The sequence below is a fragment of the Ochotona princeps genome, chromosome 9 (assembly GCF_030435755.1).
Source record: "Ochotona princeps isolate mOchPri1 chromosome 9, mOchPri1.hap1, whole genome shotgun sequence".
NCBI lineage: Eukaryota > Metazoa > Chordata > Mammalia > Lagomorpha > Ochotonidae > Ochotona > Ochotona princeps.
Window position 1 is genome coordinate 24934910 of NC_080840.1, and position 121896 is coordinate 25056805.

The 121896-nt window shown below is 41.7% G+C and overlaps 1 protein-coding gene and 1 non-coding gene across 8 annotated transcripts; one reads left to right on the forward strand and one right to left on the reverse strand.

The window, feature by feature from the left end:
* The first annotated feature begins 32638 nt into the window (after window positions 1–32638).
* Window positions 32639–120507, forward strand: SYBU (syntabulin). Of its 7 annotated transcripts, none has more exons than XM_058668537.1 (8): window positions 32639–32865; window positions 36381–36461; window positions 38116–38320; window positions 66748–66945; window positions 105384–105486; window positions 114407–114610; window positions 116787–116936; window positions 119400–120507. In XM_058668537.1, the coding sequence occupies exons 2-8, from the start codon at window positions 36438–36440 to the stop codon at window positions 120505–120507; spliced, it is 1992 nt and encodes a 663-aa protein (XP_058524520.1). In that variant the 5' UTR covers window positions 32639–32865; window positions 36381–36437. The 7 variants fall into 7 exon arrangements, with proteins under 7 accessions (XP_058524520.1, XP_058524522.1, XP_058524521.1 ...); XM_058668539.1 differs by having other exon boundaries at window positions 38119–38320; XM_058668538.1 differs by lacking the exon at window positions 32639–32865 and adding an exon at window positions 35450–35499.
* Window positions 86305–86406, reverse strand: LOC118757538 (U6 spliceosomal RNA). Its single transcript, XR_004995250.2, has one exon. It is a non-coding gene; the product is annotated as a U6 spliceosomal RNA (small nuclear RNA).
* Window positions 120508–121896: the final 1389 nt, after the last annotated feature.

Here is a 121896-nt window from a genome sequence, read left to right on the forward strand (position 1 = left end):
TACTATAAAGCTAATAGATACAATTTCAATTTACTTATTTAAAATTTTGGAAAATAAGGAGAAAATTTTTTTAATTTAAATAGTTCTTGTGCTGAAATAGCAGCCTGATGTTTTCCTTCCATTCTCTGTGCTTTCCTTCTTATGTGAAAATTCTGAAGTCTTCACTCTGCCGATGGGGTGACAGATTCCCTTCTCTTCTCATGAGAATCTATCCTGTACTCCCGAAGATTGAACCCAGAGCCTGGCCCAACCTGAGTGATAGGAAATAGGCTTTCTATAGAAATAAAAAACAACTGATGTCCCTAAGAGTCCTCTGAGAGAAATCAGAGACAACGGGCAAGTTTTTGTGAATTTTTGGAGTTATCCTCACCCATTAGGGTATTTCTTCTTAGAATTTGGCCCCTATGGCAGAAAACCCAGAACACCTAAATACATCCTTTAAAACTTCAGCAGTCCTGTTGACTTAGGTCCTACCAGGCACTACTGAATTTAAGAAAGAAAGACAAAAAGAAAGGAATAAAGGAGGGAAGGACGGACAGAAAAGGAAAGAAGGAAGGAAGGAAGGAAGGAAAGAAGGAAAGAAGGAAGGAAGGAAGGAAGGAAGGAAGGAAGGAAGGAAGGAAGAATTCTCCATATATGCTCACTTCCTTCTCCATGGGGAATATAATATTTTCAGAGCCACAGTATTTGGAGTATATGTTACAATTTCTACAGTCTCTGAATGTGAATGTACCACTATTTACTTCATATTATTTCTACTTATAAAAACATTTTTAAGTTAGCTTTTATCCAAAGGAAAATACCAGTAAGATACTAGTTTTTCATGTTAGTTCTATATTTCCTAATCATAAAAATAAATTTATGACTTTTTACAAAAACGTGCCACCAGCAGTAGCCCAGCCCACTGCAAAATAATTGTGCAATGACAAAGATTTGGAAGGTGCCCAAGGAAGCAATGGTAGAGGGAAACCTACCTGCACAGGAAAAAAATGAAAAAAAAACTGTCAAGTTAAAATTTCAGCCTGGATCAGTGTCATGAATGCTAAAATGATGGGGGCAGTGACTACTTGTAATGTTAAGGCAGCCATTTCCTTCACTGGGAAGATCCAATTGTCTTTTGTTGAAATTAGAGGTAACCTTACATTGTTGCATTAGTTTCTTTTGTCACCCACCTGGAAATTCTCAAGAATATCAAGTGAAATTTTGTGATTCCTCACTCAGGTTCAAGTGATTTGTCACCTGTTCTATGATGATAACCTGGGGGGCAGATTTAGTCTACCAATACATTCACTTTAGAAAAAAATCAGAGAAGTAGTGAGCTTTGGGCCTAGCAGTCATTGGGTGTGTTGTCTATATTGGAGTGGCTGAATCCTTTTCTCAGCTCTCGTCCCTAGCTCTACCTGCCCCACTGGGGCCGACTGAGTCAGCAATGAGAGCTCCAAGGATTGTGGTCCTGCTTCCTGTCCTGACTCCCAGCTTTTGTCTGAGCACAGTCCCAGCTGCTGATTGCTGTCTGGGAAGGGAACAAGTAAATCGGAGCTCTCTATCTAAAAACAATATCTGGAGAGTACTCACCAGTAAAACATTCTAATTAGATTTTGAAAAAATCAGGAAGGCTCACATAAAAATGCAAGATTCCTGATTTCTCTATGGCAGTGGCATCAGTTCAGACTGAATAATACTGGCTCTTCTCTTCAAGGTGTCTCTTATTCCATTGATAATACACTGACCAACCAGCTCATCTGTGTTAGCTGACTGGATAAACCAGCAGTTGAGGCTTGTTTTCTCTGTTTCACTGTTTCTTCTATCCACTAGTTTGCATGGTAATCCTTTTTCCAAGCTCTCAGAAGCCATCTTCTATTAATCTATGCCAAAATGTTATTTAATATTTCATTTCAACATCATCAGGTTATATCAGATTCTCTGCCTTCTGGTCTTTGAATCTTACATAGTAGCAAGATTCTATTCTCCTGCTATAACCTCTCATCACAGCATTCATCAACAGCATCAGTGGTGGTACCACAGTTCTACATGCAAAAGATGAGATGACACATTTGCGGAGGTGATTTGTCTGACAAATTAACTAAATATCATAAAAGAAGCTGGTAGCACTCTGCCTGATCTCTGTTTTTCTATGCCAACTTTTATTATGTCGTTTTTAAAGTCTGGAGATCATTTGGACTTAATAAAGAAAAGAACAGTTAAAAATTCTGCACTCTCTTTATTACCCAACAATTACTAGCAAGTAATGAGCTTATGGTTTTCTCTTTACTCAAACATAATTAAAATGAAAACATCTTTTTCTTAATGTTTTGCAAGTTGTAGCTCAGAAATAGATACCAGGCTTCCTGATAATCTCAATTGAAATTTCCTATACCAAATATTCTGTAACCAGAACCTTGTGCTTTCCACTTTTTTTACATTCATATTAATCGCACTTACTATCATAATATCTAGGATTTTAAATCAATTAAATACCATTTCTACTGACAAATGGTGGTGTTATAAGAGAGAGATGACAAATCTGAGTATCCTGAATGACTTTATAGGTTGAACATAAGGTGAATGCAGAAAAGTCAAGAATTGGGAAGTTATCTCTTTTTCTGAAAATATGAAATAAAATATGCACTTAATCTCAGAATAGCACATATTTCCTGTTCTCTGAAAAAAAACTACAGACCTTTGGAGACTCAACCAAAGATAGTTTTCTGAGTTGAAACCATAAAAACCACTTAGTTTTAACTTACTAATAGTGAGTATTTCTTTCCCAAGGGGAATGTTGACATCTTTGTAATGAATGAGAAAGGAGGTAGAAGATAAATATTAACCAGCTCTTTCCCTTCTTCCTTGGTTTAATCTGTGCCCAGGGAAGTTCAACTCATAATTTCATCAATTTTGCACTATTAATCACATGAAATTCACTTTAAAGGGTATAGGATAATAGTCTGAGTGACTAATAACACTTGCAGGAATTTACCAGGGTGATGTTCATTTTTCAAAGAGTCATTATGCTTTCCCAGCAGCTACAAGGAGTTGGAAGTGTAAACTTCATATTATTCAACTGAGAATTCTTGACTATTCATTTAGTTCTTAAGCTACATTAATATGAAACATGGTCACTATAAAGTTATTGCTTAATGTTAACCTAAAGTGACCATTTCCTATAGTTCCCAGCAGCAAAGCTGAAAATATGGCGCTTTGTCCATGGTGCTCAAGCCAGCTCTTCCTCGTTGGCCCTCAACAGCATTAAGTACAGACAAAAAATGAGAATTGGCACTCTTCTAGCTAAACACTTAAAGTATACAAATATTGAATTCAAGACCCCTATTTTTTCAAATTTATAATCACTACAGCAAGAGAATTTGCATCCATTACTAGTTTGTGTATTTGAGGATGTGTAACCTGGAAAATGAATTGCAAATATTTGTCTTTAACCTATTTGAAGCACAACTTAAGAATTTTTATCATTTCTCTTATAAGAACTTTATTAATTAAATCATAACAACAGGAGTTAATAATAAACAATATCTATTAGATACCACTCATAATTAATATTGATTTTCCCCAAAATTCTCATTTTGAATTTTCTTAGGCCATAAAGATTCTTTCTCTGACTTTTACTATTAGTAAACACTTGGGGCATTCTTGCAACTTTCAACCACGGAAAATATCATGCATATTTGAATAAAGACTTACTATATGTATTATCTCATCTAAGCATGTAGATCATTTTTTACCAGTTACAGGTTAAGTTATAGGTCAAGGAATAGTTAATACAATTATAAAAATTATAAAGGAATTTTATATAGTCTTTTCCCAAATAGTCTGAAACTTAATAATCATTTTGTGTTCATGAAAAATGACGGAAGAGTCTATATTTATCATTACAATGTAAGATTACTGAGAACCAGAGCTGTTAGACATGTTTTGCTGATTTACATTCACAAATTAATATAGCTCCTAGCACATGCAAATTGGTTAAGTGAAGTAGAATGTGGATGAATTCATAAGTATAAAAAGCTAGAATTGTCCAGAGAGTATTGATTTATATCCATACTCTTTAGAGGGGATATGTATTCTCCAGTTACCTTGTTATAGAAATTTATGTACATTTCTTTGTTTTCTTCAATGCATTAAGTTATTGGGAGCAATAACTTAATAATAATTCTTAGTTTATTGGTATTAATTGCTAGGTGATTTTTATGTCTCTTGCCTAAGCCATTTCATACAAGAATCAACAAAACTATTGTCAACTTCTTTTTATAGAAATAAGTAAATTTAAATGACTTTCTGAAATAGCACATTCAATAGCTAGAATTTAAGAACCAGAACTTAGAACTGTCTGACTTTGAGTGTAGAACCATTACTATCACAAACCCCAACCTATCCTTGAGTATGTAAATTCATTTGTAATTGCCATGACATCACGTCAGTTCTTGCCCTTCAGGACTCTTAATCTATTTATGAAAGATTTCTTACCTAGACAGGCTTTAACAATGAAGCCAATTTTTCTCCCCCTTCATACCTGGCAAAAGGCAGGTTTACTCATGAGAAAATAAAATCCAGCAACATTCTCTCAGTTTATATGGGGAAGGGAGACAGAATTTGATGAAAAGAGTAGATGATCGTCTCTATTCTCTATCTCCATTTAGGAGGGTTTTCCTCCTTAGTGCATGGAATGACGAAAGGAAACATTAATAAGTCTCTAATAATCAGTGAAGTAGCTGCTTTCTATATTATAGTCAAAGACTTCAGGAAATAATGTTCTAGGCTCAAAGGTATATTTTCCATTTACAGCAGTTCCAATATTAAATACCTGAGATTTGTAATTAAGTTTGTCTTCATAATAGTGTCAATAATAAGCTCATCTCGTACTATTTTATAATCCACTATTTCTTTCCTATGCTGCATTTTTGAAACTAAAACTTTAAAATTCAGTACCTGGTATTTAGCTAACAAGTACTAATGATTAGTGACATTTGTCCAGAAATCCCATCAGTCATTTTTAACTCAACTCAAAAGTAATAAGACAGATCACCTTCTATGAAGGCACAAGGGGAGAACAGCTTTGTAGAGTAATTACATTAAGCAAATATAATTTTTGCCATTCATGAATTTGCATTCTGGCATCCATAGGAACTTAGCAATGAAAAGTTATCTAAAACAAATAGTGATTAAAAAATGAAAAAGCCGGGCCCGGCGGCGTGGCCTAGTGGCTAAAGTCCTCGCCTTGAACGCCCCGGGATTCCATATGGGCGCCAGTTCTAATCCCGGCAGCTCCACTTCCCATCCAGCTCCCTGCTTGTGGCCTGGGAAAGCAGTCGAGGATGGCCCAAAGCTTTGGGACCCTGCCCCTGCATGGGAGACCTGGAAGAGGTTCCTGGTTCCTGGCATTGGATTGGCACGTACCGGCCCGTTGCGGCTCACTTGGGGAGTGAAACATCGGATAGAAGATCTTCCTCTCTGTCTCTCCTCCTCTCTGTATATCTGGCTTTCCAATAATAATAAAATCTAAAAAAAAAAAAAAAAAAAAAAAAAATGAAAAAGCCTAACTCTCCATTTCCTCACTGGAAAAGGCAGAAAAGTAGCCTAATTTTCTTTTCTAAAATAATGATGAAATTATGTAGTAAAGAGATGATATATCACTTGTATGATTCCCAAATCTGTATATATCTCTAAATATGCATAGTGGCTTTTAAATTAAATGTGTATCATTTCTTCAATTGCTGCAAAAGACTTTCTCCCAATCACTAAACTCTATTCTTTTAATCTATTATTATATTTAAAAAGAGAAAAATAGACATCAGTTATAGAGACACTGAGAAAAGGGATGTGATAACACATAATTGTCTTTAAATAATTTTTTTAATATGGGATAATAATCCTCTGTTTATTGGTGGTGCAAAATAAAAAATATAGAATTAAATGCAATTTAAAAATAAATAAACTTTAGGTGAGCCTTGCAGCACAGTGATTAGTGTGTTGTGTTGCTTGCCTGCATTGGACTGTATATGCATACAGCTGTGCATTGGACTACCTGGCTTAAGTGTAGATTCTGCTCCCAATTCAGTTTCCTGTTAGTGCATATTCAGGTAGGCAGCAGGTGACCGCTCCAGTATCTGAACCCTTGCCCCACGTTTGGCTTCCTCCAGCTGATATGTCAGTGGGTGGAGAGTTCACTCTCTCTCTCTCTCACCCTGTCTCTCTGTCTTTCAAGTAAAATAGGATTCCTAGGAAAAGCTTATGTCATGTATTATGAATGTTATCTCCAATTTATCATTATTGCAAAATGCAGCTTTCCTTTTATCAAAGAACACAAAACTACTTTCTGTCTTCTCAAGTATGAACACCTCTGGTCACACTGACTAGGAGAGAACTACCAATAGTTAAGAGTTGACCATTCCTATACTTGCCAGCTTGAGAGCAGTCGAGTCAGTGATTGAGTTTCAATCAGTTTCCATTCAGAGTTCATTCCATATGAAATAATTACATGCCATAAGCTTTCCTCTAAAATGGTATTGCATGCTGATGTTCTTGATCTAGAATCGTGTTAACTAAATTAATTAGAATGTGATACATTAGTCGTGTTGGGGCTGAATGGGGAAAATGCTCCTGTAGCATATCACAGTTTATGTGATATTGCCTCAAAAGTTTCATGGAATGGTTGAATTCAAGCACATGTTTACTTGGATGCAAAAGACTGAAATTCATATGTACTTTTTCATAATAGCCTTTTCCATGAGATTTTTGAAGACACCATACATGTTGTCTTTAGAAGCGTTGGGTGTTGTCACAGATTCAGATTCAGATTAAAGAATCATGTTTGCTCTTATGTAGAAATTCTGCAGTATTTATTCGTAATGTCCCCAGTGTGCAGATTTCAAAAGAAAAGGCTACCATGAATGCACCTTACTAGAAAAGTTTGCAGAGGGAGGGAATTTCAACATAGTTGTTTTTCCTACATGTTCCAATCTCAGTTGGCGGTAAGTAGATGCCAGTTAATCTTTCATATCATAAATCCAAGTTGGGGGTGTAGAGCAGATATTGCTAGCCAGTCTCCAAGCTAATTTACTCCCTGGTAGGGTTCAGAATATTTTTCAAACATGTAGACATGTATCCTGAAGTGCTGGTCATGGTTGTCACTGTCAGCATGATCTCATTTCTAATTACGAAGGAAGACGCCTGTTAGTTATTTTAAAAAGTTAAAGTTCTAGTTGTTACAATATTATTACGTGCAGCTAATTCCCACAACCTGGTTCTTTACCTTGAGCCGAAAACACCAAACGCAACGAGGTATCTTCGGAGGTTTATTCCAGCGGGGCAGGAACGGGATGGAGGCGGTGGAGATCAGCAGAGGGGAAAAGGGCAGGAAATGGGGGAAAGCCGGAAGAAGAAAGAGCCGCACCTGGGGGCCTGTTTGTCACTCAGCTGAGCCTGCAAGGTGTGGGAGCGGGGATTGGGAGGGATTGAGGGCAGACCCCAGGGGATTGGTGCCTGAGACTGTTACAAGTGATTGCCTAAGGATGATTGGTGAGTGGGCGGAGCTGGCGAAGGGGCTGGAAGATGAGCTGTGAGGGAGAGGAAATGGCGCAGGGCTCAGTGTGGGATATTTGAATAACTCCTTACATTCATCCCTTTTGTTATATATAAAGGAATGGGGCATTGTTCTCTATGGCTTCTTCAAGCTGAGTTTTCTCTTGGCAGTGGTTGCAGCCTGGTGGGAGGAATGGGAGATGGAGGATGCTCTTAGTCCTGCAAAAGAAACTGGTTAATGGTTTGATCCCACCCCCACGCCTTGCGGGCCTACCTGAACATAAGGGGCCCAAGGTGCCTCCATCTTCCCTTTTTCCCACTGGAATAAATGTTAGTTATTAAAAACAGTTTGAGTTCTAGTTCATATGACATTACGATATTATTAGGCACAGCTGATTCTCACAAGCTGGTTCTTTACCGTGAGCTGAAAACACCAGACGCAACCAGGTATCTTAGGAGGTTTATTCCAGCGGGGCAGGAACAGGATAGAGGAGGTGGAGAGATAAAAAGGGCAGAAGGAAGCACCTGGGGTCTTTTTATGCAGGTCGGCCCGCAAGGTGTGGAGGGGCGGGATCGGGAGGGTTTGAGGGCAGGCCCCAGGGGATTGGTGCCTGCAGGTGAATGCCTGGGGATGATTGGTGAGTGGGCAGGGCTGGGGAAGAGGCTGGAAGATTGGGGGTGGGATTCTCAGGTGGAATGCCGGGTTACATCTGATCGGTGGATGGCTAGACCAGCACTTATTTCGCGAGCTGTGAGGAAGAAGGAATGGCGCCAGGCAGGGTATCAGTCTCCGTGATGACCTTCAAATCTCTCCTCACAATAAACCTCCTAAGATACCTCATTGCATCTGGTGTTTTCGGCTCATGGTAAAGAACCAGGTTGTGGGAATTAGCTGCGCGTAATAATATCGTAACAACTAGGCCTCTGTTTTAAATAACTAACAATGCCAGACCTGTGTCACATCCACTTGAGGGCCCAAATCCCATCGGCTTGAGTTCCCATGGGTGTAGCACCCAAGCAGCTGCAGGGCGAGACCTGTGAGGCGACCATCGAAAGCAGTGTTTTCCAGGTTAGCTGTACAGGACAAGCACAGCCAGGCCCCACACAATGATGCTTAGGAAGGGTCTTTGGGCACTTTTGAGCATTAGCCAACATTGAGAGGCACTTCTTTAAAAAAAAAAATTGACTTGAAAAAAAAAGAAATAATTGACTTCCAGCATCATTTTGAAAGTCTTTTGAAACTGTTCTTTCTTCCCACTCTAGACAGAAATAACAGGTAGAAAGTAATTCATACAATTTTAAGGCGGCGTGGGGGTTCTACGGTTAATCCAACACTCTTGAGTTACAGTGCATGAGACAAAAAGCTCACAGGGACACAAGAAAAATACTTACAATGATACCTAATAATATTTAATAGTAGCTTTAAGAATGTAATGCGGTATTTCTCCTAAAGGCTTATTTATTTGGAGTCAACTGTAGAAAAGCAATATCAAATTCTTAAAGGCAAAAATCTAAAAACTGCTAGGTATTACTTTTCCATATCTAAATAGATCTAAGTGTTAGAAAGCATGTGTAGGTCATTCAGTGATGTCACACTTCCTTTCTGCCCGAGAGTCCCTCGGTCTGTGTAGTCTGGGAACACACAAGCCAGTTTCCGCAGTTGGAGCAGACCAAACGGCTATTCTATTTACAGCTCTTACTCCATGACCTCGGGGATAGAAGAGAAAATGGCTCCAAATTCTAGCACTGACACAATGGGTGAATAAGCTAAGTTAATTTTTATCTCCTTCTTCAGCATATTTGTCATAATACTTAAGACAATGGGTGGAAAAACCAAATGGTAGCCAAATAGTATGTTGACTTCATAAGTTGTTCTTTAAAGTGAATTAATTCAAAGCTTTGTAGATAACTTAGCATGTATTACTTTGTAAATTATCTCAAAATATTTAATGAAATTCAAAATCACTAAGAAATCTTGGGAAAATGCAAGGTCTTTTTGTCTAGATTTAAACTAAGGAAAAAATAGTAACTTAAATGAGTCCTTATTTCATAATGGACAAATGTGCTAAACAAAGCTCTTTGAATTATTTAGATATTCTTATAGCTTTTAGTTGAATATGATCTAGGGATTAATTTGTATATGCATATATATAATTTTAAGTGTTTTAAAATTCCTTTAGTTTGATGAATGACCATTGTAATTTACTGACACCATTTCTTAAAAGGCCTCCTACACAAATCTTGTGTGCATAACATTTTCTTTATCTTTATAAATATATATCTAGAACTTTCTTTCACCTATGTCAGAGAGAAAGAGAGAGAGAAAGAGAGAGAAAGGCTTTTCAAAATATTTAGTCTGAGATCTTAGCCAATTTAAATGTTGATGGCAACTGGCTACTGCCAAGGCCACCCAGTGACAAACTGACATGTTCTTAATTATATAGACAATCCTGTGGTTTCTTGGGGGCCATAGCCACAGCTCAATTTATTAAGAAAATAAGTCATTTTAATCATACAATTTATGGACATCAAGCTATGAGTCACAAATACAGCAACTCCTGATGCTTTTTCCATTTCTGTTGAACTATCACTAATTTGTGTAAAAAAAAAATCTGATTTGAAACTGGAGTTAAACAACCATTATTAACACTGAGACTGCAGATTAAAAGCTGCTCTGCTCCAGTTTATTAAATGCACAGCAGCATTTAAATTCAAATTACTTGCATTTGCACAATCTTTCTATTAATGCTGCCCATCTATAAGAGAACTCAATAATGCCAGTAAATGTTGTCCTAAGATAAGAACTATGAGTCTGCCTCAGATATGGCAAACATGTGGTGGGGAAGAGGCTGCTGCTCAAATTCACATTTATTCCTATTTTTTAAAAATGTCATGAAATTAAATGGATGGTTCAGTAAAATCAGATATCAAGAAAAGGAAATAGATTTTTATTCCTATTCTTACATAATGTATTTTAACGGTCAAGTTATTAGTTCATTCTGATTTCATAAAGGAGCTTTTCAAAAAGGTTTACACTAATAAATCATTTTTAATTTGAGGAAGAGGGAAGCGAATTATCTTCATTTTTGTAATGAAATATTTATACTTTCTACAGTAATTTCAGTGCATGCTAATTGCCATAGGGCTAAATCAGCTGCCCCATCTTGCAAGAACCAGAAATTCAACTTAAAGAAGTAAATAAATGATATTGGCTGTTCAAAAATTGAATCAGAGATTGGACTTGCTTCCTATTTCAGAAGGCAATATTTCTGAAACACATAAAACTGATTCGAAATTTTTCAAATGCTGTAATCTCATTGATATTATTTTAGGGTACAGTGCTATTGACCTATTTCATATGGCTGAGTATTAACTTCTAGTGGAAAGCAAAGCATTGTTGGAGCATGAGCATAAGAACCTACGTGAGGAAGGCCATCTGCCATCGTCATCAGCTCCAGCAGAAGGGACTCTCGGAGGGTCAGGCAGAGCAGCCTTCCTAGAGGACACATCTGGGAGTGCTTTGTGCGTCTATATTCCTTCCTTCTCTAATGGCTTAAATAATGAATAAGAAGCTTATGAAATATGCACTCACAAACCCTCTTCTCTTTTTTAAGAAAACACTGTGCCACACCCATAAGAAGGAAAAAAAAAAAAAGCAGGATGCTGAAGTCCAATGTGCCTCTCATTGAGCAAGACTCTGTTTTTCCCCACTTGCAAAATTTGAGTTCTTTATATCAGAAAGAATTATTGGGAGAGCAGAGTCGTCATGACACTTGGAAGTGAGGATTTTCATACCGAGTTTCCATGCTATAACTTAGAATGAGCGAGTTACTTTCTATTAAAAGACTTGTGTTTGAAAGCTCTCTCAGCCAGCCATTTAAAAGGGAGCTGTAGGGAAAAAAGAATAGAATTGGGAGTACAAATTTATTTTGGTACACAGAAAAAAAATGATGCACAAATGGTGTGATATGTGAAAAATGCATATTAGGAGCAACTTATGGATGGATTCAGAAAATTTTTGCACCAAGCAAACTCCCGTTTCAATTCAATGTTTTCAAGAGTTTTTGAAGTATCCTCATACATGTTGTCAACAGCTAATAACATAATAAAGCAGAAGCTGGTTTCTTCATCACAGAATAAGCTTATTGTTATGTTTGGAGCTCTGTGGCCATCAATGATCTTGGCTTCCTTTGACCTAAGCTCCTGAACTGTTCCACTGACACTGTTCATGAATGTGATTGCGATGAGCATTTAACAGTTGCTGAAGGATTAACGTCATTTGCACACACGTGTGGATTTCCCATGCTTTTAACACATGCTTAGATAAATATTCACACAAATGTGTAACTGGAATCCAGTTCAGTCGTCGTTACTCCCACAAAGGCAGCAGCAATGAAGCGGTAATCCCTGATGTTAGCTCACACATGAATGTTCTTTTCACAGAAACTAGAAAATCAGGGAACATTGTTCTGGGCAGTAAATCATGATCTCTGGCTGCCTTGTCTGGGGTAGGTGGGGAAGAAAAGCAGGAAAAGGAAAGAATCAAACCCTAGCACTTAGAATGAATATAAGTGAATTCACATTTCTTTTACCTGCACTCCAGGCATTAAAGCATATGTAGTTTGACACAATATTAAATCAGAAATGACAATCAGATGGTTCCCAGTTGAAGTTCAACATATTGGTATGTCTTTATGTAATAACACTGCATAAACATAATCTATCCAATACGATTTAATAAATATTTATGTCAAAGCCAATAAATATCTTCAGTCTCATAGATCAGTTGCCATACAGAGTAATGAAATAGGTCAAGGAAATGAGCCTGCATTTTCAGTGCTTATTAAAATCCTTGCTCTCATTTCGGTATTTCCCGTTTCATAGGCACTTAAAATATTTGCCAAACGGATGCATTTCAGTCCTTTCATCTAAAATTTAGTGTCATTGAGTAATATACATATTTATTCTTTTACATTAAATATACATAATAGGAAGTAAGGAGGAATTTCAAGTCATAAATTACTGAGCTTGGGTCACCAGCCCAAACCTGTCATTATGGCCTTTTTGACAGACTATGGGTTTGAAAATCAGGCATTCATCATCTGACGCTGCTATGGTTCAATCTGAATTGCATTCCTCGTGAGACACTAACACACATTTACCTTTGACTACAATGATTTGAAAGAGCAGGCTACTATTTTATTATTTCAAGGGATACTATAACAAATGATTTTTTAAAAGTGTCTCCCTTGTCGGAAAATTGTGGAATGACATCTGGTCAAAAGCATGTCTTTATTCTATTCTCCTGGCACATGCCCACACATGCCCACACTCATGCTAGGTTTAGGTCTTAAAGCATACAAAGTAAATAACGACATAGTTAGAAACCTTCTCAATCATTGGTAAGCTGTCCACTAAACAGACTGTTCAGCCAGTCTCCTCCTAGCATCAGAACAAGTCAATTTTCTATAAATATCAGGTGAAATTGGCTGTAATCTAAAAATGTTTGTGTCATTAACCACCAGAATTAAATCTGGTTTGGTGAATTGTGGAAACCCAAAAGACAGCACACCCTTTCCCACTTCACCTTAACTTTCAGGCCTACACCGGAAAATGTCTACCCCAATAAATCTCTTTTTTGCATTCTCAGTTAGAACAGTATGTTTGATTGATTTAAACATCACCAGACTTCATTGTTTTGACAAAAAGCCTGTTAGCCGTCTGGAACTGATTTAGGCCAACCCAGCTTTCAGGAAGCAGTTAAACTATACAGAATGCCTCAAGCCTTCACATTAAACAGGGCATAGACTTGAAGGCCATTTCTAGAAGATGCATCATTTTCAACAAGTAACGTCAGCATTTTGAGCTTGTTTCCTTAATTATCAAATGTGTGTCATATCATCTATCACAAACAATTACAAAGGGTTAAATTAGGAGTATATTTATTTAGCCTGGACTAAGTAGCCACTGTAGTAATTAGAATAATCGTTCCTTAAGGCTTTTTTCAAAGGTAACCACAAGAGGGCGGAAGAGAACAAGTAGTTTGTAAACTATACCAGGTGTGGCCCACTGTTGGAATATCATGGTCTTTGTCCCCATCTTACTCACATCTGCCTATTCAACCACTTCAAAATAAGAAGCTGAAAAATAATTTGCTTTTACTAGTTTCAGATTTTTCAAATTTTGCCCCTATGACAAGGAGCATGCTATGTTAAGATGTCCTATTTCTGGCATGTTCTTAAAAGAGGGAAATTTGAAGAGTTTTACTTATACATGAAGTTGTATGTGATAGTGAGGGCTTAGGTACTGCTTCAAACACAAATTTGTACATTTTCTTTATGGTGTTACTGAAAGATGACAAGATGTATGACAGTGACAATTCAGTGCTCTTATTTCCGAGGGTGTAGGGTGTGCAAGCCACTTTAACAACAATTTCAGCAAACATCTTTGAAATATAACAAGTACCTGCATTCTTTAACACATTTGTGGTAAGTAAAAATTGCCAGTATATGAAAATCAACACTCTCGTTACGGTAACTCTAGAAGTAGAGCATCTGAATTAGAGAACAAACGAAAGCAAGATCATTGCGATTAAAGGGTATCAGGTCAGTCCTACCCATTTACAACATATTAATGGGTTTCCAGTCTGACATCAGACCTTTATTATGTAATCATGTGCACGATTTGCAGTTAAAGTCACAGTTCTCCACTGGGGACAGTTTTGTCTCCCAAGAGACACTGGACAATGCCTGGGATATTTCTGATTTGTCACAGGTGGGATAGAGGGGCTGCTGCCAGCATCATATGGGTAGAGGCAGGAGAGGCTGTTAAGCGTTTCCCGATGCCAAGCACAGCCTCTCACAAGAATTACCCAGCTCAGTACATTTGGAGCCGAGGACCAGAGGCCCTGGGAGAAAGCCATGCACTTTCAAAGAACATGTTGTGTTACTGGATACGTTTTCCATGTCTAATCCTTGTCTACATTGGCTCGATGGAGTTCTCTGCTCCGGAGGCCAGCAGTCGCGCTGGGATTCATCTGCCACTTTCGAAGCAACATTCCTTCGGCTCTTCCATTTATAGAACGTGCCATATTTACTCCGTTTCTAGTGGATATTGAATGCGATTTTGAAGTCTTAACAAGAAATATGCAAGTTCTCACTAAAGGTTTGTAGAAAATTAAAACGAACCAGCAGGTTTCTCCTCCGCTTAAAATGTCCTTAGTGGATTCAGAAATGGGAAGTGGGAATAAAACTACTTTTCATTTGAAGCAGAAGCATTTGGGGAGTTTTGGTATAATGTCTCCAGGCTCTGAAACCTTTCCTGCTGCAGGATCACTTATTTAGAAACGTGTTGAAGTGTGAAGACACTGTGCCAGCAGACAGAAGCATGTAAAATTGCAAAAATCTGAGAAATGATTTCAAGGAACACACACATGGTTACAAATCTGCACAAGAGCTTTCCTGTTTGTCACAAATTCACTGAGCCTTCTGAAGTGCTAGGCCAGAGAAGGGCTTGGCAGTAACTGATAGACATTGATAAAGCTCCTGGAATTTTTCATCTTCCACCCAATTTGCCTTTTGAAAATCGAGCCCTCCAAAAAATGAAACAAACTTCACAATCTTGCAAAACAACTGTGTCTTCCTTGCTTCATTTTAAAGATTTTTTTTTTTTTTTTTTTTTTTTAGTGGAAAGTCAGATATACAGAGAGAAGGAGAGACAGAGAGGAAGATGTTTCATCTAATGATTCACTCCCCGGGCGGCTGCAATGACTGGAGCTGCACTGATCCAAAGCCAGGAGCCCGGAGTCTCTTCTGGGTGTCCAGCATGGGTGTAGGGTCCCAAGGCTTTGGTCCGTCCTTGACTGCTTTCCCAGGCCACAAGCAGGGAGCTGGATGGGAAATGGGGCCGCTGGGATTAGAACCGGCACCCATATGGGATCCCAGCAGGTGCAAGGCGAGAACTTTATCCACTAAGCTACTATGCCAGGCCCTCTCAGTTAATTGTAAAGGATTTAAAAATTTTGATCTCATTGCTTTATCCAGCTAACTTATGCTAATGTGTTAGCCTGTGCTCGCCAATATGGTAGTACTAGTCACTTGGTTAGCAAGCACTTGAAAAATGACTCCTCTGAATTGAAAAGTGTCTTGTGTATAAAAATCAGATTTGGAAGACTTAACTCCACCTCTCCCCCCATCACATTGCCATTTTTATATTGATTATATTTTGGAAATAAAGTTAGATAGAATATATTAAACTAATTTCACTTGTTTCTAGTTACTTTTTTGATGTGGCTGCTAAGAAGCTTCAAATCACATTTGTCGTTCATCGTATTTCTATTAGAACGCACTGACTTGGGCTATCTAAACTTCAAATAGTAGTGCAGTGATCAAAGAAGCATTTAAAAAATGATGATGCTGTGAAGGGAGGACGCAGGAGAATTCCTACGTTTGCTCATCACTCACTGTGTAGTATCACTCAGCAGCTAAGACTCAATTCCCTGTTTCTGCACCGCGGGCCCCTTCTGCTTCCAGCAGGTTCTTCCCAAACACTGTTTCCGGTACCCAGGGACCTATTTCATGAGGTTTGTAGGTTACAGTGTTCATTCTTTCTCTTCTCAGCTCCACCTTGGTCCTCAACATCTAACTCAAAATATTCCTTCTTCATCGAGGTTTGCCCAAATTGCCTTGTTCGGTTGTAACGGCCTTAGCACATAATCAGTGCTTGCTTTTCTCGAAGTGTTTCTTGTTGCGCTGAGATGGCCTATGTTGTGCTGATGGGGGTTGGGAGAATCTTCCATGATTAAATGAGTTCAAGAAAGAAATACTGAGTTAAATGTAGTGCAATTGGTTTCTTCATAGAAGGGCTCTTAGCACCCTTAATAATGACACAGGCTGAATGGAGAACCTCTCGATTGTACAGTGCCCTATGACAATGCCTCTGAGTCTGTTACAGAACTAAGTTACTAGCAGCACTCAAAAAAACTGTCATTCCTTATTAGTCAACATATAATACTTCTGTGGCTTTTATTCATTTACCTGGATTGTCAAGGTTTCATTGTTTGCTTCTACGCATAATAATGTGTAATCTACTGAAGCCAAAATTCACTTCAGTTAGCACTGTGCAAAATTAACTAGTGACTTAATATGCAAGTGATCATATTGCATCTGCATTGGTCTATAAATGATATTAATGGACATACGCAGTAAACTAGACCTCATGGTTCTTACTATTACATACACTTTTAAATTTAAGCGCTGATTAATGACAGAAGTGTAAGGCAGCCTGCAACCTAGCCAGTATAAAACAGTATTACAACACAAGCAATGCCACTGGTGTTGCTTGGAGGACAAAATATAAAATGAACAGAAAATATAGATTGGGATCAAATATAAAATGAGAGACTGAGAGTAAAACTAGGAACTTAATGTACAAAATATGCCAGAGGGAATGAAGAACTAAGATAAATGATAAAACACTACCAAAAATAATTTACTTGCAATTTAAAAAAGTGCTGGCTTTCAGATATTGGCTTAGTCACAGTTAACAATAACTTACGTTTTCAAAACTATATTCTCACCAACCAATCTCAAAATGTTAAACGTCAAAGTTGACACATAGGAAATACCATGTTAGGTCTGACCCCAGAGCTGCCTTATCCCATCAAACCATTTATTTTCCCCACCACCGAGGTTCTATAGGGAACCTTATTCTCTTGCTATATAAATGTAGTGTCGTGAAATTCATTCCCCACACTTGTTAAAATACGATGAATTTACCCCATATTTGTGGCTCTGTCTAATAGTGCTTTATACACTAAGCATCGGTTTGGAGTGGGTAGTAGCTATCTTCTAGATTCCACCCACAAAAGCAAAATGAATCTTAGGATCCAAATTGATCTTAAAAATAATTATATATCGGGCCCGGCGGCGTGGCCTAGCGGCTAAAGTCCTCGCCTTGAACGCCCCGGGATCCCATATGGGCGCCGGTTCTAATCCCGGCAGCTCCACTTCCCATCCAGCTCCCTGCCTGTGGCCTGGGAAAGCAGTCGAGGACGGCCCAATGCATTGGGACCCTGCACCCGCGTGGGCGACCCGGAAGAGGTTCCTGGTTCCCGGCATCGGATTGGCGCGCACCGGCCCATTGCGGCTCACTTGGGGAGTGAAACATCGGACGGAAGATCTTCCTCTCTGTCTCTCCTCCTCTCTGTATATCCGGCTTTCCAATAATAATAAATCTTTTAAAAATAATTATATAAATTAGAAATATCATCCATAACTTTTCTCTATTGTAAAACTTGTGAAACATGTGATCAACAAGTGTGTTATTTCAAATCTGTATGTCACATGCGGGGCCAATTTTGGAAAGGTTAAAAGGAAGTGATCCACATACTTCCTTTGCCAACAATGTAATCATCTGGGGCAAAAACCGCAAATAAGTGAAATAATAAATGGAGTGTGAGTGCTCAGTTCTGTGGAAGACACACTCTAGATCAAAAGGGGAAAGTGAAGGAGGCTGGGATAACCAGGAGAGTCCGCCAAGTTAAGCCACATTGGAAAACTACTGCAAGAAGAACGGTTTACACAGTGTTCTGGTAGACGTAGGAGGGCTCCTGAAGGTCTGTGACAAGGTGCCGCAGCTGGCTTGCTGGAGCCCCGGGGCAGAAGGAGGTTAGAAGCAAGGAGGGCTTAGGAGAAATGACCAAGACAGATACAGTTGCCTTAGACCTGAACTGCAAGAACGGTGTCTCCCTGGAGAGATGGCCATGTAACTAAAGCAAGAACAGTGCTTGAGGGGCGCATGGGGCCGGACCCAGTGACCGAATGAAAATACGAAATTGTACAAACACTCAGTCATACACATGCAGTATAGAGGAAGGAATGGCTCCAGGGTTTCAGGCACAGATTAAAAATAATGATTTTGAGCATTTGCTTTGTGATAGACAGTGTTTCGTGTGTTTTTTTTTTTAATTTTCCTAAATTTCAAAATGTTTGTTGGCGTAAATACTAATGTTTTCTACATCTCCTTCACTTTATAGTTGGGAAAACGGAAACTCATAGAGGAAACGTGAGGTGTTCAGCTTCACCATTGAGCAGAGGTTTTGGTCCAGGCAGCCCAGATCCAATGGTCGTAAGATCTGTGCTATTGCTACCTCACAGCCTAAAAACTGCTGGGCACCTTGAGCGGCTGGGAATCGGGAGCTAATCTGAGGATAATGGCTGAGGACTAACGGCTGATGAGGAGACTCTGAGGACCATGGCTAACGTAGGAAATACATTTTGGGTTTGAGACAACAATATTTTTAAGTAGACTTGTCCAGGTGTCCAGGCGAGATTTAGAAAGAGAATACCTCAACTTTGATAATCTGCGTATCTAAGTTTCAGAGTGAAAATATTAGAGAGAAATTGGACCCAGTGCCTTAGTATCACAGACTAAGCTTCTACCTGCAGTGCTGGCGTGATTCCTCTCCTAGTTGCTCCACTTTCTTTTCTGTTCGTTTTAAGCTCTATTTATTTTGCTTGTAAAGTGAGATTTATAAAGAGAAGGAGAGACAGACAGAAAGCTCTTCCATCTGCTGATTCACTCCCCAAGTGGCCGCAATGGCCAGAGCTGAGTGGATCCAATGCAGCAGCCAAGAATCTCTTCCGGGTCTCCCACACAGGTGCAGGCACCCAAGGCTTTGCGCCATCCTGTACTGCTTTCCCAGATCACAAGCAGGGAGCTGGATGGGAAATGAAATAGCCAGGACACAACGTGGTGTCTATAGGGGATCCTAGTGCATGCGAGGTGAGGACTTAGCCACTAGGCTATCACACTGGGCCCAGCATGATACATTGCAGAGCTTTCTGCAATTTTTCCTGGCCCTGACAGCATTTACTTCTATCGAAATTTCCTTTGTAGGGCACTTTTAAAAAGCCAGTTCTCCATGCTGCTGAATTAAAACTATGTCATTCAGACACATGCAAACTGCACTATGTTGTGAAATTCTGGGAGTAAAGGACACCACTGTGTAAGCCTGCACTATGGATTTCTCACTCTGTTTGCATACATGGAGCCAGAGATCTGACTTAGAAAGATACTGGTATCATTTTATACATTCAATATTCTAATTATTTATAAATCACCATTCTTTTTTTAATAAGACTTTTTTTATATTTACTTGAAAGTCAGATTTTACACAGAGAGTAAGAGAGAGGTCTTCCATCCACCAGATCACTCCCCAAATGACCACGATAGCCAGAGCTGAACTGATCCAAAGCCAGCAGCCTGGAGCCTGGAGCTTCTTCCACATTTCCCACGCGGGTGCAGGGCCCAAGGACTCAGGCCAATCTGTACTGCTTTCCTGAGCTACAGTCAGAGAGCTGGATCAGAAGTGGTGCAGCTGAGACAGCAGCTGGTGCCCATATGGGATACGAGTGCTGCAGGTCGACAATTAGCCTGCTGAGCCACCATGTCTAAAATCATTGTGTGTAGGCACCTTATGGTGGCCAAGACCCACCCAACCTTCCCCTTTCCAGGTTCCGATTCCTACCGCTTTGGTCTCCTTGGTCATGGGTTTCATCCGTTTGGAGCCACTTCAGGCTTTTTGTGGTTTAATTCACATTAACTTCTGTCCTCTCCTGGCTTCAGTTTATCATTTCTAAACATGATGTTGAAAATGCTGTGGTCTTTCTTTTTGTTTGTTTCGTATTTTTTTGTTTGTTTGTTTGTTTTTCGTGGTCTTTCCATCATAGATATGTAAGTGGACAGATCCATGGTCTTAGTGTGTTTCTAGAATCTTCTATGATTTGATACTATCCAGCAACTCATGTCTTTTCTAGCTCCTTTCAACACAATGAGGATTTCTTTTTAGCTGTCATAAGTAAAAGTGGTATTAGAGTCAGAATTAAGATGCAGAAAACGTTAGCTTGGTGAGACACATTAAATTCAAGTAATAACGTCAAAAAATATTCAAGTAATCCCTATGAGTAGACAATGTTATTCATGTTTCATCTTTTATTGAGGTTATTGCTTTTTTCACTTATTTTTTATGTCTTGTGATTCATTTTGTTGCTTTGTTTAGGCTTGAATTTAAGGGTTTTTTTCCTCTGCTGGGCAAACAATAATCTTGTAACAGGAAGGCCAGCCCCATTACACTTGGAAATGTATTCTCATTTGAAGTACAGAAAATAAAACTTAGCTTTGAAAAATGGCAGTGTGAAGATAAAGATACCAGGAAGCAGCCATGAATCCCAATTAGGTTATTTAAGATAACACACAATAACATTGCAGCAAGGTTTGATATACTCATCTCTCTGACATATATAAATGAATAAGTAGATTTTAGAATCACATGATTTTTCAACATAGTGTTAATACAACCCACTTACTGGAAATATGAAAAATTCAAATAATTTATAAATAATCACAGGGTCCTATTCTTTTTAGGCTACTGAGAAAAAGGGCTTTTATTTTCTGATTTGCCTGAAAAAAAAAGTGGTTTTAGCTTTATTTAAATTTGAAGCCGAAGTAGAAATGTGTTTCCATACATTTGCTAATAAAATAAAGCAGGCCAAATAACTTGCCAGAGTTTGACTTGGAATTAGGTATGTCTTAGAGTCTTTTCATCAGGACTATTTGTATAACTATTTAAAAGGTAAAAATTAGAGTAATATAAAATATAGTTGTATTTTTCCATGAAACATCCATTTTTGTCATATCTAAAGTGTACTTAGAATCTTATTATGTCAATTGAAAAAAATCTTGAGGAGCAATTTTATAAAATACCAATTTACATTTCTACAAATTATTGTAAAATCTTTTTTTTTCTCTTCTTGTACTGACAGGTCACTAAACAATACTTATTTTTTGAGAACTATAAAAAGACTAAAAATGTAGAAGAAAAGAACATAAATGACCAACTAATTTGTTCCTGATGTGAAGAAAGCTAAATATTTGTGGGTAGAATCGGACAGCTCCGAGGAATCTAGTGATTGTAATGGGCAAACATTTCTTATTCTCTGTGCACAAAAAGATTCAAACTGGGCCAGTGTGAAAGATGGTGCTGCTTTTGTCAATAGCATCCAGGTTCCTAATTGAAAAGGGCCAATGCAAATAAATACTTGAGCAGCAAAATGTGGCCAAGAGCCATTAGCTTTGAAAGACATCTTTGCTACATCAGAGAACTTAACCTTGATCATTATTAATGGAAGGATTGTAGGTGCTGAGGCAGGGAAGAAACATCAACTCGTCAAACTGTACCTGTAGCAGGCTTACCCGACAATTCTGTCGGCTAATTTCTTACCATCGTTCAAGTGGACTTGGGGCAGACAACATTCCTATAATGTCAGCTCACTTTCGTTATTGGAGACGTGATCAAATGTGAGACACTGCTAAACGAACACCGTATTTTTCCATTCTTAGTGTAAAAAACAAAGGTCTGGGCCTGCGTGGTAGTGTAGTGAGCAGGCAAATGCACCACTTGAAGTGCTGGCATCCCATCGAGCCCTCATTTTAGCCTTGCTTGCTCTGCTTTCCATTCATGTGCTTGGGAAATGTGCCTGGGAACACAGCAGAAGCCCCGCTGCACCCAAGTGGGCAACCTGGAGGAAGCTCCCAGCCCCCAGGCCTCAGCTGTTCCCAGTCCCAGCTGTTGTGGCCATCTGGGGAGTGAGCTGGAAATGGAAGACCTCTCTGTGTGTCTCTCCTCTCTTTCTATCTCTGCTTTTCAGATACAAACACACACACACACACACACACACACACACACACACAGGTCTAACACGTGAAACATTGTTGAGGATTGCTAACCATCGGGGTCAAATAAAAACCATGATGAGATTTCACCTTATCCACTAGATGGCTATCATCCAAAAATCAAAAGAACAACAAATGTTGAAAGGATGCAGAGAATGTACCCTAGTACCCTTTAGTATGGGAACATGAACTACTTCAACCTTTATGAACCACAATATGAAGATTACACAAAAATCTGAAAATTAATCTACTCTATGACCCAGCCATCTGAATGTTGAAATTCAGCCAAAGGAAATGATATTAGCATATAAAGGTGTCATTGACAGTCTCATGTTTATAACATGTTAGTTCACAATAGCTAAGGATATGGAATCACCCCAAATGTCCCTCAATGGATATTGATTAAAGAAAACATAGCATAAATACATGATGGAATACTATTCAGCAATAAAAAGAGGCAATCCTGTCTTTTGCAACAAAATGGTTGCAACTGGAGGTCATTATACTTAGTGAAATAAGCCAGATCCTCAAAGACAAAAATTTCATTTTATTTGTGGTAGCTTATATATAGATTACAAAAAACCCTTAATATATAAAAGTGAAATCAATAACTTATGATGTGATTATTGTTTTTAGCCCTTGGATATATTCCTGTGGAATGGGTGTTTTTCTGCTTGTTGAATTCCTTAGTTGTTGGAGTATTAAGCCTGTGATTATCAAGTAAACTGGAAGTAAGATACCATAAAAATTAAAAGGAGGAAACAAAGAGGAAAGAAGGGGTGGAGAGAGCCAGAATAAGAAGTGTCATTATGTGCTTAAAACCAAATAAATGAAATACTTGAAATCTGTTTATGTAAATTTAAAATGCTTTAAAATAAAACCAGAAAACACAAGGGTCTGAGAGTACAAGTGCTGGTGACTTTGATGTGAGGCACATGTTCTATGTGAGTGAATTCATTCTGCTTTCATGAGAACAGGTGACTGCAGAAGGTTTGTAGAACATAGTTATTAGTACAAGCTCAGAGACTGAAGTGGATGCAAAGTGCACGGATATTGGTTTAATTGGTAACTGCATTGGTTCTAATCTCCAAAGAGAATTTTTCTGGCCTATTCCAGCATCCTTCCTAACTTTGAGTTAGTCTTACTTGGAACACTGGCTGCTATGAACAAATAAAACATGCTAGCTTTGTGGTCATTTCGCTGCACTTTTTTCCCATTATAACTTGTATTAGCCAGCACTTGTGTTTGTGACCTGAAAACCTTAACGTGGCTTGTGGAAGACAAAACACTACCTAACAGAACAGGTAGAATTCATTTTCTGTGTCATCGCTTCACCATACATATATGCACAATGAGTAAATTAAAAATCCAAGAGAATCTAGAACCAGCTGAGGAGGCTGTCTAAACTGCAGATCTACTCATCATTAGGATAGAGACCTACTCGCCAAGTGACATTGCTTCCCAGGTCCCTGAGCTTGTTTCTTTGCCACATCATTTATTGGGAACCACTGTAAAAGCCTCAATAGAATTAAGAAAGAGATTTTCTACAGTACATTGAACGGTCTAATGATGAATGAACAAAAAGTCAAAGGTAGCACCTTGCAGTGTGACCACACTAAATAGAGGCTATCATTGGGAATTTGTAATGTTCCCGTTCATAGTAATGCTATTCAAAATTATGTATATCGTGTTTGGGGGTTCCAATAAGATGTACCCCAGTGTTTAAACGGATAAAGCATAGGGCTCGGCATGGTAGCCTAGTGGATAAAGTCCTTACCTTGCTCGCACCAGGATTCCATATGGGCATGGGTTCTAATCCCGGGGGCTCCACTTCCCATCCAGCTCCCTGCTTGTGGCCTGGGAAAGCAGTTGAGGACGGCCCAAAACTTCGAGACCCTGCACCTGTGTGGGAGACCGGGAGGAGGTTCTGGGCTCCTGGCTTTGGATTGATGCAGCTCCAGCCATTGCAGCCTTCTGGGGGATGAATCAGTAGACAGATCTTCCTCTCTGTCTCTCCTCCTCCCTGTATATCTGACTTTGCAATAAAAAATAAATAAATCTTTTAAAAAGTGATAAAGCATAAATGTATAGTCAGCAAATGAGGAAGCCTTAGGAAAAGCTGTGGAGCTGACGAGCTTGGAATGCTTGTTGAATCCCTCTGAAGGGCTGCCGCCATGAACTCATGTGGAAGCCTCCCAGCTGGCTAGAGAAGGGGATTGCTCAAAGGTTTCAGTCTGAAAAGCCTCACAACAGCTCTCTAGGCAAGACACTTGGCAGTGGCATTGAAGCGGCAAAGACAAATTCCTAGATATTTATCGTGTACTATGTATTCTGATGTCATTTCCAGATTCAGTGACAAGGCGGATGATGTCACGTTACAGGAAAAGAATGACAGAAGGACATGAGAGCTAATGCACTTCTCTGTTGAGGCCCACATGCCAAGAATACAGAAGGGAATGTCAAAAATAGTAGGAGGCTGCAGGTGAAAAAAAAACTGTGGAAAATGAAATTTAAAAACAATTCAAATGCTAGTATAATCTTCTTTGTGTGTATTTTCTGTGGCCTTTTTGCAGAGCCTGATGTAACTAATGACACTGTCTGGGAACTTTTGTCTTATTAAAGTCCAGTAGAGGGGATGGCCTTGTGACACTGTAGGTTAACCCATGGCCTGTAATGCCCACAACCCATATAAATGCTGGTTTGAGTTCTGGCCACTCCACTCCCCAGCACAACTTCTGACTAATACGTCTGTGAGAGCAGCAGATTCTGGCTTTTTCTTGGTCCATTCTAGCCAAAAACAATATTTATGGAGTGAGCCGACATATGGAAGCGCTTGCTCTCTCTCTCTTTCTTTGTCTCTCTCTCTCTCTCTCTCTCTCTCTCTCTCTCTCTCTCTCTCTCCCTTCTTGTAATTGCCTTTAAAGTAAAATAAATATTTTTTTAAAAAAAGGCTCAGTAGAATAAGTTACTTTTGGGCCAAAAGACCACCTGACAACCTTGATTTTGAAAGAGAATCATATTCCTCTTGGTTAAAAAAGAATAAAATAGAATTTCTTACTCAACCTCCCATCTGAATGTTCTCTCCCTATACTTTTAAAGAATAAGTAACTGGTACATACCAGAAGAAGAACAGAGCTACCATGGCAAAATGCAGCAGTGAGCATTTTTCCTATGAGCATTGATCTATGTTCATGTTAAGTAAGTCATGTTTACCTTGTAGGTGTGAAAGTTGAATTTTTTTATTTAAAAGCTTCACAGAAGGCTGTAGCATGGCTGACTACTGGGGTGAATCCAGGACCCCACCTTTATTCTTGGTGGCCATAGATCAGTTCGCTCTAAGCAGTGTGATAGGGCACAGAATGAAATGAGAAACCACTCCCATCCCTACTCCCCACAAAACACTATTTAAGAGGTCATATTGCCAGATATAAAAAAAAATCATTATTTGCAGTCAGTGTAACCAAAACACCATACATCAATTCTTAAGTGAGCATTAGGCAAACTGCTTAGTCATTGTTTCATCCTCATTGCCTTTGGTCATGAATAATTTTTTTCTATTTCAAGAAGTATATTTTTCAAATATCCATTAGTGCCTGTTTAAAAGCCAAAAATAAAAAGCAGGAGATCCTTCATTCCATATTTTTCCATTTTTAACAGTTCACAACTGATTGGTATGGAGCTATTTCTGAATTTAAAATTCTGTAGAAAGATATACTCACATTAATGTAGGCTGAAAAAAACAGTAATTGGTATATGAAATTTCTAGGTGTTAACTAGGGGAAATGCAAGCACACTGATTTTTAAAGTTATACCTTTTCACCATTTATCTCAAGCATCAGAAAAGTAGCTGCTCTCATAGTGTATTTAAAGTGAGTTTGTAGTGTAAGATCTGCCTAAATCATATTCACATTTTGAAAACAATGTATTATTCTGGATTTGTTATAGTAACAAAAACCATAGTGATGCAACTATTTAAATATTTGAAATTATAAATACCAATGCTTAAAAAAAAATAAATTCCTATCTAGAATTGCCTCCTTTTCTGACAGTAAAGGTCAAATAAGTGGCAGGAGGAAAAACCATAACAAGCAATCGTGGGAATACTTTTCAAAGCGCATTCTTTGAATTTTCTCTCAAGAGAAATGAGTCATTAAAATAATGAAGCTAAGATTAATATTTTATTGAATGTATGTATTTTCTTGGACAGAAGCTTTTCAAGTTCCACCAATTTAAAAGTCATTATTTTACTTGCTTCCTTAAAAATTCTTTTGAATCTCTGACTCCTGTTACAAGCCCAAAAGCAAACACAACTTCTGTATTGTTCTTGTCTTTAATTAGGTTTTATCTTTCCCTCATATTATAAACACATATCACACTAAAAGGTGATTAGAAAGACAGAAATCACACTGATTCTGCTGTCAGAATGAGAGTTAATCCCTTCGATCTGAAGCAAATAAAATTACCCAGTGAATATATCTGAAGGCCAGGAAACAAAACTAGATGGTAGAATGAGGAGAAGGCTGGGGGTGGAAAAGGGTGTTCCTGGTGGGACATTTGTGAAGGTCAAGGATGGCAGTCAAGGTGTGGATTGAGTGAAATCTTGTCAGTCATCCCTGAGTGTCTGACCGCTACCTGGAGGACAGTGAAGGACACAGATAGGTTTCGGTTTGAAGCCTTTGTGTGTGGGGGAGGGTGATCAGATCAGTATTTTAAAGATGTTGTGTTGGCTACTGTTTATAAATCTTTATTTGCATCCGTGTGGTAGGAGGATGGAGGTTTCTTCCATTCCCTGATTCACTTTTTAAACATGCAGGAGCCTGGAACATTGTCCATGCGTCTGCACATGGATGCAGAGGCTCAAACACTTGAGACATCTTCCAATGTGCTGTAGGATGCTGGATCAGAAGCCAAGCAGCCAAGCAGCCAAGCAGCAGGGAACCAAAGCAGCAGATTTGCGGAAGAGTGGGTTAACCCCTAGCAACACAGTGCTTGCTCCCCTCCCACACATTCCTTCCCTCACCCCCAGCTACTCTTTAAAGTGGACTAAAGGGAGAAACACTGTAAAGCAAGTTATGAATTTAGGTAAGAAGGCATGGTACTGAAATGAACACATTTAAGTTAGCTAGAAGATAGAACCATAGGGCATTAGCGTCTGATTAGTCACAGAAATGAGGGAAGGGGAAGAGTTGAGAATGTCACTCAGGTTCCAGGGTGTGCAGGAGGATATCATTGATTAACTTAGGGAACTGCAAGAAATAAGATCAGACCGTAGGATGAACTCAAAATATAGAAAGCAAAGTTCGTGGAGTCTGTAGGGCATAAAAATTAAACTATTCAGATATCATGGAACAGAAAAGCCAATTTATAGAATGATGAAACAATCATGGAAGCAATAGAATGGAAGTTGTTATCAGGAGGGAAGTTTGGGAAAAGTACAACAGGTTGAGGGCTTGAAACTGAGCAACATCCACTGTTAGGAAATGGGCTGAATGGATATTGAGAAGTAGGAAGAAACCAGGAAGATAATATCCCAGGAGAAAAATGTAGTTTTTAAAAATGTGAGTGTGATTCTGCGGAGTGATAAGAAGCCAGAATGAAGATAAAAGGCAATCACTGTATGATATATTCTGCGACTTGGGTACAAACTGGTGAAATGGTGAGCCCATGAGTAAAACACGTTGGATTATGGGGCAGGGAAGTTGCATACATATGCAGACCATCAACTCTCTCTTAGAATTACGGTGATGAACAAACAGTTGGGTACTAATAAAATGATGCAAGGGTTTAAGTTTGTTTTGTCAGGAGAAACTGTGGCATGCTTAGGTGCTGATGTGAAAAGTCCAATAGAAAAAAATTAAGGCTATTTTTAACAGAATAATCACTAACAATAACAGCTAGCATTCATTTGTTAGCGTTTACTATGCAATTGGCATTCTTCTAAATTCTGTGTGTCAACTCCAGTGATGCTTATAATAAGCCCAGACACCATGATCAGTTCTGCGATTTAACAGATAAGAAAATGAAAACCTGGGAGTTAGAAGGACCAACTGATTGGACAACTTCCCTTAAGAGTTGGAAGAGCATGGAATTCAATGCCTAGGTAAAGAAATTGCCATTATAAAGGAAGAAGGACAGCTTCTATTCCAAAAGGTATGAAATGGGGCTGATGGAGTGGGGGCAGGTTAATTGCTAGGTTTACCAGCAGGAGGTTGAGGGAGTTCTCCTAATACCTTCTATTCTGCCTGTCAATCAGCAGAAGCAGGCATCTGCACAGCAGGAGGGGAGATGGATAGGCTGGAAGATTTGAGATACAGAGAAGGTTTAAATAGACCCTATGGAGAATAGGAGCGGATGCTGACAAGGGAGCGTCAGAGGGTTGCTGGGCTACACTGAGACCCCACTGTCATTGCAGACCAAGCACAAGCAGTGTCACTCATCCATGGGGTCTGGGGCTTCACCCTCTATGCTAAGGCTCAGGTCAGAGCAGAGATCTTCTGGGAAAGTTCTAGGTATCTTGGTGTTAAACACACCACACAGATACAAAAGACCACAGGGGCCATCCAAGCAAGTCGGGGATTCAGGGAAAGATGAGAGCAAACAGAAGGTGTGGATTTATTTGATGAACAGGGGTTCACCCCTACCCCAGGCAAGAGTAAATATGGTTATTACTAATTAATCAGTACATAGGAAATGTATTGAGCTGAAAGATTAACTGTACTTTCTGTTTAACTCTTCTGTAAACACAAAACTGTTTTGAAAACATAGTCATTTAATTTTCTAGATAACATGGCCACCATATGAACATGATATTCTTTTTACCGCTCTTGTTTCAAAAGGGTTTATCTGATTTTTCAGCTAAAATTAAGTCATGCAGTTAATCCTCCCGAGAATCATTGTGAATTAAAGAATGAGAGAGGTAAGCAGAAACAATGCTGCATTTGCTATAAATGTTATAGAGCTAACCCTTAAATAGATGTATATGGAGTCACATAAGCAGAAAAGAGTATTGAAGTATCTGCTGTGTATGCCACATCTACCAAATAGTTATTCTGCTCATTGATGACCAATATGAGTGCCCTAACTGTTTGAAAACTTTACGAACTAACTGTTCAAAGTTTGGATACAGGTACTATAGCGCTTTATGTAAACTGACTTCCAGTGTCAAAAGAAAATTCAATAAGCAGCCAATAGGTGGCAGTGTCACATGGTGGTTTTGAAATTTTAGTCATTAACCAGCGTTCATTGAGGCACCAGACATTACTGTGCTTGGTGCTGTGATGAATGATCAAGGTTTTGAGAATAAATCTCTCACAAGGCTACAACTAGAGAAATATTCAAGGGGAAATTGTAAGTTGATTCTCTCTGCATCCATCCATTAAGGGCATAGAAAGCAGCAAACATTTCTCACAGAAGGGCAGGGTGGGGGAGAGTGGCTGGAGTGAGAAAGGAAGAGAGGGAGAATAACAGCAAAAAAGGATTGAAGGAAACAAGATCAAGAAAAAAGGAATTATTAAGACACCTAACTAACAAGATCTATTCACTCTTGAAAAGGCGTCTCCACATTGACCCCTGGAAGCCTCAGAGCCCAGTCCAGGTCACGTACCGGCAAGCCCTCTTTCTGTTCTCGACTAACATGCTGCAGAGTATTCAAACAGCTGACGATCAGGCCAGCATTTTTGCTAGACACGGGAAACCCTGTTCATCTTTGGATATCCTGGAACTGGTGCCTAGCTCAGAACAGAAACAAACACTTATGAATGAATGAAATGAACAGAGAACAGGCATCTGTCCATCTTATGACTCACTCCCATTTGACATTAGGAGGAAAAAAAACCCTGCTAACTTTTGTCTAATGAAAAAATTCAGTTTCCTTTATATGTTATAAGTCACCTGGGGAAACCTTGTTGTTTCCCTTCAATAAAAAAATGAAATTAAAAACAGTAAGACGGGAGAATGTGAAACAAGCAAGTGGTAACAGCCGTGGGAGGCTACACATTAAGATCTAACCACGTCCTTTGCACAACCACTAGACATGCTGATCCTCATGCCAACATTATGGGCTAATGACTATGATTAAATCCATTTTACAGGTGTGAAAATGACACTCCCAGGAGTTCATCTGCGAAAAGACTTTGAGTTGGTACAAGGAGACCTTCCTTTTCTGACAGACATGAGTTTGCACACACCAAGTCCCAGAGGAGTAAACAACTTGCCAAAGGTGGCACTGGCAGAAAGAGATACAAGGATAAGTGCCAGCCCCCAGATCTGCTCAGTCTCTGTTAGGCTGCATTGCCCTATCTCCCCTTCAGACTGGAGCACCTCACGTCACTGTACTCCTCTCCCCTGGAGTAACATCGCAGGAGAGCAGGTTTATCAGAATCAGCGTCACCTGAAGGGTGTCTTCTCAGGGACACAGATGTCACTTTTCCAGTCTGCGTGGCAGCCCCAGTTGTCTGTCCAAAGGGCTACAGAAGCTTGGGGACCTACATCTCACGATGGTCCTCAGAGACAGAGAGGTGAGGGAGTCCAGAGAAAACAGGAGTCATTTGAAACCAACCACAGTCATCTAGACACAGCCAGATGTGCTGGCATCGGAAGCCCCTCAAATGCCATGTCATTCAGAATTTTATTCGTATTTTAGGAGTGTTATTTTTTTTTACCACAGTAAAGAGCATGAAAGCAAACACACAGACATACTAACAGAAGGAATACACATTATTGATACTATCACTATGAGATGATAAGTAATTTTTTTATTTTGCAAAATTTGGGTGGTATGGGTTTAGTACTCTTAAAAATGACAAATGAAAATGATCTTTGGTAAAAACAATCTTTTTTTCATTTTGATCAAACAACATTCCAGTTTTCTAAAAAATGGGCAGATTAAACTGCATAGACAAGATTCCCAAATTCTAGATTTACTTCCCTACTAATTTTTGTGCAATGGGTTGGAAAGGAGCAAGGAGTGCAGAACAAGGATATCATCTTTCACAACTAAGTCTCTGTCGTTGAGGGTTCGCGAGAATGGACTCGCAGGGGAGTAATAAAGAACACTTCTGAAACATCCTCAGGTGTAAAACTGGAGAAGTGAAGCCCTCTACCCTCTTTAACAGCCATGCAGGTTCCCTGGGCTTCTTTTTGTTGTCTTCATAGTAGTTGGCCACTAGGGGCGCTCTGCTCCCTTTTGCAATAATGCTCTTGTAATAAATAGACAACCTCAAAACCCTCCTCCCCTCCCTTCCATTTTAAGCAGGAAACACAGTTGTTATATATATATATTATTTATAAACATATATATTTTTACTAGAATATAAAAAGGGGATAAATGCAAATCACGGGAAACAAATAACATAATAGAGAACAGACTCATTTTCATGCAATTCAAATCTGGCCTGTACGTGTTTTCTGAGAACCTAGATTATAAATTAAGTGCCTAAACCTAGGCTGCTGTGGATGTGGAAGACATCAGAGCCTCTAGACTGAGGACTTGCTCAGCTCCTGCCGTACTTCGGCCTCCACCTTTGTTCTCTCTGGAGGTAGCTATCCTGCTGGATTCAAGCAACCTTTATGGTCCCCTGGGGTAAGAAAAGTGCTCCTTGGTCAGGCCCAAAGCTCACCTTCTGACTACAACCCTTCTTGTTTCTGTCTTCCACACAATTTCCTTTCTCCTTTTTGTCGATCTGAAACCAGCAGGTTTTCCAATCATGAAAAATATTGCATTAGGTGTATATATATATATGTGAACACTTGACTTCCCCTTCCTGGAAAGCAAACCCTGCACTCATACCATTCAGAACATTTCATCCCAGTCTTCTTGATCTGTGGTGCCAATGAGTACCCCATTTCTCCAACTGTGTGTCCGATTTTGTTTAATACAACCACTGGAGCTGTGCTTTTGGCTGGTTTCTTGCTCCATCCTCAGAAATAGACAAAAAGCCCACAGATGCAGTCGGCAATTTGAGAGACTTTCTTGTATCTGTTCCTCCATCAGAGAGGCAAAGGGCTGTTTCCTTATGATCCTGAAAAGTACCCGGCGCCAGCCTCTGCCCCTTCACCTGGACTTGCCCTCGATTTCTGTTCTTCACTGAGAGATCCCTCTCCTAAAAACTCATTTGCAGAGCAGAGTTAATTGGCACACAGCAAACCCAATGAACATTCAAGCCAGCCCTGCCTTGGTTACCCACTCCCTTCTTTGCCCCAGTCTATGGGCCCCCTCCACGAAGAGTGATCTTGCATAATCCTAGTCATTACAGTTTTACAACATCAAAATGCCTTAACCATATAGTAACAATAACATAAACAATAAGAGACAGAGTTGATCACTCACACATGCTCTTACAGGAAAACAGGCAGCTCTCTCCCTGGTAAGAAAAATATGGGTCTCCACCCCACCACACAAAAATCCCAGTATGCCCCAGAATGCAGTTTCTTTGCTTCATGACGTGTTAGAAAGCACGTCAGCTGCTCCTTGTTGCTGTGCAGATCACCCAGCGTCGGGTCAGGGAGAGAGACAGCAGCGCTGGCTCCCACAGCTGATAGGATTAGGCAGTGGTGCTTTGTCAGCCCTGATTGAGCCCGAGAAAGCTCCAGCATTCGCAGGTGAGATGAGGGGAAGGGTGGGAGTGGGGATGGGGCTGTACCCCGGCTGGAGGGGGTACATGTTTATTTTCCCCTGGCTGGTGCATTTGTATTGTGTTTTCTGCGAAGTTTGCAGTCCGATTTTGTATAGGGATGGGGAGGGGAGGGTTCTACCCAGAAAAACCAATTTTATCACTTCACTGGTTCCAGGGATTGGCCTTGGAACTCATAGGAGAACTCATAGGATTTTTGTGAAGTTCAAATGAGATCTTCCACATTAAAGGGCTCAGAAAAATATATAAAGTTTTGTGCATGTGAGAGGTGTGGCTTATTTACTTACAAATTTCAGAGAAAAAAATTATCAGACCACTTACTAGATTGGGGGCATACTAGTAAAGGTATTTATCCTCCTCCAATACAAATGTCCCTTATTTCTTGCCAGGCCTGGGCAGTTATATTAGTTATAACCCTTAAGGATTGAGTCCTTTCTAGGCACTTGATATTTTCTAATAGTCAGCAATAGATTCACTTTTAAAGGAAAAGCCACAATTACAAAGCAAGGAACTAAGTATTTAGATAGAAAATGAATGTGATGCATAAGAATATTTCAAAGCAGATGAAGGATGACTCGACTCTGCCATATTTGATACTATCTCTTTGATAGTAGAATCCAGCCCTGTGAGACAGGTCTCCTAATGACATGAGAAACACTTGAATGAAATTAAAGGCAGTACAGATATTATCATTTGTAAAACTCGCCTTTTAGAACAGTGGAAAAACAGGCTTAGGTTCCAAAAGTACAGCTCTAAGAGGCGTCTGAACATTAAATTGCCAGCCTTTCCCTTGGCAAGGTTGCTATGGTGACAACGGGGCTACCACGAGTCGTCTCAATGCCTGCACTTCTGCAGTAAAAGCTTTCACTGAACACATGTTGGATTTTTAGGCACACACCCTGTCAGCAAATACAAAGACCTCAGCTTTCTCTGAGTCGCTGCCAAACAAACCTTGCATTGTGTTATTTATCTTCTGCAGGTGGGTTTCTCCTGGGTGCACAGAATTCACTCTCTCGTGCATGCATGCATTTGGCAGTTTACCCATTGAGTGTCTACTATGTGACAGAAAGTGTACCAGGACCAGCCTACAAACCCTGAGGGCTTCAAACAGGGACTTGGGGAGGTAGGGGCGGGGCAGAGTTTTGATGCAAAAATTCTAATAGCTCTTCAGGAAGCAGATAGTAGTGGAAGGTTTCAGGGAGATTTCCTAGAAACACCTGTCTAAAAATAACAGTCAATGTATGTTTAGGAGTTGAGGAAGGTGTGCAGATCAGGTGCAAGAGATGAGAAAGAGAGAGAGAGAAGCTTATGTAGGAATCTAGAAGGAAAAGAGCAGGAAACCTCCAGTTAATTTCATCCTCAAGTTGTTTCTATTTGCATAAGGAAGGAAAGTGGCAGGATCTATGGAGCCATGAGGGGTGTGTTAAAGAGGGAAGGGAGAGGAGAGCCTGGATAGAGGATGAGGACTGGAAAGAAAGGGATGAGAAGCTACATAAGGTGGCCACTCTAGGAAGGGCTTTGGGCCACATTGCCAAGCTCGGACACTACCTGGTGTAACAACCAGGACATCCTTAATGAGCTTTCATGGAGAAGCTTCACTTGATCTAAGCCTTTCAGAAAGGCCTTGGGGTGCGGGGAAATGAGCTGGTGAGAAAGAAAGGAGGTAAGAGTGGGAGTAAGACCACTTTAGTTGGACCACTGTTGCAATAATCAGTGTGATTATGGAATAGATGGATAGATTCATAAGAAGATAATAAGCCATAGGCAGACATAACCAGAGCCAAGACCTGTATTACATGGCACCTGGTAGCTCACTCCGCATGCAGGTCAGGTGGGTGAGAGAAGGCTGAGAATGCTTCAGAGGTTCTGACTTAGACCATGCAGTGAGGGTGTCTGCTCTTATATCCAACATTCAATTTATAGCTCTCTAGGGAGCTCAGAAACGAGATGTTGACCTTACTACTTTGTTCCAAGCTTACCGTGCATGACCCCAGGCCCGTGATTTTAGAAATAACAGATTGAACAAATCATCCTGGACTGTCCCATTCCAGAGCCCCACCTCTAAGACTGCTGTAAGTCTAAAAAGTTGCAATTAATCACACCTTCTCCCCGGAGAAAGAAACCTAGAATTAACTATTTCATACTTTTAAGAGACCTAAGGAGCTGGATGAGATGAGGATTCCCGGGGTTGAATCTCGGGGTGGATATCAAGTCGATTCCATTAGTTCTGATTTCAGGTTCTTTAAATCTTTGGCTTGAGAGTTGAGGACTCAGAATCACACTGAGTCTGGCATGTGGAAGTTGAAATACAATTTTCAAGGATAATGGTACAGGGATCTGATTGGTGACAACCCACGTGGCTTTTTACAATATCCTCCAATTCCGAATAAAAGGCAGCGTAGGTCATTCGTACACACTCAGTTGCAACCCTGCCCCATACAAACGGGTCTGCATCACAAATGCTTCCTCTGCCTGTTATGTAAAAGGCAGCAGCCAAAATTGAAAGGAACCTGGACCTGCCTTAACTGCCTTTTGGAAAGTTGCCTTCAACGACCTGGGTCCAGCTGTCCTGTTTCCCAGGGCTAAACCAGCTACCCTTGAGGTAGGTATGCTATTATGCTCCGGTTTACAAGGGTAAACTCCCAAAATCAGAGTCGAGGACTTAGGGTACACAGGCGCTCAACTTGGAGGGAGTGGAGTGCGGGCTTGAATCGGGTTTTGGGAATCAGGCACAGAACTCCCCCTAGAAAGTGCGTGGGGCTCGCGCTAGGCAGAGGCGGGTTCCCTCCAAGCCCGGCTTTCCCATCCCCTCCTGCTGCGGCCGCGCAGCCAATCCCAGGCCCATCGGATGCGCTGCCCCGGGGAGAGGCGCAGCCCGGAGATTCCGGAGCCAAGATGCGGAGTCAGTCCTGCGGTGTGGGTTTGGCTTCGGTTAGGAGGTGGTGACGATGGCGGCGAGGTCGTAGAGCCAGGCTGTGTGTACGTGTGGAGTCGGGAGACCCAGGAGGGGCCGCGAGAGGAAAACTTTGGCCTCTTTCTCCATTTCGACCCCTTGCGGGCGCGACTCCCCTCAGTCTTCCCCAACGCCCTCCTGCAAGCCGGAGCGCAGGTGTGCGGCACCTCTGAGCTGGCGATGCCGCACACCCGTGCCATCGAGTCCGGTGGGCGGAGAGCGAGAGGAGCGTGGCCGTGGCGACATCGGGCGGGTGGGCACCCCTAGGTGAGGACGAGCCGTGTCCCGGGGAGCCGGCAGGTGAGGGCGGAGGTGGGGCGGCGCCGGGCGGCGTCCACGGGCGCCCGCGGTGGCTGCACCGCACCACGTGTCCGGCCGGGGCGGGGCGGCCGGGCGCGCCCTCGGAGCCGAGCGCGGGCCGCGGCAGTGGCGGCGGCGCGTCGGGGCCGCAGCAGAGCAGCCGCCGGCCGCAGCGCGCAGCGCGCAGCCCGCGCCGACTCAGCGCAGTCTCCTCGCTCCCGCACGCGCAGGTACCTCCTCCCGGACGGCGGCAGCGGCGGCGCGAGGAGCCGGCAGGCGGCGACGCGATGGGACCCCTCCGGGAGACCAAGGTAAGCCGAGCGTGTGGGGACGGTGCCCATGGGCGACAGGGGGCGGGAGTGGGGGAGTGGGCACTGCGGGGCTAGACGTGGGCCAGGTGAGAGCTGGAGGGTGGCTTTCGGGGCAGAGGGCGAGGGTGCACGGCAGAGGGGCCGGCAGAGGGGCGCTGGCTGAGCGATGAAGTGGGGACGCGTTACCAGAGGAGATGGGGGCGGGGGCGGGTACGGAGGGGTGTTGGTTCAGAGAACTGAAAAAATTTACTTTAGAGGGTTAATCTCTCTGCTGAATTTGGCCATTTGGGGTGTAGCTTTCACTTGACGTCTGGTGTGTGTGTGTGTCAGAGAGAGAGACAGAGAGAGAGAGAGAGAGAGAGATGAACAGAAGGAATTTGACATGCTCTCGTGGCTGAGGTGTGGGGACCGCGCATGGCGTCAGCCGCGTTCTGCGGGCGCGGGATACTTGCGGGGTGAGTCGGAGCCAGACGGCTGGGCGCGGCTCGCGGCCCCGAGGGCGCGGATGCCCTGTCACCTCAGAAGTTCCCGACGGCTGGGCTTCCTCTGCACGGTGTGGGCCTGGGAGAGGTGTTTTCTTTGGCCCTGACCCTGCCGGGTAAGCCGTGGAAGACAGCAGGAGGTCAAGTTGCAAAACGGTGTTTGTTACCTAAGCCAGAGCTTTTTTTTTTTTTTTTTTTTTTTTGATTGCAGTGGTTGAAGGAAGTAGTGGGATTTTTGCAAAAAGAATAAAAAGCTCCACCTAGGAATCCATCTTAATAAGTAAGGGTGGCAGGGACCTGAGCAGCACCAGACTTCTAGCGCGCTCTGCTTCTAGATGTCGGACAGTTTCAGCTAAGCATCGTTGCCTTGTTTTACCTTCAGTTTCCTCACCTGTGACTAAGGACATGCGTTGGTGTCCTCTATATAGCCTGAATGTAAAGGTCAGATGAGATTCTGGTTGGAAAAGCACTGGACGAGGTGGAAGGCATTGTAAGATATTGCTTGGGTGGGTTTTCTTGAAGCAAGGCGTGGCAAAGTAGCTGATGTGTTTTTAAGGAGAGACAGAAAAACCTGGTCTTGTCGATGTTCTGTGAGGAAAAACGGCAGCTGAACCGGTAAAAAAGATGGAGCCATCTTCCTGGGTATTGTGTTTGTGTTGGTTTTCTGTTGGCAGCAAGCCCTGGGTATCAGGATAGAAATGAATAATTAAGATGCTGTCTGGAAGAGGAGGATTTCAAAGGTGTGTGCGCGTGCACACGTCTGTGCACACATGCGCGTGCATGTCATTAGGGAAGACTTGTTCCAGGTGTAGGGCTCTACTCTGTGAAAGCGCAGGAAAGCACAAGTCAGATTGCGGCATTTCATTCAGGGAGAGACAAATGGAAGTCTAAAGGAAATCAAGCAATAAACCAGAGTGTGCTGTGAGTAACTGGAAACCCTGGCTGGCGTTAAGGCTTGGAGGTGACAGGGAGGTGATGAGGAATTCTCAAGGTGAGGGGGTGTCCTTGCTGTAAGTGGGTGTGCACAAGGGGGCTCGAGGGGCCAGCTCAGCGGACAAGCGTTCAGAGCTCATACCATTCAATTCAGTGTTAGAAAATGTGAACTCTCAGAAACTGTCTTGAAAGAGCAGACGGAGTTTCCTTTTGTTTTCTCTTTGATGTCCAATGTGGAGAAGGAGCAAAGAGTGCAGCATCCTGAGAAGGAGATTTCCAGAAGTCGAATTCCTCGGCTGATCCTGCGACCCCATCTGCCCCTGCAACCGCACAAGGTGTCTCCAGCCTCGGAGTCTCCCTTCTCGGAGGAAGAGAGCAGAGAGTTCAACCCTAGCAGCTCCGGGCGCTCCGCGAGGACTGTGAGCAGCAACAGCTTCTGCTCAGGTATACCCAGGGGAAGCCCGCCCCGCCCCGCCCCCACCAGGGCGTGGCCTGCAGGTGTTGCAGGTGCATTGGGGATGGGCCCCAGCCGGCGCCTTGGAGCCTACAACTACAGCCTTAGGATGAATTTAAAAAAAAAAATAGTTACATGTTTTTAACTCTTATATTATTGCAGTTTATAATTTACAATGTTAAGATCTGACTTCTTTCTCTGAATGTTTAAAAGTTGTGTTTCCTTGGTGAAATCAAGAAAAAAGCTAAGTTCTACTTTGCAGTAGCAGTCTCTGTGAACCTGTGTGTGTCTGATTACAGAAGCCTCACGTTGAAGCAAGTCCTAAAACATGAGGCCAAGGTGAAGGAGGGGCAAACTCCAACACTGGTCTGGCGCTGTAGTGTAGTGGGAAAGGACACAAGCTTTGTAATGTACCAGACCTGGGTACAGGAAGGCTGGCACCCCCAGCTTTTCATCACTTGTGTCTGGGTGACCTTGAGCAAATTGCTTAACCTCCTTAAGCCTCAGTTGTTACATCCATAAAATGAGATGATCACTTGAATATGTCTTATCAGAAGTTCTTGGAACCAGAATATTTTGGATTAAAAATAATACATATTTATGATTACGTAATGAGGTATTTGAGGGATGGGAACCAAGCCTAAACATGAAACTCGTCAACGTTTTACATTCACCTTGTGGGTATGGCCTGTAATTTCATACAGTGCTTTTAGAACTTACTCTTTTTTTCACACCTTAGTATACAACCTGAGGTGAGATCTGAGAATTTCCACTTGCTATTTCATGATAGGACTCAAAAACCTTTTGATTTGGGAGTGTTTTAGCTTTTCACCTGGAGGCTGCCCAGTTGCTGTGAGTTGAAATGAGGTTGTGTAAAGCTGGGAAGTGCAGTGCCTGGCTTATGCACATCCTCTGTAAATGCTGGTTCTGGACAGGATAAGCTCTGAGTGTCCGTTACGTTTGTTATGAGATCGGTCTGAGAACTCAAAGGTGCTGCCCTTCCCACTTGGCAGGAACTTTTACACCAGTGGAAGTACCTGGCTTACAGGACTTTGTCATAGCTGGGGAGTATGAGGAATTTGGATAAAACGTAATGGAGTGACTGTCTTCTAATTAGTGAAGAATGTTCTATAGAGTAAAATTTGTTTAAGGGACAAGTGATTTGAAGATTAACACATAAATAAAAAGGAATGTGTGAATCAAGATGCTATGATAAATGCTCTAATTTAACAGGATGCAACATTTAGTGCAGGAAAATATCTTTTTCAAGGATTTATATATTCACCATTGCATGTTACCTTTTGTTAACAAATAATTATATCCCATGTGTAAGTTATGTTTTAAGTTTTATTTCAGAAATATTTTCTGACCTACTCTTTGGTGTTTCTCTTTGAAACCTGAAATTCTGTGCTTGGTTATGAAACATTACATTTTAAGGCCTACTTCTTTTCCCTTTGAACAACAGAAATCCAGTCTAGAATGGAAAATCTCTTGTGGTTTGGTTAATACTGTCTGAGAAGGACATGCCAGGGCAGCAGAGCAGCCCAGACTCTAGGAAGCTGGGGTCCAGGCTGCAGAATGTGGTGCTGTTCATGTCAGTCAGCACCTAGAGTTCAAGGCTCACTCCAGGGATGCAGGTAGATTGTTTGGCCAGCTGTGTTCATAGCTCAGTTCCGTATTTATTCCCGGCAGCCGACTTCTCTCTGGCTGACTTCAGGGTTAGTCATGTTATCAGAACAAAAGAAGAAAGAAGTTGATTGAAACAATATGAAAGAAAAAACAAAAATCTAGGGTCAGGGCTTTAGTGTAGTTTGTAAAATCACCTGCATGGACGACATCTTATATGGGTGCCAGTTTCCAATCCTAACTGATTCATTTCCTGTCCAGCTCCATGCTGACATCCTTTTGAGAGCGATAGAAGATGGCTCAAGCACTTGGGCTACTGGCACACTTGTGGGGAACCCGGAAGAAGCTTCTGGCTCCTGGCTTCAGACCAGCCCGTCTCTGGTCATTGCTGCCATTTTGGGAGTGAACCATCAGTTGGAAGATCTCTTTACATATCTAAAACCCTTCCTTTCACATAATAAAAAGAAAGGAATAAAGAAAGAAAGCAGGAAAGAAAGAAAAAAGAAAACTCCAAGTCTGCTTTAGAAATGTATAGACAAATAAAATTATTAATTTTAATTGTGAATTTTTCTCATGCAGACCCATTTCTTGACACACACCCCTTTCCCAAGAGACCTGTCCCCCACTAATGTTATAGTGCTGTACATGAAAAATCCAAAGTAGATATTGATCTTTCTGCCATTACCTAGCTGAGAATTGAGAGGCAGAAGCATATAATTATGTTGTATCTAAGCCAATCTTTCCTGCCATGTCTCCAGCTAGAATTCCCTGCTTCCCTGGGCCTCTCCCTCATCCCCCTGGGCTGAGCATTCTCCAGGGTCTGGGCCTGCACCTTCTGCTTTGCTCTCCTTCCTGTGGAACCCAGACAGACCCTTCTTGAAGGCTTTTGAGTGCTGCGATGACTCAAACTGACAATGGCTAGGCCTTTGGGGACGTGATAATGATGTGTTGGGAGGTGGGTCAGTGGGTAGCAAATAAATGGGTTTGGAACTATGGGGAGTGCGGATGCCGCAGGCAGTGAGGTCAAGAATCAAAAACGTGCCTCACCAGCAGAGGGAAACGGCTGGTGTTGCTCCATTCACTCTCATGCTGAGACCCTAAGATGTGGTTGTTGCTGAATTGTGGCAACTAAATTGGAGAACAAGGTGAACACAAACATGCAAAAGGCAGTCCTCAGCTAGAGTGAAATTAAAATAATTTAGCGATGCCTGTTGCCAGCTGAGACTCGTGGTCCTGTCTGGGAGAGACCAGTCTGCAGTGGCTTCGCTTCAGTCTACGTCATCACGTTCACTCATGTGTAAGGAGGCACTTGTAGTCCTAATCTATGATGAAATTACAGCAGTATGTTACTCAAATATGGTGAAGTTTAATTTCAAAATTACATTTTCTTTTGCCAAATCTGTATCAAAGGCATTAATCATGAAAATTATCATATCTTCTAACATGTTCATTTTTAAAAATAAGGAAAAGATAATGAGGTAGCATAAAGTTAAATTTACTTAACAGAGACAACTATCCTTTGGTTTGAAAGTCTAGCATTCTTTTCATTTGTATGGAAATGACTGTTATTGATAACTGGTAGTTATATGTTGGGCAGATCAGCGATGAATCTGATGATGATTCGTCTATCCCTGCCCCTAGGTTTTTCTTAGGATTTTTCTGATTTGTGGAAGATTGGAACTCCTTCCAACATGATGTGCCTATTTTTACCCTCTTCCTCGTCTTCTCAGCTGCTTCCCTCCTATTTCCCCATGGGAGCCTTGGCTAGGAACACTTAATGATTTGGTATTCCATATGCTAATTTGCATGTTGTGTTTATCTCATTCCTGAGGGAAGGAGTTGTGTCTGACCTTTCACAATCCATTTGGGGAGTGTCTCCAAAGAGCTTTTCTTTTAAATAGCTTCTTCTTAACAGAATTTTTTTGAAAATATGCATGTTTTTGTGCATTTCATCAGTACATGGACTTGGACATCATCTCAGTGTTAGAATAATCTCTTCCTTACATCTTGTATTCAATCTTAGTCATTGGGACAGCGGAATTTATACTGTGTTGCGAATCAGCCGCTGTTTCATCTGTATAAGTAAACATTGCACCTTCTTAGTGAATGTTAACTCATACTTTTTTAAAAAAAGAATATACACAGAGTAGAGGATTAATAATAAAGGAGTATGTGGAAGGATGTAATTAAGCCATATTTCGCTATTATAAGGCCAATAAAAAAATCATCCTTTCATTATCGAAAAAAATAATAAAGGAGTATAAATGAAACAACAGCTTTTTTTGTGCTCTCTCTCTTTTTAAGCCAACTCATTTGTTTACACCGTGGTTTTGGCATAGAGTCAGCCTTTGTCCCGCACTCATCCGCACCACCCTGCATTTCTTGTTTTTGACATGTTCATGAGAAGCAGTGAAACACCCATTTTCAGTCTGTGTTCTGATGTGGCCTACCAAATCTAGGCCCCTGTCCATTTTTCTCTCCTGTTTTTGTTGCGAATGCATTGTGTTTGTCATGATGCCCTGACTCCACTGTTAGAAAAACTGATGACCTGGGTGAGTAGCTGCACATGCGTCAGTCAGCTGACATGGTTAGCAGCGTGCTGTGCATTCCCCCTTGCTTAGTTGAGGCAATAATTACCTCTTGGAACTGGGAGGCAGATGGGTTGCTGGGCTTCAAGCTACTTCTCCTCGGGGTGCCTTGTAAACATAGCAGGTGGAACAAATTATGCATATAGAACACTGGTTGTTTTATGAGACCAGTAATTTCTCTGAAATATTGCCATGTTTCGAATGTGCACACACAGATAAAGGCAAGTTTATGATTATGGCATGTTAAGAAACACTTCTCAGGTCAATAAGCAGAATGATCAGAACCGGAGACTCTGAAGAGAGTAGTGCTGAGTAAGCTGCTTACAGAAAGTGTCTTAGTTTTCACAGTGTTGCGGAAGAAATCTTTCAAAGAAGGCCCATGACCTGGAGGTGATCATTGTTGCCGTTTGTGGCAGGAACAATTAATGCAAATTAGAACTGACTAGTGCCTTGCCAAGGCATGACAAAACCTCCAGAAATTTGCTAGGCCTTGCCAAGCAGAAACATTTTTGCTATGCCTTTGTCCAGTTGAAAAAACTTGGCATCTGGGTAGATTGAACCTATGAACATACTAATTAGAACAGAGATGAACTGCATTGAGTGAAGTGAGCTGAAATACCAAATTATACTATAATTGAATGACTGCCAACCTGTTGTAAATTAAAAATCAAAGGCCTGAGAATTCAGTATCACGTAATGAGCGTGAGACCTAGATGCTGCGGTACAATGTACATTCCAAGTGTTGAGCTGTCTCATCCATAGAAATATGCATCTAATGAAACAGGTTATAGGCAAAGAGTATAGGGGCAGTATTTCTTGCAGAATGTGATTACTGCAATTAAAAAGGCAAGAGAAAAACTGCCATTTAATTTTTACAAACACTGTTAGTAGTGGGTATTGTGAAAATCTTTAACAATGGGGAAATTGTGTATAAACATGATGGAATCGGGCCAGGTCTGGAAATGAATTCTGATACATTTTTTAAAGATGTATTTATTTTTATTGGAAACTCAGATATACAGAGAGGCGGAGAGACAGAGAGGAAGATCTTCTGTCCACTGATTCACTCCCCAAGTGGCCTCAGTAGCAGGAGCTAAATCCATCCGGAGCCAGGAGCCTCCTTTGGGTCTCCCACACAGGTGCAGGGTCCCAAGGCTTTGGGCTGTCCTGGACTGTTTTCCCAGGCCACAAGCAGAGCACTGGATGGGAAGTGGAGGAGGATTAGAACTGGTGCCCATATGGGATCCTGGAGCACAAGGCAAGGACTTTAGCCACTAGGCTACTCGCGCTAAGCCCAAGTTCTGATATTTAAGGTGAAAATGTTTTCTGTTTGAAAACGTCTTTGTGGGCCCGGCAGCGTGGCCTAGCAGCTAAAGTCCTCCCCTTGAAAGCCCCAGGATCCCATATGGGCGCCGGTTCTTATCCCGGCAGCTCCACTTCCCATCCAGCTCCCTGCTTGTGGCCTGGGAAAGCAGTCGAAGATGGACCATAGCTTTGGGACCCTGCTCCCGTGTGGGAGACCTGGAAGATGTTCCTGGTTCCCGGCATCGGATCGGCGGGCACCGGCCCGTTGCGGCTCACTTGGGGAGTGAAGCATCGGATGGCAGATCTTCCTCTCTGTCTCTCCTCCTCTCCGTATATCTGACTTTGTAATAAAATAAATAAATCTTTAAAAAAAAAAAAAAGAAAACGTCTTTGTGACAGTGTTTCCTGACTTCACAGCATGAGAGTGTTGTCGACTCCTCAGTAAAGCTTATTTAAAATGCAGATGTTTTAGCTCCACCCTAAACCCGTGCTGTTGAAATGGGAGTGCCCAGGAATATGTATATTACAGGTTTTTTTCGGATGAACCGGTTGCATCTGCAGCATGATGGGCTCGCTGCTTTGTGGTCTGTGTTTTTTTGGAGATTTTGTGCGAGGGATGGAAGGACCATGCTCCAAGTAGCACCATAAGATGAATGAAGATGAAAGATAGCAGAAAGGGGTGACCAGCCAAGTGCTTAAACTTGGAATCAAGGGATCAAGTAAATGCTCTTACATTCCTGGGGATCTTGGTTTTGAGGTCTGTTTTTAAAAATCTCTTGTCATTATTTTTAGTCCTATCATTATTTATATTCATATAATAGGTTTAATTTGTGAAATGGGTGACTGAGAAAATCGGTTTTATAATATAATGCCCTCCCTAGATTTGTTATCTCAGTCATACCTTTCATGCTTTTGCCTGTATTTGACTGGTGTTGGAAATGCTTGAGGTGACCTGAAAGTGCACATAGACCTTGAAAAAAAGAAAAACTGAGACCTGGGATATCTAAGACATTCAATTTTTGTCAAGCTTCCACTGAAACATGGATAGCCAAACATCATTCATCAAAAAGCTAAGGATCAGAAGTTGTGTTCCAGGCTGCAAGGAGGAGTAAAACTCATAGACTGGGGGCAAAAGTATGTGTTTTATTGCCTAAGCCATGACATTGATGTCATCAGATGTCATTCCCACACTGCTATTCTTTACATACTTGTTTTGAGTCCCTCTTCCTTTTAGCCACATTTACTCCTGGGTTGTAGTTTGAATTTATTGCTTCATTTATTAACTATAATTAGCTGTCACATTTCTTAAACCTGAGGATGCAAAGATGTCACATGAATAAGCATGGTGTAATGGATACACATGAGTGTTGTAATCAAAAGAATGGATTGAGTTAGAAAGATGAGTAATACCAGGTCATGGAAAAATGCTAACTGTATGGAGTCAGGCCACCTAGAAACACTAGGGAAGACTCTAGATTTGGATAGTGTGTACCACTTCTAACAGTATTCAAAAATTTAGATCTAACTTTTTAATTCTGTGGGTCAAATAACATGCATTAATGGTAGCATGTGGTTTATGAGTTCCCATCTTATACTTCTTAGAGGTCTGACAGAGCCAGTGAAAAAATTTTAGCAGAAAAGAGCATTTATAAGGTTTGTAATTAAGAAAAGTGTTTTTGGCTTTATATTGGACAGTAGACAGGAGAAGGAAGCAGCCTGCTGGTTTGAAGGCTATTGCCACAGTCAGACGGATCACATATGAAGTATGGGGTTTGAAGTTATCCTAGGTAGGTCCTAGTCACCAACTGCAAATGAAAGGAAAAGATAAGATTGGTTTACCTTTCCACCCGAGGAATACAAGTAGAATGGCATGAATGAGAACAGTGAGTCAAGTTAGTTGGTTCCGTGTAGCTATTGTATCTGAGACCAGAGTGTAGAGCTCCAAAGAGAACCCAGAGTTGGTGGTCAAGGAAGCTGGTCCTGATTTCAGAGGGGAGTACGTAGAGAATGATTGGAGGACACGCGACAGAGCTCTGAGGGATAGTAAGAGAAGGGGGAGAAAGAAGTGGAGACCCTGAGACTGAGCATTCAGAGGAAGGGGCACAGCCAGGACTGTAGTGTGTCCAACAAAAAAGACAACTGATTCAAATTGTATTATCAAATTAAGTAAAAGTGTGCACTGAACAGTGTCTGAGGACCTGACTCTTAGGATATGAGTAATTGCAGGCATCAACAGTTGCAGAAAGTTGTGGTGGTAGAAGCCAAATTTCATCAGGCTAGAAAAGGAAAAGTGACAAACAGAGAAAGTATGAACAACATTCTTAGAAAGCTTAAGGGCCAGTGTTTATCCTAGAGGTTAAGACTAGAGTTAGGATGACTACATCACGCATACCGTGGTAGGTAGCCATGATGGTTAAACGCACTGGGTTTCTGCCACCTGGGATACCTATATAACTTATATGTGTTTTTTATTTCTCTCTCTCTCTCTCTCTCTCTCTCTTTTCCCCTCTCTCCTCCTTCTGTCTTGCAAATAAAGAAAAATTTTTACTGAAGTTTAAAACTGGGATGGAGAAAGGAAACTAGAGTGAAAACCAATAGTGCATGCATGTGCAGTAACAACTGGGTGTTTATCAAATGAAGGTGTGATAAAGTTTTTAGACTGTGTCGAAGTAAGATGGTGATGGGAAGAGAGAGAAAAAAACAGCGGAGAAGTGAAAATTGCTTGTAAAAAGATTAGGAATAGATAAAAAAAAAACTAACAAGAGAAAACCCCACTCACATTAGAAAGAAGTGAGACTGGACGTGAGTATAAGAAAATACAGCAGAGTTTGAACTTTCCTATTCCAAAAACCTAAAACCCAAAATGTCCCAAACTCCAAATGAGTTTAAACATCCTGTTGATACTCAAAAATTTGTGGATTTTGGAGCATCTCGGATTTTAGATTTTTGGATTAGGAATGCTGTCAGTAAAGACAGTACAAATATTTAAAAAATCTGAAAAACAAAACCAGAAAGAGTTTTGGCACCCATGTCCAGGTAAGGATGTTCTGTTTGCATCAATAACCGAACAGAGGAGGGAGCTGAGGCCGGCACGACATTGCCCAGGTAGGTTGTCCCTTATTTATGCTGCTTTGATCACGACACATGACCCAGTTGTAAAATGTCTTCTTTGGAGATCTGACTTTTAGGCGGACTGTGAGCTCTATGACAAGAGGAGTAATACAGGCCTGTAACTTGCAGTGTTGACTTATTGGATGTTTGCTAGAAAAACCTAATTGTGAGAACAGGGCAAGTGAAGAATTCTCATGTAACATGAAAGTAAAGCATCGTCCAAGTAGCTTGTGGGAACAAAAGCACCAGAAAACACGCTGTTCGTTTCTTCGTGTTGTTAAATGAAGGAAACACTCCTTCCCAAGGAGTTCTACATCTCTAAATGCCTAAAACTCCATCATAGAGCCAAGCTGCTGTGGCTGTGGGAGGCTACAAGAGCCACCTCTTACTAAGAAAACCAGAAATTCTCCCCTCCAGGCTTGGCACAGAAGCCAGGTTTTGAAGGCTGTGTCAGAGTTTGCAAACCAGAGCTTGGCACAGCTGACAGAGAAATCAGTGTGTGTAAAAATATAGGAGTCTTGAAAATAAAGAGCCCGCTTAGGAAACTCTGAGGAATACTGTCTCCCCTAAATCTCGTTTCTCACCATCCAAGCTGTGAGGAAAACCAGCAGCCCAGATCGCAAATGAGCAAGTTTTTAATCACAGACCACATACTTTTTCCAAAACTCTGGCTGGACACCAGCTACCTCTCCCTCTCCAGTCTAGGTGCTGTTCTTCTGAGAAAGCCGTGGCCTGCTCAGGGCTGCCTTGGCGTTCTGGGTATCCAAGACTGTCCTGTTGCTATGTAAAGTGGCCTGTGTGACTTGCAGGGGCCCCAAGCTCTCCTATTGCTCGGTGGGTCTGTCTGCTTTGGAGACTCAGTCCAGCCCTTGTGACCTCTGCCAGGTCTTCAGCAGCCCCATTGCGGCAGCACAGACCAAGTCCTGCTGACTGCTGTCTGTCTTCCGGCAGCACAAACCAAGCCTCAGAAAGCACACCGGGATCTCACAGCTCATTGCCACCCGCTCCAAATGCACATCCCTCACCTGCTCCCTGCTCAGTGTTCCCACAGTGTTCCTCTTCTGTCGCATCAGCAACCAGCAGGCCCAGTCTTCGCTCTGCTTCCATATGGGAGCCTGTGCAGACAGCATTCCTGTGAGAGACTGACCTAGTTCTTAGAATTCTTGGGCCCTTGTGCATCTTAACCTTCCCTCTGTTCTGGGGTGAGTGTAAGAATTAGCTTTTCTGTGGGCCCTTGTGCATCTTAACCTTCCCTCTGTTCTGGGGTGAGTGTAAGAATTAGCTTTTCTGTTATGATAATCATCACATTTCTATTTTTAATTCAAAAGCAAAAAAAGTTGACATAAAATATGTCAATTAGATGTGATTGATATTAATTTGGTTTTGCCTTCAGCCAAAGACCCTGTTGTACACATGTGTAATCCTTTCTGTTCGTTTCTAAAGTGGGTCCTTACCGAATACCCAGCTAACAGCAAGGCACTGTTGTAGTAGCTGAGGTAGGCCAATGGTTAGTACCAACGGTGTTATTATCCTCATGGCTCGTGTGTTCTTAGGCCAGCCATTGCTTGCCAGTGCAAGGTGCTACCATTTGTTCAACCACTCTTCCATGGATAAACATTTTCTCTGCAAGGCTAGATTTCAAAATTCAGAATCTTCTTTCATGAATGTCAACTGGATTTAGACCATGTAGGAGCATACTTCTTTTCTTACTCTTTCTTTCTTTGTTCCCTTCTGTTTAAAAGAAGAAACAGATATCATGACAGATATGTAAATTATCCGAAACTATTCTTTTTTTCCAAATAGAAAAAAAAAAAAAGCTCTTGTATATCAAGCGTTGTTTTGTCCCTTAAGTGGCTTCCATTTTTATCCTTCTGACATGACAGTGATTGTCTTCAGATTCTCCGTGTGAGAAAAAATAGAAGGCAGGAGAAAAATATTTACATTGCTGAAAGACAGCTCAGTGTACTCCAGGTGTTCTGGGGTGGTGTGTTTTCCTGATCCTAAGGTTTACAGACGACTAAGCAGAGTCTTCGTGGTCTTTCTTCCTCCTCCTTGTATCCTTCCCTGCCTTCCTTTCCTTCTGGTTCTTCTCTGTCCACCCCCTGCCTTGGCCCCAACTTCTCCCACCAAGGAAACTTAAAAAGACAAACAAAACAAGATAGAAACCTGAGCCTTAAAAAAAAATAAATAAAAAAACGCATGGCCTGGAAACTGCAAATAAACTCCTATTGCTAGGGAGAAGGAAAGTCAGAAAGATTTGTAACATGTCTATTTTGGGAGGATCATAACCCTAAGGAGGAAAGAGCAAGAGAAGTTTCACAACAGACAGTTTCACCACTCCCGCCAGAGGCTCACCTGTCTTCTGGCAATGGTAGCAACATTCCCAGATCCCTGCACCTCCCTGCCCCCATTTCTCAAGGTCAGTGTCAGCTGCTCCCTCAACAGAACATCTAGGTGGACTCATTACTCACACTGTTCACTATTTGGACCAGGATATTTTCCCGTCTGTGTCCTATCTCCAGGAATGCTCATGCGAATCAGTAGCTTCCCTTTGCTGGGGGGCGGAGATGGGAGAACCCAGCTGGATGCTTTTGCCCTCACTGCACTGAGTCCTCCGCAGAGGTGGTACAACTCACTTTTCACTCAACATCCTCTTTCACTGTTGAGGTCTGTGCCTGAGGGACTTTTATGGGAGCACTCGAGGCTCCAAATAGCTCAGAAATCCTGGGAATGTTTATATGCGAAACGATTATTTTGTCTCCAAGAAACAAGGGAAGCATCTATTAAATAATTATTCTACTCTGCACTTTCTTTTTGGAAGTGCAGGTTTCATGGGTTGGGGTGAGGCAGTCATTGGAATTATTCTGACAAGTTCATTGCCACCACCAGACATACCACATGCTTTACAGAAAGGAGATCCTCCAACCCCTGATTTCTTTGCACGCATCCCCCACTTTTCTGTTCCCTGCCACAGCAAAACTTGTATCTTATTTCATTCTTATTTCTCACTGATGTATAAATATTCTGTTTAAAGAACCTGTCTCCATAATTCTCCCTTGTCAAGCACCAGCGTGACTTTTATCTTCTTTTATTGCCTTTCACTTCTCCGCATTAATGTATGCACTTGAACCAGCCTCTCCTTTATAGAAGAGTTTCCCTTGCAGATTCTGTGACCAAACCACTTGAGCATTCATCCTGCCTTTCTAGTCATTCCTAAGTCATCTTGGTCAGCTCTCTTCCCTTGCTGCCCTCTCCAAGGGCATGTCCAGCTCTGTAACTTCATGTCACTTTCCTGTAGGTTGATGATGCTCTCTCTTGATGTTTAATTGATACCTCAAAGGTAAAATTATCAAAGTTAGAAGTATTGATACAGGCATTTGGCTTTGAGTTAAGAGGTCAGTTAAGATGCCCAACTCTGCTTCCAACTCCACCTGATGTACAACTTAGCAGATAATGACTCAAGTAGTTAGGTCCCTGCCACTCCCATGAGAGACAGACTGAATTCCTGGCTATGACCAGGCCCAGCTTTGGCTATTAGAGACATGTGGGTGAGTCAATGGATGAGGATACTCATTGTATCACTATCTCTCTTTTCTTTAAAATAAAAATTTTAAAGCTGAATTGCTTTTTAAACGTCTTAAGTATTTATTTCAAAGTTAGAGTTAAAGGTAGAGTTTGTACTTCCATAGCTCACTCCATAATTAGCTACAATGGCCAGGGCTGGGACAGGTCAAAGCCAGGAGCCAGGAGCTTCCTCATCTTCTCCCATTTGGATGACAGGGACACTTGAGCTATCCTCTGCTGCCTTCCTAGGCCAGTAGCAGAGAACTGAACCAGAGGTGCAGCAGCCAGGGCACAAGCTTATGCCCATATATGCTGCTAACATCACAGGTGGTGGTTTTACCCTGCTGTGCCATAATGCCAGTCCCCCCAAAAATTCTTGATTTTCCCCTCTGCACACTCGTAAACACTCTTTTCTCCACCTCAGAAGTGACCATCATGTACCTACTTGTTAAAGGGAGAAAACCTATACATTCTTGATCCTTTCCTATTTTTTATCGTAAAAATGTAGTCTTTCAGTGTTCCCCCCAATGTGTCTCAAATCCATCTGCTTTTCTCCGTTTTCACTGTTACCACCCTGCACAAGCTGCTTTCACTTCCCATTTCTCCTATGATAATGGAGTCCAGATTTATTTGTCTCTGACCTTTCATATATTAAGTAACTGTGCAGTGTAGTGGTCAAGAAGGATGCTTAGGAATTAGCCTAATAAAGTTTATACCATGGCTCTGCAACTTTCTAATTCAAGCTGGAGCAGTTGCCTTAAATATTAGTTCCAGTTTTGTATGCATCCTGCAAGTATGGATGACAAAATGGTGCCTATCTTAAAGGAATATTAAGTTAACTTAGTGAAAACTTTTATTTTGTGTTTAGAATGATACTTGGTATTTAGTAGGTACTCAAAAAAATATGAACCGGATATGAAGTCACTGAATCGACAGGTTCTGTTTTATAAACACAAAGCCAGTTTTCGTCATCCTGTGTTTAACCCACACTAAACTTTCCTTTGCATGTAAGACAGTGATTCCTGACCTGTCATCCTGTACGTGCTCAGGCGTTGGCCTCTCCAATCCCATCATTGATCTTGCCCTTCCCGTAAGCCTTCCAGGTCACTTTTCCATTTCAGCTGAGTGCCATATTCCTTCTGCGTTTGGGGGTTTTTGTGTTTGTTCTTCCCTCTCCCTAACCCTCCCGTTCCCTGCTTGTTCTATGATTACCTATTTACTTTTTGGTCTCATTTCAAATAACCTCTTCTGGGACCTTCCATGGAAGCTTTTCTAATATAATTCTCTCCTACCTCATACCCAGTCTATATATCATAGATTTTCTCTACTTAATAGAACATAACAATCCAAAAGTGATACCTTTTTTTCTGGTTTGTTAACTATCTCTCCTCACCAGAATGTGAACTCTTTGAAGAAAAATTTCTTTGATTCTTTTTTTAATCTAATATTTATTTTTATTGGAAAGATAGATTTACAGAGAGAAGAGACAGAAAGATCTTCCATTGGCTCTTTCACTCCCCAAATGGTTGCAATGGCTGTTGCTGAGCTGATCCAGAGCCAGGAGCCAGGAGCGTTTTCTGGAACTCCCATGCAGGTGCAGGGTCCCAAGGCATTTGGCCATCTTTATCTGCTTTCTCAGGCTGTAAAAATGAAGCTGGATCAGAAGTAGAGGAGCCAGATGGTTCAATGGCTCAGTCCTTATATTGCAAGCGCCGAGATCCCATATGGCCATCAGTTCATGTCTTAGCTGCTGCACTTCCCATCCAGCTCCCTGCTTGTGACCTGGGAAGCAGAAGAGGATGATCCAAAGCCTTGGGACCCAGGACCTATATGGGAGACCTGGAAGAAGCTCCTCATTCCTGACTTGATTGGCTCAACTTCTGTTGTTGCAGCTATCTGGGGAGTAATTCCGGAAGATTTTTCTCTCTGTGTCTCCTCTGTAAATCTGATCTGCCTCTCCAATAAACATAAATAGATCTTGAACAAAAGAAGAAGCAGTGGAGCAGCCGGGATTCAAACTGGTACCCACATGGGACGCTGGAACTTGAAGCTGGAGGATTAGCCAGTTAAGCCAAAGCACTGGCCCTGCTTTATTATCACTACATGTGTAAGATCTGAAACTATATATGAGATAAAATAAGAACTCAGTGATTGTTCTAGAAAGAATAAATGATTGAGCAGGTAGATGGATGGATGAATGAAATTCTCGCATTTCAGCATTGGCTACTAGTTGCTGACACAATGCCTACAATTGGAGCAAATTTAGTTTACAGCCTTGAAGATTGTTGGGTTCTTACTATGCAAAATATGCTAAAGGAATTAAGATAAAGAATAGAAGTTCAGATTTTGCTATTGAAATCCTGGAATGCTGCATTGTGCATTCTGTGCGTATGGCAACATGTGTTTGGGCGGAAATACTGGAAACAACTATAAAGAGTCTCTTGCCTCAAGTTTTTGTGGTGTGTGTATTATGGGATGTCTTCACTCTAACAGTTTCTTGGTCTGGTTTTCATTTGGACATGCCCAAAATTGCTGATGTTTCCTCTTGGAACAAACTTAAGTATAAAATTTTAGGAACCAGCAAGTTTGTAGTGGCAAGAACAGGGCTTTGTCAGACAAACGTGAGTTTGAATCTTGACTTAATTGTATAACTGTGTGGTGAGGAAATTCTTAACCTCTATGAGAGCCAGTTTTCTCTACAACAATATATCTTAAAAGTTGTTTTATAAGATCAGTGTACTTTCAATGTTGTAGATAGCTTTAGAAATATTATCTTATATCCTTTCTTGGAATAAATATGGTGTATGGTAAGAATTTTAGGTGGTTAAATTTAACCATGAGTTTAAGCTGCAAACTGTTTTAATGAAACCATCTTTAAAAATCCTGAAACATTAGTATTTGGAGCAGCAAAATTAATAAGAGCTACAGCAATGTCAATTGCATAGTAGATACTAGTAAATATTTGTTGAATAAATAAGTAGTTAGTAAATATGGCTGGTGCTTGTGAGAATCAACTAGCTTTTCCTAGAGTCTCAAGTTATATTTCCTCAAAATAGCAGTGATCTCTTCCTCCACATTATACAGCTGAACATTCAACAGCATCAAACCATAAGTGAATGTTGCAGGATATTATGGCACAAAACCACGTTTTCCTCTGCCTGATGTTATTTTTAAATGTGTCTTCTGGAATTGTTTAGTTCAGTGCTTTAGAAAAACAGCTCTCAGTTCTGAATTCAAAAGGGAACCAGAAGTTTTCGAAATAGTTCTGAAAATTAGAAAAAAATTATTTGTAATGTTTAAAGCCTGATTTTTTTTTATTCTTACATGGGATTAACACAGAGGTCTAAGTATGGCCTTGGTGGTCATAACTGCCACAAAATTTGTTTGGTGGTACAGGCTGTCAAAAACTTTTTTTAAAACATCAGAAAATTTTATTCACAGACTCATACACCTTGAAAAAAAGCCTTGTATTTTTGAATGTATACATGTTTCATGCAGAAGTTATTGCTTTCAAATTTCATCATGAACGCATTACACAAAATAATAGATTTTTCTGCAACTTACCAAAAACATAAATAAATGTGCATCTGTTCTTCAAAGCGCATTATAAAATGAATTCCAGGCAGTTTACGTTAATGAAAAGTGGAACTATAAAAACTAAGAGAAAATATAAATAGGTAAATATTTAGCTGTCTTCAAGTAAAAGAGGACATTCTATGCATAAAGGCATTGGGAAAAAAAATCACAAGGGACCATATGGAGATATATGACAGAATGGAAAAAGACTTGAATATCAAATACACTGTAAAAGGAAACACAAGCCTCACAATGGATAAAATATGACAAAGGGTGAATGCTGTTCACATGTAAAAAATTCTTACAGATCAATAAGAAATGCTGAATACCTAAATGGAGAAATGATCGGGGACATGAACAATTTGTATAATGATGAAAACAGAAAACTAGTACATGTTGTTTTTTTTTTTTACATTTTTTTATTATTAGTAGTAGTATCATTTTATGATACAGTTCCATAGGCTCCTGATATTTCCCTTATCACCCCCCCAAATCTCTCCCTGCACTCACTGAGTTCCCTTATACCATTACTGATGTGTAGTTCTTCATACACAGTCATATGTCCATCATAGCGGGCATGGACAATGGCAGAGAGTCAACCATCCTATTGTCAAGATATAGTAAACAGTTTCATTGTAAGTCCATCTTTGTCTGGAAGTAGAAATGCATACTACATTGTATCCTCACATCTGGATATGTTAGTCTCCATTTCACAGCTACTGTACATCCCCTCAAATGAAAAGTCATAATACAAAATCAGCAATAGAAAGAAAAATAGAAATTTACAATGCCATGAAGTTAAATACCATGTTAATAGATATGACAATCTCCATTACACAACTACTATACATCCCCTTAAATGAAGAGCCACAAAACAAAATCAACAACAGAAAGAAAAAAGAAATTAGCAATACCAAGCAGTTAAATAGCATGCTACCAAATGACTAATGTGTAGCTGAAGAAATGAAAATCAAGAACCTTCTTGAAGAAGATGATGCTACTGTATGATCTACGAGTCATTGAATGATTTAATCAGAAGAAAGTGTTTTGAAGAGATGAAACTAACATAAAACAACAAAACCCATGTGATAAAGTTTCTGCTGATTTTTGTTGGTGAAATGTGTCTCTACTCTCTATGACGTTTAATTGAGCTTAAGCCATTTACATTCCGACTTTAATATGTATGGGTGGTACTTTGTTTCTGTCATTTTAGGAATGGGTTGTTCATTGGTTTAGTCTTCTGTTGTCATTTTACTGAGATGTTCTTCCCTTTTGCCTTTGGTTTTGGTAGGTGTTATTCCTCTTTTCTGTCAGGAGAACATCTTGAAGTATCCCTCGAAGGGCAGGTTTGAAAGAGGCAAATTCTTTTAACTTTTCTTTACTGTGGAAGAATTTTATTTCATTTTCAAAGACAAAAGAAAACTTTGCTGGATATGTTATCCTAGGCTGACAAATTTTTCTTTTAGAATCTGAAATATGTCACTCCATTCTCTTCTTGCCTGTAGAGTTTCCTGTGAGAGAACTCCTGTGACTTTAATTGGCATCCCTTTATATGTCAGTTGATTTCTTTCACATGCACATTTAAGGATCTTTTCCTTATGTTCAATTGAAGAGAGCTTGATGATCATGTGTCTTGGTGAAGATCACTTTTGTTCAGGTCTGTTGGGGGTTCTGTGCCCCTCCTGGATCTTGTTTCCCAATTCTTTCTCCAGATGAGGGAAATTTTCCTTTATTATTTCATTAAATATATCTGTAAAATCAGTTTCTTTTTCGGCACCTTCTGGGACTCCCATAACTCTTTTTTTTTTTAAAGATTTATTCATTTTATTACAGCCAGATATACACAGAGGAGGAGAGACAGAGAGGAAGATCTGCCATCCGATGATTCACTCCCTAAGTGAGCCACAATGGTCCGGTACGCGCTAATCCAATGCCGGGAACCTGGAACCTCTTCCGGGTCTCCCACGCGGGTGCAGTGTCCCAATGCATTGGGCCGTCCTCAACTGCTTTCCCAGGCCACAAGCAGGGAGCTGGATAGGAAGTGGAGCTGCCGGGATTAGAAGCGGCGCCCATATGGGATCCCGGGGCTTTCAAGGCGAGGACTTTAGCCGCTAGGCCACGGCGCCGGGCCCTCCCATAACTCTTATATTTGGCCTCTTAATAGTCTCTTTCAATTCTTGAATACTTTTTTTGGCCTGATCCAGCTCTGCTTCTAGCTTTTTGTTTGCTTCCCCTTGGTGACAGGAAATACCTTCCAATTCTGAGATTCTTTCTTCTGCTTGCTTCATTCTATTTTGGAGACTCTCCACTGTACTCTTAATTTACTCTACTGTGTTCTAAATTTCTGATATATCAGCCTTGATTTGCTTTATGGCTTCCTTAAATTCTTTGAACTCTTGTATGTGCTTCTCATTGTTGATCAGAAACTTTAAAATGAGTTTTCTGAATTCTGTGTCCCCCATTTTCTCGATGTCTTCCTCAGTTAACTCTGAGGTTGGCATAGGGTTTTGCTCCTTTGCAGTGGAGTTTTCAGTATATTCATTGTGCCTTTGTCTCTTCTTTTGTTCTTGGTCATTGTACTTCTGGTTAGCAGAGTCTTCTCCTTGGGGCAGATTTCTAAGCTGTGACACCCACAGGTCTACAGTGCGATTTTGCTTATTGCAGTTGGTACACAACTCTTTGCTTGCAGCCAATTGTGCCACAACTTCCAGCAAGTTCCAAGTCTGGATTCTTACGTTAGATTTCCACAAACAACTCTGTAGCCCCAACTCCTGGCTCACCACACTCCTCTTCCTGTGATACCATGCTGAGGCTGCACTGTTGTCTCTGCAGCCTTTCTCCCACTTCCAGTTGGAGTGGGTCCCAGGTTTAGGGAGACACCAAGTGTCTTAAATAATTAGGTTGTTGGTGGCGCTGATCTTGCTGTAACCTGTTGGCCATTAGGTCTGGGTGCCGCACGGACCTATTTTGAAACGTATGATGCCACAGTTGGTATTATTTTCCTGCGGGACCAGTGCAATCCACTGAACTCAGTGAGTTCTTGCGAGCTCAGTACATGTGCGGTTCACTGTTGTCCCCTGCAGTCCTGAAGCTTTTGCCACAGTGTACTAAGTGGCACCTGACACACCACTACTAGAGTTCTTGATCTGCTGGCCGTCAGGTCTGAGGGCTACCTGGACCTGTCTTGGGTGGAACCTGTAGAATGCCACGTTGGTGCAGTTCACTGAGTCAGAAATGAGTTCAATCCCAACTCAGCGTATGCTCAGTCCTTCCCCTTGCCTTTGCCTCCTTATATAAAAATGGCACCCAATTTGGCTCTAAGGAGGCTGACTGGGCTGTGAAATCCACCCTGTTCTTGCACTGCCAGTCTGGGATCTGCTGCTCTGTCTGCTCCTGGCCAAATCAAATAGACAAGCAGGACAGATGGTTCTTCGTCTGGGTTTACCTCCCCAGCTCCCAGTGAAAGTCCCTTCCCACCTGGTTGCTGGTGGACTTCTGGCTGCTGGTGGTGTTCAGATTGCCTGTTAGCTGAATGCCACTGGGGTATCAGTCACTGCAACACCACACCATGCTGTTGTGTCCGCTGCTTTCCTGTGTCTGTCAGTCTCCAGGTACCCCTATTAAATACCCCAGGTATTTAAATAATCATTTTGTGTTATTTATACTCCAGAGATGATAGTACATAAATAAAAAAAATGTTTATTCCATTTAATAATGTAATAAAAACATAAAATAGTTTTTTAAAAAAATTAAGGATATTGCAAGTTTTTAAAGCAGAAACAAAATCAGGGAATAATATAGTGAATTCCCATAAGCTCATTATACATTTTTCCAGAATAAGTTATAGCAGGGTAATGCTGTATTTTCCACATCCATTCTTTCAGTTTTTACCTTGGTTAAAGTGTTTAAATCCAAGTATCCAGAATTGTTATCTTGTGCCTGGCTACAAATCTCAATATGCATTTCTGAAAGCACACCTTTCCTTGTACAATCACAGTGCTATTTTAATTACTGACATAATTCCTGGAGTTATTTCAGAAGTATCTTTTGTTTCCTCACTGTATCTGAAACCCAAAGATCAGCATTTTTGTATAGAGAGCAGAAACAGATATTTTTTATTTCTCTAGCCTTTCTTGCCATTATTTAACTCTAAGATTGTTGTTTGAATCAGCAGTCAGAAGATCTTTCTCTCTGTATCTGCTTTTGACTCTGTAGTTCTGCCTTTCCAATAAAAAAGAAAGAAATCTTAAGAAAAGTAAAGACAGTGTGTAAAAAATTGAGCCTGGTTGTGTTCCGATAACATTGGGTTTACAAAAGCAGGCAGTAGGTAGGTTTGGCCCACAGCTGGAGTTTCCCAACCACTGCTTTAACACGTTGTGTTCCATATTTTGTGTGAGATAGATGCCAGCTTAAAATGTTTGGATCCGAAGGCCATTTGTGTGTGTGTGTGTGTGTGTTACAAGATGCTTTGTAGAGGAATCCGTGTGTTTCGTGTCATATCCCATCTGCAGATGCATAATGCCCAGTGTCTACTATTGGTGATGCTAAGAATCCTTAGTGTGTATCTTTGGATAGGTTTGGACCCTCCACTGCAAGCTTCTTTTAGCTTTTTCTCTCACAATTTCATCTATTATTTTATTGCCTAAATCAATTATTTCATTAGATGTTACCAAATGATAATTATTTGTCCATCTATTTTGATTAATCAGAATGCATGTGTCAGGAAGAGCTTTCCACATGAGTGAGTGACTTCAGTCATGCTGAATGTAGTGCAGTTTCTATAGGAACATTCTTATAATCAGGATATGGGCTGATTCTCTGCTTTTAATTGTCGATTTTAGTACAAAGAATTGGTCCTTGGATCTCTTCCAATGATTCCCAATGGGTTGGGACCTTTCCTTCCTTAGTTTTGCTTTTTTTGTGTGTGTGTATAACTATGATTCATAGATAGTTTTATATTTCTCGTCACTTGACTTTATTATTTTTCTTGATGCTTTTGTTATTCCATCTTACACCAATGAGGGCCCTTTGTGTTGGGTCTTGTTGATATTTTATAACTTCTTTGCTCCAGTCTAAAAATTCCAGGGAGACATTTTCAATAATAATAGTAATGAAACTCGTTATAACATGTGCAAAGATTTTCAAAAACCAAGAAAAAATCATATTCATGTTAAAAATAGAAGTGAAATATGCCAGATTGTTAAATATTTTAACACAAGGACCTGGTGTGATGGCTCACTAGCTAAATCCTCACTTCATAATCACTGGGATCCCGTATGGGCTCTAGTTCATGTCCCGGCCGTTCTACTTCCATTCCAGCACCCTGCTTATGGCCTGGGAAAGCAGTAGCAGATGGCCTAAAGCTTTGGGATCCTGCCCCCACGTGGGATACCCGGAAGAAGAAGCTCCTGGCTTCAGATCAGTTCAGCTTTAGTCATTGTGGTCATTTGGAGCGTGACCCAGCAGATGGAAGGTCTTTCTTTCTCTCCTTTTCTCCAAAAACCTGATCTACCTTTCAGATGAAAATAAATAATCTTTAAAAAAAATTTTAACACAGTTATAGGAACATATCAGTGAAAAGCAGATATTTAAAAAAATGATTTGCCATAATGCAGTTTTGTAGGTAAAAGGGTTCTTCCTTCCCACTGCCTACCCTCCTTCCCTGTTTCCCTCCTACCTTTCCCCCTGAATTATCACAGTAGTGTAGTCCTTAGTAACAGTCACAAGGTTAACTTTCTGCTATTTAAATGTCTCATGACATAATAAGGTCAGTATGGGCAAAGGTAGAAAAACTGGCGCCATGTAATTTTTTATTCTTTGCATACTTCTGCAGCATAGATTTCCTACCGTGAGACTTACTGGCTTTCTAATAAAAGTTCAAATTGTTAAAACCTCAATGGAATATTTCCAACTTGATCTAATTTGGAAATGTACATTTATAAAAAGATTCAAAATTTTTAAAAGTAAAAACTTAGTCACGTGTTTTTAAGAATTGTAATTGTAAGAGTAGTAACTGTTACATTTGCAAAGAGATTTTCTAGAAAGTGAAAAGAGATTTAAAAATCTGTCTTTTAATAACATCCAGGAGATTTAAAAATCCATCTTTTAAATAATGTGTCTTTTAATTTATTATCCATAATAATAAATTATGATAGCTTCCTGTTCCTCTCATCTGTCTTTCTAGACCTTAACATCCATTTTCTCTGTAATGAGACTTGAAATGTAATGAGACTTAGCAGTATTTTAGACCACAACTTCTGAAATTTCCTGAATCTGGAAATATTCTTTATACTGCCCTTAATTTGTGAATAAATGAACAAGGAGGCAAAATAATTGTTTTTAAGATAAAAAAGGAAATATTTTGGGATCTTCCCCACAGAATCCTCCGGTATCCCATTGCCAGAGGGGGTGAGCCTGCTGCCTGCCATCCAGCCTCCCAGCGCAAGAAACAGATGGACAGGGTTTCTGTCTAAGCAGTTCTGATTTATTTGGGGAATACAATTCTTATATAGGGTAGTGAATAGCCTCAGGCCAGGAATACCAGGAATCCCAGGAGGGGAGAACTAGGAACCAGTTGTCACCTGCAGGACTATGAAAGCCACCTCCCATAGGCCAGGGGTGGGTGAGCGAAATGGCCCTGGCCAATCAGTCTTTTTGAAACAACTTGATCCCCGCCCTGGTTCACACCCAGGGCTCTGTCCTTGGCTGCCATCTTGCTCACTGCAGGTAACCCAGTGACCTTGACTGTTAGCCTCCATCTTGTTGACTTAGTGACCTCTTTGCCCCTGAGCCCCATAAAATATAACTTGGCGTCCTTCATTATTAAAAGTCATCATTCAGATGTGGTCTTTGACTTGAGTTTTATTGGAGGGCACCCTGGACCCACCTTGATGGGATTTAAAATAATTGACCACAGAAGGAAATTATCCCATATTTTAGTATGGATCACATGGTGTAGAATCTGTGAAGGGGCCTTGTTTCTTCTTAACAAAATTATGTTTATCATAAGTAACAGGGAAAGGAATGTGAAAAACTCAACTCTGTAAGAGCTGTGTGCATGTGCATGTATGTATGGGTGTGAGGTATGCTTTAATCACTCCTTCTCTAGTAAACTGAGTCTTTTTTGAAGATTTATTTGTTTGTTTAAAAGTCAAAAGTTACAAGGTGGGGTGGATCAGAGGGGGAAGAGGGAGTGAGAGAGAGACAGAGAGAAACAGAGAGAGAGAGAGACAGAGAGAAACAGAGAGAGAGATCTTCCATTCCTGGTTCACTCCACAGATGGTTGTAGCAGCCAAAGCTAAAACAGACAAAGCCAGAACCCTGCAGTGGTGCAGGGACCCAGGCATCTGGACCATCTTCTGCTGCTTCTCCAGACACATTAGCAGGGAACCGGATTGGAATTGGAGCAGCCAGGACTTGAACCAGCATTTCTGTTAAATGATGGTGCTTCAGGTAGCAGCATAGCTCATTACACTACAGCCCTGGCCCCAACACCATCTTTGTAAATCTGTATTTTCTACAGGGCTGAGCCAACAGGGTAGTAACAAGAAACAACAGGCCTCTTTTTTAAAAAAAGTTTAGCTGAAGCAGGTTTTTTTTTTTTTTTTTAAATTAATATTTAGCATTATGTGACAGTTTCATAGGCTTTGGGAATCCCCCTCCCCCTCCCCCTCCCCTCCCCCCTGGTGGATTCCTCCACCTTGATGCAGCATTACAGTTCAAATTCAATCAAGATTCTTTCCTTGCAAACATATATTAAGCATGGAGTCCAGCTACTTATTGTCCGGATGGGTTGAACAGTTTCTTGGGGAGACCATTTCTGGTCCGAAGTCAGAGCTGGTATAATATCATCACAGTCAATTAAGAGTCCCAATATAACATCAACAGCAATTTGCAATATTATGGAATTGACATAGTTTTGAGTAACCAGTATGTTAAAAAAAAAAAAAGAACAAAATAACAAAAAACAAGTCCTAACCACAACCTATGATTAGCTCATTGACATTTCAATTTTAGTTTATATACAGGACCGGACCGGCTGCTATATACCTTGAAAAGGCTATAGGGTACCATTCAGCTGTCTCATGTCTATTTCATTTTAGTATTTAGCCATTTGTTGTGTTGAAGTATAATTTTGTTGATCTTGGCAGATTTTGGGATAATCTAGACTGGCTTGTAACTCTAACAAGATATTTGTCGACATTTAATGTGCAGAACATTTTTTTTTTGTGTGTGGGGGTTGTGTGCAGGAAAATCCTCAACATCATGGTGAGGAGTGACTAATCTTTGTGTCCCACCCAGCAAGGCATGAGCCAATCCATGCCAGCTCTTTCGTGTCAGATTTCAAGCTCTACTTTCTGTTGTTTGTCTATTTATTTTAGGGTTTTTTTTTTTTTTTTTTTTTTTTTTTTTTTTAGTTTGTATGATTGTTTGTTTGCTGTGAGAGGTTTTCGAAGCGATCCCGATGGTCACTGCGAGGGAGGGCGGGGGTCCAGAGGTGGAGCCAGGCTCGGACCAGAGAAAGCTCTCCTCCCTGGTCCCGAAGGACATTAATTGTTCTTCTGTGTCTGCTGACCGCTCAGGGCTTCTGGTTGTCTTTCCGATGACGTTGGTTTCTGTGCGGTGGTGTTTGGACTTCTTCCATCCCCTGCGGAAGCTCCGGTTGGGGGTGGGTGACCTTAGAGTACTCAGCCTCCGAGGGCATCCAATTCCCTGTGGCCTCCTTGGCAGTTGGGGTATAGTCCTTGTTGCTCGTATTAGTAGTTTGTGTTGAAGATCTGGGAGTCTTCGTGGTTGGGATCCAAGCTTCCTCCTTACCACCTGTGAAGCAGGTTTAATGAGTGAATCTACTGTGTGTTGGGCCCACATGTAGGTCAGTGCTATTATATACAAACAATGAGGGGACATGAGTCTATTGTCGTCATTCTTGGAGTCTGCACGTAAATGTGAGCTAAGACAATTTTACACTGAATTTTGGAAGCAAAGCATCACCTTCATCAAACTGGTGGTCAGCTTTCATCTGTGATTGTGAGGAGAAAGCCAGGCAAGGAGAGCAGAGAACTGGCCTTCAGCAAGACTTGCTGAAAACGGAACCACCTCAGCTTCACAGGTGACCAGATGACGGGCACAGGAGGCTCTGTGGGTTTGCTGCAATCATACTGAACTTATAATGTACCCTGGGTAGCAAGTAAATTCATGGCTTTGCCCTTTCCAGATCCTTCTGATTCTGCTGGTGTCAATTGGCAAAACACGCAAATTAGTTTTCTCTGATAACTCGCTGATTTCTTTGGTGTGAATTTAACACATGTGCCAATTTATAAGAACTGAACATTGTGACACACATATACCCACCTCCTTTGGGATTATTTATAAATTATGTCAACATGGAGACTTAGTATAATGCCTGTGAGTTGATTCAGTGCCAGTTCTTACTATGGATTTGTTTTATCAATGAAAGATCGTGTCTCATATTCCTGTTGTTTACAGCTTGAATAAGAAGTGCAATGGTAAACAATTAGGAGATGCTTACATCGTTACTGAAATGCCATCAGAAATGGTCAAGGAGTTATTTAGCTATTCATCTCCTTATTCTTTGCCTCTTGAGGTGACGGAGTAGTACGACATTCCAGTGAAAAGTTGTGACTACCTTTCCTGTGCTACCACCACTCCAAATAGTTTCAGCTCCCAGTTATTGTTTAAATTAATTAACTAATATAAAATGCCTAGTTATAGTGGGGAAGAGACAGAGAAGGAGATCTTCATTTCACTGATTCACTGCTCCGAATAGCCATAACATCAGGGCTGAGCCAGGCCAAAGCCCAGAGCCTAGAACTCTACATAGAGTTTCCCACATGTTTGGCAGAAGTCCAAGCTCTTGGGCTATCTTCTGCTTTCCCAGGAACATTAGTAGGGAATTGGATCAGAAGGGAAACAATCAAGAATATAGCCAGTTGTCACTTGAGCTCCTTGTGTCACAGGCAGAGGCTTAATCGGCTACACCATAACCCTAGCGCCCAGCTCCAAGTTTTTTTGTTTTTTTTTTTTGTTTGTTTTGTTTTTAAAGATTTTATGTTATTGGAAAGCCGGATATACAGAGAGGAGGAGAGGCAGAGAGGAAGATCTGCCATCCGATGTTTCACTCCCCAAGTGAGCCGCAACGGGCCGATGCGCGCCGATCCGAAGCCGGGAACCAGGAACCTCTTCCAGGTCTCCCACACGGGTGCAGGGTCCCAAAGCTTTGGGCCGTCCTCGACTGCTTTCCCAGGCCACAAGCAGGGAGCTGGATGTGAAGTGGAGCTGCCGGGATTAGAAGCGGCGCCCATATGGGATCCCGGGGCGTTCAAGGCGAGGACTTTAGCTGCTAGGCCATGCCGCCAGGCCCCAGCTCCAAGTTTTTAACCAGACCCTAGCCCTTAGTGCTTGAAACTACTAGTGCCCCAAACATGCTATGGTCATAATCTTTTATATAACTCTGGAAAATGACAGTGCACCAAACATGGAGAAATTGTGTGATGTCATCGCTTTTGAGTCAGAATTTTAGGGTTGACATTCTCAGGCATGGATTTTTATTTATGTGAGCCCTTTTCCAAAGGGGTAATTTTAGAACTGACTCATAGGGAAATACTTCTAAAGGTAAGAGATAATTTTGAATGGTTTGACCGTGTTTATTTGAGTTTATCTGCTCATGAGTAAAGTTCCCCTAAGGCTACGGGCAGACCTGTTGAGCCTTGTAAAATTGCTGAACTGTGTCAGAATAATTAGCAGCCTTTCACCTTCAGAGAGGAGCTCAGATTTCCTTGGATGGAAACTTGAGGGAAAGTGGGTGATGAAACGGTCTGGCAGGAGCAACCAGGCGGGTTCCCCTCACCTTGCTTCGGGCCAGCAATTCTTGAAGACATGGGGAAGAGCACAGCGTGTTTAGGAAGTGACAAAGACAGCAGGCATGATCATGAACCGAAATACAGCCTTCTTCTGCAGTTGGACCCCCAAGGCCATAACTGTACCTAATAGGTCCTAAAGTCAAAGACAGACGTCAAGAGATAGAAATCATTTGGCAAGTGCAAGTTCACTTTGTCTAAGAAACTGGGGTATTCCATAATAAAAAATTAATAAAGGCCAAAAATGAAGCAATGACTATTCTTTTTTCAGTGGATTCTGGTCATCTTAATTCAGTCATCAGCATATTTTATTCAGGCCTACTTCTTTTTCTGTCTTTATTCCCACTATGGAGTCTTAAGATAGCCTTTGATAAATGTCAAATTATTTTAGTTCCCTTAATTTCAAAAAAATTTCATATTGATGAAAATTATTAGTGCTTTATTCATATTTTCAGTCTATTTAGTTACCAAAATGGCTGTGACAACAAAGTACTTCTGTGTAATGAAGTGTTAATGAATAGCACTAACCATTTTATGTAGGATTGGGCTTTAAATTCCAATAATAATCTTCTCATTAAGGTACACATGAATTCACATAAATACTTGAAGAAATATAGAAAGCATGTATAGTAGTACACAGTACAGCTTTGCTGGATGCCTGAAAAACCTCTGCTTAGGTCACTGCATCTCATGCATGTTGGCTTAAAATTGTGAACCGGTAATCATCTCTAAGCTGAAAGTTCAGGCAATGTTTCCTATTTGAATGTCATTTTCATTTTACCAGTCTATATGAAAACTGGACAGAAATATATTTCATTGATGTATTTGGAATTGGTTGTGTGTGATAAAACAAGATCACTTTTTTCTGTTTCCTTGGATTCATAATTCAAAGGTCCATCAAACTACATTAACCAATTGATGGGCCAAGTTATCAAAAAACTGGGTATGGTTAAAAATGTTGAAGTAACTATTTTCTCATCATAAACAACTCTAAAGAGTTCACAGTAGGGGCCAGCATGGTGGCATAACAGGCTATTCTTCTGTCTTCAGCTTCAGCATCCTATATGGGTGCCAGATCTAGTCCTGGCTGCTCCAGTTCCAATCTGGTTCCCTGCTAATGTGTCTGCAGAAGCAGCAGAGGATGGCCCAGATGCCTGGGCCCCTATACTCCCACTGAAAGAAGCTCCTGGTTCCTGGCTTCAGATTGGCTCAGCTCTGGATTTATCACCATTTGGGGAGTGAACCAGCAGATGGAATATCTCTTTCTGTCTCAACTTCTTTCTCTGCAAAATCTGCCTTTGAAATATAAATAAATAAATCTTAAAAAAAAAGTTCACAGTAATAACTCTGAATTTGGGTTGATAGGATCGTTATTACTAAACTCACCCAAAAATCTGAGAGTTATGATTCAGAAGTATCCTACATAAGATATTGAAACAGACGTATCTCTAGGCCTTAACAAGATTTCAGAAATGCTTGCAGTAAAAAATAGCTGTTAACTCTGTCTCTCTGCCATTCTAAATAAATAAATAAATTTTAAAGCTTATATAAAATACCTTAAAATATTTCCCTGAGATAGTTGACATCTTCCTTTTGTAATGAGTGGCCGAAATCTGGACAAATAAAAGGAGAGTCATCCGAAGAATTTGCCCTGTACCCTCATGAGCAGAGCCCATGTGTGTGAATGCGTGTGTACATACCCGCATGTGTAGACACAGGGCTCACCTTTTCCTTGCCCTCATTCATGTGCTTGTGCTTGCTGTCTTCTAGATGACACGGGCTGTCCTAGTAGCCAGTCTGTATCACCAGTGAAGACCCCCTCAGACACGGGAAACAGCCCCATCAGCTTTTGCCCTGGGAGCGATGAAGACTTTACCAGGAAGAAGTGCACAACTGGAGTGGCTGGTGAAGGAAGCATCCAGTCAGCACGCTACAAGAAGGAGCTGAAGTCAGGCCTTGGAAAGCCTGGTAAGTGTATGACTCTGCAGGTGTGTGTCCCAGCATGTCCAGTCACTCAGGGATCACTAATACTACACCCGATTCCCCAGAACATCATTCTTAAAGGAGAGTGTGGGTGGAGAGGGAAATCATGTCTGTAAATATTGCTGATCAGTTTTCAGAATCTGCAACATGTAAATAAATATTTTGTATCTCACAACTAATTCTACAGTATGTAAATACATTTAGTTTTACAGGAATTGAAGTGCTAACTGCAGTGAAAATGCGTGAGCACTGGTTTTGGGAGACAGAGCTTTCTATATACTGTGTGATTGTCTTTAACTTCTATGGTTATACTGTGTATAAGAATGTGTGTGAAAAGACTGATTAACAGTTTACATGAGTCCTCTTTCATGCCATTTGTCTGTTAATTGCTGTTTTGTGATGACATTATAGTGTAAGGAGCTACAGATGGTCTTGTTTGGATGGTTCCAAGGCTTAGTGCCGTTTCCTTGTCCACAAGATGATAGCATCCCTGTTGGCTTGTGGTCTCCCTGAATAATTGATGTGCACAGTGCATCACAATGGATTATTCTTCATCTTCCATTTGATGAATCAATAAGAGCATCACTTCATCTCCAAGTAAAGCTAAAGCAAGGAAATGCTTTCTCATAATGGCATTTGATACATGTTAGGCCTGATGACTGTAATAGTTTTCTGCTTTGGAATCACATGAAAAGCTAAAGGAATGGCTCATAATAAGGAATCGTATCTACACTTCACTATCATCACTGCTTCCAGCTTCCTCCTTTATTAACTTCATTTTTGACTATTGAAAGAGCCACGTCTTGTTACCCATTCAGCAGCTCATGGGCATTGGGCTATGTCTACTGGTTACCTGTTAGAAATAACGGTGCTGTGGACATTCAGGTTTCTATGTGAACAGGTGCTCAGTGTTCTTGGTTATAGATTCAGAAATGAAATTGCTGGGATGTCTGGTAACTCTAACTTGGAAGTAACTGTCAGCTTATTTTCCAGAATAGGCGCTCTGTATCAGCAGCATTATATGAGAGCGCCTATTGGTCCCCATCCTCTTATGTTGGCTCCAATACTTTTTAATTTTGCTTGAAATAACACAGTATTTCAAGAGGATAACGTGTCTCTTTTGAAGATGGCCATTCCAGTGAGTGTGAAAGTGGTATCCCATGCTGTGAATCTGCTTTTCCCTAATGGCAATGTCATGAACAGGACTTCATGTGTCTCTTGACCATCTAGACATCTTTCCTGAAGTCCTCAATGTTCTTTCAACTTGAAAGTAAATCACCAATGAACTCTGCTTCCCACCCATGTGAGCTATAAATGTCACAGCAGGAGCCCTGTCATTCTCTTTTGATAGTCCTAACACATAGTTTCTAGCTCATCTTAGGGGCATGTTAGGGGTTTCATCAGTGGTTGTTAACCTCAAGTGCGAACATGGGTCCTGGTGTGGGGAAGACACGGTGATGAAGAAAAGAAACCCAACTCAAAGGATTGCAAACATCATGACATACAGGATTTGAAAACAAACCTGAGATTTTTTTGGGAGAGGGGCCATCTTTTCTCTTCACCACATGATTTCATTTTAGGATGTTGTCAGTGTGACAAACAGTGAAAAACGAGTCCAGCATGATGTGACCAGTAAAACCTAAATTTGAATGAGAGCTAAGCTTACCACTCACTTCCTTTCCTTGTTTCAGTCATCAAAATCAGAACAATATGAAGTTAGCATGCTGTGTGTGTGTGTGTGTGTGTGTGTGTGTATACAGATGTCACACTGAGTGAAAGGCACACACTATTCCTGCAGAAGGTGCTTGGTTTCTAAAGATCGGCCACTCATCAATGTTGCCTAAAGTCTTTATGAAAAAAAAATGGGAGAACAGAAAGGAGGGAGGGAAGGGGCAGAAAGGAAAAGTTTTAATGTTGTTGTTCTCTTAATTCGTGAAGACTCTGGAAGGCTATGAACTCATATTCCAGTAAGAAATACCCATAAGAATTAAATGCAGCATTCTACTACACAGTTTGGGAATTCTAATTTAAAAACTTTTGTTTAAAGGTGGAGCCTAAAGCTACCATTTTGTCAGCTTCTTCTAATTTAATTGCTCATTGCTGGAAACATCACCCAAGCAGCATGTATTTGGTCACCTGTTGGTTTATATGTGTGCAACTAAGCCAGAGGCATCCTTGAAATTTATTTCTTAGCAGCCTAAAAATTCTCAGTGCCATCACTGAGAAAGTTGCTGCAGCTTTTGAGAGAGCCGTTTCTGTTCAGTAAGCTCTTTGTGTTTGAGAAGTGAATGTGCATCATGCTCTATGGTTTCCTTGAACTTGTAGCAGCACAAACCCATCGGCCTCATCACTGTGATGAGAGGGAATCCTAGAAACAGGGATGACTCTTACATGTACAAAAGGCAGAGACATAATCTGTTAAGCCGTAGGAAGGAACTCCTGTCAGGTGGAACTGTTCTGCCTTGGTCTTAAGTCCCAACAGAACCCCTCCACTCAGCCCAAACTCATCGTCACCATTTGATGTGTGCTCTAATTTTTTTAACTAAATTGGTTCATTAAAGCTAATACCAGTTTATTAAAATAGCAAGCAATTAGTGGCTATTATTCAGATGCTCAGGGCTCTTTAACGTTAAGTAACCTATGACCATTTAATTTTAGATCCTTGCTCTAGATTTTGGAATACTGCCGAGCCCTTCAGAAAGTGGTTCTCGAAATGCACCTTTAATCATAAAGAGAGCATCAAGTTCGCTGAGTGTATGATGCAGAAGGAGAAGAAAAATATGTCACTAGATGCTCGGAAGGGAAAGAAGGAGCAAGCAGGTGTGCTACTTGCCAGCAGGGCCCTGTGACACAGGCAGCAGGAAAGCCCTTACAGCCAGGCAGGAGCTCTCCTTCTGGAAGCTTCTCGGAGGCAGTCAACCTTCTGTCGTTTTTGGCTTCTGTCACTTAGTGCCTACGCAGATTTAACTAAAAATGGTCACCAACAGAGAAAAAAAATGCTCGCAGTCCAGTTGGATGATACCTTCCAGTTCTCATGCTTCCCTGTTCTTGTTAATTCAACCAAACGTTTAAGCTCATGCTCCAGAGCCTCGTGTTGTGTTTGTCGTAGAGTAGGTGTCCAATAAATACCTCAATCAGAAATAGAAGGAATATTTTGTCCAAGGGGTCGTGTGTAGTGTAGGGAAGAGAGGAAAAGAATGAGCTCAGATCAGCCCTGCTCTTGGGATTCAAGACAGAGCTGAACAGGATAATCTGTGCCGGTGCAGATGGAATGAAGGCATTTTGGCTGGAAACTGTGTGAGGCAGAGCAACATTCCTTCTCCTTGGTGCCTGTCCTATATTTAATTTGCAGTTTCCTGCTGAGACTGTATTTGCCCAGAAAAGAGAAGTCCTAATTGGATCACTGCCTTTCCAGCTTTCTTTCACTATTTGGGGAGTACCTTCACCCAGCAAGCCAAAGATCCTCTGTCATTGTTGTGCAAATAGACATACTAAATCCTTTGTCCACAAGGCTGTTTGGAGAGGTGAGCAAGCTATTATTTTTTAAAAATAGTTAGGAAATGTGAAAAGTTAAAAAGAAAAAAAATCACTAAGGATATATTTAAAAAACAAATGTTTAGGATCACAATCTTGTAAAAGAATCTACATTTAGGCACTGAAATGTTGAAATCTGCATTTGAAAGATGTTAGTATTCGCTTGTCATCAGACACCACCCTGCTATTGAAATCAGAGACCTGACCAAGCTGAACTATAATGACCTCACAACAATAATAGAGGACTGGCTGTTTTAAAAACACGATTTCCCACATTCAGAGGCATTTGCTAGAAAACTCAGAAGGCACCAAGTAGGTTAGTGAAATTGATCAGCACTGGTTCCCTTAATGGAGGTTCTTTCACAGCGCAGGAGCCCGGAGATGTTTCTGTTCTTATCAGAAGCACCTTTTTCACTTCAAAGTTAGTTCTGTGAGATACAGAGCTAGACAACTTTTTACCTGGAGCAGGCCATTCTTGCATAGTAACTTGAACTACTTAGGGGAGCATTGAGAACTAAAATTTTGTCAGTTTCACCCAAGGTTGCTCAACTTTGCCCATTTATTGGAGGAAATTTGATGTGTATGAGGGCTAGAGTAGGGGTGTGTGTGTTAGAGAGAGGAGGGCACTTTCTTACACTCTGGATTCTAACACGCTAGGTTCAAATCTTCATATTACTACTGTAAAACTGATCTTTAGCTACTTGTTTTCTTGTTAGAACTTCACATTCTGCATCTGTAAAGTGGGTTGCTGAAAACACAAATAGATTAAAATCATGCCTGTAAAGTGTTGGATAGGATGTAAAGTACTTCCTCAATAGCAGTTGGCATATCATGTTACCACAGTTTATATAAAATGAGAGGAGCACTTGCTGCAGGAGGATCCTCTGATGGGAATATGAATTCAGTTCTCCTTGACATTGAGCAAAGAGATGGGATTGCATAGAAGAACAGAGAAAGAAGACTACAAAAACCCATTGGTTTTCTAGGTGTTTTAGATCCCTTGCCAACTTTTACCACTTTATGGCATTTATTGCCGTAATTCACTTAAAAATAGATCAAATCATTGTAATGGCTGAGTTGCTGCAAAATGATGTGTATCAAGGCAGAAATATGTTCTAAGCAATTTAAAAAATTTAAATTTTAAAATTTAAAAATTATTTCCATAGGACGGAAAAATTAAAATATTAGTGCTTAAAGGGAAGCTTTGGGGATGTGGAAGCTTTCTGCATTCTATGGCCAAGTACAGCTTTCCTAATAGTTTACCTGTTGTAAGCAGCAGTGATCCAGCAACAAAGCCCAGCCTCAAAAATAAGCTATCGTCTGTTTCAGATAACTAAAACCTTGTGAAAACATTTGGAAAGACATGCTAGAAGGTAATTGTCAATTTAGATGAAATTCTGAAATTTCATTACAGTTATTTTTTGCTGATAGTCGTGAGTACCAACTGCACTTAACCCACTTAGCCTCTACTATTCATGTGAGAAGGGGGAAATATTGTCTCCCACTTTATGGACAGAGAAACTGAGGCACCAAGGGATTAGGTGCCTTAGCCAAGGTTTAACAGTTTGTAAATGGATTTTAAACAGGGTTGCTTTCTCCGAAGTCCAGATCTGTCACCAAAGGAGTAATTTTAATTTCAGTAGGGAAGTGTGGCAATTAAGTTAGGTGTACTGGTATAAAGAATGAGTTATTTTAAAAAAATCTTTGTGGAGGGCCCAGCAGCGTGGCCTAGCGGCTAAAGTCCTCGCCTTGAATGCCCCGGGATCCCATATGGGCGCCAGTTCTAATCCTGGTAGCTCCACTTCCCATCCAGCTCCCTGCTTGTGGCCTGGGAAAGCAGTCCAGGACGGCCCAATGCATTGGGACCCTGCACCCGCGTGGGAGACCCGGAAGAGGTTCCTGGTTCCCGGCATCGGACTGGCGCGCATCGGCCCGTTGCGGCTCACTTGGGGAGTGAATCATCGGACGGAAGATCTTCCTCTCTGTCTCTCCTCCTCTCTGTATATCTGACTTTGTAATAAAAAATAAAATCTTTAAAAAAAAAATCTTTGTGGAGCCCTAAAAATGCATATTTGTTCTTATAAATTAGCTTGTATATGGATTATGCGGACTGTTGCTGATAGCAGAATCAATGGGCCTCAGTATATATGCAGTGAAATATAAAAAGTTGAGCACATAAAGCTGTTTGATTGCAGATCAGTAAAATAAACCAAGAGGATGTGAATATCCAAGGATGTTAAGGTCCTCAGTGGTTTCCATTTAATCAGGAGCCAGTCCTTTCTCTGCTTATCAGAATGTTTTATGCACAGCCCTGGTATCATGAATACTTTGTTTTAGGTAAGATTTATTTACTTGAAAGACAGAGAGAAGAGGAGACAGACAGCATCTATCTACTGGTTAATTCTGCGGCTGGCCATAGTAGCTGGATCTGAGCCAGGCTGAAGCCAGGAGCCAAGAAATCCATTGGTGTCTCCCATGTAGGTGATGGGGTGACCAGCTGCTTGGGCCTTTCTATGCAGCCTTCCCAGAGGCATTAGCAGAAAGCCGGATTGGAAGTAGAGTAGCTAAGAGTCAGATGGACACTGTGATATGGAAGGGTACCATCACCAGCAAAGCTTTAGCCCACAGCACCACAGTGCTGGCACTGTGAATACTTTCTTCAAGGAAGAAAATTAGACTTTTTCAAATTAAACAAGAGCTTCTGCCTGTCTACCTACATGAATCTCTGAAACATCCTTCGACCTCTAGAGAAATAATTCTTCCCCAGGACACAGCAGACAATGTTTGATCCATCACTTCTGCCCAACAACAAGCAACTCAGTAAAATAAAGTTTAAATGTAATGAATGGGATTAAGTGTTTGTCTTAATAGCAGTTACGTCTTAACTCTTTATTTTTCAAAAAGATTTAATTTATTTTTATTGCTAAGCAGAGGAGGGGAGACAGAAAGATTTCTCATCTGCTGGCTCACTCCGCAAATGGCCATAACTGCCAGAGCTGAGCCGGTATGAAGCCAGGAGCCAGAAACCCCCTGGAGGTCTTTCATGTTGGTGCAGGGTCCCAAGGTTTTGGGCTAGACTCCGCTGCTTTCCCAGGCCATCATCATGGAGCTGGGTGGGAAGTGAAACAACCAGGACATGAACTGGTGCCCATATGGGATGCCAACATTTTAAGGTGGAGAATTAACCAACTGAGCCATCATGCTGGCCCCCAATGTATTTACTGTTTTTTAAAATTTAATTTATTTTATTATTTTTTGATATGGTCTTATGGACTCTGGGATTTCCCTTCTATGCTCTCCAAATCCCCTCACACACACATTCTGATTTCCTCTTTATCATTACAGTCATATACTCCTTCATAAACAGTCATAAGTCCATCATTCTGCTATTTAAGTATATCCTGAACTGTAGGTATGGACAATGGCAGAGAGTCCAGCATCCTGTTTTCAAGATATATTTAACAGTTTCATTGGGGGTCCATCTTTGGTTTGGAAGTAGAAATGCATTATATCCTCACATCTGGTTGAGATAGTCTCTATTACACAGTTACTGTACATCCCCTTAAATGAAAAGCCATAAAGCAAAATCAACAACAGGAAAAAAAAAATAGAAAATTACTAACAAGGTGAAGTTAAATAACATGCTACTAAATGACCAATGTATTGCTAAAGATATGAAAAAGAAAACAAAATATCTTCTTGAAAGAAACAGCGCTGCTGTGTGACCTATGACCCAGTGAAGAAATTAATTAGAAAAAAACTTTTGAAACAATGACAATAAGAAGGGAAAAAAATGAAACCTATGAGATGTAGCAAAAACCGTAATGAAAGGGCTTTTGATCGTGTATTTTGCATAAAGGCTGCCTTGTATCAGAAAGAACATATATGATATTTGTCCTTTTGGGACTCACTTTGTTCCCTGAGCTTAATGATTTCTAGCTGGGACCATTTGGTTGCAAATGGTAAAATTTTGTTCTTTTTATTGGCTGAGTAGTATTCAATGGAGTAGATATGCCAGTTTTTAAAAAATATTTATTTTTATTGAAAAGTTAGATATACAAAGAGAAGGAGAGACAAAGAGGAAGATCTTCTGTCTGTCAGTTAACTCCCCAAGTGAAACGCAACTTCCAGAGCTGAGCCAATCTGAAGCCAGGAATCCAGAGCCTCTTCCGGGTTTCCCACATGGGTGCAAGGTCCCAAGGCTTTGGGCCATCCTTGACTGCTTTCCCAGGCCACTAGCAGGTAGCTGGATGGGAAGCAGGGCCACTGGGATATGAACTGGAGTAACCATATGGGATCCTGCTGCATGCAAGACGTGGACTTTAGTCACTAGGCTACTGCGCCAGGCCTGACATACCAGCTTCTTTATTCACTCCTTTTTGGACGGGCATCTGGGTTGTTTCCATGTCTTTGCTATTGTAGATTGTACTGCTCTGAATATAGTTTCCTTTCTTATATGCAGATTTCATTTCTTTTGGAAGTGGGATACTGGGTCATGTGGCAGATCAATTTTCAATTCTCTCAGCACTCTCCATACTGACTCCCACGAACAGGGAAGGAGGTTGCCTTTATACCCACTTCCATGCCAGGAGGTGTTGTTAGTGTAGTCTGAATGTAGGCCAATCTCACTGGAGTTAGGTGGAACCTCAATATGGTTTTTGTCTATTTCCCTGACAGGTAGGGAGCCTGAGCATTTTTTCCATACATCTATTAGCTATGTGGATTTGTTCCTTTGAAAAATGTATTTTCATTTCATTAACCCATTTCTTCACAGGACTGTTTTGTTGTCACTGAGTTTCTGAAGCTCTTAGTACATCCTGGATATTAGTCCCTTATCGGTTGTATAGTTGTGCAAAGGTTTCTTCCCATTCTGTTGGTTGCTTCTTTGTTGATCATCTCCTTTGCCGTATAGAAGCTTCTCAGCTTGATATAGTCCCATTTGTTTATTTTAGCTTTGATTACCTTGCTTTGGGTGACTTTTCTAAGACATCTTTCCCTGTTTTTATATCTTGGAGAGTGCCTCCTATGTTTTCCTCTAATGGTTTGATGGTTTCTGGGTTAAGATTTAGGTCCTTGATGAGTTTAGAGCTACTTTTTATATAAGGTGACAGGTGGGGATCTTATTTCTTACCTCTGCAGGCTGCTGTTCAATTGTCCCAACAGCATTTGTTGAAGAGACCTGATTTTTCCTCTGGATTATTTTCATTTCTCTTGAAGATTAGTTGCCTGTACATATGTGGGCTGCCTTCTGGGTTTTCTATTCTGTTCTGTTGATCTTCTGTTTCTGTACCAGTACTAGACTGTTTTGATGAGTACTGCCCTCTAGTGTGTCTTGAGGTCTAGAATTTACTCTTATGCCCCTCCCCTTCTGAGCTTTTGATAATGTACCCAGTCAGTCTAATGGTGCCAAATGGATTTTTAATGGATTTTTCCTAAGAGCTAATGAATCATGATCTTCTTCTCAGAAGTAACTGCCTTCTAAATTGCAGATCTGCTTGGATTTATTGTGAGTACGATGTTCTTAGCCATTGATTTGGTGGTCTGCCAAATGCTTGCTAAATAAGCTGATGTGTTGAAAACAAAGTGCTCAAGATCTCCCATACATGGCAGGTGCTTCACGGACCACACAGCTGACATTGGAGAAGTCATCACATGCAGTGTAACAGAATTAATCCAGGAAATTCATTTTATATACATGCTTGTAAACTCTGAGTTATCTCTGTGGGTGGGGGGCTTCCCCCCCAAAAAATGACATAGTTAAAAGTAGCCAACAAAATATGGTGAAATACTTGACTCTTGCACAAGTTTGGATTCATTTCACAACTGCATGAACAAGAGGAGGGCCAAGTTACCAAGCACCTAAAGGAAGAGAACTGGGGGTGCATGTGAAGAAACCGAGGACCTCAGAAGCAAGCACAGCCAGAGGCTGGGGAGGAGCCAGAGAGGAACGTACCTTCACGGAATTATTTTTGTTACCTTTAAGATTTGCTGGGTGGCATTTTGGCATTCTGTAGAGTTGTTTATAAGGAGTTTTGGGTGTGTGTATGTTCCCTAGGGTTATTCAAAGATTGAATTCTTACCACCTGAATCTGATGGCAGGAAAGGGGCGTCAGTCCGCTGGCTACAGGGATTTAGGGATTAATACTTACGAAATCTGGCTGTCATGAACCTAAATTCTCAGATGCCTGGATTGAAATTCTGTAAGCATGTCAAGAAAGTGATCACTATGTACCCTCTCACTTCCCTACATAGCAATAAGAAGTTACTGCCATATAGAAGTTTGAACCTGCGTTGTGTATTTACTAGCTTCTTTTTACCCAGATATTTATTAGGCATTCACTGTGTGCTGCCACTTTTGTTCCAGACATTGTGCAGAGTGAAAGAGAAGAGGCCTGTTCTCATGGGGCCTACCTCTAGCCTGGGGAGATGGTCACCATTAGCATACAGCAAGTTGAATTCAGGTGATGGCAGCAGAACTAGGTAATGCAATAGACCGCGACAGAAGGGATCTGCGCGGAGAATGTGGCCGTAATCCTTCAGGTGAAGCGACGGTTGGAGAATGGCCACAGGGCTGGGCAATGTGGAAGAGAGAAGTTTTAGTGATATTAAGTGAGGTCTGTGTCAGAGTAATGTGAAACCATTGAGGCATGTCAAGAGGAGGATTTAATCTTTGAGATGTACCTGGTAACTCTGTGGCGTATGGATTGTCAAGAGGTAACTAGAAGGATACTAAATGTCTCAGGCTTTGCCTAAGATGGAGGCCGAGAAAGCAGTAAGGTATTGGGATAAAGTATATATGACATACTGTAAAGGCTTCCCCCACTCTGTATCACTTTCCTAATGAGATTAAAGTGTTAGCTTGAGTAAACCTTTACAAGTTTGGATAATCAGTGTCCGATTTTAAAAATAAATTATATTCATCTACTTATATACCCTATTCCTAATTTACAAATGCTGCCATTTTACTCATTTTTCAATTTTGTTTCAGTTTTACTTATCTGACTCTCCAGGAAGAAGTGGTCTTGACTTCTGCTCACTTTGAGATAAGGTAGCTCTGAACCTGTGGATGGGGCTTCCACTAGACATTTTTTTCTTTCAAACCTACAAGTACTGTGAGGGTGTAAGTTACTGAAACAGAGAGCGCCCAGTGTAGTAGTTAAGGTTATCAGATGTTTGTCTCCTGAAACACTACGTAAGTGTTTTTGTTACCCAAGCTGATAAGCAGCTGTGCTGCCGTAACACTTGGCTTCCCCTGGTACGACCACATTGCTGCCATCTACCAGGAAGAAGGAAGGGGAAAAGACTTCGGAGTGTGGTGGGATGTGTTGGGGACGGGAGAGAATTCTCATTTGGTCCTTTTAAGCTCAGGGCACATTATTTCCACCTAAGCTTAGGGTGTCCAAGTCAAAGGGTACCTGTTACCAAGGAAGAAGGGTAGAATGAAGGTGCCATTGATGAACCAGCAGGCTGTAGGAGCATCCACTGGATAGTGTGCGGGTGGCTATGTTCTCTATTACCCTGCAGGTGAGTGTGAGGCTTTCACTCTCCAGAGCTATCCAGTTTGTGGGTTCAGAGAGCAAGAGACAGAAGTTTTCTCAACTCTGCAACTTAACCACTGACTCCACTACTACTTAAAGTGGTCTCTAAAAGATTGGATGAGTCATGCCATACAAATAATTATAAAATCTGTTGTTTAGATTCTTTGTCTCCTTCATTTTAAATACTACCATCAGAAGACCTCCGAATGCTCCAAGACAAACACTGACTGGGCCAGTTCAGACTGTGTCTTTTTTCAAATGGTAATTTTTGTTCAAAGAAGGTAATTATCAGAAAACCCTATAATAAGAAGCTTTGGGAAAACTCAGCTGTAGAATTTATTCTTTTACTGAGGAGCAACTGTGGGAGGAGAGTTACTTTAGTTTACATTTAGACTTTGAGATAAGGTGGACCAGGCCAGGTGCAGAGCAGCCCCAGGAGAAGGTGCTGGGAGCTTATTTGTAATGTAAGCAAATAGTCTGTTTTTTCTTCACTGACACATTAGGGAAATAACTAATGCATCGTGGTTTCATGTTACAGTGAGAATCATAATAGATGTTAGGTCTGTTGCAGAGTTTATGCATCATGTAAACACTGCAGAATACAAACTGAGTAGGGACATGACATTATGCTTGCCAGTCAGTGCCAACATTTCGTGGGAGGCCGTATGTAGTGACAGTGCTTGCCTGGCACACAATGTGTGCACAACAAATGAGGACTTTCATTATTGTTATAAAATGAGAAATGAATACAGCCCAACTTGAAGCATTTGGATGTCCACTCACTATCTGACTTGCATTAGTTCTGTTTTGAGAAAGATGCCTCTCTAGTACAAGTGAATCTGCTGTCATCAGGGACTTTGGGGAAAGATTAGATTAATGAATGCCTTTTTTTTCTTTTATCAGAGCAATCTCCATTTGGAAGGTGTAGCGCATGTTTCCTCCAGACAACCCTGCAGTCCATTTTATTCCCTTAGAACAACACATACCCCCTGTTTCTCTTCCAGGCAGTGCTGTGAAATGCCTTGCATATTTAAATAGCTGGAATTCATAAAACGGCACCAAGTATTTTCCTCAAAACAGCACTTGTTTGCCATTAAATTTAGGGATGTGTGGATCTTGATGTAATTTCTTGTTTGCACGTTGAGACATTATAATCCATGTGAAAAAAAAAGGCTGCAATACTCCAATATTGTGAAAGGATCTGCCTCCAATGCCTGCCGTGCAGGCGTTTACTTCTGCTTGACAATTTGGTATGTCTTCAAATGCTTTGTGTCCATTCATGAGGGCGATGGTTTCATTTGAAATGCTGCAGTCACCAGGGAGAAGCCTCTGTGCTCATTTCTGATAGGCCAGCTTCCCCTCTGCCTCCTGTTGCTATGGTGCCAAGCAGAGTAACTTGCATGCCCTGCACATACACGAGGTGCGGTCTCCATGGATACCCCACTCTGAGACTGTACTCCACAGAGAGATGAGCTGCACACACTGTACCTCTGCAAGTGAGAGACCCAGCTATGGTGGGAGGCTGCTTGCAGAGGCAGTGTTTGCCATGAAAGTCCACGGTGCTTACCTTCTAAGTGAGTAGCATTAGTCACAGTAAGTAAAGAATTGTATTAGATCACAGTGTGTATGTGTGTGAGAGAGAGAAGTTTGTTGCAATAAGCTACAAGTGTAAACTAGAAGCAAAATTTTCACTTACCTTTTAGACATTCTGAATGCAGGAGCTATAAATAAACTTCTAAAAATATATACCTGCATTCTTTTTAAACTCCTCTTGTCATTTGTGAATCTAGAAGGGAACTTGAAAGAGTTCATGAAAATTTAATTAAAATTAAAATTCAGTTAATTTATTTGAGTCCTGAATATTTTTCAAGTTCATGCATACAAGGGGTCTTCAAAAATTTCAGGGAAAATGCCTACTACCAAAGCTATCATATTTATGCAAACCAGTGCAAAACAATAATTGTGACCTTGACCATGGGCAGTGATATTTTAGAATACTCTTTTAACTCTGAGCATTGCATGTTGCATTTCTGAATGCCAAGCCAGGCCTTACCAGAGGCATACTGTGGGAATAGATGAGCACAGTCACAATTAATGCTGATTGGCACTGCACATAGCTTGCACTGGTCCTCTGTGGAAACTGAGACGCAAAACATTTATTACCAGGAGAATGGCTGCTCGTGTGTTTAGAAGGAGAACGACCATGTCCAGCAATTCACCATGAAAAGTATTCAGAGTACAGCTCTCTGATCACTTTTAATTTACCCGTCTTGGCACCCGATAGAGAAGTCTGAAACTGTTCATGTCCGCGGAATTGAGATGTGGAAGGTTTTTTTCTGCACTGATTCGACCTAACACTTCTTTTTCCCAGTGCATTCCAGGAGCGTAAGGGTTAGGCTGCAGTCATGTAAAACACATGCATCATCTTCAAGCACTCTTCATCTCCTGGGCAAATTATTAATGCCTGGGGTGTTCAAATTAATTAGTAGAAACAAAAATATCCATATGGTAGCATCAGCTGTAGTTCAATGGCTTTAAAACTGTATAAAATTAAGAGTATTAGTTTATCCACTGAAAAATAGATGGCATCTAGAAGCTCTAAATAGAAGGCAAAATACATATTTTATGGGTACAAGAGAGACTCATTTTTTGTCCTTTTAAGAGTGAGCACAGGTCATTAGGCTACTTTGGGAATTTCCTTTATTTTCAGTACATATGCTAGCCAGGCAATAGACTAGAAGCTGTTGGATGTCATCTTTTCCAGCAGTTAGTCATGGTTCAGTTTCCATTGCTCCAAACAGTGAGAAGGCACCACCCTTTAGGAATGTGAATTAGTGGAGACTACTCTGTGCTGTGCTTTATCACTGGGTTCGAACTTCAGACTTTTTACCTTACACGCCTAATGGTTGAACATTCCCAGTGCAAAATTAGGTCAAATGTGGTTTTCAAAAGGACTTCCAGAGATTTATAAGTTTACATGTTTTATAAATAAAATTTCTATCAGTAGAAGTCACCCAACATGGGCTCACCATGGGTACACTGTAAGTTCTGTAGATTTCATGGTTTTTATGATCTTGTAACCCTGTTGTGACACTTTCCCTGAAGTTTTCCTTCCTAATGTTAGGATAAGCCCCCTTATCCCTTTCCCAATGTGTGAACAATGGATTTCTCTCCTGTTTATCTCTGAAAAGCAGCATAGGCTGGGATGTTTTTGAACTTTAAAATATCTACATCTCCTCTCAAAGACCCTTCCCTCATTTATGTGCTGTGGATCATAATAGTCGCTGTCAGAACAGGCTGCATTGAAAATTCAATGACATAATGAATGGCGTATAAGTATTAGTTGCTATTGTATTATTGCTATAAGCGTCATCATCATCATTGTTACAGTGCTTTGTGATCAAGGATGCTATAGCTAACAGTTCAAACAACTCTTTGGTATGATTTCATTCAGCCTATCACATTTCGTGAGCATTCAGAGCATAGGGGAATATAGGTAATACAATATTTAGAGTGAATTTTTCCCTTTATGCCTTGCTATTTACTTCCTAGTTATGCTTTCCTAAATAGCCGTATATATTTATATTGCTAATAATTGTGTTGCCATGGTGAATATGTAGGATACCACAATGACTATGTGAGATTAAAAAAAAGTTCAGTTTTTGCATCCTTCTAGTGAATATTTATAGTTTGAATTAAAAATGTGACAGTTAAAATCTAGGGTCATATTTTCAACACATTTTCTTTCCTGTAAGAATTCCCATTCAGAGTGTAGTAAATGACGTATTTTGAAAACAGAGTAATGTCATTAAGTTGAAAGTTTGGGGAATCATGGGAGAAGAAATGGGAAATGATTGATTAATCTGTGTAAAAATAGGCCCCATGCTGGGATTTTTCCTTTTGCACTAATCCTGTGTGACATCTGAGCAAAAAAAAAGTAAAACCAATGCCATATGCACAGAGCCTGCTGGAGCTGGTTTTCAAAAATGCATGAAGAGTTGACCCAAATTATACTCTGCAGTTTTATTTTTATTTTAACATCATTTTCATTTTTCATTCCTTTCTGGCACATTCTCTTCCATCTGTTTGCCCTGGAAAGAACGTAACATGTGCAGTAAGGATTGCACCAATTTGCTTGAGTTGAAAAGGGAGGGACTTTTGTTGCATATGGTCTAAAAAGGGACCTCAAGAGGTTTAGAACTACAGTCAGTATAGATCTTCCCATGCTGAACATATTTTGCCAGACACAATTTGAGATGCATTATCATTCAGGTGATCTGGAAAAAAATCAACTTTCTTCAGTAAAATTTCAAGTCAAAAATCACATCCTTGACAGCTTCTCCAGGAGCCTGCTGACCATTCATACAGGAGCTGTAGGACCGTGACCAAACTCATGGCCTGCTTTCAGTTCCATTGTTGCTGGTCAAGCCTGCCCCTGCTGTGGTGTTGCATGGTTTACCAGGTTTATGAGAAGTACTTGGCACTGCTGTCATGCATTGTGAGTCGTATCCTTGTGTTGAGCTCTGAGGAGCTTGTTGTGGTCTCAGGAAGGAATCGGGGGACTTGTAGCTGTTTCAGAACAAGGGATGCTCATTTGTCATGTGTGGTGGTGACATTATTCTGGGAAACCAGATCTTCTTGAGTCTTCTCTCCTGATCACCCCTGGGGCAGGAAGGGCACCTCCTCCCACTGCCAGGAAGATCTGGTTTCTGCTGAGACCGCAGGGAGATCCGATTCTTTGGAAGAAGTGGAGGCTATGCCTGGATCTGGTACTGTGTCGACCGTCTGATACCATCCAGCGCCTCTCACTCTGACAGTTAGTGGCAGACCGGAGGGATCCAAGCCACAGGCATTGATGCATCATTACAGTCAGCAATGGAGTAAAGTCTGCAGTCATCATCTTTTACTCTGCCAAGTCCAGAAAAGCAGGGGCTCAATAAAGGGATTTTGTTTGTATAAAGTGGGTCATCCTTGAGGTTTAGGTGGGGTTCTTTAATATAGTATTTCCGTGTTTGCTTTTCCCATAAGTCTCAGCCACAATTTGACAGTATTAAACCAAATAATGCTATTCATTTGTTCTTTTAACAAATACATATTGATGTCCCAGGCACTGAGGGATGCCTGAACACATGGAATGGATTTCTGTGGAAAGTACAGGGTTCCCCTGGAGCACAGAAATAAAAAAAAAGTGAAACTCAGGCTATAGGAATATCGTCAACTCCTGGCAGGGTGTCAGGGATTGTAATGTGATATTGACGCATAGATTTTTTCTAAGTGTCAAGACACTTGGAGATTTAATGTTTATGTGCATTGCTGACTTATGTAGCCCTTATCCTGTGCTGTATTTCATCATAATTCCTTTGCTTTCTGTATTTTTTTCTTTTCCTTTCCCTTCTTCCTGTCCCCTTTTGCCCTTTCTAGATGGCATGATAACGAGGCAGAGATTTGTGATGCTAACTTGATTACCACCACTGAGCTCCCTCCCTCAGGGGTCACTCCTGTGTAGGAATGTGTGTTTCTTCATTTCCTTTCACTTTAAAAATACTTTTACCGCCTCAGATGTGTGTCTCCTACCGCACGTAGGAACTCCAGGAGGAAAACTGTAGCTCTTTGGCGCTGGTTTGTTTTTTATTTCTTGTTTTGTTTGCCTCTGAGCTCCCCCTTAATTAGTACAGTACTCCAAGCTCAGCAGGTTCTCAAGAGACATTGGTTATTGAGTAGGCACAAAAGAAGACTTTCCTGTGATTCTGTTTGCCAAGGTAGTGTTGAAATTCAACTTTTGTAGTCTTGTTCCTTTTCAGCCTTGTTAGCCTTGTCTCATGTAGGGTGCTTATGCATGCAGGGTACCAAAAGTAAGTGGGTGCTATTTCGTTGAAAGTATTTTCAAACCAGCCTTTGTCTCTTTACTGCAATGCACAGCCTCTCTAGTCGTCCCATAGAGGGAGGCCTTAATTTAGTTGCAACGCTCTGCTTTGCTTTTCCATTCTGTTCTGGTTTTTCCTAGAACATTGTGGGGCGGGAGGGAAGGGGTGGAGAAAGCAGAGAACATTGAGTCCACTTGAATTTAAAAGTTAACTTGTGGAGGGGGCGGGGCAGGGTTGGGCAAGCAGAGCGTTGGCCTGGGAACATGTGCTGTGTGCCAGCCTGCACTGAGGGCTGAGAGCCTGGCGGCTTCCAGTGCAAATGCAGAGCCCAAGCTAATGGTGAGTGTGCCTCACAATTTCCCTTTGGAGGGGGCGATACACCATGCTGGGATTATTAGTAGGAGACATTCTTGAGGGGACAGGAGGAAAGGATGTTGAAAAAAAATGCTAAGTGTGAGAGTTCTAATAATTTTTAGTGGATATTGGTGTGGGCTGAAAGGTGAGGACTTGCTGCTGGGGGTGGACCATCTTGCCTTTCCTCTGATACACCCTCACTCCAGAAATGGAGCCTAAGTGAGAGCATGCAGTGTGCTAGGTGCTTGTCCCCTCCCTGGGCAAACACTGGGCTCCGGGAACTTAAACAGATGTTCCAGGGCAGGAGAGCAAGAGAGCAGGAGTGGCCCCACCTACCTAGCACCTGTTTTATCTGAGTCCATCCCCCCACCCAGAAATCTTTCTGTGTGTCCAAGCCTTCTCCTGGAAACATGTTCCTGTAATGAAATTGTCTTTTCTTCTCACTTTATTCTTTGGACACATGACAGAATGAAAACAAACCCTACTTAGGTTTTTCCATTTCTCCATTTGCCTTAGCTCTCAGACTCTGAATATGCCAGAAGTTGTCAGAATTTGCCCAACTGTAACTGTTTGTCATTTTTGCACAAAAATTACATTAAAGGCTACACAAGAGAGTAAATCTAATAATAATCTTGGTGCTTCTCAACTCCTGTCCTGATATATTATTCCATTTTTTTCCAAATTTTTCAGGCAACATGATACTTGTTGTGTCTTTTGTTTGATTGAAAGAAGTCCTGTTGTGTTTGCTGCTCTACTTTTTGGTTCTACAGAAAACACATCTGTCTCCATTCAGTTGTGTGTGTGTGTCTGTACGTGTGAGTTGCACTACAGTCAAGCATGTAGCATTAAAAAAAGGTGTTTCTTAATGCTTAACTTTATGCTTTTCCTGTTTTAAATACTTGTTCACTTGCAGTTTTAAGTGATTTTAAACTTGTGTAGTTAGATTTGTGACCCTGAGAGGTATGTAGTAAGGCTGTGCAGCAAAGGGCTCTTCCCCGCTCACCTTGTAACCCATTGGACTGTAATCGTCATCTGAGCTATTGTCCAGCTTCCATTCTCTCCCCCAGATATAGTTGTCTTAGTATCTTCAAAAAACTTTCTTCTCCGGCCACTTCATTTAAAACTCACCATGGCTCCCTCTTGGTTCAACACGTATTTGAAATGGACTGGGCTGAATATTATTTTCTTGGTTTCTGCTCATGAGGCACCAAGTAGAAAGGGATGAAAAGAAAGTCAACTTTCAAGTCAGCCACGTTAGCTGTTTCCTAGCCCTTGACTTAGGCAGGTCTCACCACCTCTCAGAGCCTTGTTTCCTCTTCTTCACCATGTGTGTTTTGGGGACGAAAGATGAAAGGGAATGGCACACATGAAGGTCTTGACAGAGGAGGTTTTGAATACACAGTGGCTCGTGGCATTAGTATCTGACTCTGTCACTCATTGTATTTGTTATCCCTTCAGGCCTGGTGTGACAGTAGTCAGGCCATCAGCACTGTGCCCTCCATGTTTGCATTCTCGTCGTTAATAAGCATGTTCACTAGGATAAGGGCAAGACAGAGCCAAGTGACAGGTGATAGAGATTTCCCTCGAGGCAGACAGGCAGTCCATTAGTCTGCACCCTTTGGGTGCTGAACTGTGCTATCAGCCAGTGCACACATGTCAGCCGTGTTCCTAAGAATAGTCAAATGTTTGCACTGGATGTCTCCTGACTTCCACATATGTAATTTATGTGGTAATTACACCTCTGTGAGAAAAGGCAGTGAGAACTGGTACGTCTGCCTCTCAGAAAACTCTCTTACTGGCTCTTTTGCGCCACATTGAGGGGTCTGTTTGTACAGTTTCACTGGAGACGAACACCAAGCTTAGCTGTTTGTGATTACAGAGCTTTCTCCTTTTCTTCCTTTTGTGATTGACTTTTAAAGAACTGATAACATATTCCACTGTAAGTTCATTCAGGATCTTCCTTCCTTCATTAAATATGCTTCTGAGTCCACGATGCTTGGCTCTGGGAAGATTGATAAAAAAAAGCATGAGGCCTTTCCTGTCTGATTTTCTTTTAAAATATGGAATGCTTCACAAATGTATGTGTCATCCTTGCTCAGGAGCCATGCTAATCTTTTCTATTCCAGTTTTAGTATATGTGCTGCCGAAGCAAGCACCTGAATTTTTTTTTTTCATGCCTGTATAATGGTGTGAAAACTTGAGTTTTAAGAGATCTGGGTGTATTAGGCAAAGGCAAAGTGGGGACAATATTTTTATCCTATTTTATTATAATAACAGCAGTCTGTCAACCCACCATAAAGGGTCAAGGAGGAGAAAGAAGGTAACTCATTCAGGGGTGGATGAACCCTTAACACTGAAATCTCTCCAAGTAACAGCATCTACTAAGTGCTCAACTCAGTGCTAGATACAATGATGAGGAAGTCCTCAAGGAACTGACTGCTTACAAGTAAATATGTTAAAGCATATGGATAATTGCAGTGCAATATGACACATGCTTGTTAAATTCTGGGTGGGGTGAGAGCATAAAGGAGAGGCAACAAATGCCCTTCCTGAAGAAAGTGAAGGTTGAAGCTAAACAGGCATTTGTTAGCCAGGCCCACAAGGATGGGGAAATTGCCCAAGTAGAGGGAACAGCATGTGTAAAAACGTGGAGCCTAGGACTGGTGTGCACCCTTCAAGACCTGGTGAGTGATTCTGGAGGGCTGGGAATGCAGTAGGAGCGAACTGAGAGAAGGGTTTTGAAGTCATGCCAAGGCATTTGGACTTTATGATCCAGTGCAGTGCGCCCAACACAGTGTGGCCGGACCCACTGCAAGACTGCTGCAGTAATTCTGGGTAAGAAACGATGACAGTTCTGGTGGAATCTTGGCAGAGGGAAAAGCAGATAGGTCACAGAGCTACTGAAGAGACAGCTTTGCACAGCTGACTGCAATTTTCCACCTGCACGTTAAAAACAGAAGCCATTTCTTATAGTGGCGATCAAACTTCCTTGTGCTTAGAAGATTACCTGTGCCCATGGTAAAAATGTGGCCTATGGGACTGTCTTGAAGAGATTCCAGACAACAAATCTGGAGTGAGAGACAAGAATCTCTATTTTCAGCAATCAGTCTGGATGGACACAACAGACATGGTCCTCAGGCCACAGCCTGTGGGGTCCCTGCTTCAGTTCCAAAATGGCAATGCATCTTTCAAGTATATTTATTCCAGGTTAGCTTTCTGTTGGGAAGGAAGAATAAACCTGTTATCTTTGTTGTGAGTGAACAAATGGATCTGCCCCATAAGTTGCTGTGTGAGAAAGAGCAGTCTCCTTGTTAATGCGGTCTGGGCCTGGTGACAGAGTGGTGATGATCTTGTTAAAAGACCTGCTCCAGGCTGTCTGTGAGTGTACTTTTCAAGAACAAGCAGAGCACCCACTTAAGGAGAAAACAATATTTCCTCAACTCTTGGAATTCTTTGCGGTTTAGCTCTCTTAGTGTTAAAAGCAGATTGTAGGGCCCGGCGGCGTGGCCTAGCGGCTAGAGTCCTCGCCTTGAAAGCCCGGGATCCCATATGGGCGCCGGTTCTAATCCCGGCAGCTCCACTTCCCATCCAGCTCCCTGCTTGTGGCCTGGGAAAGCAGTCGAGGACGGCCCAAGGCATTGGGACACTGCACCTGCGTGGGAGACCCGGAAGAGGTTCCTGGTTCCCGGCTTCGGATCGGGGCAGTACCAGCTGTTGCAACTCACTTGGGGAGTGAATCATCGGACGGAAGATCTTCCTCTCTGTCTCTCCTCCTCTCTGTATATCTGGCTGTAATAAAATGAATAAATCTTTAAAAAAAAAAAAAGCAGATTGTAATGCATTTGTTATTATGAGGCTTCTCATCTCAGCTTCACCAGAACTGTGGGTTCTCAAGCTAGGTCCCAGCGCACTCTTTCCTGCATCTGCACTTATATTAGCACTCAGTCATGTCAAAACAACATACCGTCTTAGTTGAGACACATCAGTTTTGAAAAACATAGGAAGTTGATGGTGCCTATTTGTAAAAATTCCTGGCGAAATAATCTGTAGCCACATACTTATCAAACACATGGTAAGTAGACTGATAGTATTGAGGGAGAGAATTGTACACTTAAAGTAGCACATGTTATAATATTTAGTTCTCACAAAATCCTATGAAATAGGTACACTTCTCCCATTTCAGAGTAACAACACAAAAGCATAAAAGGCTGAGTGATTGTCTGCAGTCATACAGTCATTAAGTGAAAGAAAACAAATACTTGAACCCTGGACTCACTTGTGGTAGAGCCTGCCACTGCCCATAGCTGTTAAATACACATAATTCATCACACGAAAACAGGGTTAATACCACTTAGTATTATGTCAGATAAATTAAGCAGTTGACTCATTTTTAGATGTATATTGTGTAAAAATAATTTCCAAAATATGCATCCACATTTTAAATTACAATCATGTCTGTTGGTTTCCCATTTCAGAAACAGCCTCTGAAAGCTACTAAATGAGGGGTTGCAGGCTTAGGGGTCTCTTGGAATAATAATCCTCAGACTTTGATGTCTCCCTGGAGGTCATGTTAAAACTCATGTTCCTGAGTCCTACTCCCCTCTCAGCTTCTGCATCAGTGGGTGAGTCACAAATGTGTTTCCAGGCGACAGTGCTGCTGCTAGTTTGGGACCACACTTTGTGGAATAAAGACTTAGAGGAGTAAGAGGATGATCAGTGAAGTTAGCGGCAGAGGATGCTTTAAGAATCTGTCCTGAACGTGTCTGACTAGCTCCACAAACCAGGTTACGTAAATTCGTGAAGATGTTTTCAAGTGACACATCCTCAGGTTTCATGTGTTCTTAGATGAAGCCAGGGACAGAATGCTTTACCTTAGCATCATCATCATTTCTAACACAGGCTTTACTTTGTGCTATTTATCCTATTGCAACTTCTCAAAAACAGTGATTTAAGTAAAGAACATTTTAAAAAGGTATTTATACATTTAAAGTCCAAAGTTACACAGAGATTGAGAGATCTTCCATCCACTGGCTCACTTGTTAGATGGCCTCAACAGGCGGGGCCGGGCCAGGCCGATGTCAGGAAGCAAGAGTCACTTCCAGGTCTCTTACTCAGGTGGCAGGAGCCCAGGCACCTTGGCCATCCTTCACTGTGTCCGAGGTCATTAGCAGGGAGCTGAATCAGAAGTGGTAGTCAGGACTCATACCAGCACTTGCATGGTATGCTACGTGGCAGGCCGTGGCTCCACTGTTTGTACAACAAGGGCCCCAAAGAAGCTTATGTCAGTTGCAAATTAAATCCAGTCTTTGGCCCCTTTCCGGAAGTAGGAACAAGTTCTGGGGTACATTAAACACTCGCACCTTCCTCGTGAGTACAAGGAAGCCTCCACTGTGAATCTTGCTCTCTACTCTGGCACAAGGATTGTCTCCTGGTTAGGGTTTTATGTGAAAACCAGTAACTTGACCAATTCTCATGGACTGGTTTTGAGTCAGGGCTAAAGAGCCAGGTCATGCAGGGAGCTAAGTCAAGACCAACATGATCTCAGGTAGTCCCTGATCTTTGGAGGGACTACTTTTGATGGTCAAAAGCATTGAAGGATGAGGACAAGCTTCTAATCTTATTTTTTGCTCTTGATTCTCCAAAAACAAAATCAAAGTCAAATTATCTGTGAAACAACTCCTTTTTTCGTTACGGAATGTATTATTAACGATGGATTTACTTTGTGATTTGTTGCTCTAGTTGTGTTGGGTTAGGGAATCTTGTGCCTCTGGAAATGCAAATGGATATTTATTAATGGAAAAATCTAGCTAGCTAAGTAATTAGAATAAGTACAACCGACTGTCACAACAACAAAATGAAATAAATGAAATTGCATAAACCAGAAATTATAAGGCAGTAAAATGAATGTGCTACAAATATATGAAGGAATTTTGGCATAATAACATTGAATGAAAATTTTCTCAAAAGATGATATGTATCATGAAAATCTTTTTATTTAGATAATGTCAAAAATGAAAAACAACTGTGCTGTTAGGTGTATAAATAGAGGTGATAATTCTTGGCAAAATAAAAAGGAAATGTGAACAGAGAAGGGATGGGGAGGATGACATGTGCTAATGTTGCAGTTATGTTCTAGTTTTGGTGATGAGTTTTTATTTATTCATTTATTATAACACAGAGTATAAAGCATAAATACATAAGTTAATAAACCAGGTGATAGGTTGCTTTGCACAACGTAATAATGAGAAGACATCAAGAAGAAAGGGTAATGATGAATCCACTTCTGTACATCTGAGACTCATACTTTTTAAAGGAAGTTGAGAAAATAGATTTCTGGGTAACAGAAAATAATAGGATGACATTGTGCTGTTAAAAAAAAAAACAACCCACATGCTTGGTTTCAATGCAAGGTTGTGTGAGCTGCAACCAGTGCCAGGTCTTCATTTCTCTGATCTGTTGTTCCAGGTGACAGAGATGTGTCAGGATAGTGGTGTCAGTGGACCATTGGGGCTGTCAGTCATACACAGAACTGCGGCTGTGGGATCCCTGGGATAGGAAAATATGAGCATCCTTTTCTTTGATTTTGATCCTTCAGAGAAAGGTTTACATGTGTATTTCAGAGAAACAAAGGTAGGAATTTTAGAAAATGAAGAAAACCTATATGTGAAGTCTGAACAATTCTTAACTTTGCCATTCACCAATACATGGGCCTACCAATGTTAAAGTGCCTTCCCTGCTCCATTCTTATGTTGCCGCTAGGCCATTCCTTCACTCGAATGTTTCCACAGCACCGGGTGCCATGTTATGAAACAATCATCAGTAGCATCTAATGCTAGTCAGTTCTGTATACCTTCTCCATGATGTCTCAATCCTGCCAGCAAGCAATGGTCTTCCCTTGTTGACTTCCGTTAGCAACTTCCTAATGCCTGTCTCTTCTAACACACTTTGCTTTTTCTGAAGGCAGGATCAGGATCTTCATGTGACACTTCTCATGTATGCAGAGAGCTGCGTGCTGTAAAGCATGAGCCGATCAGCTCTGCATGGTTTGGTGTGCTGTAGGCTTTCCTGAGAGATCAGTATCCAGGTCTGGGGATTAACTCAGTACCGTAATCGAAAGAGAGGAGGGAGACTTCTTATCATCCTCCATCAGAATCGTCTCCTACTTGCTTCTTTTCACCTTGTTTGTACTCTTACCCTTGACACCCCGCATACATGAGCTGCCTTCATCTCTGGTCCCTACTTCAAGTCCTTCTTCCCCATTTTGGCCTCAAAACCAGATATTATCCAGAGAGGATCATTATAAGAAAAAAATGAATGATCACAATCTTTTAAAGTGTTTATGGAGCAGCAGGAACGATTTTACATGTTTTGTGTATATTAACTTACATAATCCTTTTGACAGTTCTATTTTCCCACAAGAAAATGATGCACAAGCAGGTGAAGTGAAGTGTCTTTCCCAAGATTGGAGAGTTGAGGCTACTAGACCATGTTATCTCATAAAAGCAAAGACAACTTCACGGAGACTGTGATTGCAAGCACGAATCAGTAGAGATAATTATGAATGATACAAAACAATGCTGAGAGGTTGGAAGTGGGAACTGGCATTGCAAGTCAGCAGAGCACGACACTTATTTCTCATATGGATGCTGTTTCCAGTGCAGCTCTCTGGTAACAGCTTTACAAAAGCAGAGGATGATCCACGTGTTTGAGCCCCAGCACCCATGTGTGAGACACAACAGAAACTTCTGGCTCCTACCTTCAGCTTGGCCCAGTGCTGGTCTTTGCAGCTGTCTGGGGAGTGAACCAGCAGAAGGTGGACCCCTGTCTCTCTCCCTCTGCCTCTTCCTGTTTTTATGTAACTCTGACTTCATAAACAAATAAGCAAACCTTTTTACAAAGATTGTTTGGAATGGAGCATGGCCGAGTCAGGTGGGATATCTCTGTTCTGTGTGTGGTGATCAGTCAATGCTGCTGAGGGTGTTAGGAGTGAGCTAGGAAATGTGACTTCCTAAGGAGTTGGGACAGTGACACTGCCAGGGCTTGTTGCCAAGGGTGAAAGCAAAGAACCTGGGAGACCAAAGCGTACTGTAACGTGCACAGGAGGTGGCCATGGTGGAGGCCAAGTTTAGGGGAGGCAGTCAAGGCTGATAGCTCTTAGAGTTCATTCAGAAGGACCCTGCTTTCCTGCAGAGGTGCAATCCAAAGCCCTGCAGTGAGTTGTGAGTCAGCGTTTTTCCAGCAAGTAGGAGCGTTCCTTCCATTCATGGTCTCAACTGCAAGCAGGCTGCATCCTGCTCCCTGAAAGGAGTGGAGAGCAAAGCGATTTCAAATGTTCCCACACATCCCTTCTCCCTGATATCCTGAACATAGAGTCACTGGTGAAGTCCCAGCCCTGTCCTGAACTGTTGGTGGCATCTCCGTACCTGTTTTCCTCTCCCACCCCTGTGTCATGTCACACAGTGCAGCCCTGCTTCCCAGCCACCGCACCAGCACCCAGGGGCCCAGGGGTACTGCTTCCCGATGTTGGATCTCCCTGACTGACACTGAGGGCCTCAGGCATATCATTTTGGTAGACACAGGATAAACACTACTGTCTAGAGAGAAGCCACAGCTCTATCAGCTACCTCTTAAAAGGGACAGAAACTCCATTCAGGTCAGTAAAGTGGACCAAAACTCCAATGAAAGACAGGCCTTAGTGACTTTAATGAGCTTTGTAACCACAATGAAGGCCCCAACCACACAGCAGAAGGCGCAAAGGACAAATCTGCCCCTCCAAGCCACTTGTCAAAGATCTTGCGGCCAATACTAAATTAGAGTAGGAGATGCTCATTGCCTGTGTGTGGTTCCTTCAGTGCAGTGTGGTGGTCTGCATGGACATAGGACCACACCAGAGGCATCAGGTTAGGGCTGATATGACAATGCAGAGTCGGAGGCTGCAAGTCTTTGAGCTGCTTCTCTCTGCTGAATGTGGTGGACACCAGTGCCTGCATACTAGTTCGGCCCCTCCTATTTAAGGACAGGGTCCTAAAGACTTCAAAGCTTGGACCAACTTTGAAATACCCCACTAGCTTCACAAACCAGCATTTGTGTACATGAATTTGGCTGAGACTGGCCCAGCTTCAAACAACTAGTGTCTTCAACTGCCCCAGTGCAAAACTCTGAAAATGGATTTACCTAGAGAAGGCTCCTGAAGACCTGGACAAGTATGGTTTGCCCTCTAAGTTAAATGCGTTCCTCCTGTGTGCTTTGCCCATGAGTGAATTCTGCCTCTTTATTCTGGCTTCTTGGCTTCCACGTCACATTGAAGCAGCCTCCGGATGTCTGACAGACCCCATCAATAGCCCTTTCAGTATTATTTGTGTTATTTCTCAGGGCGTTTGATGTTTTTGTTTTTAACTTTCATTCATTCAAAAAAGTTTTTGTTTTCTTATTAATTTCCTCCCTGACTCATACAGTAGCATCATTTGCTTCAAGAAAGTTTTTGATTTTCATTTCTTCAGGGACACATTGGTCATTCAGTAGCATGTTATTTAACTTCACCTTGTTGGTAATTTTCTATTTTCTTCTTCCTGTTGTTGATTTTGCTTTATGGCTTTTCATTTAAGGGAATGTACAGTAACTGTGTAATAGAGATTATCAGATCCAGACGTGAAGATACAATGTGGTATGCGTCTCTACTTCCAAATCAAAGATGCACTCCCAGGGAAACTGTTGAATGTATCTTGGCAATAGGATGCTGGACTCTCTGGCATTTGTCCATGCCTACAATGTCAGCATGCATTTAAATAGCAGAATGATGGACTTATGACTGTTTATGAAGGACTATACTATTGTAATGATATGAGGGAAATCTGTATGTGGGGGTCTGGTTTGGAGAGGGTGGAAGGGAAATCCCAGAGTCCATGGAACTACATCATAAAATAAGAAAATAAATACATTGAATTTTAGAAAAGGAAAGTCCTTATATTGTTATGTTTGGCATGGCCCTTCTCACAATGTGGTCCATGACTGCTGCTACACAGTTGGCGACAGTCATTGATTGAAATGCAGCTTTCTCGGCACCTAGCACGATCATTTGGTGGCTAAACCCTCTCCTTGCATGCGCTGGGATCCCATATGGGCATCGGTTCGTGTCAGGTTGCTCCACTTCCCAGCCAGCTCCCCGCTTGTGGCCTGGGAAAGCAGTGGAGAACGGCCCAAAGCTTTGGGACCCTGCACCACGTGGGAGACCCCGAAGGGGCTTCTGGCTTCGGATCAGCTCGGCTCTCTAGCTGTTGTGGCCACCTGGTGAGAACCAGTGGATGGAAGATCTGTCTCTTTGCCTGTCTCTCCTTCTCTCTATAAATCTGCCTTTCCAATAAAAATAAAATATATTTTTAAAAAGGCCGCTTTCTTGTTTCCCATTCTCCAAAACTTGTGAAAGAGAGTTTTCTCTCAGTGTTGCCCAGAAATCTGCACCATGTTTGCACTTCCCAGGTGATCTTCTTACACATCAAGGTTTAGAAATCATTACATTAGTAATGATAATTGTAAGGTTAATATATACAAAAGCACCAGTACTTTCCAGGCATTAATTCATTTCATCTTCACAACAGCCCTACAAGGCAAGAGTATAATTCTTACATCTACAACTTGACACATGGCAGGTATGCCAGGTGTTAGATATGTAATAGATTAACCTTCTCAAACACTTTTTGAAACCCATGCATTTTTAAAATATTTGTTTTATGAACTTTTATAAAACCCCTCATATAAGATTTCAAAAAATTTTTATCCAACATAAACGTGTTTTTCAACTCCATTTTCCACAACATTTTTGATAAATTTATACACACACACACACACACACACACAGATTTACACATGTATAACTGAGAAATCTGATTTGAAAGGGTTTTAAAGAAAGCTTAGTCAAGGCAACACACTACTATAGAACCAGGCTTTATAGGACCTTCTGGGCAGTAGTTTTCATTCCTTCTGTACTAGAGTTTCTTCATATCCATTTTTTCTCATTTTTGATTCTTGGTCAGCAGGTCAATTGCTTGTACTTCTGCCAAGGATGGTTGCTGAGCTAGTCTAGGATGAAGGAGTCAAGTGGGAGAGTTTATCCTTGACCTCTGGCCCTCCCAGGGCCTCCCAGCCACTCTCCTTCCTTGTCTTCTCAGACCTGCAAGGGTCCTACGACTTGGCCTCTGCTGTGTTGACAGCTGTAAGCCTACCAGCGTTTTCCCTAGGGCTGTCTAAGGCAGGCTTCTAATGCAGGAGGTGTTTCTGAGGACTCCTGGGGAGCCTGCTTTAGCTCCTGTGTTTTTGAAACTCTCTATTGTGTACACCCTGTCCCATCCTCCCAGCATACACAGACAAAATAGGCAGAGACATGTTCTTCACTAAACCCACCTTTTGTAAAGAGTGATTATATAACTGTGTGGCTGTGGGATTTCTCAACGAAAAAAAAAATGTAGTATTGCTTTAAAAACCTCTTCTGGCCTCCAGTCACTGTAGCAGTTGTTTTAGGATGATCTGTAAGCATGTATGAAGTGTTTGCTTTGTCCAAGGCATTTGATCCTAATTCATTTTTTTAATTTTCCTTTTTTTATTTTTATGCTTTATTATTATTATTTTATGGTGCAATTGCATAGAGTCTAGGGTTTCACTACTCCCTCCCCAAATTCCCAACCCCGACTGATTTTTCCCATATTATTGCAACAGTATAGTCCTTCATAAGCAGTCATAAGTCCATCAGTCTGTTATTTAAGTGCGTCCTGACATTGCTGGTACAGACGATGCCAGATAGTCCAGCATCCTATTGTCAAGATCTATCCAACAGTTTCATTTGGGGTCCATCACTGATTTGGAAAGAGAGATGCATACTGTATTATATCTTTACATCTGAATATGATAGTCTCCATTATGCTGTCACTGTACTTTCCCTCAGACGAGAAGTCACAAAACAAATTCAAAAACAGGAATGAAGCTAAAAAAATTTACAGCACCATGGAGTTAAGCAACATGCTACTAAATAACCAACATATCGGAGAAGAAATGAAAAAGAAAACACAAAAGCTTCTTGGGTAAAATGATACTGCCCTGTGATCTGCGAATCAATGAAAAATTTGATAAGAGAAAAGAAATTATTTGGAATAAATAAAAATAAAAACAAAAACATTAAAACACATGGGTTGCAGCAAAAACACTATGGAAAGGGTTATTGATCTTACAGTCTGCATGAAGGCTGTCAGAGAGAACACATGGTATTTATGCTTTGGGGAATTGACTTTTTCACTGAGCATAATTGTGTCTACTTGGGACTATCTTGTTGCAAATGGCATAATTTCATTATTGACACATTTCACCTAAACCATAATCCTTTAGTACTCGTTATTACATCCTCATCCCCATTTTACAGGTGAGGAAACTAAGGCAGAGAGGCCAGTTGCCTTGCTGAAGGCGCCACAAAAAGTAAGATGAGGAGCCAAGGTTCAAACCCAGTTACCCTGGCTCCAAAGCCTCTTACTACTCTATTGTGTGGTATCATTCCTTTTGTTAAAAAAAAATAGATTTCCTTTAAAATATGTAAAGTTTACAAAAGATAATATGACTGTTCACAACTCACTGAGCCCTATTTATGTTTTTATAATCAAATAGTATGTACCATATGAGAAAAGTCAAATGGCTCAGAAAAGTCTTAAAATTATACCAAGAGTTCCCACTTCCCCATTCCCAAGGGAAATCAGCATTAACACGTGACCAGCATGGTGACATAGCAGGCTCATGTGGGTGCTGGTTCAAGTCCCAGCTGCTCCATTTTGGATGCAGCTCCCTGGATATGAATTGGGAAAGCAGCAGAGGTTGCCCAAATACTTAGGCCCTTATACCCATGTGGAAGACCTGGATGAAGCTGCTGGCTGCTCGCTTCTAACTGGCCCAATTCCAGCACTGCAGCCATTTGAGGAGTGAACTGGTGGACAGAAGATCTCCCTCTGTCTCTCCTCTCTCTCTAACTCTTTCAAATAAAACTAAAGAGCTCTTAAAAAAGAAAAAGGAAACCACTACTAGCAAATAATTTTTCCTCTCCAGGAAAAGGTTCAATGTATATAGCAAATTATATTATTAGAAGACGTCCATGAAGTCAGACATGCCACACTCAACTCTTATGTATCTTGTTTTTCTCAATAACTGATCTGCAGGATATTTTCACTTTAACACTGCTAGGTTCAAATTGTTCCTTCTCATGATTGCAAAGTGTTTTCTTAGGCTGCCTCAGCAGCTCATTTAACCAGCTGAGGGAGATAAGGTTGTCTTTTTTGGATGCTTTATGTGAAGAATGAATTTGTAGCAGCACAGCTTCCATTTTTATGGATGTGACATCCATTTTCACTCTCATTAACTCTATCCAACTGTCTGTTTCTGCAAACCCTCCTAATAACCTGCGTTACTAAACTTTTACTTACTTATTTATTTATGCCAAGCAGATATATGAGAAATATATCCTTTCCTTTAATTTGAAAAGCAGAAAAAGAACACAGATGTTTCATCCTGAAAGTTTTCTTCTCGAATGCTTGCATCATTTAGGCCTGGGTCAGGCCAAAACAGGGAACCTAGAAATCAACCTAGGCCCCGTGTGGCTGGCTTGCTGCCGCCCAGGACATGTCGTAACAGGAAGGTATAATCAGAATTGGAGCCAGGACTGGAGCCAGGCACTCTGACAGGGGATTCCAGTATTCCAGCATAGTGAATTCTTAAACTCTCCAGACACCTGTGCTGTGCTGAAAATCTTTTATTCGTGGTTTTAGCATTGAGTAAGATTTTACATGTATACATATATTCTCTTCTTCTGTCATCTGCTTGATCATATCCTTGCTCCATCTGTCTGCTAGTTTTTCCTTGTAAATTATGCTTTGGGAAAACTAAGGAGACAAGCATATTATCATATGTTGTAAATATTACTTTCACCATGTTATCTGTCTTTGAGTGTGCAATTTTCTCAAAAGTTTTTTTTCTAGTTTTTATTTAAAATTTTGAATTTTATCGTACAGTTCTGTATAAAATCTGGAATTCCCCTCCCTCCAATTCCCACCCCCAACTGATTTTTCCCATATTGTCACAACAGTACATTCCTTCATAAGGAGTTACAGTTTCATCAGTCTGCTATTTAAGTATGCCCCGACAGTAGTGGAGACTACCATATCCAGAGGTGAAGACACAATGCAACATGCATCCCTATTACCAAGCAAAAGATGGGCTCCCAATGAAAGTGTTGGACATATCTAGGCAATGGGATGATGGACTGACACTGTATTTTCTCATAAGGTTTTATGTTTTATAAGGGTAGTGTGTCAGTACAAATTATTTACTTTTCAATACTTTAACTTTTTCTTTGCTTTCAGATAAAGTTTTTTTTAAAGATTTATTTATTTTTATTGGAAAGGCGGATATACAGAGAGGAGGAGAGACAGAGAGGAAGATCTTCCGTCCGATGGTTCACTCCCCAAGTGACTGCAATGGCCGGTACTGCACTGATCCGAAGCTGGGAGCCAGGAGCTCTTCCCGGTCTCCCATGTGGGTGCAGTGTCCCAAGGCCTTGGGCCATCCTCAACTGCTTTCCCTGGGCACAAGCAGGGAGCTGGATGGGAAGTAGGGCCGCCGGGGTTAGAACTGGTGCCCATATGGGATCCCGGTGCATGCAAGGCGAGGGCTTTAACCACTACCCTACCGTGCCAGGCCCCCAAATTAAGTTTTTAAATGTGTTGCAGCTCCATCAATTGCACATCAATCAAAATGAAGACAATTTGTTTCTGAAATTACAATATAAGTGAAAACTATACTTTTAAGTTTTTACTTTTGATAGAAGACTTTAGTTTTGGAATATAAGAAAACCTATGTGTGTGTGCCTTCTATCGATATATAGAGTTTTTAATCAAATCTTCTCTAAGTACTTTTTGGACTCTATGTTTGGTATATGCTTGCAATGAGGGAATCTCAACTGAACTTGAACTGTGGTAATGCAACAAGGTGGAGGAATCCACCATGGTGGGAGGTTTTGGGGAGGGGTGGGGAGAATCCCAGTATCTATGAAACTGTGTCACGTAATACAATGTAATTAATGAATAAAAAAAAAACTAAACTAAAAAAATCTCTTTAGGTTGCAAAGCATTTCTTAGATTTTTTGGGGCCACCACATCTTTGCGGCTGAGAGCCAATATGTGAAGTACTTCAGAGCGGCTTCTCTCCCCGTGTCTCCTAATTGCGCCTGTCTGTGGCCTCAGCTGCTGTTTCGTAGCTGTGCTTAACTTCCAGGAATTGGCTCTCTGCTCTCCAGAGACTTAAATAAAACATCTGTGTATTTGCCAGAAAAAAGGGGAAGGGGGTGGGGGAAAGAACTTTTTTTTCCTCTCTTTTTAATTTGCTGTCCCAGTTTGAGGTGGGGATATCAGGGACCAATCTGAATTAATTTGATAGCTTTGCAGTGACAAAGGATAAAGGATGGCTTGAGGTTACTTAAATAAGAGGTTTAGCGTGTCTTCATAGAGCTTACTAGATGGCAGGATAGCTGTGTTCCCTGAGGTATGTGATGTTCTGATGTATGAAGATTCCACAATATCCCTGGAAGAAGGAAGCATAATAATGTCCTGAGAGACCCAATTGCAGCCAGTGTCTTTAAAATTATTCTCCTGGTCAATTTGGGCACATATTCTTTTTGTTTTCATTTTTCTTTTCTTAGTACCCCAGGTTTATGGGAGATGCGCAAGACACTTATGACCTTAATGTTACAAAAAAAGTCCCAAGTCTGAGCAGTCAGGCAGCACTTTCTAATGAAGCCCTTTAGAAGGCCGCCAGGTGCTTCTTGCCAGTTAGGGGGATGTCTTCTGCTTTAGGGTGCTAAGTTACCAGAATTCAGCATCACAAGGTGTCTTCCTTTCATAAAAGATTTTATTTATTTTTATCTGAAAGGCAGATTTACAGAAAGATACGGATAGACAAAGAGAAATCTTCTATCCACTGTACATTCCCCCAAATGGCCGCAGTGCCCAGAGCTGGGTTGGTCCAAAGCCAGTAGTTTAAAGTTTCCTCTCAGTTTCCCACATGGATTCAGGGAGCCAAGGACATGTGCCATGTTCCTCTGGTCTCCCAGGCGCATTAGCAGGGAGCTGGATCAGAAGTGGAGCAGACGCGTATCAACACTGATAATTGTTAGCACCACAGCCAGAGGCTTAAGCTATTATGCTACAGTGTCAGACTTACAAGTTATTTCTTTTTTCATGTATTCATTTGAACCCATTGTTGTGTCACAGTGGGAAAAGCTACTACCTACCTGCAGATGGTGGCATCCCATATGAGCACTGTTCAGTTTTTGACTGCTTCACTTCCAATGCAGCTCTCTGCGAATGTTCCTGGGCGAGCAGCAGAGGATGACCCAGGTGGTTGGTCCCCTGCAGCTGACATTAGAGATCCAGATGGAGTTCCAGGGTCCTGGCTTCAGCCTGGCTCAGCTCCAGTCATTGTGGCTACTTGAAAAGTCAATCAACAAATGGAAGGGGTGTGTGTGCGTGTGTATCTGTGTCTCCTCTCTCTCTGGTAAGCTATGCATTTCAAATAAATACAACTTTTAAAATATATTCATTTATTATTTACTGAGAGAGGAATCTCCCATCCACTGGTTCACTTGATAAACTCCTAAAAGAGCTGGGGCTTGGTCAGGCCAAAGCTGTGAGCCATGAGCTCAATCCAATCTCAAACAGGGTAATAGGGACTCAACTCCTTGAGCCACCACTTGCCTTCCAGCACACAGTTTAGCAGAGAGCTAGGTTGGGAAGGGATCCCAGAGTCCAACCCAGGCATTCAGAAATGGGATGAGGCTATCCCAGGCAGCACCATAGCTGCTAGGCCAAGTGGTTGTCTCACACAGAGTGCTTGTCGGTCATCATATCCATCCTCCCTGTTCAGTCCTGCAATCCTGCTCCCACAGTACAGGAAGCCGACCCAGGACATTTCTGACGAAGAACAGAAACAGACAGAGATGAGTTGAGGATGTATGTTTGAAAACTCCCTTTGGCTTCTCAAATGGAGCATTTCAGTGTTCAGCAAGTCCATGCTTCCTGAGAGTATTTATGATGGTATCAGACATGTTCTCATTGGTGGTCTACACATAGGGAGGCAGGGGTAAACACATTTTTCATCACAAAAGCTCTCTGCCAATTCTACCAAATCCCACTGGAACAGACATATATTAAGCATCTTTAAGTTTAGCACATTCTTTGGCTCACAAAATTTTACTTTTAGGTGTTTATTTTCAAGAGATCAGGAGACAAGAATATTCCCAAGAATGACTACTCAAATATTAGGTCTGGGTTTAAGGGCTTGGACATTGGGGTTGCATGGCCAAGATCCCAATATTAATTTCTCACTTTTGTTACCTTCTGCATGTCATTCATCTCCTCTATGCCTTATCTATTGAAAGAACCGGTAATTGTCCCCATATCAAAAGCAATTTGTCATGAAAAATAGGTGAGTTAATATTAAAATATGCTTAAGATGATTTTTGTCATATGATGCTTGTTTTGAATAATGGGAAATTAGAATGGGTTCCACACTAGTTTCATAAAACAAGATGTGGTATATTATGAAGGTTTTTATATATTAGTATATTAAAAATAATATTAAAGTACATTAATATAATAAAATAATTAAAAAGTATATTAAAAATAATATACTTCAAAATAGTATATTAGATATATATATAGACTATGTATTAAGCATGACTAGTTTTACGTAAAAACAATTAATGGTAGTTATTTTTTGGTGAATTTTTTCTTGATCATTGCTATTTACAAAAATCTTTTATGATGAAACATACTATAATAAAAGTTGTTTGTAAAATAATAGCAATAATAGCAATATTTATTGCAAGATCATGATAGGTCAGATTTTTAAAGCAGTTTGTATGTATACATATGTCTGTGTATGTATATAATATGGAATTATGCATATTAACTGCTTATAATATCCATATGAAACAGGTTCTATGATTGTTGTTTGTATTTATAAGATTAAAAGTTTAAGCACAGATAGGTGAAACAGCCCAAAGTCCTCCAGCTGGTAAAACTGGAGGTGAGATTAGAATATATGCCATTTGAATCAAATTCAGTGGTTTTGGTATGATTTTAGCAACTGCCAAGAGATACAATGAAATATGGCACCCACATAAATACCCTAGCTGCATCCATACGCCGTTGAAGGAAGTAAATAGCAAATACCTCTCCTTCCTGCATCTTTGTCACAAATTAACAGATGGACAGGAGGCTTTCAGGTCCCCAGTCTTTCTCTTACTTATTTTGCTTGGATTCAGTGAGAAGAGCATTTTCAGATGATGTCTTAAGGCCAGCTTGCCCATGGATCCCTTAGAGAGCATTAACCAAACTAGAAGTAGTCTATGTTTTTAAATCATGAACTGCAATGACTGTGAGGTAATGTGTACATTTTCCCCCAGCCTGTTCTCCAAACAGCTCTAAGTATAGCTTCAGGGTCCCCAAATATGTATTCTAACCTCTTTCAGATGTGCAGGGGATAAGATAGAAAATTATCAGGACAAAGTGACCTCGGGGCTGCAGTATTCAATATATTGAGTTCTGGTAGCAATAATCTATAGGATGAAGTTGCCCCTTTAACTCAGAAAATGTAATTATGATTGATCAAAGACATTAGGAAGTAAAAATGGATTTTCAGAAATTGTTCCTTTTCTAGAAATTCTGCTTTATGCAGGCAGGGAAGTTATAATTGATGGGGCTTGTGTGTCTTTTATGTAATGAAAGTTGGGTGTTTCAGAGTAATCATTTCATATTAGAAAGTAATAACTAGGGCCCGGCGGCGTGGCCTAGCAGCTAAAGTCCTCCCCTTGAACGCCCCGGGATCCCATATGGGCGCCGGTTCTAATCCCAGAAGCTCCACTTCCCATCCAGCTCCCTGCTTGTGGCCTGGGAAAGCAGTTGAGGATGGCCCAAGGCTTTGGGACCCTGCTCCCACGTGGGAGACCCGGAAGGGGTTCCTGGTTCCCGGCATCGGTTCGGCGCGCATCGGCCCGTTGCAGCTCACTTGGGGAGTGAAACATCGGTTGGAGGATCTTCCTCTCTGTCTCTCCTCCTCTCTGTATATCCAGCTTTCCAATAATAATAAAATCTTTAAAAAAAAAAAAGAAAGTAAGTAATAACTGAAACCTGGTGGCTGCAACCACAGGATCTACTTTTGAAAATTGCCTACCTTTATCATTTAATAGGCAACCTGAGAATTTACTAGCTGACAAGATAATTTGCTAGGCTATTAGGGAAAGCATGTTGCTGTATTGCAGTGCCAAATGTGAATCCTTGAGATTGGAAAATACTACAATTTCGCCAGTGCATTGCTCAGAGGCAGCTAATTAAGTTTGAGGAGCTTCTGGGAGCTCAGTACCTCATTAGACAAAGTCTCTGCAATCCAGAAGGAAGAGCTGGTCTCAGCACTGATAAATGGTCCACCCCTCTAATCTTCCAGAATCCTTCTGGGAGTTTGAATTGACTGCTGTCATTTGACGAAAGAGGTCAGTCTTGATCTATTTCTTAGGGGAAGCTGGATGTCCCAAGAGGTCCTGGATTCCCAGAAAGTCATGTTTGTTTTTTTTTTTTTTCTTCCTGTCTCGTATTACCCACTATCCCCTTTAGCAAAACTAATTAAGAACCATCAGAGGGAGAAGTCTGGGCCCAAGTCTGGTCACAGCTTGCGCTGATGGTTCCTGGTGGCCTGTTAGGGAGATGGTAATACAATAGAACTCAGGAAGCTTGTCTGCTCCCCTGCCTCCACCTACTGCTTTCCTGAGGGTGAACCATGAAAGCATCCACGAAGAGGAAGAATTTGGCTCCTGCACCGGGCACGTTCCATCCCCGACAAGCCTTGGGCAGATCAGCCTCTGTATCCCCAATAGTAGAAGAGGATTAAAGTCTGCTTCACAGTGTTATCACAATGAAATGACATACAAATAGAAAACCTTGCAGAAACACAATGAATAGTTAGAAAGATAGTGATTCTTTTCTGCTCGTTAGAAACTCAAATTCCACATTGTTCATATTTCCCCCTCAGCTCAGAAATGTGAGCTGACTTTGGTTAATAGGCCAGAAGAGGCACAAATCATGCCCAAGAGTTGAGCACCAAGAATCGTCCAATTCAATTTATTTAAGACCCTGTGGAATTTCATCTTTTGTTTAAAGGGCCCCTTGCCTTTCATGGTTCTCTGCTGCTGCTTCCACCCTCCTCTCACGTCCCCAGGCATTGGGAATATTTGCATTATGTACTTTTGGAACTGTGTGGCTTCGTTGGAATGAATTTACATCACAGTGTCGTACTGTGGATTTCTCCTATAATTGCACACCTAGCTCTAGTCTGTACTCAAAATGCAGTGGGATCTTTGTAAACTAATGAATAACTCTACCCCAAAATGAAAATCCCAAACTTCAGTAACAATATACAGATTTCATTACCATCATTCTCTTTGGAAACATGCATTTCTTGCTTTTGGTTCAGATTCAATTCTTTATAGAAAAGCTGAAGCTGCAGTAATAATAAATCAATACTGTAAGGAGATAGTGCTGGTACAAGTGATTTCTGAGCCCAGCCTGGCTTCCTGGCTACTCCCAATTGGTGGGCTGCTCCTGGGCCTCACATACCAAGTTCAGCCATGGCTATGTGACTTCCAAAGGCCTAAAGAGAAACTCTCTGGAAAAGCTGCCTCGGAGCTAAAACCTTCTCTTTTCCTCTTGCATATAGATTGGGTTGCACGCTATTGAGAACCTGACCTACCAGGGAAGGGGGCGGTGCATGTTCTTATCCTGTTGGGATCACTGGTGACAATCTGCTGCAGGACAGAATCATTGTGAAACCAGCCTGCCCAGGCTGCTAGACTGTGCTCCTGAAGTGACAGCCCATGCTGTGCCTCGCTTTGCTTGTGTGCTGTGAGACAAATACTGGGCACTTGGCAGCTCTGGAATCTTGGCACTTGCTGAGTGAGAGGGCGCAAACACAGAGTGCCAGGCACCTCCAGGCAGGGGCCAGCCAGCATGTTCTCCGGTTTCCTTTGCTTCATGCCTTTGTCTTCCTTGTTGTTTTTCAGGTAGTGAAGCTGATTTTAGCTCCTCAAGCAGCACAGGCAGCATTTCCGCTCCTGAAGTTCACATGTCGACTGTGGGAAGCAAGCGGGCCTCCCTTCCACGCAAGTAGGCCACTGTCCCTTGCACTTTGCATGCATGACTTAACCTGGGCTTTATGCTTTGACAGAACCACCTGGGTTGCTATTATATTTTGTTATTCTTCATTAAGTTGTGGTTTGTTTTGTTGATAGTAGATTCAAATTGGCTCATTTCCCTACCTAACCTGCTAGGCCACATGGCTGTGCTTGGCTTTGTTCTCATACGCCTGCCTCTCATCCAGTCCTTCACTCTATCACCCTTCATTGATTTCTCTCATTTCGTTGCTCACCTGTGTCCTCACCAGTTATTAAGGTACGGAGGCTCCTGTTTCCCACCATGCCCACCATTCATGATTCTTGTGTCTACAGGGGCTCCTATTTTTAATCTTTGTAGAGGGAGCATGGCTGATCCTTGACTGCTCCCAACAATGACGTAAGAAAGGAGTGAACAGAATGTTAAGTTCATAGGTATGGGAGGCAAGCATTGCAAGAGACAATTGAGCTAAATAGCTGAGCCTGTGGGCCTTGGAATTTGGTGACCTTGGTTTGAATGCCAGCACTACCACCTACAGGCTGTGTGGCCCTGAGCAAGTTGCTTAACTTCCCTTTGCCTCAATTTCCTCCTCTGTAAAAAAAAGCTATAATGATGATGCCCACCTTGTAAGCTTTATTGCTGAGAGTCTGTGAGGTCATATAGGTTAAGTGATGGGGTATACTAAGCATTAATAAATGTTTGTCATTGGTGCTGTTTGAATTTTGAAAGAGCACTTGTGGGAAGATTGAAGCCATTATTCACATTTCCTGGGAGGGGTTGTAAGCACCATGATTCTTTGCCCGCCATCTGTGGTTGTATTTATTCATTCAGCAAGTGCTCATTGAGCAGCTCTAGGAGGCAGGGTCTGAAGATAGGGCAGTCAACTAAACTCCAAAAAACTTATTTTTGTGGGGCAAGAAAGATGACAGATATGTACTATAATTGTTTAAAGATAACACACAGGAAGAGGATAGAGTGTCATGGGCATGTGGTGTGTTACAGATGGGCTGGTACCAGGAGGCCTCAGTGTTGAGATCAGCTCTGAGCAGCGACCTGGAGGCGGCAGTGGGCGGAGCCGTGGCAGCACATGGGCTTGACTTGTTTCCTGTGTTTTTCGGGTCACCTGATTGTTCTGGACCAAGCATCATAATTCATGAAAAGGGAGTTGGATTACATAATTTTCAAAATCCCTTCTTATATTGGAAAAAAAGATACCTAGTTTCTGCAAACTTGTATTTCCAGGACTCGATAGGCAAATATTTCCTGTTTCTCTAGGGTGAGCAAAAGTGTTACCTGATGTTTACAAAGAGACCGAACAACTTCCTCCCAAAATGTAATGCATAGGTATAGTTAAAAATAAAACTGAAGCCAGAGAAACCTATAACAAAAGAGTGAAGTCACAGGATTATCCCCAAGTCTCTTTGACTTTTTGGAAATGAAATGCATCCGGGATCACAGGGAATGAATATGAGCAGTCCCTGGATAAATCAGGTGTGGCCTGCTGTAAGAGTGAGCCATTATGAAAGAATAGAGGCAATAATCAATTAATTATTTAAAGAATGTAGAAGAGACATTGCAAAAGGAATTTGTGTTTTGGTGGCCTTCCAATTTCCTATCACTAATGGAGTCAGAAAATATTCTCATTTGGAATTCATAATTCTTACAGTGATCAATAGTTGATGTATTAAATAGCAAAATAGATAAATATAATTATGTTCAACCAGATAAATGCTTCTGATAGATTCAACTGTAAGTGAACAATATTAGACTTTAAAAAGGGAATGGCATTTTGACACAGCAGTTTAAGCCACGACCTGTAATGGTTCAAGTCCCTGCTGCTTCCTATCCAACTCTGTCAATGCCATCTGGAAAATCAATGGAAGACGACCCTAGCGATTGGGACCCAGCAGCCACACAGGAGTTCCTGGCCCCTGACCTCAGCCTTGCCTAGCTCTATCTGCAGTGGCCATTTGGGGAATGAGCCAGCAGATTGCAAATCCCTGCCAACCTCTGTAAGTCTGTCATTCGAATAACTAAAATCTTTTGAAAAAAATATTTTGAAATAGCTTCCAAATGCTTACCAGAAATTATTGTGGGTGGGATATTAATATTGGCAATGTTCTAGCCTTATCCTCATTTTTTACATAGACATCTGACTTAGATACTGAGTGACAGCCCTAGATTCAGTGATGGCACATCTCAGGCATTTCACCTGATCTCAGTGCTTTACTGAATCATGTGTTGTAGACAGCACCTCTCCAGGGCTAGGTGGGTATCAGTGAGCAGTCTGGGTGCCTCTAAATCAGCAGGTCCCTCTCGCTCCATCATAAATTATTTTCTCCATAGAGAATTGCTTTCTGAGAGGAAGAAGGCAGGTGGGAACATTTGATAAAAAAACAAAAAAGGTAGGAGACATGAGGGACATGTGGACTTGGGGAAAATAAAAATTTTTTACAGATTTATTTTATTTATTTGAAAGGTAGAGTTATAAAGAGAAGGGGAGACTGAGATTTTCCATCTGCCAGTTCATCTCCAGATTGGCTGCAGTAGTCAGGGCTGCGCTAGGTCAAAACTAGGAGTCAAGAATTCCATCCATGTCACGTGGATACTGGGGCCCAAAAACTTAGGCCGTGTTTTGCTGCTTTCCCTGACACTTCAGCATCGTGCAGGTGGAGTAGACACGGAATAGTCAGGACTTGAGCCGGCACCCATATTCCAGTTTTGTAGGCTGTAGTTTAACGTTCAGTGCCACAGTGCTTTCCTAAGAACCTTTTTGACAGGTGATTTTAAATCCTTAACTTAAAAAAAAAGCTTATTTATTTTTATTGGAAAGGCAGACTTACAGAGAGGAGAAACAAAGATTTTTCATCTGCTGGTTCACTCACCGAATGGCCACATTGTCCAGCACTGAGCTTTATCCGAAGCCAGGAGCCAGAAGCTTCTTCCAGATCTCTTAGCTGGATGCAGGGTCCCAAGGGCTTGGGCCATCTGCCACTGTTTCACCAAGCCACCAGCTGGGAACGAGATGGAAATTGGAACAGCCAGGACATGAAAGAGTGTCCATATGGGATGCTGGCACTTGTGGGCAGTGGACTAACCAATTGAGCTATTGTACCAGCACCAAACCCCAAATTTTAAGGCTTACAAAATATCTCATCCTATAGGCCAACCTTGCTGATATTTCTAAGGAATTCTCTTTCTTAAACATGCTAGTCTACTGAGAAGCAGATATAAATGAGGGAGTAGAATCAGCTTGCAGTTTGGAATCCAAAGCCTTGGGCTTGAGATCAGACTGGACTGTTTATTAGGTGGACTCTGGCCTCCATTTCCTATTCTGAGAAATGGGATAATTATGCCATCTAGCCCACGGGTAGATAGATGACACCCAGAACTTAGTGCAAGAGTTAATAAATGGTTTACAGTAGTTATCAAAGTAACTAGTAGACATGCTATCCCTCTGTTGGTGGTGGTGGTAGTGATGCTGAGTATATTGGGCTGTAGGGCAGCAAAACAGAGGACCAAGTGCTTGACGGGCTATACCACATACATAGATTTTACTAAAAATTCTCTGCAGCTTAAGTCCAAACTCAGGTGTTCACAGGGTTGGTTTTTTTGGAGGCTTCTACCCTTGGCTAGTAGGTAGATGTCCTTTCCTATACTTTTACACTGCCTTTCCTCTATATATACCTGTGTCCAAATTTCCTCTTAGTTAAATGTTTCTGGAATTTTTTGAATGCCAGGGACAAACAGATATCTTCCATCTGCTGTTGCATTTTGCAGATGCCCACAATAGCAGGAGCTGGGCCAGGTAAAAACCAGGAACCCAGAGCTCGATTCAGTTCTCCAAGTGAATGGCAGAGACCCAGCTATTTAAGCCGTCACTGCAGCTGCTCAACACACACACTATCAGGAGGCTGAGATGAGAAGCAGAGCAGGATGCCAAAGCCAGGCACCCCGATACAGGATGCAGGTGTCCCACACCACTTCTCAAAGGCAGTGACGGGGATGGAGAGGGAAAGGAAGGAGGGGGAAAGAGAAATATTCTATCCACAGATCTCACTTTCCAGATGGCTGTAACAATGGCAAGGTGTGGGCCTGGAAGAAGCCAGGAGCCAGGAACTGCTTCCCAGACCCCTACATAGGTGGCAGGGATGGAACATCTTCGGTCACCTCTCCAGGTCCAAGTAGCTGGACCGGAAGGGAGGCAGTCTTAACTTGAACCAGTGCTCTGATACGTGATGACAGTGTCACAAGTGGTTGCTTAACACGCAGCACCACCACACTGACTGTGCTTAGTGATGGCCTAACAGCTACACCAAATGCCTGCCCCTCAAATTCCTTCTTCTTCCAAGGATACTAGTCAAACTGGGTTCGAATCCAGCCTGACTGCCTCAGTGTAGTGTAATCACATCTGTAAAATCCGTGTCTTCAAATATACATCCTAAAGTAGGGGCACCAGGACTTCAGCATAGGAATTTGTGAGGAACACCATTCAGCCCCTCACAGTGACCCTGGTGGTGGTGGTGATGCTGAATATAACCTGAAACACAGGCTAGAGATGAAAATCTGCCTGGGCTGCCTGTGAGGTTTTCTTCTTGGCTTTCCTTTTCTCTTACTTTCCAGGTACCCTACTCGGATGTGTGGGAAGGGTGCAGAACTGGCAGAACTTCCCTCCTGTTTGTGGACTGTGCTCCCTTTTCCACCAAGCCTGGGGTTTTAGAATAAGCTGAGCTAAGTACCAGTGGGCTTGCCTGTTCATTCTTCAGTGGGAATCAGTTTCTCCAGTGAGAATATTTTTTGTCATCATCTATGTTGAGTTTATACTTGCGTATATATGTGTGTGTGTATGTATACAGGTACACATACACACACACATATATACATGCATGTGTTAGCATTTAAACTAAATGAAAAGAATCATTTTTAAACATGTGGTTTCTTTTTCAAAAATAAACTGTTCAAATGAACTAATAATTCATTTTCCAAAATATATCTGAAGACTTGATTTGTTCCAATAATGCTTTATAGTTTAGTGTCTACTTATTCATTATAGCAGAGGGAACCCTGTCAAAATCTTTGTCTAATTTAATATGTGCATCTCTAATAACATACCAGGGCTTCAGCACACTGTGCATGTCGGTGGTAAATTTTTCAGGTTAGCATCCACATACATTGTCAGGACTTAATATTCCTATAGCAAGCCCAATGCAATGGGTTCCATTTGAATAAAGAAGCAGGAGTTCTCTGTGTAGAGTTAAAATATCTGGCTCATGACATAGTAGGTTAAGCCTCTGCTTTTGGCACCAGCAACCCAAATAGGCACTGGTTCAAGTCCTGGCTTCTCCATTTCTGACCCAGCACTCTGCTTATAACCTGGACAAGCAACAAAGAATGGCCCAAGTCCTTGGGCTCCTCCATCCATGGAGACCTGGAAGAAGTGCCTGACTCCTGCCTTCAGACTGGCCCAGCTCCAACTGCTGCAGCCATATGGGGAGTCGACCAGTGCATGAGATATCAGTATATCTCTGTCTATCCCCTTCTCTCTCTGTAAATGTGCCTTTCAATTAAAAATTATATATATATATATATATATTAAAAGGGACCTAGCATTGAAACCCAGTTCCACTTGGTGTTCTCTGAACCTCAGCTACTCCATGAGTATAAGGGATATAATAATTGTGTCAACCCGACAGGGTGATAGTGCAGAAGTCAGACCATCTTCTTCAAGCAGCTGGAACAGCATGAGCTCCTCAGCAAAGATTAACTTGTAATACAGTTGCCTAGATCAGAATCAGGGATAGTTCTTCCATTCTGGTTTTACCTGTCATGTTTACGATTCAGGCTCCACTTTCCTCCTAGTCATATTAAGAAACAGGCCTGTTGGTTTTAGACTTAGACATGAAGCAGGGGGCCCAGTGTGGTGGCCTTTTGGCTAAAATCCTTGCCTTGAATGTGCCAGGATCCTATATGGGTGCCGGTTCTAATCCTGGCAGCTCCACTTCCCATCCAGCTCCCTGCTGGTGGCCTGGGAAAGCAGTTGAGGACGGCCCAAATCCTTGGGACTGCACTCATGTGGGAGAGCTAAAGGAAGTTCCTGGCTCCTGGCTCTGGATCGGCACAGCACCGGCTGTTGCGCTCACTTAGGGAGTGAATCATCAGAAGGAAGATCATCCTCTGTCTCTCCTCTTCTCTGTATATCTGACTTTGTAAGAAAAACAAATAAATCTTTAAAAAAAAAAAAAGAAATGAAGCATGGAAAAGAAAAGCAAAGGCAGAAGACATTTTCTTGTAACTGTTCCTGGGGCTCTCCCCACCCGTGGCTGCAGAATTTGGTTTGTCACAAAGCCATCAGCCATCTGTTCTGTATAAAGTGTCCCCTGCTCATGAAAAGGGAGAGAGAATCCCTTTGGGTGTTTTTAAAAGGAAAAAACCTTTTAACTTTAGTTGGTGATGTTTCATTTCTGCGTGACATGTTGGGATGATAGTCATCTGAAAGCATATTTCATGTTAAGTAAGGATGCTTTGGGAGCCAAGTGTCCACACAGCACAGTCAAATCCACATTTGTATGTAGCTCTTACTCAGATGTGTCAGTGGGACCCAGCTCTGCTTTAAGTTGTAACATGAAGTGTGTCTTGTTCCCTTTGATTTTCTTGTAATTCATCAGTTAGTATTCCTACCACAGAAATGTTAGCCACTCACACCATTCAGACATTCCCATAATGCCTCCCTACAGTAGGAGGTGTCACATTCCTAGAACTCAGTGAAGAGGGAAATAGAAACAAATTTATTTTGTCATGATTGCTTACAGTTGAGTTGCACGTAGTCATTCGTTGAACACAACCAAATGCATGTTTGGATTTGATATTTATGTCAGCTCAGCGAGGACAGGAAAGGAATATCTGTGTAGCTGCTTATATCCTCATCTCTCGGGGGTTTATTTGCCTACGTACCCCGGAAGTGGCAGTGCTGGTTTGTTCTTTGAGCTGTCGCTTAGGGAGCACTCATTGTGTCCCAGGAAGCTGGGTGATATCAAGGAGCAGCCTGTGTTCCTGCCCTCTAGGATGCCCAACTCAGAGGGGAGAGGCAAGGGAGGATGGAGTTGTGATGCCTTGCGATGGACATTTGCATTGAGCTTTAAGGAACACCAACACTGAAGTTAGGAAGGAAGAATTCGAAAAAGGCTGTTTGGAGTCCTTTCCTAGAAGCATCAAAATAGGAGGCATCCTGGCATTGAGTGGCTTAGGGGAAGGAATCAGAGAACATTCTATATAGAGAAAATTACAAGTTCAAAGACATTGGGAGCTGGCACCATGGCACAGTGGATTAAGCTGCTACTTGTGCTGCGGGCTTCGCATATCAAAGTGGCAGTTTGAGTCCACACTGTTGTGCTTTGGATCCAGAGCCGTGCTAATGTGCCTGGGAAAGCAGTGGATGATGTCCCAAGTGTTTAGGCCCCTGCCATCCATGTGAGAGACCCAGTTGGAGTTCCAAGCTCCTGGTTTTGGCCTGACCCAACCCCTGCCTTTGTGGCCATTTGAGAAATAAACCAGCAATGGAAGAACCAACTAGTCCTCTCAACTTCCTTCCTTTCTTCCCCTTTCCCCCCTCTCTGTAGCTGTTACTCTGCTTTACAAATAAATAAGTTTTTAAAAGAGTGATCAAATGCATGATCCTTTAGGAATCCATAGACCTTTCTACAGTGCTGGGCTGCAGGAGAGATGGGGGCGGTGGGGCTGGGACATTTTAAGCCATCTGAAGTCATCTGGTCTTCACTGTAGGCCATAGAAAACTGTAGGGCAGCTGTAAGGAGAACAGTGATTTCCAAATTCTGTATTAGGAAGGCCACAAGCCCACCTCCTGCTCTGAGGGCAAGTCAAGAAGCAGGGGAACCCAGAGCAAGCTGTTACGTTTTAGTCCGTAAGTGTTAAATCATTAGAGATAGAAAGACACAGAAGGCTAAACGGAGAGGTCAAGATTATAGACTTGATACATTTACGTGGGGGTCTGTTTATCTGTTCTATTCTTTTTTGTATTTTTTATTGTTATTTTATTTTTATTAATATTATTATCTTTTTAAATTTTTAAATGTTATTATTTTCCATGATACCATTTTTAGGTATATGGATCCCTCCCCTCTCCATTCCTCCCTCCCAATATTTCCCTCAGCCATCATTTTCCCCAGTAGTATTACAATAGTAGTCCTTCAGCAACATTCACAAGTCCAGCATTCTGCTTTTTCAAGTGTAGCATGACATTGGAGATATTAGCAATGGTGGAAAAGCTAGTATCATACTGTCAAGGTATATTTAACAGCTTCATTGGGAGTCCTCCTTTTATTCAGGATTAGGGATGCATACTGCAGCGTGCCTTCATTTCCTGCTATGCTAGTCTCCATTATACAGTTCATCTATGAGAATATATGAATATGTACGTTTACCTGCATGTCTATTGGTTTGCATTTTGCATGAATTTTGCCTTATATCAGAGACAACGTATGATATGTGTCCTTTTGGAATTGGCTTATTTCATTGCTTTCCTCCAAACAAACTGCTTTAATTTTCCTGCCCAAACAGGGACTAAACCCAGTTATATTTCTAACCTGAAACAGGTGTACTGGAACAAAAACCACATCTTTGCGACACAGCCTCCAGATCAATATTTTACATGCTGTGTGTTCTTAACAGGCCATTGGGTTTCATCCAAAACAAACGTTATGCTCCAAGGCTGGTTGAAAGAACAGCAGCAATAGAAGTTGCCTGTGGTAATGATGCAAGCAGGGAAGCTACCAGGCACGAGGGAGGGTTTCTCTTGAGGCCAAGTGCGCTCATCAGGATACTGCCCACAGGGAGCAAGACATCAGCCTCGAGGGCTCTGGCCTTGAGGATTTTAACCTTTCACTTGCTGTTCTCCCAGTCGAGGTCCCCATGGGCGGAGTAATGGAGTCCCATCGCACAAGTCTGGCAGCAGCCCACCATCCCCACGGGAAAAGGACCTTCTGTCCATGCTGTGCAGGAACCAGCTGAGCCCCATGAACACGCACCCCAGTTATGCACCTTCTTCCCCAAGTAGCAGCAACTCAGGGTCCTACAAAGGAAGTGACTGCAGCCCCATCATGAGGTGAGTCCTGCTCAGCTCCTTCTTCCTACTGCTTTGTTTGTCCTGCTTGGTACATTTTTCTTAAAAAAAAAAAAAAAAAAGAAAGAAAAGTTAGGCAACTCTTGATCCCCTGCCTTGTTCTGCAATAAGATGCGTCTCTTTCCTTTCCCATACTCAGCGAGTCTTTCCAGGACTGTCGTGAAAGAATCCAAACCACACTTGGTAGACAGGCTCATCCGTCCAAACACTGGCACACTGGCCATGGGTGGGACTTGATCTTTTCCCTCTACACAGGGAATAAACACACAATTGTTGATTCCATGTATTCCAACACTTGTTTATTGGCTTTCAGGTTCTGGGTGAAGCCTGGGGAATAGAACAGTAAACAGGGCCCACTCCTGTGCTTGCCACTCGGAAAAGCAAGCTATTAACCATCTAACAGCAGAAACAGATAGATTGTTCTACCAGTCCTTGGTGCTGGATGAGTGTGGACAAGATGAGGCATCTCTGGGGGCCAAGGGGGTCTTCCTGAGAAGTGAAGTGGAAGTGAGGTCTGCAGGGCAAGCAAGGAGTTAATTCCTGTGAGGTGCAGGGTAAGTTTGTAACAGCATATCTGAAGGGGTTGGGGGAGGACGACCAGTGGGTTGAAAACTGGACCCAGGCCATTTTGGAGGGAAGGGCAGGCCTGGGCGGAGGGGGCCAGGGCAGCGTTGCGACTTGGATCAGGTCCAGAGTCAGGGAAGAAACTGGCAGCCATCCCCTTTGGGCGTCTTCCTTCTTGGCGTCCCCGCGCTCATTAGTCAGCGCTGTTACAGCAGGGATGCCCAGCTCCTGGCCAGAACTGAGTGGGCCAAGATTCCAGCAAGGGCTGTTTTGTCAAACACTGAGCATCTCTTATAAAAACACTCTGGTGAAAGTGGAGAAGCCATGCTCCTTTCAGAAGAGCAAACTTTCCATTTCAATCAGATCAACACTCTCTCCCCAGGGACCTCTTTCTCAACAGTATGAGTTCAACTGAAAATTAGGATTAGGCAGTTATATCTCCTCTGCTGGTTCCTTCTCTCCCACTTCCCCCCTACTTGGTGTCTGAATACGATGCATGCTACTCCCACGTGACAGTTCTGGCCTGGCAATGGGTGCTGCATTGTTTTGTAAAACAACTCTCTCTTTCTCTTTAAGATTTTATTTATTTTGAGCCCGGCACAGTAGCCTAAGTGGCTAAAGTCCTCCCCTTGCATGTGCTACTCTACTTCCCTTCCAGCCTGTGGCCTGAAAAAGCAGTCTACAATGGTCCAAAGCCTTGAGACCCTGCACCCACACAGGACACCCTGAGGCTCCTGGTCCTGGCTTCAGATCTTAGCTCCAGCCATTGCTGCCACTTGGGGAGTGAATCAGTGGATGGAAGATCTTTTTCTCTGTCTATCCTTCTCTCTGTAAATCTGCATTTCCAATTAAAATAAATTAAATATTTTTTCTTTAAAATTTATTCATTTTTATTGAAAAGTCATGGTTACAGAAAGGAGAGACAGAGAGAAAGATCTCCCATCCTCTGGTTCACTCCCCAAACAGCTCCAATGGCTGGATCTAAGATCCAAAGCCAGGAGCTAGGAGCTGCTTCCAGGTCTCCCATGTGGGTGCAGGTCTCAGTGGTTTGGGCCATCTGCCACTGCTTTACAAGGCCACAAGCAGGGAGCTGGAAGGGAAGCAGAGCCACCGGGACATGAACCTGTGCCCAAATGGGATACTGACACTTGTGGGCTGAGGATTAGCCCTTTGTCAATCATTTCTAAGCTACTAAAAATCTTCCTTTTCTTCTATTTACACACACACACACACACACACACACACACACACCCCTACCCCTCAAGTTTCAGATAATTAGCAATCCTAACACTGGCCTGTATATACAGTCCTCTAAGCCAGGCCAGCCAATACCAAGGTTTGAAACACAACATGGAGCTGCCACTCTATCTGGCTGTTAGCTGTGTATCCTGGTCAGTTTGGGCTATTCTGCCTTGATGATCTAACCACTTTCCCAAGGCCCCATCTCCTAATACCATCACACGGGGATTAGAATTTGGACAGAGGAATTTGGGAGCAGACACACATATTTAGTCCGTGCCATTCTCTAGCACTTTGCTTTTTATAGAAAAGGAGGTGACAGAAAGTAACATCTTGTGACCTTGGATTGTTTTAGGCGGTCTGGCAGGTACACGTCTTGTGGAGAAAATCATGGTGTCAAGCCTCCAAATCCGGAGCAGTACTTGACTCCTCTGCAGCAGAAGGAGGTCACAGTGAGGCACCTGAAGACCAAGCTGAAGGAGTCAGAGCGCCGGCTTCAGGAAAGGTGGGCTTGGGCTCCTTGCCTGCTGGCACTTACTGTTTCTTTCTAAAACTAAACATGAATCAAACTGCAGAAAATTAGAGAAAAAAATGATTTCCTATAATTAAATTTCTTTTTTTTTTAATTTTCTTTTTTTTTATTGTATTGTATTGTTGTTGACAATCTTTACATAGTTAATTGCGGTTAAAAAAAAGGTTCAGGGGGTATAGGGAAGTGGGTAATACTATTATGTCCATATTGTTTCCATCATGTATCTGAGGTAAAGGGGGATATTGAGGGAGAAGCCCCTGCCAGTTTCCCGCCCACCCCAAGTCCCGGATGTGGGGCATGCTCTGAGATATTTGCTCAAGTGGTTTTCATAGTTCTCCAGTTATGAATCGCTGCAAGTTTCGCTCGATGAGGTCGTCCACTGATTGATATGGTCCATCATAAAGTCTCCGTTTGCCCCATATTTTGTCTACGGCCATACCACCCTGAACGCGCCCGATCCCATCTAATTAAATTTCTTAAGTCATTCTCTGCACAGAGCCACTCCTAATTCTTTTAAGGAGTTCAGGGAGCCTCGTAGGTTAGAGGACATGTTGTGGTTCTTTTTTTTTTTCCTGGGTGTGTACAGCTTTGACGTGAAGAATTGGGTGTGTGCATGGCTATTTTTAAATGACAGAAACACTTGCAGGAACAATCCCCTGTTTCCAGCAGAATGGGTCACACTCAGTGGCCCATTAATTCCTATTTAATCTCTGCCAAGGAGTGGATATACCTCTGTGCATTGTGATTCCTGCAAGCTATTTCTGTGCTAAAGGAAGAGATGCATTATTCTTGGCTAATCGTTAACATTGAAAAACAGCTCATGCCTCCTAAGAGATCTTATCTCAGCAAGGAAAGACCTCTGACATCCTGGGGCAGGCCAGTTTCTTGGCCTGAAGGTTTTCACCTGGAACATTTGGGGAGACAGGCAGAGCTCTGACACAGGAGCTATGCGCTCAGGCTGAGGTGGCTGCTTGCAATGGCTGGGACTCTGCCATCCGGTTCAGTGCCTGGCTGCTTCATGAGCCCAAGTCTCTTTTGTAGCCACAATATTAATTTGGAGAAGCCCCAGTGACTGTCAGTGACCGCTGGGGACAGGTAAGGTGGCAGGTGTGAGGAGGGGCATCCTACAGCTCCAAGTTCATTCAACTCACTGCCCACCTAACATAGGCTTAGCTCCTAAACTGAAGTAGCCCCCTACTTTCTGGATGTTGGATTTAATGAACTGAGGAATCCTTTGCAGGACAAAAGCTCTCATGAGAGAAGGAATGTGGGAAAGCAGAAAAACTTGAGAAAATCTTCAGCTCTGAGCTTCAAGGCACAATGTTAACATCTTTTCATGTATATGAGGATGCTATCTCATCTGTGTATCCACAAGAATATGAGGGCATACTCATGTTTCCTTTGAAGCAACTATATATGGAAATATCTTACCAATGGTCTTAACAGATGTTTCTGTGAAGGATTTCTGCGTAGCAGATCATTCAGGGGACAGCATTGTGACTCAGCGGGGTAAACCAGGCCTGTACTGCCAGCATCCTGCAACGGATGGTTCGGGTCCCAATTGCTCCATTTCTATCCAGCTCTGCTACTGAGCCTAGGAAAGTAGCACACAATGGCTCAAGTGTTTTGGCCCCTGTACCAAAGTGGGAGGCCCAAGGGAAGCTCCTGGCTCTTAGCCTTGGCCTGCTGGTCAAACGATCCCTGGTCACTGCAACCATCTGAGGAGTGAACCAGTGGATGGATATCTCTCCCTCCTTCTCTCTCTATGTCTGTCTTTTCCCCTCTGTAACACTGACTTTCAAATACATAAAAATAAATCTTTAAAAAACAGTGACTATAAGGAACAATAGATTCAAAGTCATGTTACCTAGGAGGACATGTAGTAGACAATTTTCTCCAAAGTCTGCAATGCGCAGCATTTAGAAATTTTTAAAAATAATTTAAAATTTGTCATTGGACTATTATCAGAACAATTTTGCAAGTCTAAAACTTAACAGTCTGCTCTCTTTGATAGACAAAATCAAATGGAGTTTTTTAGAAACTATTTTTAGGTATTGTGAGAAGGGAATCTATGGAGATAAAGGCAGCTTAAGGGACTTAATATGTTCTGATAAGAAAGTTGTCAATATTGAGTTAGAGTTTACTTGTATTTTATACAATGCTTAACATACTGAGTATTGGAAAATAAAAGAAACAATAGCAGCTATTTTGGTCTGATTCTGGTTGCTATTATTCTTTTAATTTCATAATTAAAAGAGGAAGTTCCTGGATAACTGCTGCCAATTAAAAAAAAAAAACTTTCCAAACTGTTTTAACCTCTGTTAAAGTGGTTGTACACTGTCAAGTACAAGTGTGTTTCTCAGAAACATGTGCAAACGGCTTGCCACCAGTTCCAAAGCTGACCTTGTATTAACCATGCCTGTCTTCCCACTCTAGGGAGAGTGAAATTGTGGAGCTCAAGTCCCAGCTGGCCCGCATGAGAGAGGACTGGATTGAGGAAGAGTGCCACCGGGTGGAGGCCCAGCTGGCACTCAAGGAAGCCAGGAAAGAGATTAAGCAGCTCAAACAGGTTATCGAAACCATGAGGAGCAGCCTGGCTGACAAAGACAAAGGCATTCAGAAGTATTTCATAGATATAAACATCCAGAACAAAAAGTTGGAGTCCCTGCTGCAGAGCCTGGAGATGGCACACAGTGGCTCCCTGAGGGATGATCTGTGTCTAGACTTTCCCTGTGATCCCCTGGACAGGAGCTTACCCCCCAGCGCCCCTTTGGACAAGATGGCAGATGGGCCTTCCCCAGATGAGCCACTCACCGAGGAAGGGGCCGACAGTGAGCTACTGCTGGTGGAAGACAGCATGGCCGACGGCTTGGGGGCCTTCCGCGAGATGGAGACAGCCCCCACCACTGAGTCTGGTGACTTGGAGCTTTTTCATGCTACCCTTGAGGACCAGGTGTTTGCCATGCTGCCTGTGGCAGTGGATCAAGAGGAAGCCAGTGTGGTGGTGGAGCAAGCTGTCCAGACCGACGTGGTGCCCTACAGCCCCGCTGTCTCGGAGCTCATTCAGAATGTGCTGAAGCTGCAAGACCCCTGTCACCCCAGCTCGGCGTCTCCTCCGGAGCCCGGGGCTAACACGATGGAGAGCTTCCCAGAGTCCAACTCAGTCCTGATGCTTGATTTAACCCCAAGAAATCCGAACTCAGCCATCCTTCTGTCTCCCATGGAGACCCCAAACCCCAAGACGGGTCTGGAAGTGCATGCAAACCGCCTCATGAGAGAGCTGGATTTTGCAACCTACACAGAGGAAAGGCTGGATGGGTTCCCCTCGCTGTCTCAGAGGGGTGTTGTGGGGCAGTACTGGAGCAGCAGTTTTCTGGTGGATCTCCTGGCTGTGGCTGCCCCAGTGGTCCCCACTGTCCTATGGGCATTCAGTACTCAGAGAGGGGGAACAGATCCCATCTACAACATCGGAGCCTTGCTCCGTGGCTGCTGCGTGGTTGCCCTGCATTCACTCCGTCGCACTGCCTTCCACATCAAAACCTAAATAGAAGTGTTGTTATCATGTGCCAATTTGTCTGCGTGGCATCATGCCAGGTAGAGAAACAGCAGGTCGATCTGTGGCAGTCTCTACTTCATTGTTTTGCTCCTCGGTATTTGATTTGCACTATAGTTAGTGGAAGCTTGTTCACTGTTTAAAACCGGAGGTATCTTCTAAGGCATGGTTCCAGTAAAACGTCCCACCCATGTGGTATAGAGAGCATGCTCGTGACCCTGCCGTGTCGTCCGAGGTACCCGTTCTTATCCTAGTGGTTCAGGAAGAGAAAATGCAAACTTTGCACTTTGAGGACAGCTTCTCTAAGGCTGGCATGCTATTTCCTTGCTTTGCTCTGTGCCGTTTTAAAATGTGTCATGTTCCAGCCTTCCAGTGGTCTTGTGCATAGCAGGGGACTGTAACCAAACAAACGTGTATTTGTGAAATTGGTTTAAAGCAGTCTTGAATAGCTCTTTAGTGTCTTACTTGGGATTGATAAGGTTTGAGTGGTTGCATTTTTTTTTTTTACTGTATGTAGATCCAAAGTCTTAAATGGCCTGTTTGTTTCCTGATGAAATGTAAAATGTACTATGTACTAACTTATTTTTTGCTTATTATATATAGTGTTTTATTGGAGATTGTTTGTAACCCTACACTTCAGCATGATGAAAATAAATATTAGAGTTTCCATTTAAATAAATGTTTTATCCTCCTATAAAATGCCTCTGAGTTTACTTTTTTTTTCAAGATTTATTTATTTTTATTACAAAGGCAAATATACAGAGGAGAGACAGAGAGGAAGATCTTCCATCCGATGGTTCACTCCCCAAGCGGCTGCAACGGCCAGAGCTGAGCCAAGCCGAAGCCAGGAGCCCAGAGCGTCTTCTGGGTCTCCCACATGGGTGAGGGGTCCCAAAACTTTGGACCATCCTCAGCTGCTTTCCCAGGTCACAAGCAGGGAGCTGGATGGGAAGCGGGGCTGCCGGGGTTAGAACCGGCACCCATATAGGATCCTGGTACGTGCAGGGCAAGGACTTTAGCTGCTAGACTATTGTGCTGGGGCCTTCCGAGTTTACTTTTATGTGTGATAATAGTAATTAGAAAGGAGATCTTTCATATTTATCAAGAGGACTATAAAACTGGAATTATGAAATGAGAAGATGGAGAAACAGTAAGCTAATGATTTCCTATTCCACCAGTTCTGAATAGATAGCTTTATTTATAAGCTTTTAAATTATCTGAACAATTGTTTGTCCACCTTTTTATTCAGTAAGCATATGCTGTTTTCAGGAAAGTTGGGTTGCTTTTTTAGACATCCTAAATACACAGAAAAAGAGAAGGTGGTGTGTCCTCTTTTCCTTGAAAATCTAGGATAAGGGTAGATGATTGAGAAGGAATGAT

What these genes read in the sequence shown, in the direction of transcription:
- SYBU (XM_058668537.1), top strand. Translation starts at nt 36,438, where the DNA reads ATGGGACCCCTCCGGGAGACCAAG. An exon ending in GTCAGGCCTTGGAAAGCCTG is followed by an intron (nt 66,946 to 105,383) that starts GTAAGTGTATGA and finishes GTTGTTTTTCAG; the next exon opens with GTAGTGAAGCTGATTTTAGC. An exon ending in GAGCGCCGGCTTCAGGAAAG is followed by an intron (nt 116,937 to 119,399) that starts GTGGGCTTGGGC and finishes TTCCCACTCTAG; the next exon opens with GGAGAGTGAAATTGTGGAGC.